Genomic DNA, 141,385 nt, shown 5'->3' with positions numbered 1-141,385 from the left:
GCACTTGGGAGAGTCTATTACAACAATAAACAGTCACATTCCTTGCCTATAACCAGTTTACGACTAGAGGCGGTGAGGTGGGGGGGAGTCAGACATGAATATGAATAAATAAATGATTGATTTGGACGTAAGCGGTGTGGGGCTGGGAAGGGGGGACGAATACAGGGAGCGAGTCGGGGTGACGCAGAAGGGAGTGGGAGAAGAGGAGAGGAGGGCGCAGTCAGGGAAGGCCTCCTGGAGGAGGTGGGCCTCCAGTAAGGCTTCGAGGTGGGGGAAGAGGAATTGTCTGTGGGAATTGAGGAGGGAGGGCGTTCCGGGCCGGAGGCGGGATGTGGGCCGGGGGTCGGCGGCGCGACGGGTGAGATGGAGGCCCGGTGAAAGGCGAAGCGTGCGGGCCGGGTTGTAGAAGGAGAGTAGCGAGGTGAGGTAAGAGGAGGCCAGGGGAAGGACGGCTTTGAATCCATTGGTGAGGAGTTTTCGTTCGATGCCGAGGTGGATGGGCAACGACTGGAGCTTTTGGAGGAGTGGGGTGACACGTCCTGTACGTTTTTGTAGAAAAATGATCTGAGCGGCAGAGTGAAATAGGGAGTGGGGAGAGACGGGAGGCAGGGAGGTCAGCAAGGAGGCCGATGCGGTCGTCCAAGCGGGAGAGGACGAGTGACAGTATTAACGTGGTCGCAGTTTGGAGGGAGAGGAAAGGGCGATTTCAGCCACGTTGTGAAGGTGGGGCCGACCCTGTTCCAAATGCTGGAGGGCCTTATCCCTCCTCTAGTAATAATCATTCTGATATTTGTTAAGCGCTTACTATGCGTCAAACACTCTTCTAAGCACTTAGGGGGGAGGCAGAGGGGCTATTAACCCTCTCCTAATAAGGATTTTGGTATGTGTTAAGCACCTCTAGACTGTAACCTTCCCCTCTAGTTTGTAGTAAGCTCGTTGAGGAGCGGGAATGTGTCTACCAACACATGAAGAGGAGGAGGAGAAAGAGGAAGAAGAGGAGGTGGAGGAGAAGCAGGAGGAGGAGAGGAGTTATGATTTTCAGCCTCACCTGCTTTCAAGCCTCTCCTCCTCCTCTTAGCCTCAGCCCCAAGTTCCCACCGCATTTGAAAGATCCCTTCCCTCCTAAGACTCCCTCCCTGGCCAGGGACCAGTTTGGGGGCTGAGGGGTTGGGAGAGTTTGTCTTCATTAAAAAGAGACGCTCCTCTCCTCTGGCCTCTTCCAGCCTCCTCTGGCCTCCTTTGGGCTTCTCTGGCCTCTTCTGTCTTTCTCCGGCCTCCTCTGGCCTCTTCTGTCTTTCTCTGGCCTCCTCTGGCCTCTTCTGGGCTTCTCTGGAATCTTTTGGCTTCCTCTGACTTCCTCTAGGCTTCTCTGGCCTCCTCTGGCCTCCCCTGGCCTTCTCCGGCCTCCTCTGTCTTTCTCTGGCCTCTTCTGGGCTTCTCTGGAATCGTTTGGCCTCCCCTGACTTCCTCTAGGCTTCCCTGGACTCCTCTGGCCTCTTCTGGGCTCCTCTGGACTCTTTTGGCCTCCTCTGGGCTTCTCGGGCCTCCTCTGTCTTTCTCTGGCCTCCTCTGGGCCTTCACTGGCCTTCATGGAGAAGGCAGAGAGGAATGAGGTTCACACTTCCCCTCCCGGGGCCCTCCCAGTGCTCTCTCTGGTCTGGGAGAGAGGTCAGAGGTCAGACATTCCTGGTCAGGAGCCGGCCCGGCCCCGGGGCCACTGTGGCCAGCCTGTCTTTCCTGTTGGCTGAGCCACTCCTTTGGGAGGGGTCCTGGGTTCTAATCCAGGCTCTACCCCTCGCCTGCTGTGGGACCTTGGACGAATCACTTCCCTTCCGTGGGCCTCAGTTCCTTCATCTGCAAAATGGGGGCTCAAGCCCCATTCTTCCTCCTACTTAGGCTGTGAACCCCATCGCGGGACAGGGATTGTTTGTTCACCTGATGATCTCGGCTCCATCCCAGTGCTTCGTACAGTCCTTGGCACATAGTAAGCGCTTAAAAATACCACTGTTATTATTATTATTACTCTGCTGATGGATGGATTGAAATTTCCTCTTAAAAATTCCCCCTTCTAGGCTGTGAGTCCCAGGGGACTGTGTCCGATAGGATGATCTCGTGTCTACCCCTGCTCTTAGGGCAGTGCTTGACAACCTAAGTAAATGTCCAACAGATACCATCAAAGGCTCTAATAATAATAGCAATAAGAATAATAATAATCTGTAAAGAGGATATTCAAGGCCTGTCCTCTCTCCTACTTAGACTTTGAACCCCATGCAGAACAGGGCCTGTGTCCAACCTCTGCTTTTCTGTGTGTTTCTTTGTGGTATTTGTTAAGCGCTTACAAGGTGCCAAGCCCTATGCTAAAAACTGGGCGAGAAACGAGATCATCAGGCCCCACATGGGGCTCAAAGTCTAAGTGAGAGGGAGAACAGGAAATGAATCCTGACCTTGCAAATGAGGAAACTCAGGCCCAGAGAAGGGAAGCGACTTGCCCAAGGTCAAACAGCAGGCAAGCGGCGGGGCCGGGATTAGAACCTCACTCCCTCCTCTTGCCCCTTCCTATCTCGCCTGGCCGCTCTCCTACTCCAACCCGGCCCGCACGCTTCGCTCCTCTAACGCCGACCTTCTCACGGGGCCTCCGTCTCGCCCGTCTCGCCGCCGACCCCCGGCCCGCGTCCCGCCTCCGGCCCGGAAACGCGCTCCCTCCTCATCCCACGGACGATGACTCCCCCCCGCCTCCGAAGCCTTATCAAAGGCCCATCTCCTCCCAGAGGCCTTCCCTGACTGCACCCACCTCTTCTCCCTCTTCCTTCTGCGTCACCCCGACTCGCCCCTTTTATCCATCCCCCCTCCCAGCCCCGCACCCCTTATACGTCCATATCTGTCATGGATTTAGATTAACGTCTGTCCCCCCACCCCCCAGACCGTCAGCTCGATGCGGGCAGGGAATGTGTCCGTTCACCGCCCTCTGTCCTCTCCCAAGCTCCGAGTCCATCGGCGCCCGAGCGATACGGCTGACCGACCGACGGAACCCAGGTCGTCTAGCCTCCCGGGCCTGGGTTCTATCCACTGGACCGCCCTGCTGTGCTGTAGTAGCCCCTCCCCCGGCTCCCCGGCCTCCCCGGCCTGACCTCTGACCCCAGGGCCCTATCGGTGATTGAGGCCCTGCCCCGCTATCGGTTCCGAGGAAGGGTGAAAGTCCTGTCGAGGCTTGATTTCCGGGCTCCGGGAGGGGAATCCGACGGGAGCCCGGAAAACTCACCAAATATAGACACGTCTCCTCTAGCCTCCGCCGAGCCCACGCCCGCGCCGCCCCACCTGCGTTTAACCGCACGCCCTGCTCTCCTCTGTCCCTCTCTCTCTCTCGGTGCGTGACACACATTCCCCTAAATACTGTGCTCCTGGCCTCCTCTAAGGAAACCCCCGCCCTCCGTAACACACCCTCTTGCTGGAGGAGGAAGAGGAGGAGGACCAGGAAGGAGGCTTTAGTACCTACAGACTTGGTTTTGGTTTTTTTTAAAAGGTATTTTGTTTTTAATGGTATTTGTTAAGCGCTTACTCCGTGCCAGGCACCGTGCTAAGCGCAGGGGTAGATAATAATAATATTTGTGGTATTTATCAAGCGCTTATTATTACCCAGCAGTGTACTAAGTGCTGGGGTCGATTATAATAATAATAATAATAATTGCGGTACTTGTTAAGCGCTTACTATTACCCGGCACTGTACCAACTGCTGGGGTAGATAATTATTATATAGCTCTTACTATGTGACAGGCACTGTATTAAGCATTAGGGTAGATGTTAATAATAATAATATTGTGGTAGCTGTTAAGCGCTTACTATGTGCCAGGCACTGTACTAAGTGCTGGGATAGATGGTAATAATAATAATAATTGTGGTATTTGGCTTACTATGTGCCAAGCACTATACTATGCGCCGGGATGGATACAAGCAGGTCGCATTGGACACAGTCCCTGTCCCACGTGGGGCTCACGGTCTCGATCCCCATTTTACAGACGAGGAAACTGAGACCCAGAGAAGTGAAGCGACTTGCCCAAGGCCACGCAGCAACCAGGCGGCGGAGCCGGGGTTAGAACCCACGACCTTCCGACTCCCAGGCCTGGACTCGATCCACTCCGCCGTGCTGCTTCCTTGTTATGTTGTTCTCTTGAACCCTCCCAAGCGCTTACTCCAGTGCTCTGCTCGTAATAAGTGCTCAATAAATACCACGGACTGATTGACTTGCGCCGTCAGCCTTGGGCTTGAGTTCAGAGTTCACACTGAGGCTGGAGTGGACTCTGCCTCGGTCAATGACTGAGGGGAAGGGAGTGAGGTCTGTAAATTCCTTGATGGCGGGGATTGAGTCTACTAAACTTTATTAGACTCTCCCAAGCGCTCAGTACAGTGCTCTGCACACAGTAGACTGTAAGATCTTTGGAGAGCGGGGATCGGGTCTTGCTCGCGGTATTGTACAGAAGGAGAAGAGGAAGAAGAATAAGAAGAATAAGAGGAAGAGGAAGGGGAAGGAGAAAAAGAAAAGGAGGAAGGAGAAGAGGAAGAAGAGGAGGAAGAAGAAGAAGAAGAGGAAGAGGAAGGGGAAGGAGAAAAAGAAAAGGAGGAAGGAGAGGACGAGGAGGAAGGAGGAGAAAGAAGAATAAGAAGAGGAGAAAGAGAAGAAAAAGAAGAAAGAAAGAAGGAGAAGAAAAAAGGAGAAAAAGAGGGGGGGGAGAAAGAAGGAGAAGAGAGGAGGAGGAGGAGAAGAAAAAAGAGAAGAAGAAAGGGGAAAGAAAAAGGAGAAGGAGGAGGAGGAGGAGAAGAAAGAAGGAGAAAAAGAAGAAGAAAAGAGGAGAAAGAAGGAGGAGGAGGAGAAGAAAAAGGAGAAGAAGAAAGGAGAAAGGAGGAGAAGAAAAAAAAGAAGAAAGAAGGAGAAGAAAGGAGAAAGAGAAGGAGAAGAGAGGAGGAGGAGAAGAATTGTATTTGTTAGGTGCTTACTATGTGCCTGGCATTCTGTTAATCACTGGAATGGGTCCGAGCAAATCGGGTTGGACCCAGACCCTGTCCCACCTGGGGGCTCACCATCTTCATCCCCATTTTCCAGATGAGGTCGCTGAGGCCCGGAGAAGTGAAGTGACTTGCTCAAGGTCACACAGCAGACAAGAGGCAGAGCCGGGATGAGAACCCACGACCTTCCGACTCCCAGACCTGAGCTCTGCCCACTAGGCCACACTTGCTCGACACAGTGCTCTGCTCTCTCTACCCCGGCGCTTAGAACAGTGCTTGGCACATAGTAAGCACCTAACCACTACCATTATTTTATTATTATTATGTCTACTAACTGAACTGTACTCTCCCAAGCGCCCAGGACAGTGTCCTGCACACAGTAGATGGAAAGAGGCTTAGACACCGAGGATCGTGTCTACTAACTGTATCTCACCCTGCGACGAGTGAATGAATCAATCAATTAATTCATCCATCGATAGTATTTATTGAGGGCTTCTTATGTGCAGAGCACTGTACTGAGCGCTTGGGAGAGGACAATACAACAGATTCGGCGGTCCCATCCCCTGCCCATAACGAGCTAGACGGGGGAGACGGAGATTAATATAAATACAGGAGTAATTTATACCATATAATTTGCAGATATGTATCTAAATGCTGCGGGCAGGGGGTAGGGTGATTTATCAAATATCCAAATATCGCACACCCCAAAGCCTAGAGTGGGCAGAGATCGTGTCTCTTAACTTTATTGGACTCTCCCTAGTGCTCAGTACACTGCCCTGCATCCAGTAGATTATAAGAGCTTTAAAGGGCAAGGATCATTTCTAACTATATTGGGCACATAGTAAGCGCTCAATAAATACTATTGAATGAATGAATGAATGACTCTCCCAAGTGCTCAGCACAGTGCTCTATGCCCAGGAGATTATAAAAGTCTTAGGTGGTAAAGGTCACGTCTCCTAAATGTATCGGACTCTTTTCTTTTGTACGCGTGAGGTATTTATTCAGCGCTTACTATGGTGCCGGGCACTTTTCTAAACGCTTGGCGAGGATGCAAGATAATCAGGTTGGACGCAGTCCCCGTCCCACGTGGGGCTCACCGTCTTCATCCCCATTTTCCAGATGAGGTCACTGAAGGCCAGAGAAGGGAAGTGACTGGCCCAAGGTCACCCGGCAGACAAGTGGCGGAGCCGGGATTAGAACCCAGGTCCTTCCGACCCCCAGGCCTCGGGCTCTTCACCAAGGTTCAGTAACTCTATCCCACCCAGCCTCCGTTTTTCCACCCGTTCAATGGGATTGTATTCCCCTCCTCCGGAGGGCAGAGAAAACCCAGAGCCTTCGGACGGAGCATTTCTCCAATCCTTTGGGTCCCGGGCTTGGAAAATAAAAGCCACATGTGTAAAACCCTGGTTTACAGATCGGGAAGATAAAGTTCCATGAATTTTCAGCTTCTCGCTCTCGGAACCCGTCTTCCCTGATCGCTCTTGACATCTTTTAATACTTGGGTGTCCTTCAAGTGGCCGGGACCGAAACAACAAACACGAGGAAGAAGCCACACAACTCGATTTGGGCCTTAATGTAATCAAAGCTTCCGTAGCTCTTCGCCTCCTCGGCCTTTATTTACGTGAGGACCTCCCCCGGAGCGGCCTAGCGGGTAGGGCCCGGGCCCGGGAGTCGGAAGGATCTGGGTTCTAATCCCGGCTCCGCCACCGGCCTGCTGGGCGACCTTGGCCAAGTCACTTTACTTCTCTGTGCCTCGGTTCCCTCAAAATGGGGATTGAGACCTTGAGCCCCCACAGGGGACAAGGACTGTGTCCCATCCGATTAGCTCGTATCTATCCCGGCGTTTAAGTTCAGTGTCTGGCACGTAGTAAAGCGCTTAACAAATACCATTAAAAAAATACGGGGACTGGGTCCAACCTGATTAGCTGGTATCTACCCCAACGTTTAGTAACGATAATAATAAAAATGATGGTATTTGTTAAGCGCTTACTATGTGCCAGGCACTGTTCTAAGCGCTGAGGTAGAAACAGAGTAATCAGGGTGTCCCACGTGGGGCTCACAGTCTTCATCCCCATTTTACAGATGGGGGAACTGAGGCCCAGAGAAGTGAACTGGCTTGCCCAAGGTCACACAGCGGACAGGTGGCGGAGGCTGGATCAGTACAGTGTCCGGCACAGAGCAAGCGCTTAACGGTACCATTAAAAAAAGACGGGGACTGGGTCCAACCCGATTAGCCGGCATCTACCCCAGCGCTTAGTACAGTGTCCGGCCCATAGTAAGACCTTCACAAACACCATTTTTTTTTTAAAGAGGGGCGTGGGAGGCGGCGGAGGGAGGAAGAGGTGGAGGAGGAGGAGGAGGAGGAGGAGGAGGAGGAAGAGGAGGAGGAAGAGGAGGAGGAAGAGCCTTTGGGTTCCCAAACAAAAGGCCGGGCTCTGGTCGCTGCGGTCACGTCCAGCCGCTCTCGACGGACGGGAAAATCTGCAATTAGCGGGTGGGGGAGAGGAAACGGCCTATTTTAATGCTGGGGGTGGCGGGGGGGCGGTTTGTGGGGCGTGGGGGGCGTCCGTGGCCGGGTGCGTGTCCGTTGGGGACGGGTCAACCCCCTTCCTGCGGATTCCCTCCAACGGAGGGGAGGGGGTCTGACGGCGGAGGGCCAGGAGGGGAAGATGGCAGAGCTGGAAAGGACGGAGCGGAGACATGTGCGAGCACACGTCTTCAGTCCCCCGAAGCGCGCGCGCACCCGGGAGCTCTCTAGGCAACGGGGTCTGCCGCCGGCGGACCCTCCCCAGGGCTTAGGACAGTGCTCTGCCCCCGCGGCGGGCGCTCCGGGAACACGGCTGATGGAGTGATAATGATTAAGGTATCTGTCAAAGGCTTACTACGTGCCGGACGCCGTTCGAAGCGCCGGACGCCGTTGGACGCGCTGGTGGCGAATAAGGTCCCCTCACCCCAATTCAGGCTCGTTGGTCCCTCCCCTCAATGGGGGATCCGAAGAGGGTTGGGGGATGATGGGGGGACCTTATTTTGGGGGGCGCGGGTTGCAGATGGAGGGTCCGCGGTTTCCTGCAGATTCACTCATTCCATCGTATCCATTAAGCGCTTACCGTGTGCAGGGCACTGTACTGAGCGCTTGGGAGAGGACAATACGGCAATCGACAGAGACAGTCCCTTCCCACAACGGACTCACAGTCTAGAGGGGGACAGACAGACATCGATACCAATAAGCAGTCATCAATATAAATTTATTTTATTTATTCGGATCTCCAGCTAGATTTCCACAGGCCGGAAAGGGGAAGGGTGGTGCTGGGGATCCCGTTCCTTCGCTCAGTGGTATTTATTGAGCGCTCACTGTGTGCAGAGCACTGCACTAAGCGCTTGGGACGGGACGATAGAAGCCTACATCAGGGATGGGAGAGCACAATATAAACAGTATAACGGACACGTCCCCCGCCAGCAAGAATTTACGGAGGTGGGGAGGGTCCGCTGGTAGCGGGTAGAGCCCGGGCCCCGGGAGTGGGAAGGTCCTGGGTTCTAATCCCGTCTCCCCCGCTGGTCGGCTGCGTGACCTTGGGTAGGCCGCCTCACTTCCCCGGGCCTCGGTTTCCTCATCTGTCGAAATGGGGGGACGACGACGACCGTGAAGCCCCCCGGCGTGGGACGGGGGCCGCGTCCAACCCGATTCGCCCGTCTCCACCCCAGCGCCTAGCGCAGCGCCTGGCGCGTGGTAAACGCCTGACGAGCGCCGCGGCGCCGGTCTCCGGGCCTCGGCGTCGGCGAGGCCCGCGTTGACCTTTGCCCCCCCGGGCCCCCCAAACCCTCTGCTTTCAAGAGCCCCCCCAAAGTCCGGCTCCAGCAGCCTTTCACCCTTCTTCCTTGCAGAGGAGAGATGGGGGGGGGATGGAGAAGCCCCCCAGACCCCCCGGCCTCTCCTGCTCCGGGGCAGGAGCCAGAGCCAGGCCCTCCGGCCTTTCCTGGCGGGGGTGAGATTGGGGGGGGCGTCCAAAGAGTTGTCAAGATGGAGGCATCTCTGCCTGGCCCAGGCCTCGCCCTCCACCCAGGAGAGAGCTGGGGGGTTGGGTGGGGGGCTGCTGCGGGACCCTCAGAGCCGGGGGAGAGACGCCCAGCCCCCCTCGCTTGGCTCTTGCCCCTGGGACCCCCCCCCCCCAAAAAGACCTCCCCTCCAATGCCAGGGGGCGTCTCCCCCACCCCCACTGATCCTTGCAGATTTCTGCAAGCGGGGAGGAAAAATGCAAAATCCAGGGGGTAATTTGGCTTGGGGGGGGGGAGGGGAGTGCAAAATCGAGGGGATAATTTAACATTTTTTTGGGGGGGGTTCCTTGTCGCCCCTCCCCCCTGCAGCATTTTGGGGGGACAGAGACGAGGCGCCAAGCGGGCCCCCCCCCCAAGTTCTTTTATGCAGGTTCCAGGGTGCGCAGGGTGGGGGGGAGGAGAGAGAGGGGGGAAAAAAAAAAGTAAGATGTGGGCGTGGCCCGGTGGCGCCGGCCCCCACGTGACCCTGGCGAGGCAGCCAATGGGCGGCCGTGTTTCGGAAAGATCTCCATATATGGCCATGTTCTGGGGCTGCGCGCGCTGCCGTCGCGGGCCCGCGCGCGGCGCCTCCTTTAAGTACCCGCGGGGGTGGCAGGGAACGGTCTCACTCCGCAGCCGCCGGCCGCCCCTGCAGACGCTTTAGGCCCTTCCTCCTCCTCCTCCTCCCCGGCTCTCCTCCTCCGCTTAGCGCTCGGCCCAGGTAACCCCCAAGCGTCCCGTCCTGGAGGGGGGGCACGGACCTCTGGGGCTCCCCTCGTCCGCAGAGGGAGCCGCTTTGAGGTCTTTTCGTCCCCCCCCCCCGGGGCGGTGGAGATGGTACGGTCGAGGGGCCGCTCGGAGGGTGGGGCGGGGAGCAGCCGCGCGTGCGCAGATCGCAACCGGGGCGTCGAGCTTTTTTTAATTGCTTTTCATCACCCCCCCCCACCCAGTTGGGGCGTCGGTGGTTCCGGCCGGGTTATACCACCGGAACAAAAGCGTCGGGGGAAGGGGGGGGAGTCTTCCATTTTGGGGGGGTGGATGGGGGGCGTCGATGGGGGTGGGTCCCCGCCCCTCCCCGGCCGTTAGCGCCCCCCCCGCCTATGGGGGCGTGGCCCGGGGAGGGCGTGTCCGCCCGGGGATTGGTCAGCGGGGCGCCTGGAGGGAAATTTAAACAGAAATAGCGCAGGCGCAGTTGGGGATCGGGCTGCGCAGGCGCGGCGGGGGAACCCGGCGGGGGGACGGCGCAGGCGCGGTTGGGGACTGGGGGGGGCGGGCGGCCGACGCAAGCGCAGTTGGGGCGTGGGGGGGGGTGCGGCGCGCAGGCGCAGTGGGGGCCTGGCGGAAAGGCGGGGGGCGTGGTCCCTGTTGTCCTCTATTTCGGCGGAGGGACCCCCGGGGTGGGTGGCGACGTCGGCGACGGGGGTCTCTGTAACTCTCTCTTGGGTGCAGGCTGCATTCCTGGGGGGAGGGGAGGGCGCTGTAGCAATCGCGTTGTAAGCGTTGGGGCGCTCGGGCCCGTTTGGGGGGTGCAGAGCACTGGGCTGCACGCTCGGGAAAGGCCCCTGGGACAGCTGGGAGGCCCGGGGTGTGGCCACCTCCGCAAAGGCGTCTGGGAAGCGGGAGAGGGGAGGGGAGGCCTCCGTCCTCACCCCTCCGCCCTGCCGCCCCCGACAGATCCGCCCGAGATGGAAGAAGAAATCGCCGCCCTGGTCATCGACAACGGCTCCGGCATGTGCAAGGCCGGCTTCGCCGGGGACGACGCCCCCCGCGCCGTCTTCCCCTCCATCGTCGGCCGCCCCCGCCACCAGGTGAGGAGCGAGCGGGGCCGCCCCGCCGCGCGGTGCCGCCCGCCCCCCGCCTGCCCGGCGCTCACCTCCCTCTCCCTCCGCTCCCCAAGGGCGTCATGGTGGGCATGGGGCAGAAGGACAGCTACGTGGGCGACGAGGCCCAGAGCAAGAGGGGCATCCTGACGCTGAAGTACCCCATCGAGCACGGCATCGTCACCAACTGGGACGACATGGAGAAGATCTGGCACCACACCTTCTACAACGAGCTGCGCGTGGCCCCCGAGGAGCACCCCGTCCTGCTGACCGAAGCCCCCCTCAACCCCAAGGCCAACAGAGAGAAGATGACACAGGTGCCTGAGCCTCGGCCGCCCCCGCCCTTCCGCCTTCCTCTTTCCCTCCCGACGTTCGAGCTCCCGTTTTTCTCTTTCAAGCATCTCTTTCCCCTTTCGACGTTTTTAGGATTTCTGTTCTCTTCTGGCATTTCCCTCCTGAAGCCTCAAGGTGTCTTTTTTCGTTGGCGTGGTTGCCTGGGTGTGGTTTTTTTCCCCCCTCTTCCTGCTCTCGGTGTTTGCCCCGTGTCTTCTCTCCCTCTGGGGCACGCGGGGTCTGCACGCATGCTGGCACGCGTGTGTGGAGGGGTTGGTGGGGGGTGTGTGGTGTGTGTGGGGGGGGGGGGGGGGGCACCCTCGCGTCCCCCTCCCACCTCCAACGGACCGTGTCTCCCGCCGCAGATCATGTTTGAGACGTTCAACACGCCGGCCATGTACGTGGCGATCCAGGCGGTGCTGTCCCTGTACGCCTCGGGCCGCACCACGGGCATCGTGATGGACTCGGGCGACGGGGTGACCCACACGGTGCCCATCTACGAGGGCTACGCCCTGCCCCACGCCATCCTGCGCCTGGACCTGGCGGGCCGCGACCTGACGGACTACCTCATGAAGATCCTGACGGAGCGCGGCTACAGCTTCACCACCACGGCCGAGCGGGAGATCGTGCGGGACATCAAGGAGAAGCTGTGCTACGTGGCCCTGGACTTCGAGCAGGAGATGGCCACGGCCGCCTCCTCGTCCTCGCTGGAGAAGAGCTACGAGCTGCCCGACGGCCAGGTCATCACCATCGGCAACGAGCGCTTCCGTTGTCCCGAGGCCCTGTTCCAGCCTTCTTTCCTGGGTGAGTGTCCCGTCCCCGTCCCCCCGGTAGGAGCCAGGGAGCGGCGTGGCCTAGTGGGTGGCGATCGTCCAGTCGATTGAGCGCTCACCAAGGGCGGGGCGCTGTGCTAAGCCCTTGGAAGATACGATATAGCAGCGACCGCAACTAGGATACTTGTTAAGCGCCCAAAATACGTCAAGCCACTCCTCCACGCGTTGGGTGCGAGGCCATCAAGTCGGACACAGAGTACCCGGCCTACATGGGACTCCTGGTCCCCATGGGAGAGAGGAGGGGACCGAGGGGAAGGGAAGTGACTGGGCCAAGGTCACCCGGCAGACAGGCGACAGAGCCGGGGTGAGAACTCGTGCTGCTTGCTGGGAGGCGGCAGAGAAATAATAACAATGTTTCCCAGCCCGGCTCTGCCGGGTGACCTTGGGCAAGTCCATTCTGGAGGCCTCGGTTGGGGAAAGGGGGTTGAATGAAGACCGTGAGCCCCCTGTGGGGCGGGGGCTGTGCTGGGCATCGGGGGCTGAGCAGACTCTCGGGAACTATTGTTACTCTTAATTTAAAAAGCTAACGCCCCCTCCCCGTTCTCCCCCCACCCCCCGGCTAGGCATGGAGTCGTGCGGGATCCACGAGACCACCTTCAACTCCATCATGAAGTGCGACGTGGACATCCGGAAGGACCTGTACGCCAACACCGTGCTGTCGGGCGGGACCACCATGTACCCCGGCATCGCCGACCGCATGCAGAAAGAGATCACGGCCCTGGCCCCCAGCACGATGAAGATCAAGGTGAGCTCACCCTCCCGCTCCCCTCGGGGTCCGCGCCGCCGGCTCCCCCTCCGTTGAAACCCCCGGCCTCCCCCTCTCTCCTTCCAGATCATCGCCCCCCCTGAGCGCAAATACTCGGTGTGGATCGGCGGCTCCATCCTGGCCTCCCTGTCCACGTTCCAGCAGATGTGGATCAGCAAGCAGGAGTACGACGAGTCCGGCCCCTCCATCGTCCACCGGAAATGCTTCTAAGCGGAGCCTCTCCCGCACGTCGGTCCCGTGTCCCGCCCCCTCCCTGCCCCTCCCTCCCCCCCCCAAATCCGCCGGTATCGATCGTCCTCACCCCCGTCCCTCCCACCCCGGCAAATGCATACACCTCATGCTAGCCTCGTGAAACTGGAATAAGCCTTCTCTCCAAACAAAGCCCACCCCGCGGGGAAGTCTGCCCAGCCGGCGCTAGGCCCAAGCCAGCATCGTTCCGCTGGTTGACCGATCTCTTTTTTTTTTTTTCTTTGTCTTTTCCTTTTTTTTTTTTATTATTTTTGCCCCCCTCCTCCCGGTATCAAAGTTCGGTCGTCATCCCTCCCCGTCTCCACCCGTCCCCCCCCCTTGAACCGGGCTCACGGTTAGCCTGAAAGATGCCCCCTTGCCAAAGGCAAGGCGGCCGCTATCACGGGGGCTCGGCGGGCAGCCGTATTAGTAAAAAAATGAAAAGGCCTCACGGGTGGGTTTCCCTGCTTATCCTGGGGGTTCTCCGGGGGGGGTCCCCTCTCCCCCAAGCCCGGAGCCGCCCGGCCCGCTCCGGTGTCGGAGCGGGAGGGTCGTCGACGGAGCGCTAACTATTCCAGAGGCTGGCGGGAGAGCACGAAAGGGCCTGTCCCTGCCCATCTCTGCCCCAGCAGGGTCGAAGGGGCCGATCCCCTCCGAACCTTAGAAACCCAAGTTTGGTTTCCTCGTCCTTGGCCGCGCCCCTGCACCCATCGGAAGTTTAGTGGGGAAAATGCCACAAACACACACATACACAAAACCACACGGGGCTGAGTCACTCAACTTGAGTTGCAAAAAGAAAAAGCGTCGGCATCTACACACCTGTAAATTTCTGCATCGTTTAATTTATGTAAGATTTTTGTACGTTGCCTTAATGTTCTCACATGACAGTAGAAAACAAAAACCAAAATTTGTATGTCATCCTAAAGTTGAGAATTGTATCGCCCAGGGAGTCATGGTGTAAGGAGAAAAATAAAATCGAAGAGAAACAAACAAACAAAAAAAAGCGACGCCGAGGCCGACTGATGAAAGTGAGCCGATCGCGTGAGTTGGAAGGGGCTGGGGGAGGGTTGAGAGATCTCCACCAGTCCGCCCCATCTTCATGGGCATTATCCAGGGGGAGGTGGAAATTCCTTTTTTTTTAAAAAAAAAAAAAAATCTCCCCAAGAGGAGCCAGGCGGCAAGTTAAATAGCCAACTATTTAGTGGCTACTTGGGGGAGAAAGCAGGTGGAGGGGTGTGATGGGCTGATGGAGGATGGGCGCTGGGACAAGACAATTACGAACCAAAGAAAGGGGACGTTGCCCAAGGTGAGCTCTTTTTTCCCCCCCTCTTCCTACCAGTTAGGTGGATGTCACCCTTGGCCTCCTCACTTCAGGTGTGCGTTACCTCGTTTGTAATTCGGGGTAGCTGTTAGGCGCTTACTATGTGGCAGGCACTGTACTAAGCAGTGAGGTGGTTAGAAGCAAACGGGGTGGGGACAGTCCCTGTCCCAGGTGGAGCTTTTAGAGATGTGGGAATTGAGGCACAGAAGGGAAGTGACCGGGCAGGGTCACACAGACAAGGGGCCGAGCGAGGATTGAAACGGGGAGGGAGTGTGAAGGCCATGCAGGGCGGGACTGGGTCCAACCTGATGGCCTTGTGTCCACCCCAGTGCTTAGTACACCTTTTGGCACTTTTTGAGGGCTTAGATAGCGTATAACTGTTCCCTGTCATCTCCAGGGCCAGTATTGGATGTTGGAAAAGCTGCTGAACTGAAGGGGCTGAACTGAGCAGCCTGGTTGTGTGACCTTGGACCAGTCGCTTAGCTTTTGTGGGCCTCAGTACCTTCACCTGGAAAAGGGGGAAGCAATCCCCGTTCTCCTAATTAGACTGAACCCCGTGGGGGACTTGATCTCTTCTGCCCCTGCGTTTAGTACAGTGCTTAGAACAGCACTTCCATACCACAATAATGATTTCTTGGGACAGTCTCCTCTCCACAGTAAAGTCTCATCAAGTGGCCAATTTGAACTAATCTCGGCTCTGCCGCTCGGGTGACCTTGGGCAGGTCCCTTGGCTTCTCCGGGCCTCGGTTCCCTCCTGGAAAATGGGGATTGAGGCTGTGAGCCCCGTGTGGGACAGGGACTGGGTCCAACTTGCTTGGGTGCAGCCCAGCGCTTAATACAGTGTCAGGCATAGAGTAAGTGCTTGGATCCACCCCAGCATTTAGAACAATGCCTGGCACATAGTAAGCACTTAACAGATGCCATTGTTATTAGTGGAAAATTATAAATCCCTTGACAGGGATTCTGTCTGTTCAAGCACTCAGTAGAGTGCTCTGCACACAATAGATTGTAAGGTCTGGGGCAGTGTCTACTAACTCTTGTGTTCTCCCAAGTGCTTAATACAGTCCTCTACACACAGTAAATGCCACTGATGGATTCTCCAGGACACACCAAGAATCCTATATAAAGGAAAAGCAGAGCAGCCTCGTGGAAAGGACTTGGGAGCCAGGAGGACCTGGGTTCTAATCCTGTCTGACACGTCTGCTGTGTGACCGTGGGCAAGCCGCTTCACTTTCCTCAACTGTAAAAGGGGGATTAAATCCTTGTTCCGAGCCTCATGTGGGACAGGGACGGGGCATCGCCCTCCGCGCTTAGAATAGTGCTTGACACGTAGTAAGCGCTTAACAAAACCATCATTATGAAGGAAAAACCACAGGAAATGTCAGAATGTGTCCTGACCCCCTTGGCAGCGGAGTTGGCCTTCCCCGGATCTCGACTGCATTCCCAGCCCATTTAGTAGACACCTCCGGAAACCCGAAATCAACCGGGCCGGAATACAACCGACTTCTTTGTCATCCCTTTTAGTCCTACGAAGACCCCATGATGTAGGGGTGACCGTGAGGGGAAGCAGCACGGCCTAACGGAAGGAGCCCGGGGCCTGGAGGAGCTGTCTTCTCATCCCGGATCTTCATCCCATTTTACTGAGAAGTGACTTGCCCAAAGTCACACAGCTGAGAGGTGGCGGAGCGGGGATTAGAACCCACGACCTCGCGACTCCTAAACCCGGGCTCTTTCCACTGAGACACGCTGGGCAATTACTCCAGTCTGTTGGCCTTATTGGAATACTAATAATGATGGTATTTATTACGCCGATCCCACCCCTGCCACTTGTCTGCCATGTGACTTGGGGCAAGTCGCTTCGCAGGGCCTCAGTTCCCTCATCTGTAAAATGGGGATTAAGACCCACAGCCTGATTCCCCAGTGCTCAGAGTAAGCGCTTCACAAATACCAACATTATGTGCCAAGCACTCTTCTAAGCACTGGGGGAGAGAAAGGGGAATCAGGTGGTCATTCTGAATGAATCTGCATTTTACAGCGGAGGAAACTGAGGCCCAGAGAAGCGAAGAGAGCCCGGTGGTCCCGGTTGGTGGGCGGGGGCGGCTACTGGGGGGGTCCCCGGATTGGGGGGGGGAGGCCCGGATTGGGGGGGGGGGTCCTGGGACCAGGAGCCCGGACTGACCGCCAGGGGGCGCTGCCGCAGCGTCCACCTGGCAGAAAGGACACCCTGTCGCCGAACGCTTAGCACAGTGCCCTGGCCCTGGGTTCTAATTAGTTCTAATGCGAAAGCAGCATGGCTCTGTGGCAAGAGCCCAGGCTTTGGAGTCATGGGTTCGGATCTCGGCTCTGCCACTTGTCAGCCGTGTGACTTCACTTCTCTGTGCCTCAGTTCCCTCATCCGTAAAATGGGGATTAAGACTGTGAGCCCCACGTGGGACAACCTGATTCCCCTGTGTCTACCCCAGCGCTTAGTGCTCTGCACATAGTAAGCACTTAACAAATACCAACATTATTATTATTATTAATCCCAGCTCTGCCTCTCGTCAGCCGTGTGACTTTGAGCAAGTCACTTCTCCCTGCCTCAGTTCCCTCCTTTGTAAAATGGGGATGAAGCCCGGGAGCCCCACGTGGGACAACCTGATCACCTTGTATCAACCCCAGCGCTTAGAACAGTGCTTGGCACATAGCAAGTGCCTAACCAATTATTATACCGGCTCCGCTGTTGGTCTGCTACGTGGCCTTGGGCAAGTCACTTCTCTCCGCCCCAGATTCCTCATCCAGTGGCTGAGGTTATCGAGCGCTGACTGTGTGCGGACCGCTGGCCCAAGCCTTGGGAGAGGACGTTGCAACAAGCAGACATCTGCTCTCGGGAAGAATCATTTGTTCATTCATTCTGTCGTATTTATTGAGCGCTTAAAGTGTACGAAGCGCTTGTGAGGGAACAATACAACAGTAAGCCCACAACGAGATGGCGGCCTAGAGGGAGAGACAGGAAGAGAAGAAGGAATATATAATGTTGGTATTTGCTAAGTGCTTACTATGTGCAGAGCACTGTTGTAAGTGCTGGGGTTGATACAGGGTAATCAGGTTGTCCCACGTGAGGCTCAAAGTCTTAATCCCAATTTTACAGATGAGGTAACTGAGGCACAGAGATGTTAAGTGACTTGCCCACAGTCACACAGCTGACAAGTGGCAGAGCTGGGATTCGAACCCATGACCTCTGACTCCCCCAACCTGTGCTCTTTCCACTGAGCCACACTGCTTCTCTGCACCTATAATGGACCTATAGAAAGATATAATGAACCTAGAGAAAAATATAATTAACCTAAAGAAAGATATAATGGACTTAAGGGGTGCGGAGCTGGAGGGGGGATGCAGGAGCGAGAAGAAAAGGGGGAAATTTCTAAATTAGCAATTTCTACATTTTCCTCACGAGAGGCTCAGTGGAAAGAGCCGGGGCTTGGGAGTTAGAGGTCATGGGTTCGAATCCCAGCTCCGCCACGTCAGCTGTGTGACTGGGCAAGTCACTTAACTTCTCTGTGCCTCGGTTACATCATCTGTAAAACGGAGATACCCTGTATCTCCCCCAGCGCTTAGAACAGTGCTCTCAGATTGTCCCACGTGGCCCTCGCAAGTTTTAATCCCCATTTTCCAGAGGAGGGAACTGAGGCCCAGAGAAGTGAAGCAGCCGAAGTGAATCCCCCCTTTCGAAGCCTCATCGAAGACACCCCCCCCCTCCAAGAAGCCTTCCCTGACTGCACCCTCCTTTCCTCTTTTCCCCCTCCCTTCTGCATCGCCCCTTTCTTCATCCTCACGCCCCTTAGGTCCACCACCCTCATTTCTTTCTTTCTATTCACGTCCGTCTCCACCTCCTTGGACTCGGTGGAGTCCAAGTCGCGGTGGGCAGGCCGTGTGGCTGCTTATTAGTGCGTCGTCCTCTCCCAAGCGCTTAGTCCAGTGCTTGGCACAGAGTAAGGGCTCGATAGGTAGCGGATTGGATGAATGAGCAGAAGCTGGGAGGCCCTGGCCCTTTAAGGCCTCAGAGGCTGCTGGGACCTTTCTTGACCTTTTAAAGCACGAGGGAGGCCAAAGGGGATGGTCTGCCTCAGTTGGCCCAAGGGAAAGGGGGCAGGATGCATCCAGCCTGGGCTACGGTGAGTAGGGGGCAATGGCTGCTTCAGCTGCACCCTCTTTTCTTTAGGGTGGGTGTGGGATGGGGGTCGCTGGGGCTGTCAGTTTGTTGGTGATGAGGATGGGCAAATTGGGCTGATGAGGGTCGGGGGGGAGCTGCGGATGACGTTTCAGAAATTGATTTAAAAGTGCATTTTGTTGAACCGTCGGGGAGAGGAAGGTTGAGGGGGCAAGGGAGAGGTGGGTGCTTGGGGGCTTTGGTTTGAGGGGGCAATGAGGGGTGCAAATTGGGTGCTGCCTGGGTGCGGGGCACTAGGGAAAAGGGGGAGGGGTTTAGGGGGGTTGCTGAAGATATTGCCCTCGCTTTTGCAGGGTAGGCAGGTCAAAAGGGGGTTGGGGGGGAGATTTGGGGGTCCCGTGGCCTTGGAGAGGGCCGGACCTGGTTTGGGGGTGACTGCTTGGACCTGGGAGGCTGGCACAGGTGACACCTCAACACCCACTCCTCGCCCACATCTCGCCTCTGGCCTGGAAGGTCCTCCTCAAATCCTACACATTGACTCTCTCCCCCGCCCCCTTCAAAGCCTTATGGAAGGCCCTTCTCCTCCAAGAAGACTTCCCTGACTGCACCCTCTCCTCCTCTCCCGCTCCCTTCTGCGTCACCCCGATTCGCTCCCTTCCTCCCCCCCACCCTCCTACCTCCACACCGCTTATGTCCACTTCCCTCATTTATTTATCTCTCTTAAGGTCTGTCTCCTCTCATGTTGGGAAGGGAATGTGGCCCTTTATTGTTGTAGCGTACTCTCCCAAGCGCTTAGTACAGTGCTCTGCACACGGTAAGAGCCCAATAACTAGGATTTGAATCAATGAGGCTGAGCACCATCCTACCTCACCTGCTCCTCTCCTTAAGGGCGGTGTTGAATCCCCCCCCCCGAAGTCTAGCTGGAAACTGCTCATCAGGTGCTCGAGAGGCGCTCAGTACAGTGCTCCTCCCAGTAACGACAGATGGGATAACGGGATCGAGGCAGTGTCTGAGCTCCCAGAGTTGCTACAATGTTGCAGCTGTCCCAATTTTTCAACCCCCCTAAGAGCAAGGCCGCTGCGATTTGGTTCCTTTCTGATAACCTGAGCCTCTCCAAGGGCCGAGGCACCGCAATCGTGAGACTATCTGGCTTTTGGGGGGGTGGCACAAGTGGGTTATTTGGGGGTCCAAATGGGTTATCAAGTGCATTAATAATAATGTTGGTATTTGTTAAGCGCTTACTATGTGCAGAGCACTGTTCCATTACTTGGAACATTGATTGGCCCGTAGCAAGCGCTTAAATATTATTATTGGGGCTGTGGAAGGAAAACCTGAGGGCTTCTGCGGTGGGTTTAAAAAAGAACATCTGAGAGACAAGTTTTTTAGACTGTAAACCCGTTGTGGGCAGAGAATATGCCTCTTGTCACCCAAGCGCTTAGTACAGCGCTCTGCACACAGTAAGCGCTCAATAAATACATTTGAATAAATGGGAAGAGAGGAGATGGTTTAAGGAGAATTTTCCCAGCTTCCTTCCTGCTGGCCAGAAAATCCACAGCTGTGCTAGGCGATAGGGTTTTGTTCCAGATAACCCGGCTCCGCCGCTTGTCTGTTGTGTGACCTTGCAAGTTATTTAACTTCTCCGGTCCTCGGTTACCTCATCTGTGAAAGGGGGGGAGCTTATTTTTACTCCTGGGCTTAGTACAGTATCTGGTACAATAATAATAATAATAATAATTGGGATATTTGTTAAGCGTTTACTATGTGCCAGGCACTGTTTGAAGCCTGGGGTGGAGGCAAGCAAAAATTGGGTTGGACGCAGTCCCTGTCCCACGTATGGCTTACGGTCTTCGTCCCCATTTGACAGATGAGGGAACTGAGGCCCAGAGAAGTGAAGGGACTTGCTCAAGGTCACACAGCAGACAAGAGGCGGAATTAGAACCCATGACCTTCTGGCTCCCAGGCCCGGGCTCTACCCGCCTCGCCATGCTGCCTCCCCAATATGGGAGTTGAGGGGGAGAGGGGGCATACATTTATTAAGCACTTAACAAATCCTAGAACAGTACTCAGCGTTTAGAATAGTGCTTGGCACGTAGTAAGCGCTTAACAAACACCATCATTATTATTATGACTGTTATGCTTAGTACACTGAAATACCATCATTAGACTGTAAGCCCGTCAAAGGGCAGGGACTGTCTCTTTCTGCTACCGATTTCTACATTCCAAGCGCTTAGTACAGGGCTCTGCACATAGTAAGCGCTCAATAAATACTATTGAATGAATGACTCATTATCATTACTAATAATTGTTATCATTATTACTACTACAGGAGCATACTGTTATTCGTAGTAATAATTATTAATTCATTCAATCGAATAGAGCTCTTATTGCATGCAGAGTACTGTATTAAGCGCTCCGGAGAGGAGTATTATAAGGGTATTATAATAGTATAATATATTATAAGTATTATAATAGTATTGATTAGGCTGCGAGCCCGTCATTGGGCAGGGATGGCCTCTCTCTGTTGCCGAATTGTCCATTTCAAGCGCCTAGTACAGCGCTCCGCACGTACTTATTGAGCGCTTACTACGAACGAATGAATGAATAAGGGGAGGGCGAAGGGGTTAACGGCGCCGGCGTGGCGAGAACAAAAGGGCCCCCGCGCCGGCCAATCGGAGCCGGGCGTCGCCAGCCGACACCTTCCTATTGGTGGAGACGGGACCAATGACGCGGCGGGGCTGGGAGCTCCGCTCCACCCCACGTGGGGAACGGAGGCCCGGCTCTCGGGTTGTCCGATGACGTAATGGGGAGAAGTGGGCGGGGCGAAGGCGCATTGTCCTGGCGCGCGGCGGAGGGAGCGGCGCGCGCGCAGCCCCTCGCGCTCGGCCCTCGCGCCCTTCGCCCTCCAGCGCGGGAAAAGCCGCGCTTCCCTCCCGCCCCTCCCCCCCCCCCCCCCGCCTCTCCTCACGAGGCCTAATCATCACCATCATCCACATGCGACCCGTTATTAATAATAAAAATCATAAATAATAATGATGATGCTATTTGTTAAGCGCTTACCATGTGCCAAGCCCTGTTCTAAGCGCTGGGGAAGATACAAGGTCATCAGGTGACCTTCCCTGTGCCTCAGTTCCCTCATCTGTAAAATGGAGATTAATTGTGAGCCTCACGTAGGACAACCCCATATCTCCCCCAGCGCTTAGAACAGTGCTCGGCACATAGTAAGTGCTTAACAAATACCAACATTATCGTTATTATCAGGTTGTCCCCCGTGGGGCTCACAGTCTTCAACCCCGTTTTCCAGATGAGGTCACTGAGGCCCAGAGAAGTCAAGTGACTGGCCCAAAGTCACACAGCAGACGGGATTAGAACCCACGATGCCCGACTCCCAGGCCTGATCTCTTGCCACTAAGACATGACTCTCCCTAGTAGGACTAGTGGCCTAGTGGGCAGAGCCGGGGCCTGGGAGTCAGATGGACCTGGGTTCTAATGGCTCCACTGGTCCGCTGGGTGACCTTGGGCTAGTCACTTCCCTGCCCTGGGCCCATCGGGAAAATGGGGATGAAGACTGGGAGCCCCATGTGGGACAGGGGCTGTGTCCAACCCCATTTGCTTATATCCACCCCAGTGCTTAGTACAGTGTCCAGCACGTTGAAAGCGCTTACCAAACCCCACAATTATTACTTGCTTTATGTATAGCAAGTGCCCAACCAGTGCCACGATTGGTCTGCACACAGTAAGCGCTCAATAAATACGATTGAATGAATAGTTTAGACTCTGAGCCCCATGTGGGACAAGGACTGTGTTTGATCTTCGCCAAAACCTCATTCATTCATCCCCCATTGCTTGGCACATAGTAAGTGCTTAGCAAGTACCACGATCATTACTGTTATTAGGGAGAAAAATGGCTCTGCAGCCATCGAAGCTGCACCACTCAGAGAGAAGGTGGAGTAGAGCTAGCAAATTCTATGTCCTGCAGCTGTTTACCTTTTCTAATAATTATTCATAATAATTGTGGTATTAAGTGCTTACTCTGTGTCCAGCACTGTACTAAGCATTGGTGTAGAACGTAGTATGGCCTAGTGGATAGAGCCCGGGCCTGGGAGTCAGGATGACCTGGGTTTATTCCTTCATTCCATCGTATTTATTGAGCACTTAGTACAGAGCACTGGACTAAGCGCTTGGAAAGTACAATTGGGCAATAGAGACGATCCCTACCCAACAATGGGCGCACAGTCTAGAAGGGGGGAGACAGATAACAAAACAAGTAGATGGGCATCAATAGCATCAAAATAAATCAAATTATACATATATATCATATATATATATCAATAAAATAGAATAATGAATATGCACAAATATACACAAGTGCGGGTTCTAGTACTGGCTGTATCTGCTGGGTGACCTTGGGCAAGTCGCTTCACTTCGGCCTTTAGTTCCCTCATCTGTAAAATGGGGATGGAGACTGGGAGCCCCACGTGGGATGACCCGACAAGCTTGTGTATCTCCCCCAGTGCTTAGAACAGTGCTTGGCACTTAAATACCATCAATTACTATTGTTATTACCCCCAGGTATTGAATCCCCATTTTGCTGGTGAGGGAAGGGAGGCACCGAGAAATGTCTCAGTAGGTAAATGGCAGAGCCAGGATTAAGAACCCAGGCCCTCCGATGCCCAGGCCGGTGCGCCTTGCTCAAGGCCCCGCTGCTTCTCATGCCTCAGTTTCAGCCTTTGTAAAATGGGATTAATGATAGATCATTTCCCCCCCAAGGCCTATCGGAGGGGAATTAAATGAAAATGAACTGTGAAGCTCTTTGCCGTGAATGCGCTATTCACTATTAAACTGGTGATAACCTCTTTACAAGTTCTGGGTGGGGAATTATACTCTACTATCTGACATATATAATCTTCTATTCCTTATTACATCCTCCTATTTGAAGCAGCGTGGCCTAGTGGAAGTAGCCCCGGCCTGGGAGCCGGAGGACCTGGGTTCTAAACCGGGCCCTGCCACTTGAAGGCTGTGTGACCTTGGGCAAGTTACTTCACTTCTCTGTGCCTCAGTTCTCTCCTCTGTAAAGTTCCGCCAAGGGACAGGGACCATATCTAAATATCGCCTTTGAATTCTTTCCCTATTGCTCGGTACAGTGCTCTGCACCCAATAAGCACTTACAAAATGCCATTATTAAGCTGGTGTGGCTTAGCGGAGAGAGCCCGGGCTTGAGAGTCAGAGGTCGTGAGTTCTAATCCCGGCTCTGCCACTTGTCAGCCGGGTGACTTCGGACATGTCACTTCGCTTCTCTGGGCCTCAGTGACCACCTCTGTAAAAATGGGGATGAAGACTGTGAGCCCCACCTGGGACAACCCGGTGACCTTGTAACTACCCCAGAGCTTAGAACAGTGCTTGGCACATAGTAAGCACTTGACAAATACCATTATTTTTATTATTATTATTAGATGAGCCGCTTCGGTATTTTTGGCACAGTCCATGAGTTACCTTCCTGACTCCCATCAGCTACGCTTTCAACTTGCTCTCCCGGTCCTCTCTCTGGACTTTGGGAAGCGAAGCACCTACCCTCATCCCACAATCCCAAACTCCGTCCCAGAGGTCTCCCCGAGAAGAGCGCCGTCGTGTCCTTCTCTGGAAAATGGCCAAATCACGAGGCCCCCTCCATCCTGGAGCAGAGTTCGCGGCCGAAGCATCCCCTGTTGAAAAATCTAATTATCCCGTCTTTTGCAAAGGCTCTCGACGGCCCCCGAGTTCTCTTCTCTGGCCTCCGAGTCTGCTTTTCATAAGTGGAAACACATTTTCTGACCCAGAGCGAGATCTTCAAGGCTTTTTAAGACTCGGGAATCAAAAGGATCGTTTGAAACGTTTCTTTTCAGCTCTGGCTGACCCTTGGCCTGTGCCCTGCCCCAAGCCTCTTCCGTGTCTTTGGGGGTAGACCCCAGACCTATTTCCTTCAAAGACCAGCCTCTGTGAAACCCCTGGGTTTAGGGCCAGAGGTTTCTCCCCGTATTTAGATCCTCACTGTTGCAGTTTTTCTATTTCTTATCTATTTTTTGGGGGCGGGCGGCTGGAAATAGTCTGGAGCTCATTTTCTCAGCTAAGATCCACTTTCTACTTATGGAGAAACCCCCTTCCTCCCCATCCAGATCCCACCTTTTCTGCTCTGGTTGCCACGTGGCAAGGTGAAACGCAGCGTGGCCCAATGGAAAGAGCCCGGGCGTCGGAGGACCTGGGTTCTAATCCCGCTCGGCCACATAATAATACTAACGATAATAATAATGGTATTTGGCAAGTGCTTCCTACGTGCCAAGCACTGGCATAGATACAAGGTAATCAAGTTGGACACAGTCCCTGTCCCACATGAGACTCACAGTCTTCATCCCCATTTTACAGATGCGGGAACTGAGGTACACTTGTGTGTTGGGTGGCCTTGGGTGAGTCACTTCACTTCTCTGGGCCTCGATCATCTCCTCTGGAAAATGGGGACTGTGGGCCCCGTGTGGGCCGGGGACTGTATCCAACCTGACTTGCTTGGATTCACCCCAGCGATTAGAACAGTGCCTGGGAAGTAGTAAGCGCTGAACAAATGCCACAATTATTATTATTATTATTCGCTACTATTTTTTCCACCTGAGTTAGTGGGGAGGGAGAGGAGCTGCTGATCCAATAAGGAAAATCCCACCGGGGGATTTGACGCATTAACAGAACAATAAACGGACACATTCACAGTTCCCGCATCTGTTGCCGACTTGTACATTCCAAGCGCTTAGTACAGTGCTCTGCACAGAGTAAGCGCTCAATAAATACTATTGAATGAAAAATACTATTGAATGAATTCCCTGCCCACAGTGAGCTGAGAGTGTAGCGGGGGAGACGGACATTAATAGAAGGGAGAACCCGTGTTGAATCCCTATTTAAAGATGAGGAAACAGAAGCCCAGAGAAACTCAGTGACTTGTCCAAGGTCACTCAGCAGGCGAGGGGCGGAGCGGGGGATCCGAACCCACATCCTCCGACTCGCAGGCTCCCGTCCTTTCGGCTAGGCCTCCAGCTGCTTCTCATCCAAACGAGGGAAGCTTTTGTCTTTGTGCCCGTTTTCTTCTTCTCCCATTCCCGCCTTCCATTTTCTCCATCATCTCTGCATCGCTTTTCCCCAGCCTCGCCCAAGGCTGCGAGGGGACAGTGGGGCGATTGAAGACCACCCTCTGGCCTCGGCCCCCCGCCTCATTATAGAGAGCTGCCCCGGTCCTTGGGATGGAACAATTAAAATCCCCGGGCCCCAATTGGTTTGTGGGGTATTAAAAACTAATTGCCATCAGCCCCGGCTGTCATTTCTACCTGATAAAACATCACTTTTATCGATCTCTCTCACCCAATGCTATCATTTATCTTGCCTCAACATTTCACATAATGGCTCGTTCGTCTTGATCAAAGTACAGGTTGGGTTTTTTTCTTTAACCCCTCCTGCTCCAAAAACTCTCCCTCCCCGAGTCTTACTCCGCTCCCCAATTGTACACCTCATCTTTTCCCAGAATCCTTTTTTTCCCATGTTTTCCCCAGTGCTCAGCACATAGTGGGCGCTTAATAATAATAACGATGATGGTATTTAAGCGCTCAATATGTGCCTAGCACTGTTCTAAGCGCTGGGGGAGATACAGGATTATGAGGTTGTCCCAGGGGGGCTCACGGTCTTCATCCCCCCATTTTGCAGATGAGGTCACTGAGGCACAGGGAAGTGAAGTGACCGCACAAGGTCACATAGCAGACAAGCGGCGGAACCGGGATTAGAACCCATGACGTCTGACCCCCAAGCCAGGGCTCTTGCCACGGAACCGGGCTGCTTCTTTCAATGAATATTATGGTAATTATTACTCTATCTACCGTGACCTATCAGATTGAATTAATTCAGTAGAGAAGCAGTGTAGTCTAGTGGATAGAGCCCAGGCTTAGATAAGTCCCTTCACTTTTCTGCACCTCAGTTCCCTCATCTGTAAAATGGGGATGAAGAGTGTGAGCCCCACGTGGGACGGGGACCGTGTCCAACCTGATCACCTCGTATCTACCCCGGCGCTTAGTACAGTGCCCGGCACATAGTAAATGCTTAACAGATACCATAAAATATTAATAGTAGCGAGTGCTTATTATGTGCCAAGCACTTCTTGAGCAGGGAACCTGGCTACCCACTCTGTATTGCCCTCTCCCATGCGTTCAGTACAGTGTTCCATCCAGAGGCAATGCTCAATAAATATTGATTGTTCGCTTGAGCGCTTAGAACGGTACTCTGCATATGCTGTCATCCAGAAATACATTGATCGACACTCTCCCGAGCGCCTAGCCCAATGTCCCGCACAAGTAAGCGCTCGATAAGTACCGTCGATGGACACTCACACTTAGTGCAGCGCTCTGCCCGCGGTAAACGCTCGATAAATACTATCGATTTGGTCGAGTGATTGGCAAAGACGTCGACAACACTTTCTCTCTGTGTCGTGGGATGTGTATTTCCTGCTCCAGACTTCCCTAGATCCCAAGTCAGGTTGTCCCAATGTGAGCGAGGGAAATGAAAATTCTGGGATTCAGTCCAACCCAGGGGGAATCATCTCTTCGCAATCGATGGGAGGGCGCGTTTCGGGGAAATAGGGCTCCTACGTGGGCATTTATTCGGAGGCATCTGTACACCCTTTGCATTCGGCGTACACCCTCGGGCCGGGTGCATCGGAAGAGCAGACGAGCTGGACAATGTTTCATATATTTATTCATAAGCCAAGTTATCAATAAAAAAATTTAATACTAAAATGCCTTTACATAGAGTTTGCTGTTCTCATAAAACCTTTGTTGTGTTTTCATTTTTTTCTTTTTTTTTTTTTTAGTGTTTACATTGAAAAAAAACTCCAACCATCATCATATACTTTACACATTTACAATAATTTTCACGACATTTAACCACGGTTAGAAAGGGAAGGGAACACACGGCATTTATACAAAAAAAAGGGGGGGGGGGAAGAAAAGGAAAACGGAAAACGCGACACGAGGGACAGAAAAATTTTTTTTCTCTCTCTCTTTTTTTCAGTATTTGGGGTTTTTAAAATAGCTTTAGATTCTACTTCCAGCCAACAAAGCCGTCCTCATCTTTTCATCAAACTGGTTTTTTGTTGGTTTTTTTTCTTCAGTTGATATAGCCTAAGTTTTCTCGCCTCAAGGAGCCCTGTCTTTTTGTCTCTTGCCGACCGAAGGGGAAATCCACAGTTGGCAAAATATTGCACTCACACCGAGACAGAACAGAATCGGATACCAGGGTGTGTCCCAAACTGGGGAAGGGGGTGACCCGAAAATAAATAAAACATTCCTCCCCATCCCAAGCTTTCTACCGTGTCCTTGGAGCTAGTGACGCCCACCCGGAAAGCGGAGACGGGAATACCTACGGATCAGATTGCAGCACCTTGGACTTTTTATTCTGGAGGGAGCGGGGCCAAGTGGAGAGCAGCAGGGAATGTCTCTGTCGTACTCTCGTCCTCTCCTGAGCGCCTAGTTCAATGCTTCGCACGCGGTCGGTGCTCGATAAATACGATTGAATGAAGGGATGCGTGAATACGAGGTCAGATGCGCCTGACCTTTTGGGACCAAGCAAGAGAGCTTAGTACAGCATTCTGCACGCTCCATAAATGCCACTGATCGATTAAGTACGTGACGGCCACGGGCTCGAAGGTTCGGCCATTTTCTGGGCTGATTCCAGAGATTTTGAATCTCTTCCCTGGGGTCTCTCTGGGAAATGGAAAAAGCTGCTCCTTGTAGTCATCGGCTCAATCAAACCCTGCCCCCAGGAAGCAGTGAATTGATTTTTCTGGGGAGGAGGCGGCCTCTCCTTGCCCCTCTGAACCAGAACAGACCCCACAGAAGATGTCGCTAAAAATCTGTCTCGAGGGATGCCCATTACTGGTCATCACCGCTGACCCCACCGGGGGGGTTTCCTTGGGCCGAAAAAAGGCCAAGCAGCAGAGCGGCCCAGTGGGTAGAGCCCGGGCCTGGGAGTCGCAAGGCCCCGGGTTTTCATCCCGGCTCCGCCGCTTGTCTGCTGGGTGACCTTGGACCGCTCACTTCACCTCTTTGTGCCTCAGCGACCTCATCTCTAAAATGGGGAGTAAGACCGTGAGCCCCGTGTGGGACAGGGACTGTGCCCAACCTGATTGGTTTGTATCTACCCCAGCGCTTAGGAAAGCGCCTGGCACGTAGTAAGCGCTTACTAATACCATAAAAAAGAAAAGGTCGGCGGGCGGGGGGAATCTCTTTTTTCTCCATTTGATCGGACAGATATCGGTGGGAGAACGAAGGAGACCTGCAGCCCTCTAATTTCCTGTTAAAAGGCACCAGGCCCATCACAGCATAGACAACCTCCCTATCCAGAATAGCAAAGCCCTCTGGGCCTCGTGCCCTACGCCCTTGGGCATTAACCTTTGACCTGCCCTCCCCCCCAAGTTTCCCCCAGAGCTGACTGAAAGTTTCCCGAGGGGCAGTGCGGCCTAGTGGAAGGATCCCAGCCTGGGAGTCGGGAGACCCGAATCCTCATCCCCGCCTTGAGACCTCGGGCAGGTCGCTTCACTTCTCCGGGTCTCCATCTCCTCTCCTGACGAACAGGAATTAATCGCCTGTCCTCCCCTCCTTCTTAAGACAGCGAGACGGGGACTGTGGCCGACTTACTCAATTTCTATCCGTCTACCCCGGCGCTTAGAACAGTGCTCGGCACAGAGTGAGCGCTCAACCAGTGCCATAACGAACGATAAGGTGCCAGGGAACCGCAGATGCCTATATTCCAACCTGCCTTCCTGCTTCGGCTTCCCTGATTTTCCCGCACCTCACACGGAGAGCAGAGGACGAGGAACCGGAAGGCGAAAGCAAAGATAGCCCGGGGACGGGCCGACGCGACCGGACTCCCGAGGATGCGTCTTAATGGACACGGCCCGGGCGTCAGAAGGACCTGGGTTCTAATCCCGGCTCCACCTGTCGTCTGCCGTGCGACCGTGGGCCAGTCGCTTCCCTTCCTCTGGGTCTCAGCGACCTCATCTAACGGGGCTTGAGACGCTGAGGCCCAGGTGGGACCCGGGCCGTGTCCAACCCGCTTAGCTTGTATCTACCCCAGCGCTCGGTCCAGTGCCTGACGCCTAGTAAGCGCTTAACGAATACCGTAAAAACAAACAAAAAAGCTGAGGTTGATTGTCCACTAACATGGGCTCCCGTCTGGCCGGTTGGGCCGGGGGAGGGTTTCGAGCGAGTCCAGGGCCACGGGGGGATGCCTGGCCACTTAGACCCTCCCCCCAAAAGAGCCCAGAGAGATGAGGAAGGTAGAAGGGGGTGTTTTCTTGGCTCCATGAGGAAAGATGCTTTGGTTTGCTTTCACTTTTACGTTTTTCGCAGCTCCAGAGCGTCTAACCAATTGCAAATATTTTAGGGGCTGACTTGAGCTGGGACTGTCACTTTCCATCAGAGAAACCCCCTTCGGTCCCGGGAGGGACGAGACCCCCCCCCCCCCCAACCCCAGACCCCCTTAAACCGGGGTCACCCCCAAAAAAGAGCTAAAAAGGAAGGAACCAACAGAACCAGCTGAGTTTCCCCAGAACCGAGGTATCGTTGGCAATCGTCATCACAGTTCTCTAGTAGAGGTCCTGGCTTTAACGAACGTACGAGAGAGAGAGAGTTGGATCGGGAAGGGGTTGGGGGGTTCCCGACTGAGCTAATTGGCGGGGTTGGGGCACATCCCCCCCGTATAAACATTTGACCCCTTGACACCCCACAACCGGCTAGGTAAGGATTCTAATTCCCAGCGGCCTTGAATGAGTAAGAGTGTCGACTCCCGGAAAACCTGGGTGATCCAGGAGAAGAAAAAAAGGGGGTGGTGGTGGAGAAATTAAATCTTTCCTCGCTGCTGCTACTTTTCTTTCTTTTCTAGGTGGGGAGGAAGGGGATTTGTCACTTTTTTAAATTTTCTTTCTCTTTTCAAACAGAGGTAAGATATTTCGACTCCACCCAGACGCCGGGTTTGTCTGATTCCCCGACCTTTGGAATAATTTAGAATATTATCGATGAGAGCGACTCACACCCTCTACAGTAATTGATTAGGGGGGGACCCAAAAGTCAAATGAAACCCTCATGCGACGGAGACAGAGAAAAGGAAGGGGACCCTCATGTGCTTTCCCGTTTTCTACCCAGTTCCAGAAGGAGGTTTTAAGAACACTTCACCGGCCCCCTCTCCCACTGACCCAAGTGCTGTTTTTTGATTTTTTTTTCGGTTTTTTTTTTTTTTTTTTTTTTTTACAGAAATACCCAGTCCTGGATCCCAGCTAGGCTGAGGAAAACAGTGCATTTTCAAAGGAAAAAAAAAAAACCCAGCCCACCCCCAAACCCCTAATCCCTCCCGCCTCACACACGCTTGCAGTAACAAAACAAAAACAAACCAAAAAAACCCCTTTTTTTCCATTTGTTTTTTTTTCCATAAAACTTCCCCGAAGAAATACAATATTTACACGAAGAAATAAATAGACAATACACCTGATTTCTGGTTTCCCTGGTGGGAGACAGTCAGAGGTACTAGGAAAATATGGCTTGAATTCTAATCTCTCAAAGAACTGGCGATCCAGGGGAGGAGGGAGGAGATGAGCACGAAATGGGGTTTGGGTTGGGAGATGGGGGTGCTGGGTTCTGAAGCCAAAGAGATCTCTCTTTCCAGGGAAAATTCAAACAAACAAACAAACGCACGCACACCAAAGAAAAACCCAACCGAACAGACATCCGGACGAACGAAAAAAAGCCTGAATCTTGCTGTGATGGGTTTTTGCATATTTACTCAGACTCCGCCTCACCTGTGGAGAAGGTCCTGACCGGGGAAGGGGGGAAAGGGGAAGGGGCTCCTGGGCGAGACGGGGCCCTATGCCCGTCTCGCGGGCTCTGCCCTGGCCGGATTCCGTCGTGCCAACCTCTCGCGGGCTGCTGGGAAGGGCACGAGTCCTTTGAGCGGAGAACGGAACGGGGTTTTCAAGTTTTCACTGACTGGGGGGACCGGGGAGGGCCGAGGTTCGGACCACGTGCCCGGGCGGGGGTTCAGCAGAGGATGGGCACCCCGTCGGCGGTGACCAGTCGCCCCGTGGTGGGGTCGTAGGTGCCCGCCAGGTAGTAGAGCTCTTGGCGGTCCTGGTGTTTCTTGCTCCTGGCCATCTGCTCGTACTGGTCTCGCCCCACGACCTGGCATTTGTGGGAGATGGTCTGGACGTCGTTCTCGTCCTCGTGGCACGACTGGTACAGCGCGTTCTGCCCGAGGAGGGAAGGCGGCAGGGTCGGCCGGGGGAGGGGACCGCGTCCGCCTCGCCGCCGACCCCCTCGCCCACGTCCCGCCTCTGGCCCGCCACGCCTTCCCTCCTCAGATCCCCCCCTCCTTCGAAGCCTTTTCGAAGGTCCGTCTCCTCCCAGGGGCCTTCCCTGACTTAAGCCTCCCTCTCCTCTTCTCCCACTCCCTTCCGTGTCGTCCTCACTCGCTCCCTTTCAGCGTGGCTCAGTGGAAAGAGCACGGGCTTTGGAGTCAGGGCTCATGAGTTCGAATCCCAGCTCTGCCACTTGTCGGCTGTGTGACTGTGGGCGAGTCACTTAACTTCTCTGTGCCTCAGTTCCCTCATCTGTAAAATGGGGATGAAGACTGTGAGCCCCACGTGGGACGACCCGATTCCCCTATGTCTACCCCAGCGCTTAGAACAGTGCTCGGCACATAGTAAGCGCTTAACAAATACCAACATTATTATTATCCCCCCTCAGCCCCACACCGCTTAGGTCCACATCTGTCATTTCTTTCTTTCTAATCATGTCCGTCTCCGCCTCTAGACTCTCAGCTCGTTGTGGGCGGGGAATGCGTCTATTTCTGGTTGTATCGTCCTCTTCCCAAGCGCTCAGTACGGTGCCCTGCACACTGTAAGCACTCGATAAAGACGACTGAATACACTGGAACAATAAAGACACAATCTCCGTCCACAAAGAGAGGGGGAGGCAGACATTAAAATCGCTATATTTGAGGAACGTACACGAGTGCTGTGATATGTACATGAGTGCAGATCTGGATCTGTGTCCTTTGGGCGTTTGATATTCCCCGCCCCCCCCCACAGCGCTCACGTCCGGATCGATAAATTATTTATCCGTATTGACGTCTGCCTCCCCTTCTAGACTCGTCGTGGGCGGGGGAATGTGTCAACCGACTGGGTCTCACTGTCCTCTCCCGAGCACTCAGTACGGCGCGCTGCACGTAGCAAGCACTCGATAAATGCGTGACTGAAATGCAGCTTCCGCTGGGGTGGAGCTTTGGTAACGGGCTAAACGGCATCGCCGTCTAGCCTCACCGGGTCCCGTCCGCCCCCGGAGCGCCCCCGCCTTCCGACCCATCCCTCCGGACCCGATTTCGATTCCCGGGATGGAAACTAACGAAGCCCCCGCCCGTCACCCACTCCCTGCCCCGAAGGGACCCGGGGCGGTGGGGGAGACCGGCTCACCTTCCCGTCGCTCTGCCGTTTCCCCAGCCTGGTCTCCTCGGGGTGATAGAACCACTTGACCTTGACCACCATATTGCTCCCCCAGGATTCCCACATGCTCTCGATGCGGCCGATGTAGGGCAGGTTGGGCCTTCCGGCCGACAGGAAGACGGCGCACTCTCCAACGTGAAGCGTCTCCTTCCCGCGCACGATGGCCTTATAGAACAGCTTCCTGGCCTTCCCCTTGACGCCCCGCCTCTGCGGAGACAGGCGGGATGGGGAGGGGGCGGGAGACGGAGAGACCACGGGACGGTCAGCGCGGCGGGCGGGAGGGCTACGCGGAGAGGGGCAGGGGGCCGGGGACGCAGCGTGGCTGGGAGTCACTGTTCTAAGCGCTAGGTTAATTGATGAATTCTGGTATTTGTTAAGCATGGCCTAGCGGATAGACCCCGGGCCTGGGAGTCACTGTTCTAAGCGCTACGCTAATTAGTTAATTCTGGTATTTGTTAAGCATGGCCTAGTGGCAAAAGCCCGGGCTTGGGAGTCAGAGGACGTGGCTCCCGGCTCCGCCGCCTGTCTGCCGCGTGACCTTGGGCAAACCACTTAGCTTCTCTGTGCCTCAGTTCCCCCATCTGAAAAATGGGGATGAAGACCGTGAGCCCCACGTGGGACAACCTGATGACCTCGGATCTACCCCCACGCTTAGAAGAGTGCTCGGCCCTTGGGACGCGCTTAACGGGTGCCATCGTTATTACTGCTGTGGGCCGGGCCCTGTAGTAAGCGCCGGGGTGAATCCAAGCAAATGGCGTTGGACACGATCCCTGTCCGACGTGGGGCTCGCGGTCTTAATCCCCATTCTACAGGGGGGAAACTGAGGCCCAGGGAAACGAAGCGATTTTTTAATAAATTTCTCCCCCCGAAAAGTCACACAGCAGACAAGTGGCAGAGCCGGGATGAGAAGCCGCAAGCTTCTGACAGGCCGGGGCTCCGTCAGCTAGGCCCCGCTGTTTCTCAGCGCTCGGGAGCGGGCCTGGCGCGTCCCGGACGCCGCGCGGAGAAAGCGGGGGGCGGGGGCGGGCGGCCAGCTCGTACCTGAGTAGGGTTGCCCAGCCACTTCCACAGCTGCTGGGCCGGCAGGAAGGGGGAGATCTTTGGCCGATTTTCCACGGAGGGCAGCCGCTGCCGTCGGGAAAGCTCTTTGGCTTTGGAGAAGCTCAGGGGCTCCTTGCGCTTCAGTTTGCCCTTGCCGTCGGCCGCGGCCGCCTTGGCCAGGAAGCAGCGCCCCGGGCCCCCTTTGGCCCTCAGGGCCTCGGGGCCGGCCAGCAGGGCGGGCACCGGGTGGGTGAGGCAGGTCTGGAGCAGGAGGGCGGAGGCCTCGTCCTCCGAGCTGTAGGACGAGTCCTCGTTGTCCGACGAGCAGAGGCTGGAGGTGGACACGGAGCCGGACGAGGAGGACGAGGAGGACACGGACGAGGAGGAGGAGCCGGACAGGTGGCCGAGGAAGCGGGAGGGCCCGTTGGCGGCCAGCTGGTCCCCGTCCTCGTCCGAGTAGGAGCTGTGGCAGTCGCTGTCGCAGTGCAGGGCGTAGTCGTGGCCGGCGAACTTCCTCAGGGCCAGCCCCATGGGCATCGGGTGGACCGGGGGCCGGCCCTTCTTCTCCTTGCCCACCAGGCCCGGGTGGGGGTAGCCGGGGGCGGCCGAGGGGCGGCCCAGCTTGGGCCCGAAGTCCCTGTCGCTCATGAGCAGGGCCTTGCAGTTCTTGTTCTTGGGCGAGGTGACCCCTTCGTGGTCCAGTTTGACCAGGAACTCCCCCCCGGCCACCCCCGCCTTCCGCCTCCCGGCCTTCTCCGCCTCCTTCTTGGCCCTGAGGAGCCTGTGGGCGCCGCCGGGGAGCGCCAGCCCCGTGCCGCCCGCGAAGGGGGCGTAGGAGCTGGCCAGGCTGCTGAAGGAGTCGGCGCCGAAGCCGTTGCCGAAGACGGGGGCGGGCAGGGGGTGGACGGGGAAGAGGGGCTCCCGGGCCCGGAGCTTCTTGGAGCTGCCGTTGAGCTGGAAGACGTTCTGCAGGAGGCCCGTGCCCTTGGCGGCCGCTTTCCGCTTGGTCTGGGCCACGGCCGACCAGCTGAGCAGGGGGCCGCCCCGCCGCCCCAGGAAGTGATTCGTCACCACGGCCCCCGGCGTCTTGGCGCCCGAGGTCAGCGCCTCCGCTTTGCCTGCGGGGCGGGAGAAGAGGCCCGTCGGGGCGGTGCCCTCTCCCCCCGCCCCCTGCTTGGCACCCCCTCTGCCCGGCATCCCCCCCCCCCGGGTACCCTTTGACCTCCGCCCCACTGGCGCCCACCCGCTCTGCCCACAGAGCCAGGCGGGGGTCTGAATGCCAACCGGGAGCCCGTCGGCGGCCGGGGAACGTGTCTGTCGCATCGTCCTCTCCCGAGCGCTCGGCAGAGCGCGCTGCCCGCAGTAAGCGCCAAGGCCCCTCTCCTCCCAGCGGCCTTCCCTGACTGCACCTTCCTTTCCTCTTCTCCCGCTCCCTTCTGCGTCGCCCCGGCTGGCTCCCTCTATTCCTCCCCTCTCTCTCCCTGCCCCGGGGCGCTTATGTCCACATCCGTCTTTTCCTTATTTCCCTTCATGTCCGTCTCCCCCTCTAGACTGGGACCTCGCTGTGGGCACGGAATGAGTCTGTTTATTGTCGCGTCGTCCTCTCCCAAGCGCTCAGTACAGTGCTCCGCCCACAGTAAGCGCTCAATAAATGTGAATGAACGAGGACAAGACGACCCAGACCTCCCACTTGCCTTGACGGGCACACCTCCTCCTGGAGGGCTTCCCCGATTAAGCTCTCTCCAGCCCCATGGCCCGCTGGTGGCCCCCCTTTTTTTTTGCCTTAACTTTTGACCCCCGCCCCACCCCCTTCTCCCAGAGAGACGACTCCCCCTCCACGCTGACGCCCCGATGTACGTTGTTCACCCACCCCGGACCCGGTGACTCGCCGCCCCCCCGGCCCGGCCCCCCGCCAAGTACCAGCTTTCTCCTTGGCGATGGGCTTCTTCCCCAAGTTCTTGGGGGGCTCGGGCCCGTCCCGGATCTCGGGGGACAACCGGGGGGCCGCCTCGCCGGGGGGAGGGGCGTCGCTGGGGGGCCTCTTGTTTCTACGGCAACTGCCGGAAATCAGCAGGGCCGGGGAGGGGTCCATGCCTGGAAACGAAGCCACCGTCATCATCCCAGCGCTCGGTAAGGTGCAGCGTTATCGGATACGATCCCTGCCTTCGAGGAGCTTGTAACCTACTGTGTGCAGAGCTCTGTACTAAGCACCTCCCTTCTAGACTGTGAGCCCACGGTGGGCGGGGATTGGCTCTAACTGTACTTTGCAAGCGCTCAGTACAGCGCTCTGCACACAGTAAGCGCTTAACCGACACCATAATGTTGTTAGGTAAGCTCGATGTCGGCGGGGAATGTGTCTACGAACTCTGTTCTTTCCTCTCCCGCACGCTTAGCCCAGTGCTGTGCTCACGGGAAGCGCTCGATAAATCCGACTGATCGGCTGGTCTCCGGGGGGAGATTTTCCCGCCGTCTGACTCCAGAATGGGGGTTGGGAAAAGCGGGGGGGGGGGGGGGGGAAGGGGAACTCACACGGGATCTTGAAGTCCGGAGGCAGCAGGCGGATATCAGAAACGGAGATGTGCCCCGTGTCTCCGTCGTCAAACTCAATGACCACCGAATCCAGGTCGTCTTCGCTGCCGGAAGCACCTGGAGGGGCCGAGGGGGAAGGGGTAAATAACGACTCATTCGTTCCGTCGTATTTACTGGGCGCTCACTGTGTGCGGAGCGCTGTACTCAGCGCTTGGGAGAGGGCCAGAGACCGACGAGCCGACTCGTTCCTCGCCCGCAACGAGCTCACGGCCTAGAGAAACGGCGCGGCGCAGCGGAAAGAGCCCGGGCCGGGGAGTAGGAGATGGTGGGTTCGAATCCCGGCCCTGCCACTTGGCAGCTGTGTGACTTTGGGCAAGTCGCTTAGTTTCTCCGGGCCTCAGTGACTTCATCTGGAAAACGGGGACTAAGACTGTGAGTCCATGAAGGACAACACCACTTGTCAGCTGTGTGACTGTGGGCAAGTCACTTAACTTCTCTGTGCCTCAGTTACCTCATCTGTAAAATGGGATTAAGACTGTGAGCCCCACGTGGGACATCCTGATTCCCCTGTGTCTACCCCAGCGCTTAGAACAGTGCTTGGCACATAGTAAGCGCTTAACAAATACCAACATTATTATTATTAACCTGATTACTTGGTAGCTCCCCCAGTGCTTAGAACAGTGCCTGGCACCTAGTCAGCGTTTAGAAAATACCATTAATTATTATGTGGGACTGGAACTGTGTCCAACCGGATGACCTTAAATCTACGTCAGCGCTTAGAAGAGTGCTCGGCGCCTAGTAAGCGCTTAACAGATATCATTATTATAACTATTATTATGTGGGACAGGGACTGTGTCCAACCGAATGACCTTAAATCTACGTCAGCGCTTAGAACGGTGCCCGGCACTTAGCGTTAACAAATGGCATCGTTATTAATTTAGAGGGGGAGACGGACATTAATATAAATAAATAAATGACAGTTACGCATATAGGTGCTGTGGGGCTGGATGAATGGAGAGATAAGAATAATAGTACATCACATCAATAATAATAATGAAGCAGTGCGGTCCAATGGGTAGAGCATGGGCCTGGGAGTCGGGGGGGACCCGGGTTCTAATCCCGACCCCGCCGTTTGTCTGCTGTGTGACCGTGGACCAGTCACCTGGCTTCTCTGGGCCTCGGTTCCCTCATCTGTAAAATGGGGGTGGACACTGAGCGCCTTATGTGGTACAGGGACGCTGTCCAATCCGATTATCTTGTTTTCCATCCCAATGCTTAGAACAGAACAGTGCTTACCCCAAACCCATGCTCTTTCCCCTAGGCCTCACTGCTTCTCTCTCCCTCCAGCCCAGTCCCTGGATCAAGGCGGGGGTGTCTCCCGGTTCGGGGGAGCCCCCTCCCCTCACCTCTGACGACGTTGCCGGGGTAGAGGCAGCAGGACTTCTGACTCCAGTAGGCACAGACTCGAGTTCCGGGGGGGAGGAAGCGGCTCGACTGGGGTCTGATGTCAAGGACCTGGAGGGGCGAACGAAGAGGTCGTCCGTTCAATCGCTCGATCCTATCGAGCGCTTACCGTGCGCAGAGCGCTGGACTCAGCCCTTGGGAGAGTCCAAAACGACCATAAACCGACACGCTCTGCCCACAGCGAGCTGACAGCCGAGAAGCAGGGAGAGGGGCGTCGATACAAATGAACAAGACGATTTAGACGACACTATCGTTGCATCGGACTCTCCCGAGCTCTCAGTCCACTGATCCGCGCGCGGTAAGCGCTCAATAAATACGATCCAACGGGTGGAGAGTCTTCCCCGGCTGTGTCTGGGGAGGACGGGGCGGTCGGCGGAGACCCGGGCCAACGGCATTCTGGAACGGGGGGAGCGACGGGATGTTTTTCCGGGAAGGGGACTCACCGCTTCCTGCAGCAGCTGCTCCAGGGAGTAGGTTTTCTGCCAATGTCCTCTCTCCCCCTCGATGACGATGGTGTAGCTGGAGGTGGGGATCGGAACGAGCGCATTGTAAGGGAGCGGGCCGACGGGGCGGCCTCGTCTCCCCTGCTCTCCCGGAGCTCGTTCGGTGCCCTGCTCGTGCGGCGCGAGCTCCTCGAGGGCCGCCGCTGCCTCGACCGTCCCCCGGGAGCGGTCGGTCATTAGCTCCTCCATGTGGGCGGGGAAGGCGTCTGCTTATTGATGCACTGTACTCTCCCGAGCGCTTAGTACAGTGCTCCGCCCACGATAAGCGCTTAGTAAATACGATGGAATGAATGGACGCGGGTCCTTGGGACTCCCAGGCATGGGCTCTCTCGGCTAGGTTACGCCGCTTCCCCCTCTTCCTCGGATCCCTGCTCTCTCCATCCCCCCAAACATCCCCAAATGTCTCTCCCCCCAACTGTCTCTCCCCCAATCGTCTCTCCCCTGTCTCTCACATGTCGGGAGGCTGCAGGGCCTTGACGCTGCCGGCGTAGAGAAGGCAATCTTCCTTTGGAATGAGGACGTGCAAACCATCCTGCAGGTCTTCCTTGTGGATGGTGCACGACTGAGCTGCAAAGCAAAGAGGGGGTCCTCGGTCACTCTGGGAGTACCACCCCCCGCCCGCCCCCCGATCCCGAGAACTGGGGCGCCTCAAGGCCCGAGATGCACCCCAACAGGAAGGTGTCAGCGAGCTCGTCGGCCCGTTTAAGAAAACTAAATCCGCCACCCGACGGAGGCCCCACGCGTATCGGCTACGTAGACCCTCCCCCTCGGGTCCCCCCCGCCCCTCACCCCACGGGCTGCGGCTTTTCCCCACAGCCCCTCACGGCTCCCCCTTCCCTGGATGATGATAATACTGATTGTGGCTTTTTTTTTAAAGCGCTTACTACGTGCCAGGTACTGAACTAAGCGCTGGGGTGGATCCAGGCCAGTCGGGGTAGACACGGTCCCTGCGTGCCCCCATTTTCCAGACGAGGCAACTGAGGCCCAGAGGAAGCCAAGCGAGTTGCCCAACGTCGCGGAGCAGGCGAGTGGCGGAACCCAGGTCCTTCTGACTCCCGGGCCCGGGGTCTACCCACTCTGCCGGGGTGGGGGCGGCGGGGGTTCCCCGAGATCCGGCCTGGGGCCTCACCGTGGACTGAGGCCTGTTCCCCGCTGGCTTCCTCCTCCTCCGAGAAGCTGCTGTTGTCATCGAACTCGAAATCGTCCTCCACGGCGAAGCTCTCCAGCAGCCGGCTCACCGCACGACCTTTGCCCTGGGGGGGGGGGGTCGCTGGGGTCAGATTCCCCAAGGGCCTCCTTTGGGGGCTGGGGGGTGGGGGTGGGACTGGATCTCCCCCCTCCCCAAGCCCAGGATTCGGGGTAGAACAGTCTCCCACGGGAGGGAGGCTGAAGGCCTACCTGCTTGCTGACGGCTTTGCCCTTCACTTTGGCCAGCTTCTTCCCCTTTCCCAGGATGCTCTTGGCATTTCGGGGCGACAGGGTGATGGAGAGAGCCCCGTTCTTCCGCTGTCGGGGGCGAGGGTGAGGGGGGACCCGGCGTCAGGATCGAACCCCGCTCCTCCGAGCCCACCCCGGGGGGAGGACCCGCGTGGACACCACCACCGGTGGCCCGGGACGCCAGACCTGGACGGGGCCCCGTCGCCCCCTGACCTTCGGGAGAGCGGGGGGCCGGGGAGGGGAGCGGTTGGGGGTGGGGGTCCCTCCTCTGGCTTCCCACGCCCTTTTCCAGAATCCTCCTCACCCTCAAGGCGGACTGCAGGACTTTGCTTTTCCTGGTGGCTTTCTTCAGGCGCTCGCTGGCCATCTTCCCGCTCTCCTCCCGTGAGGTAAAGGCTCGGGCCTGGCCGAGGAGGGGGTGACCCCCGGCCGGGCCGGACTCGGGGCCCAGGGGCTGCTGTAGGCCGCACCTCGTCTTCCCCTTCAGCTTCTTTTTCCCTTCGCAGACCCCCGGGCGCCTGAGCAGGGCGGCCTGTTCCAAACGCCCCGCCTCCACCCCGGGCCTGGCCGGACGTCTCTTGATCTTGACCTCCCCCTCGGGGCTGGAGATCCGGCACGAGCCTGAGGAGAGGGGAATGGAGAGGATGAGCGGGGAATCTGTCGAGCCCCGGGTCGGGCCCCGGCCCCGTCTAGAGGGGGAATGGATCCCCATCTTACGGAGGAGGAAACCGAGGCCCGGAGAAGCGAAGCGACAGGCCCGAGGTCTCGCAGCAGGTGAGGGGACGACCCGGGTTTTCTAAAGCGCTCGCTCTACGCCAAGCACTGAGGTGGATGCAAGATGATGGGATCGGGACACAGTTCCTGCTCCATGTGAGAGAGCGGGAGCTGGGGAGACAGAGGTAGTGGGTTCTAATCCAGGCTCCGCCACTGGTCAGCTGAGTGAATTTGGGCAAATCACTTCACTTCTCTGGGCCTCGGTTACCTCATCTGGAAAATGGGGATGAAGACTGCGAGCCCCCACGTGGGGCAGCCTAATTACCTTATATCTACCCTAGGGCACCTAGGAAGTACTTAACAAACACCATTACTTTTTATTCCGAGTGGGAAGGAGCACAGGTATTATTTTTTTCCACAGTATTCGTTAAGCGCTTACTAAGTGCCAGGCACCGGACTGCCTAGCTAATCAGGTTGGAGACACTCCCTGCCCCACGTGGAGCTCGCAGTCTCCATCCCCACTTTACAGATGGGGGAAACCGAGGACCAGAGAAACGACTTGCCCAAGGTCTCCCAGCGGACAAGTGGGCCTAGAACCCGGGTCCTTCTGACTCGCAGGCCCGGGCCCTGTCCACGCCCATTTTACAGATGAGGGAACCGAGGACCAGAGAAGTGAAGCGACTTGCCCAGGGTCACACGGCGGGCAAGAGGCGGAGCCGGGGTGAGACGCCCAGGCCCGGGCTCGCTTTCGGACCCCGCGCGGAGACGAGGCCCAGCCTGGCCTCCCCGCCTCCTCCGTTACCTAGCAAGCCCTGCCTCTCCTTCTTCTTCTTGGCCTTCTGGTTGGCTTCCATCTTGACCACTGAGGACGGGGAGGGTCCCAGCTTGGCGGCGTTGGGGCCCGGGTGGAGGAGGGGCCCGGGGTCCTTCGGCGGGGGCTTCTTGCCGAGGAGACCCTCGCTGTCTTCGCTGTCCTCCTCCTCCCCAGCCCGGTCGCTGCCTGGGATGGGAGAGATGAGGGTTTGTAAGTTGCCGTGTCCACCGACTATTAATGATGATAATGATAATGACGGTATTTGTTAAACGCTAATTACATTAATTCAGTCGTACTTATTGAGTGCTCACTGTGTGCAAAGCACTGGGCTACATGCTTGGGAGAGGACAACATAGCAAGCAACAGACACTTTCCTGCCCATAACGAGCTCCCAGTCTAGAGGGGAAGACGGACGTTAATATAAATAGATAAATCACAGATATATACATGATACAGATATATACATGATACAGGTATATACATATATAATAATAATAATGATGGTATTGGTTGAGCGCTTACTATGTGCCAAGCACTGTTCTAAGCGCTGGGGTAGATACAAGGTTATCCAGTTGTCCCACGTGAGGCTCACGGTCTTCATCTCCATTTTACAGATGAGGGACCGGAGGCACCAAGAAGTGAAGTGACTTGCCCCAGGTCACAGAGCTGATGAGTTGGCGGAGCCGGGATTAGAACCCACATCCTCTGACTCCCAAGCCCGGGCTCTTTCCACTAAACCACGCATATATGCATAATCTATACTATATGCCAAGCACTGTTCTAAGCACTGGGGTAGATCTAAGTTAGGTTGGACACAGTCCCTGTCCCACGTTGGGGCTCACACTCTTCATCCCCATTTTGCAGATGAGGCAACTGAGGCCCGGAGAAGTGAAGTGACTTGCTCAAGTTCACACGGGAGGCCCGTGGCGGAGCCGGGATTGGAACCCAGGTCCTTCTGACGTCCAGCTCCGCGTTCTAGCCCCTAAGTCACTCTCGCTCTGTACTCTCCCAAGCCCACAAGAGGCACTCAATAAATACCACTGGCTGATGACTTGGGGGGGAGTGAGTGGCCTCCGTTCAGAGTGTTTGTCTCCCCTCTCGACTCTGTCTCTCCCCCACTGTGGGAAGGGAATGGATCTCTTCATTGTTACACTGTACTCTTCCAAGCGTTTAGTACAGGGCTTTGCCCACAGTAAGCGCTCGGGCCTGGGAGTCAGAAGGACCTGGGTTCTAATCCCGGATTGGCCACTTTTCTGCTGTGTGACCCTGGGGAAGTCACTTCTCTGGGCCTCAGTGATCTCATCTGGAAAATGGGGATTGAGACTGGGAGCCCCACGTGGGACAGGCCCTGTGTCCAACATGATTTGCTTCTATCTACTCCAGCGCTTAGTACGGGACCTGGCACCTAGTAAGCGCTTAACGAATACCACGGTTATTATTACTATTGTACGCTTTCTTTTTTTTTCTCCCGCTCCCACCGAAGAGGCGTGCTGAGGCTGCTTAAACTGGCCCCCGTTTAACCGTGAGCTCCTTAAGGGCGGGGATTGCCCAAGCGCTCAGCCCAGTGCTCTGCACACAGCAGCCTGTCACGGCTCCTCAAGGGGAAGGATCGCGTCCACGAGCTCCGTGGCGCTGGACTCTCCCGAGGCTTAAACCGGTGCTCGGCCCTCAGGAGGGTCTCACGGAGTACCAATGAATGAACAAAGGAAGGCGGGAGGATGGATGGATGCTGCGGAGAAGGGGACGGCAGCTCCTACCCAGAGTATTTCCTCTTTCCTGTTTCCTGCTTCCTCTCCTCCGGACGCCTCCCCCACTGCCCCCCTTGCGTCGACAACCTCCTTTTGTTGTTTCGGCGAGAGGTCTTGAGGGTGGACAGGGGGATGAGGAAAGAGAGGAAGCGTCTATTTTCCCAGCCTTGTGTTTCTAGGGGTTCCCCCCCGCCCCCCCCCCCCTCGGGCCGATAAGACGTATTATCCCGCAGGTCGCTGGGTCAGACCCGGGTCCCCCGGCACGGAAAAGTATCCGGGCAGAGGGAAGGGCTATTTTTAAATTCTGTTTCCTCAAATCCTTTCCAAAACCCGCCCTCTCTTCCTCCCGGACTTAAGGACTCGGTTCCTCGGGGTTTGCTTCATTCATTTGTTCGTTCAGTGGGATTTATCGAGCGCTTGCGGTGTGCAAAGCACCGTACTAAGCGCTCGTTTGCATCCAAGCCCCCGTCAGTCGTATTTATTGAGCGCTTACGGTGTGCAGAGCACTGGACTAAGCGCTTGGGAGAGGACATCAGAACAGTAAACGGACACATTCCTGCCCACAAGGAGCAGACAGTCTAGAGGGGGAGACGGATGTTAATGGAAATAAATATATGACGGACGTAGACGTAAGTGGTGTGGGGGTGGAATGAATGAAGGGAGCGAGTCAGGGCGACGCAGAAGGGACTGGGAGCAGAGGAGAGGAGGGCGCAGTCAGGGAAGGCCTCTGAGAGGAGATGGGCTTTCAATAAGGCTCTGAAGGGAGGGAGAGTCTCCGTCTGTCGGATGTGAGGAGGGAAGGGCGTTCCAGGCCAGAGGCAGCCCCCCAATTCCCTTCCCCTGGGGTGGGGACCCTCGGGGGTCCGGGTGGCCAGCGACGGACCCCGGTCCCCGAGATCTGCGTGACGTCACTCGCGCGTGGGGGGCGAGGACATCCCCCGGCCACCGTTTTGTCCAAGTCCATCCGATTCGGCCGGAAGCGGCCTGAAAGGAGAACGTTTCTCGGGGGGAGCAGGGCACCCTGAGTCTCCCCCCCGCCTCCCGGATCCACGGGGTCCTCGGAGGTCATGTCGTAGGTGGGGGGTCGGGAGCCGATATTTAAACTCTGGCTCAGAAAGCGCCCAGGAACACAGGGAGAGGCTCTGTCCCAAGGGCCAGGTGGGGAGGGGGCTTCGCCCTCAGGGGGTCTCCTCACCCCCACCTCAGGCTCCGTCACCCGGGGGGTCTTTGGATATTCACATAGAGCCTGGGGACCCTCGGGCCCACCCCTTCCCGCCCCAGCTGGGTCTCCCAGCCCGGGAATTAGTAGGACCCCTTTTCTCATCCCGCCTCCTCCCCTCGTCTGCCCCGTGACCCTGGATAAGTCACTTCACTCCTCCGGGCCTCATCTGTAAAACTAAGACCGTGAGCCCCACGTGGGGCCCGGACCGCGTCCAACCCAATGGTCTCGTATCTGCCCCAGCGCTCGCTTCGGCGCCTGCCACATAGTAAGCGCTTAAGAGATACCATAAAAAATCAAAAAGGAGGCACCGGGGCTCCTCACCGGCTTCCGCTCCGCCCGCTGTGGGTTTGGCCTGGAACTCTGTGGTGTCCTTGCCGTCTCCGTCCAGTGCCGGGTATTTAGCCGCCGCCTTGGCGCTCTTGGCCCGAGATAACTTCTGGATCTGGCTGCCGGGGTTGGCTTCTTTCCGGTGGAAGGGGCTCAGCCCGCCGGGCAGTACTTTGCCCTTGACCTTCTGCTTCAGCTGGGACACCTTGTGGGCCACCTTGCAGGCCAGCTTCCTCTGGGAGCCGCTTGGCTTACAGCGCATCTTCTCCTGCCAAGCCAACACAAGGGGCCGGGTGGGCGACTCCGGGCCCACGGCGCCTTGCGGGCGGGGGGTCGGCGGGAGTCCCGCGAATGGCACCGTGGGTTGGAGAGGGAGGGAGGGGGCGGGGGAATCCGGGGGGCCCCTTGTCCCCATGCACACGTTCTTGGGGGGACGTCGGTTCCGCTGCGAGTTTTCCCGATACACATTCACTAGCCCCGGTGCTTTCTCTAATTCTGGATGAAGAAAGGGCACTGCCCGGCAGGCTAAGGGGGCGATTGGAAACTGGCAGGCCTGGCATCCCATCCCCGTCTTCTCCGCCTTGACTGTAAGCTCGCTGAGGGCGGGACACGGGTCCGCCAATTCCGTTGGAGCGGACTCTTCCCAGCGCTTATTCCAGTGCTCGGCACGCAGCGGGGGCTCGATAAATACCACCGATAGATCCGGGACCGTCCGGTCAGCCGGAGGCCCCCTGCCATCCCCCCAGCCATCCCCCGCCCGGCCCACCCGGGGCTTCGTGTGGGTGGGCGGGGAAGCCAAGAACACCCAGAAGGCCGTGGGCAGGACCACCGCTCGGCTCACCACAGGCTCTGGCTTGGCGTTTGTTTGTCTAAAGCGGGGAGGTTAGCCCGGCTCCACTTCGGCTAGCCGGGGGCAGGGGAGCCCCGGCAGCAAGGCTCAGACCCCCTCTCCACAAGACGGGGGCAGGGGGGTCCGCGGGGCGAAGCCCCCCTCGAAAAAACAGGCAACTCACAGGGTTTGGACTCAAACTGCCGCCTCACCTCCCGCCTGCCGGCATTCCTGAGATGGGCCAGAGCCGCGTGGGAAAAGCTGACCGTGTGGAGAGGGGGGATGAAGCGAAGCTTCGGTGCCAACCAGGCTGTGGCGGGACCTCGAATCTGGGCCCGGATTTCAATCGCATTTATTGAGCGCTTCCTGTTTGCAGAGCACTGGACTGAGAGCTTAGATCTGGGTGGATACGTGTCAAACGGGCTGGATGGGGGCTGGTTCAGCCCCTCCTTCTCCCCCTCTAGACTGTCAGTTTGCCGTGGGCAGGGAACGTGTCAGTTTATTGTTCTACCGTCCTCCCCCAAGCGTTTAGTCCAGTGCTCTGCACAAGGTACCCGCTCAATAAATGCGATCGAAGGGACGGAGTGTGAAGGAAAGGCCTCAAACGATTCTCGCTCCTCAGCCTTGACTGGAAGGGGGAATATGGAACCGAAGGAAAGGGCCGGGGGAGCGGTCTTGACGTTCTGGTCTGTGGGGGAGGCTACCTGAGAGTTCTTGATCCCACCGTAGACCCCCTTGTCCAACTTCCGGGTCTTCCTGGGCTCTCCTTCACTCTGCAGCTCCGCGCACAGGAGGGTCAGGCTGGCCTTGACGGATCTGGGAAAGCAAGAGAGAGAGGGAGAGTGGGCTGGGGGCCCGAGTCCACGGGGCAGTGGGGGTAACGGGTCATGGCGGCTGGGGGGGTCAGGTGGGCGCCGGGGAGAGAAAGAGGTGGAAACTGAGACGAGAGATGGGGGGAGAAGGAGAAAGGTGGAAATAGAGATGAGAGAGAAAAGGGAGAGAGAAAGAGAAGAGGTAGAAACAGAGATAAGAGATGGGGAGAGATATAGGAAAAGGGGAGAGAAGGTGATGGAAATAGAGATGGGAGACAGAGGGGGCAGAGATGGGAGAGGGAGAAAAGAGAGAGAGGTGGAACTAGAGATTGGGAAAGGGAGAAAGGAGAAAGAGGTGGAAAGAGAGATGTGAGACAAGGAGAGAGATAGGAGAGGGAGAAAGGGAGGAGAAAGAGGTAGAAATAGAGATGAGAGATGCGAAGAGGGGAGATGGGACAGGGAGAAAGGAAGAGGAAAGAGGTGGAAGTGAGACAGAGAAAAAGAGATGGGGAGAAGGCAGAGATGGGAGAGAGAGAAAGGTGAAAATAGATGAGAAACAGGGAGAGAAAGGAAAAGGGAGAAATGGACAGGGGAGGAGAGAATGAGGTAAAGGAGGATTGAGTTCGAATCCCAGCTCTGCCACTTGTCAGCTGTGTGACTGTGGGCAAGTCACTTAACTTCTCTGTGCCTCAGTTCCCTCATCTGTAAAATGGGGATTAAGACTGTGAGCCCCACGTGGGACAACCTGATTCCCCTGTGTCTACCCCAGCGCTTAGAACAGTGCTCGGCACATAGTAAGCGCTTAACAAATACCAACATTATTATTATTATTAGGATTGGCTGTGTGCTCCTTTAACACTTTATAATAACAACAATAATAATGATGGTATTTGTTAAGCGCTTACTATGTGCCAAGCACTTACTCCAGCCCCACAATACTTAAACTAAGACTCTTCTATTTCCCCCCAAAATCCTAATCTATTTTAATGTCTGCCTCCCCCCGCAGACTCTAAACTCTTTGTGGGCAGGGGTCCTGTCTACCAACTCTCCTGGACTGTACTGTCCTAAGCACTTAGTCCAGTGCTCTGCACGCAATAGGTGCTCAATAAATACCCCTGGTTGATTGAGAAGAGGAGGGGGGAGGGAGAGAAAGAGGATGAGAAGGGGAGAGAGGAAAAGGGCAGAGATAGAGAGGGAGAAAGGTGGGGAGAGAGAAGAGAAAGAGAGGGAAACAGAGATGGGGAGAAGAGAAATAGAGAAAAACACCAAGGGGCGGGGAGAGCGCAGGTCTGCCCATGACTCAAAAGTCTCCCTTCCTCGCCCCCAACTCCATTTCTTCCCTTCCCCCAAATATGCCCAGAGGCTACAGGGCTGCAGTTCACAGCTCCCAGAATTCGGCACAGGTGCCAAATTCCTGGGGCAGATGGGCTGGGAGAAGGGGGTGGGAATTCCCAGGATCATGGGAGAAAATGTGCAGAGAGAACAGTTCAAGGGAACGAGTTCAGGTCGAGCAGAAGGAACATGGGGGGGCTGTTGCGGGTTTTTACACATTCCCCCTTTCTTCTTGCTAGCTGGAAAAGAAGGCCCTATAATAATAATAATTATGGTATACGTTAAGCGCTTACTATGTGCCAGGCACCGTACTAAGCCCTGGGGTGGATACAAGCAAATCGGGTTGGATACAGTCCCTGTCCCGTATAGGGCTCAAAGTCTTAACCCCCATTTCGCAGATGAGGTAACCGAGGCCCAGAGAAGTGGAGTGATTTGCCGAGGCCACACAGCAGCCGAGTGCCGGAGCGGAGATCAGAACCTTCTGACTCCCAGGCCCCCGCTCTAGCCACGACATCCCGCTGCTGCTCTATCCCTCCGGATCTCGAATAATTGTGGTACTTAAGCGTTTACTCAGCACTGTACTAAATGCCAACGAAGTATAATATAATCAGGCCAGACACAGTCTGGGTCCCCCGTGGAACTCCAAGTAGGAAGGAGGACAGGTAAGGAATCCCCATTTTGCAGAGGAGGAAACTGAGGCCCAGAGTAGTGAAGCGACTTGGCCAAGGTCCCACGGCAGGCAAATGGCGGAGCTGGGATTCAAATCCAGGTCCTCGGATCCCCAGGCCCGGGCTCTTTCCCCTAGGCCACGCGGGCTGAAAGCTCCTTGAGGATAAGGATTGTCTTCCTAACTCTTCTGCCCTCTCCCAAGCGTTCAGTACAGTGCTCCCTTCCCCAGCAGATCGGAAGCTCTACCAACTCTATTGGACGCTCCCGAGTGCTCATCAGGCAGGGCCCACTCCGTGGTGCTGAGGACGGCCTGCTTCATCTGGGGGGGCGTGGGCTGGGCTGAGCTGGGCGGCGGGGACTCCTGGCTCCCGCCACGCCAGGCCGCCCGCGGTGCCGGACGTGGGCGGTTCCCCAACTGAGCCGGGAGGCTCCGGTTCCCAAATTCTCCTCGGTCTGGACGGGCCAAGAGCCGCCCCTCTCCCCCCAGGCGGCCACCGCCCCAAATTTCCTCCTCCTCGTCCTCCTCCCTCTGGGCCCCTCCCTTCCTGCAGCTGCAAAACTTTCCCAGCCTCACCCGAGGCCGGGAAGAGGCCCAAACCCAGCCCCTGCAGCTTCCCGGTCCGCAGCCCCATTCTCCCTCCGGCCGGCATTCCCCGGGACACCCAGGACCCGGAGTCCCCCGGCCTCGAGGACGGTCACCTCCTCCGTCCTCCCCTCCGCCCTCGGCAAACGGGGGGACCGCCCCGCGTTTGCTGGGCGTCTCCGTCGCCCCTGTCCCGCCAGGACCGAGGGAACGGTTCCCCGGAAGCCCGCGTCACAGGGCCCAGGCCGGGGCTGCTTCCTACGATTCCCCGGGCCCCGCGATCCCCCCGGAGTCCGGTTCGGATGCGGAAAGACCGCGGGGCAAGCGGCGGGCCGGGCTAGGTCCCGGGGCACCTTCCTGGCTCTCCGGAAGGGCGTGGGTGGGAACTATCCTCTCCCGGCGCCTCAGTTCGAGGCCTGCCGCTTGCCCCGCCTTGGGGCCGTCACCAACTCCGCACCCCACAAGTAGCCCCGTGGGGGAAAATGGTAGCCCCACCCAAATCCGCCGTCCACTCTATTAGCCACGGTTCAACCTGAGGGGTTCGCTAGCTTCTGGGACCCCCCCGGTCCCAGACTTTCAGTTCATCGTGAGCAGGGAACTTGCTAGAGAAGCAGCATGGTGTCTGGTATATCGATTGATTCATTCATTCATTCAATTGTACTTATTGAGCGCTTATCGTGTGCAGAGCACTGTACTAAGCACTTGGGAGAGGACAACAGGAGGAAAACCAGACACATACAACCGTCTCCTAAGTCGGCCCCGGGACGTCGGTAAGGAGAGAGCGGGCCAGCCCTTTCGATTCATTTCTGACGTATTTATGGAGCGCTTATCGTGCGCGAAGCACTGGACTAAGCGTTTGGGAGAGTCCAATAAAGTAAAGCAATAACCAGAAACATTCCCTGTCCCCAGCGAGCTTGCAGTCTAGAAAACGAGCTTACAGTCTAGAAACCTTGACACTTTCCATCTCACTTCTCTAGTAACATCCTACAGAAATGATGCCTGAAAGTACAGTATATATAGGCCTCGATTCCAGACGATCCCGATATAGCCCCTCGTCTAAGGACCGCTCCCACCCACCACCAGCAACTCCGCTTCAGTCAACTGGGATTTACTGGGACGAATGGGATTTCTCCCCCTAGACTGCAAGCTCGCCGTGGGCGGGGAAAGCGCCTACCCACTCTGTTATAGGGAACTCTCCCAAGCGCTGCGCCCAATAAATCCCATCGATCGATCGATCTCTCCCTTCCCAAATCGGATCTAAGCGGCGCATCCCCCTCCCCTCCGCCCCACGTCTCCCCGCTTAGGATCGATCCACCCGGGGGGGCTGAGAGAGGAGGGTCCCCGTCTTAACCTTCACTCCGTTTGCTAATGTTTTGTGACATAAAATCCGGAGATTAATTTTTTTCCCCCCCTCTGTCTTAATTGAAGGAACCATTTAGTGCAGATTTAACTATTATTACCAAATCATCAGGATTGATGCGGCCCGCGTACGCGCTCGCTCCGATCCTGTTTGGAGGAGCTCGGAGGATTTATGTAAATGGGCTTGCCGGGAGAGGCAATTTGTAGCAGAGAAGGACAATTATACGGAGCCGGGAGCTTGCGGACGGACTGAACGGGGCGGATAATGGATAGTAACAGAACGCTAGCAGCGATGAACGCCACTGCAGCGTGACCGATGACTTTATACGGCGCAGATAAAGAGGCTTTTATGCCACGCTGCCTCGCGCTCGGCTCGGAGGGGAGGGGGCGTTGGCGACCGGGAGGCCGGTCGGTCGGCGGGATTTATTGAGCGCTCGGCCGGCGGCGGAGCGCCGTACCGGGCGCTCGGGGGAGGACGACAGGACGCTATCACAGACACGTGCCCTGCCCACAATGAGCCGACGGTCTTAGAGCGGGCGGCAGACGTGACTAGAGAGAAATAAATGACCGGTGTGGACGTAAGTGGTGTGGGGATGAATGAAGGGAGCGGGTGGAATTACGGAAAAAGGGCTCTTTTCCATCCCCTGCCTGTCGGGGTGACCCTGGGCAAGTCATTTCACTTCTCTCGGCCCCTCGGTCTCCTCACCCGTAAAACGGGGATGATGGCCCTGTTCTCCCTCCCTTTTAGGCTGTGAGCTCCATGTGGGACGGGAATGGTGTCCGGCCTGATTAGGTTGAGTTGCTCAGTAATAATAATAATAATAATAATGTTGGTATTTGTTAAGCGCTTACTATGTGCAGAGCACTGTTCTAAGCGGTGGGGTAGACAAAGGGGAATCAGGTTGTCCCACGTGAGGCTCACAGTCTTCATCCCCATTTTACAGATGAGGTAACCGAGGCACAGAGAAGTGACTTGCCTACAGTCACACAGCTGACAAGTGGCAGATCCGGGATTCGAACCCATGACCTCTGACTCCAAAGCCCGTGCTCTGTACACTGAGTCAAGCTGCTTGGGGCGGAGGCAGCACGTACCAAACACCTCTAGATTGGAAGCGCGTCCATAATAATGATAATAATTACGGTGTTTGTGAAGCGCTTACTCTGTGTCAAGCACTGTTCAGGCGCTGGGGCGGATAGGAGTTAATTGGGTTGGAGCCAGTCCCTGGCCCACATGAAGCTCTCGATCTTAGTCTCCATTTTCCAGATGAGGAAACTGAGGCCCAGAGCAGTGAGGTGACTTGCCCCAGGTGCCACAGCAGGCGAGCGGCGGAGCCGGGATTGGAACCCAGGTCCTTCTGCCACGAGCCACGGGTCACCTAACCCGGGCGGCCCCCCGGCTCGGGGTCTCCGCTTACCTGACGGCCTTGGCGTCGCACTTGGGGGGCTGGCCGGCGTGGCGGAGGGCGGGGGGCGTGCTGGAGTGCTTCCGCTTCCGGGGGCGTCCCGGCCCGCGACGGGCTGGGCTCCTCGAACTCTCTTCTCGCCTGCGACCCCCCGGGGGCGGGCGGGGGGAAGGGAAGGAGCGGTGAGACAGGTCCACCCGCCACCCCCCGCCGCTTCTCGCACCCAACACCCTGACCCCCGGGCCCCAAACTCCGACGGAATTGCTTCCGCCCCCGCCGGTGGACGAGGCCGAGGACGGCCTCCGCCTGGTCACCCCCACGCCCTTTCTCCCCTCTCCCTTCTTTGTATTTCTTAAGCGCTTACTACGTGCCAGGCACTGTATGAAGCGCTGGCGTAGACACAAGCTAGTCAGGGTGGACCCAGTCCCTGTCCCCCAGAGGAGGGCTCACAGTCTTCATCCCCATTTTCCAGATGAGGGAACTGTGAGGTGAAGTGACCGGCCCAAGGTCCCACAGCAGACGAGCGGCGGAGCCGGGATTAGAATTAGGACTCCCAGGCCCGAGGTTTACGGCCAGTAACTCCCAGAAAGTGCTTAATAAATACAATTTCCACTGCACCATTACAATTAATATTACTACTAATAACAACTATGGGATTTGGTAAGCGCTTACTACGTGCCTGATACTTTACTAAGCGCTGGGGTGGATACAGGCGAATCGGGTTGGACCCAGTCCCTGTCCCGCATAATAATAATATTAACGGTATTTGTTAAGCACTTATTACGTGCCAAGCACCGTTCTAAGCGCTGGAGCATTGTTCTAAGGGGACGTGGGGCTCACAGTCTCCATTCCCCATTTTACAGACGAGGGGACTGAGGCCCAGAGTCGTGCTAGGTCAGGGAGGGTCGTCAGACGCCTCGGAGGGTTTGAGCTCTTCGAGCCCGTCGGCGCTAGACTGTCAGCTCGCGGCGGGCAGGGGACGCGTCTTTTGATTGTCCCAGCGTCCTCTCCCGAGCGCTCGGTCCAGCGCTCCGCACACGGTAAGCGCCCGCTAAATTCGACTGACTGAACGGGGCGAGGCCTACTCGTGGTCGTGGCGCCGCTGCAGTTTGGCCAATTCCCGCTGCTTCTCCTTGTAGCACCTCTGCAGGGCAGCCAACCTCACGCGCATCTCCACCTCTTCCGTGTCCAGCTGGTCGATGGCCGACTTCAGGGGGCAGACCTGCCGGACGGGAAACCAGGCGATGGGGGCCGGGGCCGGGGGCCGGCGGCGGTTTTAGGGCTGGAGGACACGGCCCCGCTCCGCTCCCACCGGTCCCCGGGGCTCACGGGCTTGATCTTGGGGGTCCAGGCGCCCTTGCGGAGCAGGATCTGGACCCGGGGGCTGGGGGTGGAGCAGCGGGGTCCGGCGGGGGGGGGGACCGGCCCCGGCCCCCCCCGGGGGGTCGCCCCCTCGGCTGGCGGCCTCGGCCAGGGACCAGGCGGCGGCGATGGTGGCCAGGTGCTGGAGGTTGAACGTCATCAAGTCCTCTTCCTCAACTGGAAGGAGAGAGAGGCCAGTAGAACGACGAACGGACGCATTCCCGGCCGGCGGTGAGCTCTCCCCGCCCCCCGGGACCCCCACTCGGTTGGTCAGTGATATTCACCGAGCGCTTACTCTGTGCTGAGCGCTGCACCGAGCGCTCGGGAGAGGACAACGGAACAGGACGAGGGGGAAGAGCACTGGAGCCGGGAGGCCTGGAGTTCAGATGGAGGTGCTGTCGCTTGCCGGCCGAGCGACCCTGGGCGAGTCGCTTCGCTTCCGCCCCTCTGGACTGTGAGCCCGGCGTGGGCAGGGAAGGTGCCCGTTCTATTGGTCTACCGGACTCCCCCAGGCGCTCAGTACAGTGCTCTCCCAGCGGCCTCTCTGCTCACCCCACCCGCCCGGCCCGACCCCTCGGCCCCGGCGACCGAGCGGCCAGGGGACGGCCCGGGCCGAGGGGTGGGGCGCGGGGAGGACCGACCCGTGGGCTTCGGGGGAAATTAACTTGACAATTAACTTTATCTCCGCGCGGCACAAAGGAGCCGAAGGATGTTGGCAGCCGGCGCTGGCGGGTTTTATGTGTTGGGAAAACAAACGCCGGCTAAGCCGTGAGGACTTTGTTATTTTCTTTCTATAAATATCGGCGAAACACAATACGCGGCTTCCCCCCGCCTGAGGGAGGTCGGAGGAGTCGGCTTCTGTGGTGGGATTTTCCTCCCACTTTCCCCACCGGGCCAGGGAGGAGAAGCCGGGGGGCGGCGGTGGGAGGTTGGGAGGGCCCGGACTGGGGGGGTGGGGAAGGGTCCAGCCGCCTCAGGGCTGACCTCCTGACCTCGGCCCTCACACCCTCGGGCTTCTCGGACCGCTCGCCGCCTCCTCTCGGGGGGGACTGCTGAGAGACGGGGTCTCTCCGCGTGCCCCGGGAGAAGGATGGCAGGGGCCCGCTTCCGTTCCGGGCCTCCCCGCCGCTGGCTCCCTGCCCGCGCCCTCAGGGCCCTCTCCCGGCTTGGGCGATTTGAGGCGGGGGGCCGGGGGCGGTTCCGGGAGAGACAAAAGGGCGGGGGTCAGTCTGCCCGCCGCGGCCCCGCCGGGCTGTAGCTTTGGATGTCTCCTTCGGCCCCCCCCCCCGTGCCCGGGAGGGGAAACGGGAACGGCCCATTCAGTTCCCCCCACTTCCCGCCGCCGTCCGGCTCCCTGCTGCACCGGGATTGGGAGGGTTCGCCCCCCTAGGCCGAGGAGGCAAGTGGGGATGGCTCGGGTGCTGAATGGCCAATTTAATCCCCCCCAAAACCTGCGCTCCGAGGGCCGGTTCGACCCGCCAGGCTGGGGAGGGAAACGGGGACTGGCCCGTTTGACCTCCTGACCCCGAGCTGGATGGGGATTGGCCAGCTGACCAGGGGAGCAGCACGGCCCAGTGGCTAGAGCCGGGGCCTGGGGATCAGAAGGACCATCCCGGCTCTGCCACCTGTCTGCTCGGTGACCTTGGGCCAGTCACTTCCCTTCTCTGGGCCTCAGTTCCCTCCTCTGGAAAATGGGGACGAAGACCGTGAGCCCCATGAGGGACAGGGACTGCTCTCCAACCTGATTAACCTGTATCTACCCCAGCGCTCGGAACAGTGCCCGGCACATAGTAAGCGCTGAACGAGTACCATCGTCATTATTATCATTAAGGGCGCTGCCCAAGCCCGGCCCGCCACGCCCTCCTCTCCCGGGGCAGCGGGGCGTCCCCGGGGGGACGGAATCGGGGGGACGGGAGAGGGGCCGGCAGGGGTCTGTACCTTCTTTGGCTTCCTCGCACCTCTGCCGCTGGAACTCCAGGTCGGCCAGTTCGCTGAGCAGGGCGATCCCGGGCATCCCTGAGGTCCGGTGCCAGGCCGGAGGGGCGGGGGGACCGGCCGGGGCCGGGCCGAGGGCGGGCAGATCGCCCAGGTCGATGCCGGCGGCCACCAGGGCGTCCAACCCGGGCCACGCTTTGGCTCCGGGAGCTTCTTCCTGCGCGTCGTCCCAGCCTTCTTCCTCCTCCTCCTCCTCCTCTTCCTCCTCCTCCTCTTCCGGCTCGGCCCCGTCACCGTCCTCTTCCGCGAGGCCCGGCACCCCGGGCTCGGGGGCTTTGGGGGAGGCCGGGGCCGAGAGCCCCTTCCCCTCCGGGCCCGGCTCGGCCCGCCCCTTCTCCTCCTCCTCCGGCTCCTCCACCGGCTCCCCGCCGTCCCCCGCCTCCGTCCGCTCCCCTCCCCGAGGAGAATCCCGACGATTCTCGGCCTCCGGGCCTCCGGGGTCCAGGAGCGAGCCGTAGCGGGCCTCCTTCGGCTCCCCCGGGGAACCGAGCGGCCTCGGGTGGGGGAGGAGGAGGGGGTGGCGGTGCGGGGGGTGGCGGAGGCGGTGGTGAGGGGCCGGCGGAGGCTTCGGCCCCCCGGCCTCGGGGACCCGGCCCCCGGCCGGGCCGGCGTCCGCCGGGGCGACGGACGGGCCGGGGGGCCGCTCGGCCGCCGGGAACGTCCGCGACTGCTCGGGGTCGGTGCCCGCGGAGGCGGGTTGCATACTTTGGGGGTCCGCGGGGTCGGCTGAGTGAAGGTCGGGGGGGAGGGGAGGAGGGCAGCCCATGCCGACCGCGGGGTAGGTGTACCCGGACGGCAGATCTGCGGAGGAGAGAGAGAAGAAAGCCGGGGGTGAGAGCACGAAACGTTACGTTACACCACCACATCGTCCCGTCCCAAGCCAACTCCATAGTCTGTTAAGCGCTTACTACGGGCCGGGCACTGTGCCGAGCGCTGGGGTGGATCCAGGCGAAGCGGGTTAGACCCGGTCCCCTTTCCCTCGTGGGGCTCCCGGTCTCCACGCCCGTTTTACAGACGAGGGGACCGAGGCCCAGAGAAGGGAAGCGACTGGCCCCGGGTCACCGGGCAGGGAAGCGGCGGAGAACCCAGGTCGTCTCATTCCCAGTTCCGGGCTCTTCCCACGAGGTGATGCTGCTGCTTTTCAGCAGGGCGGAGGCAGAGCGGGAATTAAACCCGGGTCTCCTGACTCTCCACCTTTCCACCGGGCCTCTCCGCTTCCTCAGTTTCCCATCCTGTACAACTGGATTGAGGAGGCCCTACTTTCCTCTTTGCGACCTGCGTCTATGTTTTTGGACTTTTTGGCATTTGGTAAGTGCTTATTATATGCCAGGCATCGTACTAAAGGGCGGGGTAGACCCAAGCTAATCAGGTTGGACCCAGTCCACGTCCCACATGGGGCTCGCAGCTTTAATCCCTGTGTGCCCCTGGGCAAGTCACTTCACTTCTCTGGGCCTCAAGTTCCCTCTTCTGTAAAACGGGGGTTAAGATTGTGAGCCTCACGTGGGACAGAGACCGCATCCAACTCGATTATCTTGCATCTACCTCGGCGCTTAGAACAGTGCCCGGCACATAGTAAGCGTTTAATAAATAGCTCCATTATTATTATTTTACAGATGAGGTAACGGAGCTATAGAGAACTGGAGGTGGGGCTGAGTTGGGATTAGAACCCAGGTCCTCTGACCCCCCCACCAGGCCTGAGGCTCTATCCACTGGGCTACACTGCTTCACCCACCCAAAGGGGAGCCTTAGCCCGAACCCCAGCTTCTCCGGGGCCTGGTTTCTCATCCCGGCTCTGCCACTCGTCTGCCTCGTGATCTTGGGCAAAGCACTTCACTTCTCTGGGCCTCAGTTCCCTCATCTGTAAAATGGGGATTAAGACTGTGAGCCCCACTTGGGACAGGGACCGCGTCCAACCTGATTAGCTGGTACCTACCTCAGTGCTTAGTACAGTGTCTGGCACATACTAAGCGCTTAACAACTAACATTTAAAAAACTGTCCAACCTAATTAACCTGTATCTACCCCAACGCTTAGAAGAGTGCCTGGCACATAGCAAAGGCTTAACCAGTATCATAAATAAACTGTGTCCAACCTAATTAGCTTGTACCTACCCCGTGCTTAGTAAGGTGCCTAGCACATAGTAAGCGCTTCACAAATGTCATCGAAAAGAAAAAAGTCCAACCTAATTAGCTTGAATCCACCCCGGCGCTTATTCCAGTGCCTGGTCCATAGTAAGCACTTCACAGATAGCTTTAAAAAAACCCCAAAACCCTGCCACTGCCTCACCCTGACCGGCAAAAGGGCGATTTTCTTTTTCTGAAAGGGCACGATGTTCGGATCAGGGTTTTCTCTGAACCAGAACACACCAGCTGGGTGTCAGAGGCATTACGCCCCATTAACTGTAATAAAAAATAAAATAAAAAACTTGGAGAGGGGGAAAAAAAAAAAAAACCCTGGCTTGGCTCGGCCCGCTTATTGTGAAACTGGGACCGGTTTTATGTCCATCACGTGGGTTTCCAATGTAAACAGTCGGCCTAATTCAGAGAGAATTAAACGGCATCGTCGGGGAGCTGGCGGCGAGAGCGGGCCGGCGCGGGTAGGGCGGGCACGGACACTCGTGCCCGCGGGAAGGAGCCGCCGCTCAGGGCTGGGCACCCGGCCCCTTCCCCCGAGGGATGTCACCTCGGCTGCCCGTTTCCTCCTTCCTCTTCCTTGTGCCCGGCGGCCCAAGGGGACGGAGGCTGCCAATATGCCCCGGGGCCACCCTGCCTCACCCTGGTGATTGCTTCACGGGCCCTGTCCGTTTCCGCTTCCCCCGGGCCACTTTTCCACCGTGTCCGCCACCGACCCGCCTTACGTCTCTCTCCTTTCTCCCCTTCCTCTCTCCGCTTAGCGCTCTGCACACAGTGATCACTCAATAAATACCACTGATTGATTCCCTCTCCCTCTCATCTCTCCTTCCCTCTTCCTCTCATTTTCTCCCTCCTCTTTCCCCTCTCCTCTCTCCTTCCCTCTTCCTCTCATTTTCTCTCCTCTTTCCTTCTCTCTTCCTCTCATTTTCCCTCTCCCTCTCATCTACCCCACTCCTCATCTCTCCTTCCCTCTCCCTCTTATTTTCTCTCCTGACTCCCTCTCAACTCTCCTCTTTCCCTCTCATTTTCTCTCCTATCTCTTCTTCTGCCTCCCTCTCATCTCTTCTTCTCTTTCCCTGTCATCTCTCCCTCTCCCCTCTTTTGCCGTCTCCTTCCTCCTTTTCCTTCCTGTCTCCCCAGTCTCCCTCTCTCTCTTTTCCTCTTTCAATCTCCCTCTCTCTCTCTCCCCATCTCTCTCTCTGCCCATCTCCCGCCCCGTCTCCGCATCTCTCACCCTTTCTTGAACGCCCGACCTCTCTCTCCCTCCCTGTCTCCCCACCCCTTTCTCTCTCCCGGTCTGCCCATCTCTCTCCCTGTCTCTGCATCTCCCTCCTCTCCACCCCCCGCCTCTCACTCTCCCCCCACCCCCCGCTCCCCTCAAGCCGGTGAAGGTGCCCGGGGCTGGCGGCCTCCCCGTGGCCTTGTCGCCGGCTGATGGATATTAATCGAACCCCTCCGCCGGCCAGACGGCCCCTCCAGATGGACGGCGTATCCTTCCACAGCCCAAGGACCGCGGAAGGAGACGGCTGCCCCGACCCCGGGCTCCCCCGGCCCCCGACACCCCCCACCCCGAGTCCGTGCTGACGTGGGGAGGGGGAAGCAACGTCGGCGCGAGGCGAGGGGCCGCCTGAAGGGCGAGGGCCTGGCTCGGCCTCCCGTGATGCCGCGGGCCTGCCATCCCCCGTTGGCCGCGCCCGACCCGGCCTCACCGGCGGTTGCGGGGCCCGTCCGAGGCTCCCCCAGCCCCCCGGGGAGAGCCTTACCTGGTTCGAGCGGTTTGGGGTAGTCCTTGGGGGGCCCCTGGCCCGTCTCGTCTTCGGCCTGGCTTCCCTTGGAGCTGGGGCCGGGGCTGGCGGCGGGGGAGCGGGGGGCCACAGCCGGGCTGCTGGCGGGGCACGTGGGTAAAGTGCACGGGGCGGCGGGGCGGGGCGGGGGGCATTTCGGGGGGTGCCGCAGGCCCGGGGAGAGGCAGCAGGGCGACAGTTTGGCGGGGCACTGGGCGGCGGGCGAGGCGGTGCCCTTGGTCGAGGGGGTTAAGGCAACTGGTTTGTGAGAGGGCCTCAGGGCCTTCTCCAGGAGCGGTTCGTCAAACTCCGCCTGGTGATCCTCGGGCTTCCGCTGAGACACAAACACACGCACGGGACGGTCGGCGGGCAGCCTGTCCCCCCTCCACCCACCCCCCCACAACTGAGGGAACAAGCCCGGGGAAGCCCCGGGAGCGAGCCAAGTGTCCGGTCCCCCCAGGAGGTGATGAGGACGATGGCATTTGTTGAGAAGAGGCACGGCGGAGCGGCTAGAGGCCGGGCCCGCCAGTCGGAAGGTCATGGGTTCTAATCCCGGCTCCGCCACCCGTCTGCCGGGTGGCCTCGCCCGGGTCACTCCGCTTCCCTGGCCCTCAGTGACCTCATCCTGAAAATGGGGATTGAGACGGTGAGCCCTCCGTGGGACAGGGACCGTGTCCAACCCGATTTGATTGTATCCGCCCCAGCGCTCAGAACAGTGCCTGGCACGTAGTAAGCGCTTAACAAATACCATTATTATTATTAAGCCCTTACTATGCGTCAAGCGCTGGGGGAGATCTAAGCTAATCAGGTGGGACACAGTCCCTGTCCCACGTGGGGCTCACGATCTTCCTCCCCGTTTTCCAGAGGAGGGAACTGAGGCCCAGAGAAGGGAAGCGACCCACCGGGGGTCACCCAGCAGACGCGTGGCGGAGCCGGGACGTGAACCCAGGTCGTTCGGACCCCCGGGCCCGGGCTCGCCCCAACTAGGCCGCGCCGGCGATGAACCCCGGGGGGGGGGGGGGGGAGGCGCTACCGGGTGGGTGGGCGGGAAGCGGGCCCCCTCCCCGTTACCTGCAGCTGGCACTGTCGCTGTAACTCGCGGGCCGCTCGCTGCTGCTGCTGCAATACCAGCAGCTCCTGTTGCCGGAGAAACTGGGAGCGGGAGTAGACGGGCTGCAGGTGCGAGGCGGGGGCTCGCCCGGGGTACATGGGTGGCCACAGGGACGCCTGCTCCATCACGTCAGCTGGGCGCGGACCACCCGAGGCGGCGGGACAAACCGAAGGGAGACGTTAGCCGGGCGGGGGCCGCTCTTTCGAGCCTCGATGGCTCTTCTTCCGCCGGGAGGCTGCCTACTCACTCGGTTGTACCGGACCCGCCCCCGCCGAAACGCTCAGTAAGTAGCACCAATCGATTCCCTCCTCTCTGCCTCCCCCTCCCCTCCTTGCGTCCATTACTACTAACAGTTACGACGCTGGTGTTTGTTAAGCGCTCGCTGTGTGCCGAGCACTATTCTGAGCGCTGGGGTGATAATAATAATAATGTTGGTATTTGTTAAGCGCTTACTACGTGCCGAGCACTGTTCTAAGCGCTGGGGTAGACATAGGGGAATCGGGTCGTCCCACGTGGGGCTCACAGTCTTAATCCCCATTTTACAGACGAGGGAACTGAGGCACAGAGAAGTTAAGTGACTCGCCCACAGTCACACAGCCGACAAGTGGCAGAGAGCTGGGATTCGAACTCATGAGCCCTGACTCCAAAGCCCGTGCTCTTTCCACTGAGCCACGCTGCTTCTGGGTAGAGACAGGGGAATCAGGTTGTCCCACGAGGGGCTCCCAGTCTTCATGCCCATTTTACAGAAGAGGTCACCGAGGCGCAGAGAAGTGAAGTGGCCCAAGGTCCCACGGCGGATGAGTGGCGGAGGCGGGATTAGAACCCACGTCCTCTGACTCCCAAGCCCGGGCTCTTGCCCCTGAGCCACGCTGCCTCTCTGTTACTCTGGACTGTAAGCTCGCGGTGGCCAGGGAACGTCTACCCTAACTCCCCCCCAAGCGCTCGGGACAGCGCTCTGCACACAGTGAGCGCTCAATAAGTATCCCTGCCTGATTGGCTCCTTCCCCGCTCCTCTCTCGAGTCTAGACCGTCAGCTCCTTGTGGGCGGGGAACAGGTCCACCAAATGAGCTGTAACGGACTCCCCCAAAGCGCTCAGGACAGCGCTCTGCACGCGGTGAGCGCTCGGTAAATATCACTGCTTAATTCCCTCTCCCTCCTTCCCCCGCTCTTTTTCTCACCTCGACTCCAAGCTCCCTGTGGTCGGGGAACTTGTCTACCAGCCCCGTCGCCTGGTCGTCGCCCGAGCGCTTACTCCAGCGCTCTGCGCGCAGTGAGCGCTCGATAAATATCCCCGATGGCGTCTCCCCCGCCAGCCCCTCCCCACCCCGTCCCTTCCCCCCGCCGATCTCGTCCCGCCTCGCCCCTCGTCCTCCTTCCTCATCGCGACGACGACGGGATCTACGAAGCGCCGGTCCCGTGCTGAGCGCTGGGGTCCAACGCCTCCCCCCACCCACCGCCGTCCTCGTTCCCGGTCCCTCCTGGGGGGCAGTTTTTCGGGGTTTGGGGCGGTCGGGACCCCGATTCCGGGACCGCTTCTTACCGAGTGGGTGCGGGGTGGTGTGGGGAGCCGGCTCATTAGGCAGGATAACCAGCTGAGCGGGGGGATCCTGGGAAAGGGGGAACACAGGCTGCAGGCTATTGGACATTGCGGCCGGGAAGCCCGGTGGCAGGTTCTGGTGCAAGGCTGAGTGGCCGATCCCTGCAAGGGAGACAGGAGGCGTTCAGTACAGTGCTCTGCACACGGGAAGGGCTCGATACGTACCGTGGCTTGATCGATAGAGCCGGACTTTATTTTCGTGTCCGCCCCGCCCCGGCCCCAACTCTGGGCTCTCGTGGGCGGGGGGAAGGCCCGTCGGGCCGTCCTCGCCCAAGCGCTCGCTACGGCGCTCTGCACGCGGGGAGCGCTCAGATCGTACCATCGGTTGACTGACGGAGCCGTGATTCATTTCCGGGTCCGCCTTCCCCGGCCCAAACCGTAAGCTCCTCGCGGGAGGGGAGCACGGCCACCGACACTGCCGTGCGCTTAGGACAGTGCTCTGCACACAGTAAATCCCACCGAATGGCTGATTGAACCGGACTCCGGTCCAAACCGACACCGTTCAACTGGACTCTCCCGAGCGCTCGGTCCAGTGCTCTACGCACAGTAAGCGCTCACCGAATACCACTGAATGATTGATAGGGGCCCCCCGCAGCGGGGAGCCGTATATCGCTGGGCCCCGGCCCCGCCCCCCGTCCTGGGGGAAAACCCGGGGTTCCCTCCGGACGGTTCGGTCGAAGACCGGAAGACCACAGGGGTCACGGGATGAGGGCCTGTTTGGGCCCGGGTGGGTGACGGGAGGAAACCATCGGAAATAAGGTTGACCCGTCCTCCCCGCCTCCCCGGAAATAATATAATGATAACATACGGTATTTGCTCAGCGCTTACTATGTTCCAGGCACTGTACTAAGCGCTGGGGCAGAGCCAAGCGAATCCGGTGGGACCCAGTCCCTGCCCCTCACGGGGCTCCCACTCTTAATCCCCTCTTGACAGACGAGGGAACTGAGGCCTACAGAAATGACTCGCCCAAGGTCACCCAGCAGAGAAGCGTCCTTCGGGCTCTCACCACCAACAGTACTAATCACGGTACTTGTTCAGCGCTTACTATGTGCCGAGCACCGTGCTGAGCGCCGGGGCGGACACGGGGTTCACGGGGTTGGCCGCGCTAGGCAACGCTGCCGCTCCAGGCCACGCCACCCCGGCCCCAGCCACTCACCATACGAATGTCCCCCCATCCAGATGGAAGGGCTGCGAGTGCGAGAGAGCCAGGGCGGGTGGGCCGGGTGGGCGTGGGCGGCGGGGTCTCCCCCGCCCAGCTGGCCGGTCTGCAGGGTCGCGCCCCCGGCGATCATGAGGTGGGAGGTCAGGTCTCCGGGGCAGCTGCTTGCCGGGTGGAGGCGTGAAAACTCCACCAGGTCTTTGTTGTCCCTGGAAAGAGACCGACGCGGCGGCGGGGGGGGGGTGTAATTGATTTATTTAGGTATATGATTATTATCTATCATATTTATCGCGCTCCTACTGGGTGCAAAGCACTGTACTCAGCGCCCCGGAGAGGACGATAAACATCGAACACATTCCCCGCCCACAGCGAGCTGACAGTCTTAGAGGGGATATTAATATCCGTCGCGTCCTCTCGCCCGGGAGCTCGTCGTGGCTGGCGGCTGTTGTAGCGGACTCCCCCAAGCCTTCGGTACAGTGCTCCGTACGCAACGGGCAAACGATCGGCACGGTGGACGGCTCGACCGCCAGAGGTGTGGGGGTTGGGGGGGGGGGGCCCCGTCTCTCACCCCCCTCCCGAACTGATTCCCCCTCTAGACGGTCAGCTCCTTGTGGGCAGAGAACGCGTCTGCCCACCCGGTTGAATCGAACTCTCCCAAGCGCTTAGTCCAGCGCTCCGCACACCGCAGGCGCTCGCTAAATACCACCGACTGACCGATGGAGTCGTTCAGTCGGATTTACTGAGCCCTGACCGTCCGCAGGGCGCTGGACTGAGCTCCCGGGACAGGACGACAGGACGGTGAACGGACCCGTCTCCTGCCCACGGCGAGCTTCCCGTCTAGAGATGGGTCCCGGGCCGGGGGAGGTCGGGGGGCTCGTGGGGAGGGGTCCTTACTGGAGAAGCAGCTCTCGTCCCGCGAGGCCCAACCTCTCGTCACAGAGATGATTCCTCTCCTCTTCGGCCTCCAGGTCGATGACGTGCAGGACCCGGGAGCAGCCGGCTTCGGGGACCCCCGGGGGGAAGAATAATGACAATAATAATCATTACGGTACCCGTTAAAGCGCTTACTCCGTGCCAAGGCCGGTTCTAAGCGCGGCGGCGGGGCCGCGCTAATCGGGTTGGACGCCGTCCCTGTCCCACGTGGGGCTCCCAGGCTTCGTCCCCATTCTCCAGAGGTGGGCACTGAGGCCCAGCGGAGGGACTGGCCCAAGGTCCCACGGCAGACAGGCGGCGGAGCCGGGATTAGAACCCAGACCCTCCCGGCTCCCAGGCCTGCTCTCTATCCACTGGGCCGTGCTGCTACTAGACGGTGAGCTCGTTGTGGGCAGGGGCCGTGTCCGTTCACCGTTCTACGGTCCTCTGCCAAGCCCTCAGTCCGGTGCTCTGCACACAGTAAGCGCTCAATAAATACGATCGAACGAACGCTACTCTACTGACCGAGCAGCTTCCTGGGTGCAGAGCACGGTACTAAGCGCCTGGGAGAGTCCGGTGGGTCAGACCCATTCCCGGCCCACCAGGAGGTAAGGGTGGCGTGCCAGCAGTTGGCCTGTATCCACCCGAGCGCTCAGTCCAGCGGCTGGCCCGTAATAAGCGCTTAACAGGTAGCAGGGTTACGACCAGCGGGGCGCGATTCCGCCGGCCCCGCCCGTCCCGCCCGTCCCCCCCCCCCCCCCAGGCCCCCGCGGACGGGTACCTTTGAGGCCGGGGGCCGCCCGGGTCTGTCGGCCGGTCCCGGCCCGGTAGACCGGCTCGGTCCGCCCGTGGCTCTCCTTCTGCCTGGCCACGGCCACGGCGATGCCCACGGGCGGCTGGCGGACCTCCCCGTCCCCGTGGGGGCCCTCGTGGTCCCGGCTGCGGGCGCAGTCGGGGCGCTCCGCCTCCGCCGGCCCCTTGGCCCCCGGGAACTTGACGTCCTGCTGGCCGCAGCCGGGCTTGAGGTGGCCCAGGCCCACGAAGGGGGTCTTCTGGCCCACGATGAGCGCTTGGTTGCTGTACTTGAGGAGGCTCTTCATGGCGGACACCTCGCCGGGCCCGGCCGGCAGGTCCTGGCTCATCAGGGGGGCCGGCTTCAAGCCGCCGCCGCCGAAGGGGTCCAGGTAGGGGCCCGGGCGGTCCTCGCCGAGGGGCGGCGGGGGGCCCTGGCCCCCCTGGACCGTCCAGGGGGGCAGGTGGGGCCCGCCGTAGCCCAGGGAGCCCGCCAGCTCGGCGGCCTTCCTCTTGGCCTCGGCCTGGTCCGGCTCGGGGGCCGGGGCCTGCTGGTGCCGGATGCGGGCCACCTTCTGGGAGCCGAGGCTCGGGCCCTTGTCTAAAGTGCAGCAGGAGGGGCTGATCTTCACCCCCGGGGGGTCCTGGGGGTGGGGGCGGGAGCAATCCTGGGGGGCGGGGGGAGGGGGCGGGGGGAGGTCGAAGTAGCCGCCCTTGTCCGGGCCGGGCTTGGCGGGGGGCAGGCCGGAGAAGGGGCCCTCGGCGCCGTTGAAGTAATCCAGCCCCTTGAGGCGCGCGTTCAGGGCGGCCTCCAGGCCCAGCCGCCGCTCCTTCCCTTCCGCCTTGGGGTGGGGGTAGGCGGGGGGCCCGTAGCCCCCCAGGGGGTCCGGGCCCGCCTCGGGGGCCCTCTCCTTGCGCTCTCCCGGCGGGCCCGGCTCGCCGGCCGGCTGGGCGGCCCGGGCCTTGTCGCTCGGGTGCCCGAAGGCCGGGGCGGCCGCCTTCGCCTCGCGCCCGCCGGGGGCCGCGTGGAGCTGCAGGCAGGGGAAGGGTCCCGGGCCCAGCGGGGGCGGGGCGGGCGCGGGGGCCACGGCGTAGGAGACGGAGTGGTGGAGCATCTGACGTCGCTCCAGGTACTCGCCGTAGGGCTGGGCCGGCTCGGCCCGCTCCTTGGAGCAGCCGGGGCGGGGCGGGGGGGCCCCGGAGCAGCTGGCGAACCCCGCTTTGCCCGGCTCCCCGTTGAGCATCTTGGAGCCGAGGAGGAGGCAGGAGTTGAGCTGCCTGGGCCGGCTCTGGCAGGCCGGCCTCGGAGGGGGGCCCTCCTTGCAGTGGGCGTCGGGGGCCAGGGGCGGCACCAGCTTCTGGCGCTCCTTGCCCGCCGCCTCGTCCTCGGCCCGCTCCTTGCCCTCCGCCTTGCCCAGCTTCTCCCTGGGCGGCGGGAAGCGCTCCAACTCCTTGGAGCCGTCCGGGAGGCGGCCGGCCTCCCGCTCCCGGCTACAGGAGCCGAGGGGGCCGCCCCGGGCCAGGCCGGCGAAGTTGGGGTTGGCGGTCAGGAGGGTGGGCTGGGCCGGCAGGTTGTGCAGATAGAAGTTATCTGGAAGGCGGGAGAGCGGACGGATGTCACCGTCGGCGCCGTTCCCCTCCGACCCCCGTCCGTCCGACCTCCGCGACGCCCTCCGGACCGAGGCGGGCCAGGGGACGTCCCGGGCTCGCCCGAGCGCTCGGCACAGCGCTCTGAACGAACGAGTCGCTCGAGTCCGCCCTTCCCTCTCTCCCCCGTTCATCCGGGCGCTTCTCCCCTCCCGCCTCGGTCACTCTGTCGGCCTCCTCGCCGACCTCCCCGCCTCCCGTCTCTCCCCGCTCCGGTCCGGACTCCGCTCCGCCGCCCGGATGGTTTTTCTACAGAAACGTTCGGGACACGCTCCTCGAGACCCTCCGGCGGCTGCCCGCCCGTCTCGGCATCCAACGGAAACGCCTCGCCGCCGGCTTTAAAGCTCAACATCTCCTCGCCCCGTCCTACCTCACCCGGCCGCTCCCTTACCCCGACCCGGCCCGCACGCTTCGCTCCCCTCGTGCCGACCCGCTCGCCGTCCCTCCGCCTCGTCCCTCCCGCCGCCGACCCCCCGCCCGCGTCCCGCCTCTGGCCTGGAACGCCCTCCCCGTCCAGGGCCGCCTTCCAGGTCCTCCTAAAATCCCACCTCCTCCAAGAAGTCGTCCCTGACTCGGCCCTCATTTCCTCTCCCTTCTGCTTCGCCCTCGCACTTGGATCCGGCCCCCCGGCTTCACCCCACGGCACTTACGTCCAGATCCGAAATTGATTGTAACGTCCCTCTCTCCCTCTAGACTTTAAGCTCCTCGCGGACGGGGAACGTGGCTACCTACTCTGTTGTATCGTCCTCCCCCGAGCTCTTGGCTCCGCGCCCCGCGCGCAGTAAGCGCTCGATAAACAGCGCCGACTGATCGGCACGGCGCACGGTAAATCCTTAACTGTTGGCGTTATCGTCGTCGTAACCGTGTATCTGTCCGATACGCCGGGCCCCGTACCAAACGCCGGGGTAGATACGAGATAATCACGTCGGACGCGGTCCCTGTCCCCCGTGGGGCTCACGGTCCTCATCCCCCTTCTGCAGATGAGGGGACTGAGGCCCAGGGAAGTGACCCGTCCCAGATGGCACGGCCAACGTGCGGCGGAGCCGGGATTAGAATCCGGGTCCTTCCCGACTCCCAGGTCGGGGCTCTATCCACCGGGCTTCTCCGCATCGTCCAAGCCTCAAGGACTCACAGACCCAGGACCCGCTCACCCCCCGGGTCTCCCCCGCCGCCCCACCTGGGGAGGGGTAGGGGGTGGGTGGAGGGGGATGGTGACTCCGGCGGGCTGCCCGCCTGCCTCTGGTGCGGGAGACAAAAGAAACATTTGGAACTTGTAAAGCTGTCATGTAAATTCCTCTGTCAATTTCCCGCTAATTAAAAACAAGGGGGGAGGGGGAGGAAGGGATGGGGGGGAGGGGGGAGTCGGAGGGGGGACGAAACCTAATTAGCTCAATTTCCCAAACCAAACGACGTTCTTGGATTAGGGTCAGCCACAATATTGTGAAAGCCGAGAGGCCGGGACGCCTGCCCGCCCCACAGCCTCTCGGGAAAAACCTGTCTGACTGAAGGCTGTACCCCCCCCCCCGCCCGTCCCCCAGCCTCGGGGCGCCCCCCCGCCACCCCCCCAGCCCCCTCGGCTCAAGTTTCCCGGGGAAGGGGCGGGTGGCTCCGGCCCATAACAAATGCTGTCAAAATAGCTCTGTCGGGATGGAGATTAATGTGGGAGGGGGAGACCGGAAAGGCGAGGGGGGCGTTGGGAGGGGAAGCCAACCGAGGCACACGAGCCCCGACGCACACCTACACGCAACCACGTGCGCGCCCGCGCTTACGGGGAAACACGCGCGACCCGGGAGCGCAGCCCCCGGGCGCGCGAGCCGGGCAGCACGGCCTAGTGGAGAGCGCCCGGACGGGGGAGTCGGAGGACCCGGGTTCCCGGCCCCTCTTGCCCGCTGGGTGACCTCGGGCAGGTGGCGTCACTTCTCTGGGCCGCCGGGGACCTCGCGGGCAAAATGGGGATTCAAAACCTGTCCTGCCTCCTATTTAGACCGCGAGCCCCACGTGGGATCTGGGATCCGTTGTATCCACCTCAGCGTTCAGTACAGTGTTTGGCACTGAACAAACATTATCATCATCATCACTATTCTCTGGGCCTCAGTTATCTCAACTGTAAAATGGGGATTAAGGCTGTGAGTCCTACGTAGGACAGGGACCGTGTCCAACCCGATTTTCTCTCTCGCTTTCACACACATCACCAATGAACCCGCTTTCCCCCCACCAAGACCCTCCCCAACCCCTACATTTCTCCTATGATTTTTTTAATGGAATTTGTTAAGCGCTTGCTGTGTGCCGGCCACTTATTAAGCTTTAGGGTAGACACAAGATAATAGTAATAATATGTGTTAAACTCTTACTTTGTGCCAGCCACTTGCTGGGGTAGATACAAGATAATCGGGTTGGACACAGTCCCCGTCTCACACTAGGCTGACAGTCTTCATCCCCATTTTGCAGACGAGGGAACTGAGGCCCAGAGACGTGAAGCGACTTGCCCAAGGTCACGCCGCAGGCAAGCGGCGGAGCCGGGATGGGAACCCAGCTCCTGACTCCCAGGCCTCTGATCCGGAACTTCGAGAGGGAGTCGGGGGTGGGGAGGGGAGAATACTTGGGTTTGGGGGGAGCAGGAGGGCGGGGGGCGGTTCCAGACCCTTCCTGGAGTCCTGGAACTCCCATGAGGCACTGTGATGATGATAATAATAATAATAATAATAATAATGGTATTTCTTAAGCGCTGACTATGTGCTGGGGGAAGATATAAGGTAATCAGGTTGCCCCACGTGGGGTTCACTCTTCATCCCCATTTTCCAGATGAGGTAATGAGGCCCGGAGAAGAATAATAATAATGTTGGTATTGGGGCTCACTCTTCATCCCCATTTTCCAGAGGAGGTAACTGAGGCCCAGAGAATAATAATAATGATAATGTTGGTATTTGCTAAGCGCTTACTATGTGCTGAGCAGTGTTCTAAGTGCTGGAGTAGATACAGGGTAATCAGGTTGTCCCACGTGAGGCTCCCAGTTACTCCCCATTTTACAGATGAGGGAACTGAGGCACAGAGAAGTGAAGTGACTTGCCCACAGTCACCCAGCTGACGAGTGGCAGAGCCGGGAGTCGAACTCATGACCTCTGACTCCAAAGCCCGGGCGGCTCTTTCCACTGAGCCACGCTGCTTCCCCAATAATAATAATGATGTTGGCATTTGCTAAGCGCTTACTATGTGCTGAGCACTGTTCTAAGCGCTGGGGGAGATACAGGGTGATCAGGTTGTCCCATGTGGGGCTCACAGTCTCATTTCCCATTTTACAGAGGAGGTCGCGGAGGGCCAGAGAAGTGACGTGTCTCGCCCAAAGACCACGGAGCTGACAGGCGGCGGAGCCGGGATCAGAACCCACGACCCCCGACTCTTAAGCCCGGGCTCTTTCCGCTGAGCCGCGCTGCTTCTCAAGGGACGAGGGCCGGCCCCCCTCCCGCCGCATCCCCAGCGAGGGGTGGTCCCCGGAACCCGAGCCGATGATCTGCCCCCTCCCCGTCCACACTTGCCTTTCTGGGATTCGTAGAAGCGGTGCTGCCCATAGAGAACGTTGCCGTTTCCATGGTGATCCAAGTGGCTCATAGGTAGGAAAGTGGACGTCAGGCTCCCCGAAAACCTGGGGTACCCCGGAGCTGGAGAGACAGAGAGACGGGCTGGGGAGAGAACTCTTCGGCCCCCCCCGACCCCCCCACCCCGGGCGCAGAGGGAGCCCCCCTCCATCCCCAACCCAGGCCCGGAAACGCCATTCGGCTCCCTGTAGGTGCCGTGTACGGGCCCTTAGAGCGTGCGCCGCTGGGAAATCAAACATCGATACATCATATTAACTCCGACTCGACTAATAACACCCCCCGGTGCTGCACAAATTGAATCGCTGATGGGGTGCGGGGGCCGGGGGGGGGGGGGGGGGACGGCGGTGAGATCCACTTGGATTCCTCCTCCCCTGAAACCGAGCCGTGACAGGAAGGACTTAGAGGGAACGAAGTCTCCTCAGCGCTGGGGCGGACACCAGTTCATCAGGCCGGGCCGCGGGGCTCCCCGGTTTTATCCCCATTTTCCGGATGAGGTCACTGAGGCCCAGAGAAGTGAGCCCATCATTGGGCAGGGACTGTCTCTGTCGCCGAACTGTACATTCCAAGCGCTTGAGTACACTGCTCTGCACGTAGGAATCGCTCAATAAATACCACTGAATGAATGAAACGACTTGCCCACGGTCACGGGGCCTTCTGACTCCCAGGCCCGGGCTCCTGGGCAAGGAGCGCGTCTGTCAACCGTATCGCGCCGGATTATCCCAAGCGCTTAGTACAGCCAGCGCTCAATAAATACGACTATTTTGACGGTAGTGATGCCCGTCTACTCGTTTCGTTGCCTGTCTCCCCCTTCTAGGCCGTGAGCCCGTTGTTCGGTAGGGACTGTCTCTGCTGCCCAATTGTACTGTCCACCGCTCAGTACAGTGCTCTGCACACAGTGAGCGCTCGATAAATGCGATTGAATGAATGAATGGTCTGCCTGGAGCGCGACTGACGGATGAAGCGTGATGGGGTTCTCAACCCGGTTCCGCCACTTGCCTGCTGTGTGACCTCGAGCGAGTCACTTCACTTCTCTGGGCCTACATTACCTCATCGTCCGACGTCTTGAAAATGAGAAAAAGTCACCCTCTTTTCTTAATAATAATGATGTTGGTATTTGTTAAGCGCTTACTATGTGCCGAGCACTGTTCTAAGCGCCGGGGGAGATACAGGGTCATCAGGTTGTCCCACGTGGCGCTCACAGTCTTCATCCCCATTTTACAGATGAGGGAACTGAGGCACCGAGAAGTTAAGTGATTTGCCCAAAGTCACACAGCTGACAAGTGGCCGAGCCGGCATTCGAACCCATGACCTCTGACTCCAAAGCCCGGGCTCTTTCCACTGGGCCACGCTGCTTCTTCCCCCCTTGTGGCCCCCGGCACTTATTCAATATTCACTCATTCATTCAACAGTATTTATTGAGCGCTCACTATGTGCAGAGCACTGTACTAAGCGCTTGGAATGTACGATTCGGCAACAGATAGAGACAATCCCTGCCCATTGATTTATGTCCATATCTATCACTTATTTCTTCGTACTGACGTCTGTCTCCCCCGCACCAGCCTGTCAGCTCGTTGTGGGCAGGGAATGTGTCTCTTTACTGTTGTGTTGTCCTCTCCCAAGCGCTTAGTACAGCGCTCTGCACGCAGTAAGCGCTCGATAAACACGACCCAGTGAACGAAAATGGGGATTAAGGCTGCGAGCCCTCTGTGGGACAGGGACTGGGTCCAACCTGCTTCACTTGGATCTACCCCAGCGCTCAGTACAGAGCCTGGCACATAGTAAGTGCTTAACTTACTATGGAAGGAAGCAGCGTGGCTCGGGGGAAAGAGCCCAGGCTTGGGAGTCAGAGGTCAAGGGTTCGAATCCCGGCTCGGCCACTTGTCGGCTGTGTGACTGTGGGCGAGTCACTTCACTGGGCCTCAGTTACCTCATCTGGAAAATGGGGATTAAGACTGGGAGCCTCACGTGGGACAACCTGATCACCTTGTATCTACCCCAGCGCTTAGAACAGTGCTCTGCACATAGTAAGCGCTTAACAAATACCATCTTTTTTTTTTTTTTTTAAACAAATACCACTTAAAAAAAATAAACCCTCGAAGAGTGTCCCTCCCCGGCCCCAGGAGCTACTGTGGGCCTGGGAGGGAAGCGGTGCGGCCTAGCTGATCGATCGATCGTATTTATTGAGCGCTTACCCTGTGCAGAGCCCTGTACTAGACGCTTAGGGAGAGTCCCACAGAACAGTAAGTAGACATCACCCGCCCACAACGAGCTGAGAGGGGGAGAGATAAGGAAGCGGCGGGGCTCGGTGGAAAGAGCCTGGGCTTCGGAGTCAGGGGTCATGGGTTCGACTCCCGGCTCTGCCCCTCGTCGGCTGTGTGACTGTGGGCGAGTCGCTTCACTTCTCTGTGCCTCAGTGACCTCATCTGTAAAATGGCGATTCACCGTGAGCCTCACGTGGGACAACCCGATTCCCCTGTATCTCCCCCAGAGCTTAGAACGGTGCTCTGCACATAGTAAGCGCTTAACAAATACCAACATCGTTATTATGATTACAGAGCACAGGCCTGGGAGTCAGAAGGACCCGGCTTCTCATGCCAACCCCGCCGCTCCGCCGTGTGACCTCGGGCCAGTCACTTCACGTCCCCGGGCCCTCCGTCCCCTCACCCGCAGAACGGGGGTGACGTCCGTGAGCCCCACGTGCGACAGGGACTCCGTATCTCCCCCAGCGCTCAGTACATCCAGTAAGCGCTTCGATACCCAAAAAAAACAGGGGGGAGGGAAGTGGCCGGGGTTGGCCTCCAGGTTCCTCCGTGGGGCTACCGGGATCGGGACGCAGTGGTCCAAGGAGCAAGCGGGGCCGCCCAGCCGGCGAGGGGAAGGCCAGGGAGCAGACAGATGGAGCTCTTGTTTGCTGAGACTGAGCCACATGTAGAACAGATGTTTACTAGATTAACCTCAGCTTCTGGAAAACCTATTTTTTTTTTTAAGAACGAGAAAGGAGCGGGGAGAAACGAGACCGGGGAAGTCAGGAAGGAGGAGGAGGAGGAGGAGGCGGGGAGAGACTGTGTCTCTGTCCTCCCCCCACGGAGAGACATCGGGGCGTTGGCAGGGATGGATTGGTTAAATCGTCGCGGCTGTCTCTTTTTAATTGGCTGTTGTTAAAAAGTTTTATTGGCCCTCGGTTCAGTAAACAGAAGTCTATAAATTCCTGCACATGCCAACCTCCTGCGCGCAGACCCGTGTGTCCGTCCGTCCGTCCCGCGCCCGCCCCCGCCGTCCCCGCCGCGCCCCTCGCCCTCTCGGCGGCGGAGACAGACCGCGGGTGTCCCCCGCGCCCCCTTTCCGGAGCCGGTCGGTGGGAAAATGTTTGAAAAATGGTATTCGTCAAGCGCTTACTAGGTGCCAGGCACTGTTCTAAGCGCTGGGATAGGTTCAAGGTCATGAGGTTGACCCGCGTGGGGCCCGGGGTCCTCGTCCCCATTTTACAGAGGAGGTGACCGAGGCACGGAGAAACAAGGATGGGGAAACGGAGGCAGAGACGGCAGAGCGGGAAAGAGCCACGGGCTGAGACGGCGCAAGGGGAAACAGAGGCAGAGACTCGAGAGTGTCAGAGACGGAGGGAGGGCGAGAAAGAGAAAGAGAGAGTCCCTTGTAGAGAACTCTCTCAACTGGAGCCAAACGGGGTGATAAAAGGGGCCCTTTCTTTTCCCGAAGAAGACAGAGCCCTGAATTGAGGAAGAAAATAAAAACTGATTTTTATGAATCGCGGCAGCTGTTTCCAGACAAGGAGTCCGGCCTGCCCCGGCCCATCACGGGATAGTGGGATTCTTTCAGGGTGGGCGAGGGGGCGGCGGGGCCCTCCGCAGCTGTGACTGAGGAATTTGCCCCGGACGAGGCGGGCGGCGGGGGGGTCCCCGGAGACCCTCCCCCGGCCCGGCCCCTCCGGCCTCTGACCCAGAAAGGCGAGGAGTCCCGGGCTTGGGGGGGGAGATGATGATAATAATGGATAATGACGGTATCTGGTAAGCCCCTAGTATGTGCCGGGAGCCGTACTAAGCGCTGGGGTGGAGACGGACACGTCGGGTTGGACACGGTCCCCCGTCCCTATTTTACAGATGAGGGAACTGAGGCGCGGAAGAGCCAAGTGACTTGCCCAAGGTCAAACAGCAGGCAAGGGGGAAGCAGGGGTGGGGGGCGGTGGGGGGAGACGGTAAGCTCGTTGTGGGCAGGGGGTGTGTCTAACTGTCCTCTGCCAAGCGCTCAGTACGCTGCTCTGCGCATAGTAAACGCTCAGTAACTATGAATAAATGTGGGTAGAGAATGTGCCCTTTTTTGGTTCTGTTGGACTGTCCCCAGTGCTTAGTACAGTGCTCTGCACCCGGTAAGCGCTCAACAAATACGACTGAATGAACGCCACAAGGCAGTAGGGACCGGCTCGGCGTTCAGGTCTCGTCTGCCCTGCGACCTGGGGTAAGTCACTTCGCTTCTCTGGGCCTCAGTTTCCTCATCTGTGAAATGGGGATGGAGACCGTGAGCTCCCACCTGGGACGGGGACTGTGTCCAACGGATCATCTCGTATCTACCCCGACGCTTAGTACAGCGCCTGGCACACAGTAAGCGCTTAATAAGCATTGTAATTCTTATTATTATAATATTAGGAGCCGCGCCCTTCTGCCGTGCTGCTTCTCAGAGGGCTTCGCCCCCCCCCCCGTGCCCTTCTACCCCAGATCCCCTCCCCCATTTGGGGGGGGGGGACCAGAAGCGGGGTGGGGAGGAGGGAGAGGGGCTCCCGCCCACCCCCGCAGCTGCGAGCCACTTGGGGGAAATTTTCTTGACCAAAAATCCTATTAATATAAATGGCGACAATTAGACCGAGGATCTCGGGGCAATCAGCACCTAATGATGTGTAATAAAGCCGCGGATGAGGGGTCGTTGGGCTTTATCGGCAGCCAATTACCGGGACGTGGGGGAGGGCGGGGGGCGGGGAGGTGGTCCCCCAAAGTCCTTGAGGGGGGCTCGGAGCAAGGTTATCCTACCGCCTTTAATTACATCCTCCGAACTGAACTGCAGGTCCCCCCGGCCCGGGGCCTTGATCGGTGGAGGTTGCCCAAGGTCGCGATCCCAGCATCCCCCGCTCTCCGCGTCCTCCCTCCCGCCCTCCGACACCCGTCGAGGTCCCCGAAGTTCGGGTGGCCCGAGGCGGGGAGGCCCAGAGACGGGGAGCGACTTCTCCGGGCCCGCACAGCCTCGGGGCGGCGGCGGGACACGGTAGAAGGAGCGCGGCCCAGCGGGTAGAGCCCGGGCCCGGCAGTCAGAAGGACCTGGGTTCTAATCCCGGCTCCGCCGCTCGTCCGCTGAGTGACTGCTCACTTCGCTTCCCTGAGCCTCAGCGACCTCATCCGTAAAATGGGGATTGAGACCGGGAGCCCCGGGGACCGTGTCCAACGTGGTTGCCTTGTCTCTACCCCAGCGTTTGGAACATAGTAAGCGCTTAACAAATAACATAATTATCACTATTCTTCTCTGGGCCTCGGTGACCTCGTCTGTAAATTGGGGATTAAGACCGTGAGCCCCACGTGGGACAACCTGATTACCTCAAATCTACCCCAGTGCTTAGAATTGTACTTTCCAAGAGCTCTGCACACAGTAAGCGCTCAATAAATACGACTGAATGAATGGACGGGTGAATGAACGGTGCCTGGCACATAGTACGGTTTAACGAATACCATAATTCTTCTTCTTCTTCTCCGTGCCTCAGTTGCCTCATCTGGAAAATGGGGACCGGGAGCCCCACATGGGACAACCTGATTAGCTTCTATCTCCCCCAGCGCTCAGACCAGTGCTTGGCACGTAGTAAGCGCTTAACAAACACCCTCGTTATTACGACGCCCGGCACCCAGAAAGCGAATGAGAAATATTAAAAGGAAAAGCCGGGCCGCCGAGGGAATCTCCGCTTCCGGGCGGGGAAGGCCAGGCTGGCGGGTGGTGCCCCCCGCCCAGAGACGGGAAGTGCCCCCGGGGAGACCGTCTCCGACCTCACCGGTGGGCAGAGACGGGGGGGGGGGTGGGGTGGGGGGGATTCCCAGGGAGGCCGGCCCCCTCCCCACCCTCACCCGGCGAGGCAAAGAAAGAAACAGAAGCCCCGAGAGCCAGCTGGCACCGGCTCAAACTAGCAGCCGGGCGCCGGGCCAGGGCAGCGGAGACGACACCCCCTCCCTCCCCGCCCACCTCGCCCGCCTGCCTTAACTCTCTCCCGGCTGCCGACTCGTAGGATGGGGGAGCCCCAGGACGGCGGGGGTGTTTCTTAAGCGCCTACTATGTGCCAGGCACTGGTTGTCCCCCGTGGGGCTCGCAGTCCTAATCCCCATCCCTAATCCCGGGGGAGACCCAGAGGGGACGGGTGGCAAACGGGGCGTCCGGGCCCAAGCCGGGCGAAGACCTCCGTTCGGAATGGCGGTTAGGACCCGGGCCGGGAGTCAGGAGGGCGTGGATTCTATTCCCGCCCCTTGTCCGCTGGGCGGCCTTGGGCAAGATGCGTCGCTTCTCCGGGCCTCAGTTCCCTCACCTGGAAAATGGGGTTTAAGGCTGCGAGCCCCACGTGGGATGGGGACTGTGTCCGATTGGCTTGGATTCCCCCCCAGCGCTTAGCACGGTGCCCGGCACGTAGTAAGCGCTTAAATGATACCTCAATTCTTCTTCTTACGGAGAATGGATGGAGATGCCAGGGCAATGGGTTCGGCGGCCGGCCATCTCGAGCCAGGGAAACTGAGGCACAGAACCCGGAGACCGCTACGTCGGAGGCCCCTGAAGGGCCGGGATCTAGCCTGCTACCTACGATCCTCTCCCAAGCGCTCAGTACAGTGCTCTCATAAAAGACTGCCGGCTCCATCAGGGCATGGATAGTGTCTTCCCAATCTATCGCATGCTTCCCAAGCGCTCAGTACAGTGCTCCGCACACGGTAGCGTTCAGTAAGTACTACTGACTGATTCAGTGGGTCACGAAAGGCCTTAGAAAGAGAAGCCAAGAGTAATCTGAGATGGAGGACCCTCGAAATATAGGGGGCCTGTACGACTATATCAACCGATGGTATTTACTGAGCGCTTTCTAAGTGCAGAGCACTGTACTGAGTGCTTGGGGAAGTACAATGCAACTTGATTCGGTTGTATTTATTGAGCGCTTACGATGTCCGGAGCGTTCTCTCTGTCATAACCTGCTTCACACTGACAAGGAGTAGCTTCGGTTTCTCTTCCTACCCCAGCCTGGACATCAATCCCTCCATCGGTGACATTTAGTGAGCGCTCACTGTGTGCAGAGTCCTGTACTGAGCGCTTGGGAGAGTCCGCAGACATAATCCCTGCCCTCAGGGGTGAGGGGGTGGCAGAGGGAGAGGCCGGGATGCAGCCACCCCCATCTCCCAGCCCCGTTTCCCAGCCTCTGGGGGAGGCCTGGCCCGGTGTCGGGGGGCAGGGGAGAGGCCGGTTCCGGGGTCCCCCATCGGATCTTCGGAAATAAAACATCGGAAAAGAGGCGGGGGGGAGAGGGGAGAAGCCCACCCCCGGCGCCCCTCGGCAGAGCGGCGGTTGGCTGAGGAGGAAGTGGGCGGTTAGGCCCGTTGCACCACTAACAGGCCCTGGGACCTGGGGGGGGGGGGGGCAGAGAGGAGCCTGAGGGGATTTGGGGAGACTGGGGGGACCAGAGGGGGTGGGGGCCCCTCGGGAGGGCATCGACCGATCGATCCATCGATCCCGAGAGGCCTGTCACGGTTGCCCACGCCGGCCGCTCAGGATTAATAATAATGATGTCGGTATCTGCTAAGCGCTTACTATGTGCAGAGCACTGTTCTAAGTGCTGGGGGAGATACAAGGTCATCAGGTTGTCCCACGTGAGGCTCCCAGTCTTCATCCCCATTTTCCAGAGGAGGTCACTGAGGCCCAGAGAAGTGAAGGGACTTGCCCACGGTCACACAGCTGACGAGTGGCAGGGCCGGGATTCAAACCCACGACCTCTGACTCCCAAGCCCGGGCTCTTTCCACCAAGCCACGCTCTTAATGGGGAGGTTCCCCAAGATCCCCGGCGGTGGTGTTGCCGAATTGTCCATTCCAAGCGCTTAGTACAGTGCTCTGCACATAGCGCTCAATAAATACTACTGAATGAATGGTGGGGTGCTCAGTTCCCCCAACCCGACTGCCAGGGCCCCACTGCCCTCCTCCCCAAAGAGTAACTGTGGAAGGTGTTAAGCGCTTACTACGTGCCAGGCCCTGTACTGAACGCTGGGGCGGACACAAGCAAATGGAATTGGACACGGTCCCCGACCCCCGTGGGGCTCACCGTCTCCATTCCCGTTTTCCAGATGAGATCACCGAGCCCCAGAGAAGCGATGGGACTTGCCCAGCGTCGCGGGGCAGACAAGCGGGGGCGGCGGGATTAGAACCCACGTCCTCTGCCTCCCAAGCCCGGGCTCTTGCCACTGAGCCACATCACCATTCAATCGTATTTACTGAGCGCTTACTGTGGGCAGAGCACCGTACTAAACGCTTATCACTAGTACTATTATTATTACTCTTCGTTCATTCAATCGTATTTATCGCGCGCTTACTGTGTGCGGAGCACAGTACAACCTATATAGCATATATATATTTATATCTGTGTAATTATTTGATGCTGTTGATGCCCGACTACTTGTTTTGTTGTCCGTCGCCCCCCCCCCCCGTCTAGACCGTGAGCCCGTCGTTGGGTAGGGATTGTCTCCTCCTGTTGCCGGATGGTACTTTCCAAGCGCTCAATACGGTGTTCTGCCCGCAGGAAGCGCTCAATAAATACGATTGAAGGAATGACTACATCACAAGGAGTCCCCTACGTCGTCGTCCTCCTCGGGGAGCTAAATGAGGAGAGGGAGGATCCTGGATGCCAAGATGCCGGCGAACCCCGAGCCGGGCAGAGGCCGCATCTCCCAATTCCGTCGGGCCCGTCCCCGCCCCCCGGGGCGCTCAGCGCGGTGCCCCGCCCGCGGCAGGCGCTCGGTTCGGCGCTCGACGCACGACCGGATGGAGGGAGGGGGCCGCGGAGGCCTTACCTTCGTGGGGGTGGGAGAACCAGATCTGCGGCGTGCCCGAGTGAGAGCCACGGAAGCCGGGCTCGGACGAGGAGGCGGCGGCGCCCGTGGGATGCACGGGCGCGGCGGTGCCCAGGCTGCCGGACAGGAAGCTGCCCATGAAGGAGGTGGCCGCGGGGGTGCTGCCCATCAGGTGGCTACCGGCTGCGGACACAAGAAAGGAGAGACGGACCCGTCAGACTGCGAGGAAGAGCCGCCCCTCTGAGAACAATAACGACGACGACGGCATTCGTTAAGCGCTTCCTTTGTGCCAGGCACTGTACCAAGCGCTGGGGTGGACAGAACCAAATGGAGTTGGGCACGGTCGCGGCCCCGCGTGGGGCTCACCGTCTCCGTCGCCATTTTCCAGATGAGGCCCAGAGGAGTGAGGTAATAATCATGTTGACATCTGTTAAGCGCTTACTATGTGCAGAGCACCGTCCTAAGCGCTGGGGGAGATACAGGGTCATCAGGTTGCCCCACGTGAGGCTCACAGTCTTCACCCCCATTTTACAGATGAGGTCACTGAGGCCCAGAGAAGTGAAGCGACTCGCCCACGGTCACACAGCTGACAAGTGAAGCAGCGTGGCTCAGTGGAAAGAGCATGGGCTTTGGAGTCAGAGGTCATGGGTTCGAATCCCTGCTCAGCCACTTGTCAGCTGTGTGACTTTGGGAAAGTCACTTAACTTCTCGGGGCCTCAGTGACCTCATCTGTAAAATGGGGATTAAGACTGTGAGCCCCACGTGGGACAACCTGATTCCCCGTGTCTACCCCAGCGCTTAGAACAGTGCTCGGCACATAGTAAGCGCTTAACAAATACCAACATTATTGAGTGGCAGAGCCGGGATTCGAACCCACGACCTCTGACTCCCAAGCCCGGGCTCTTGCCACTGAGCCTCTTGTGAGGAAAATCTAGGAATTGCTAATTTAGGAACTGAGCCACGCTGCAGCAGACGAGTGGCGGAGCCGGGATTCGGACCCAGGACCTTCTGACTCCTAGGCCCGGGCTCTAGCCACTACACCATGCTGCTTCTCCTACTGCTGCAAACCCGCCACGCCACCGAAAAAGAAAAATAATAATAACAGCATTTATTAAGCACTTACTACGTGCCAGGAACTGTACCAAGCGCTGGGACAGAGTCAAGCAAATTGGGTTGGACACAATCTCTGTCCACTTGGAGTTCACACCCCAGAGGACGTAACACATTCATACATTCAACTGTATTTTTTGAGCGCTTACTGTGTGCAGAGCACTGTATTAAGCGCTTGGGAGAGGACAACAGAGCCCCTGTAGGGTCTATTACAGTCTAGAGGGGGAGACAGACGTTACTATGAGTAAAAGATATTAATATGAACAAATAAACCAGAGAGGGTGGGGCAGCTGGAAGTATGAAAAGCTTCCTCTCCCTCCAGCCTGACCTCCGGGCCTCTTGTCTCTCCCCACTCCGGCGTGTTTCACTCGGCTGCCCGGATCGTTTTCCTTCGAAAACGTTCAGTCCGCATCTCCCCGCTCCTCAGGAACGTCCGGCGGTCGCCCATCCACCTCGGCATCGAACCAGAACTCGTCCCCATGGCCTTTAAAGCCGTCCGTCGCCTCGCCCCCTCCAACCCCGCCTGGCCGCTCTCCTCCTCCGCTCCTCTAACGCCGACCTCCTCACCGGGCCTCCGTCTCGCCGCCGACCCCCGGCCCGCCTCCGGCCCGGAACGCCCTCCCTCCTCAAATCCCGAAGCGGGTCACTCTCCCCCCTTTCCAAGCCTCCTGGAAGGCCCATCTCCTCCCAGAAGCCTTCCCTGACTGCCTCGTCCTCTCCCGCCCCCTCAGCCCCTCAGTCCACATTTATTCCTTTCTATTCACGTCCGTCTCCCCCACCGCCCCCCGCCCGGCTCTGGACCGTAAGCTCGCCGTGGGCGGGGAACGTGTCCGTTTACGGTTGCTGCCCTCTCCCAAACGCTCGGCCCGGTGCTCGGCCCGCAGTAAGCGCTCGACGGAGAGGACCGCACGAGCGGCCGCTGACGCTGCCGAGGCGGGCCGAGGTGAGTCAGGGCCTGGCAGCGGCCCCGATGCCCGCGGCGGGGTGGGGGGAGGCGGGGAGGCCGGGAAACGGGGGTGGGGGTGGGTCCCGCAACAGCTCGCCGGCCCGGGCCCGGCTCCTTCCATACTGACTCAGCGTGACTCAGCTGCCGGCCCTGGGGGCGACCCCGGGGGGGTGGCTTACGAATGAGGGTGGGGGGCAAGGGAGGGTGAAAGGGGAGGAGAGAGGCTACCGGGGAGCCGGGGGGGCGGGGGGTGCTCACTGCATCCAATAATGATAACAACAATTAGGGTACCGCTCATTCGTCATTCGGTCGTATTCATCGGGCCCTTACTGGGCGCAAAGCACTGGCCTAAGCGCTTGGGAGAGGGCATTCTAGCAGTCGCATTCCCTCCCCACCACGTGTTTAGAGACTTGAGGGGGAGACAGACACTGAAAGAAACAAATCACGGCTACGTTAAGCGCCGCCTGCGTGCCAGGCACCGATCTGAGCGCTGGGGTCCCCGTCCCACGCGGGGCTCACGCTCTTCATCCCCATTTTCCAGACGAGGGAACCGAGGCCCAGAGGAGTGGAGTGACTGGACCAGGGTCACGCGGCAGACAAGAGGCGGAATCGGGATCGGAACCCAGGTCCTGCTGACTCCCCGGCCTGGACTCGAGCCACTGGGCCACCCGGCTTCTCCCTCCGACCTCACCGGGGAAGGTAGAACTAGAAGGGCGTTTGGTATCAGAAGGGCAGGGGGTGTGACTCCGTATTGTGTTGTACTCGCCCAAGCGCTCAGCACGGTGCTCTGCGCACAATAAGCGCTCAATAAATACGACTGACTACTGAATGAAGGGCACCATCCCTTACCCGCTGAGCGCTGGGAGAGAATACCCACATGGGGGTGAGACACGGTCCTCGCCTCTCGGTCGATCAATCGTACTTACTGAGCGCTTGCTGTGTGCGGAGCACTGGGCGAAGCGCTCGGGAGAGGCCGGCGCAACAGTAAACCGACACGTTCCCGGTCTACGCGTCGACCACCGTGCGGAGCGCCGGGGTCGACAGGAGGGAAGCGGGTGGGACCCGGACCCCGTCCCACGAGGGGCTCCCGGCCAGCTTACCCCCACTGCGCGGATGAGAAGGCCGAGGCTCAGAGCAGTTATTACTCGAGCGTATTTATTAAGCGCTCAGCGCCGTACTGAGCGATTCCCGACGAGGCCGCCCGCGCGGCAGGCGGGCGGCGGAGCCGGGATGAGAACCCCGGCCTCCCGACGCCCAGCTCTCTCCGCTAGGCCCCGCCGCGGGAAAGGAGGGGAGGTTTCCGAGGCGGGAGGAGGCAGCTGTCCTTCGGCGGGGGGTGGGTTCGAGGGGAGGGGGCGACCGCCGGGGCCAACGGGGAGTGTGGGAACCGTGTGTGAGGCCGGGCGGGCCTTCCCCCGGACCACATGTCCGCCCCCCTCCCCGGAATCCCGGGTTCCCTCCGCGGGGATTCCTCTGGAATGAGCCCCGGAGAGACGGCGGTCGGATGAGATCCAGGGCGGAGGCGGCCCCCCCATCACCCCCCACCCCGGGAAGTCCCTTCCCTCCCCGTCTCCAGCCGGGCCTGAGAACGAAACACCCCACCGAGCGGGGGTGGGCGGCAGCAAGCGAAGAGCCAGGGGAGGGGGCGGAGGGGGCAACCAGAACAGGGCCCGGTGGACTGACACCGCGAGATCCGGGTTCTAATCCCGGCTCCGCCGCTCAGACCGGCCGCTGCCGTCCATCATTCATTCGGTCGTATTTGCCGAGCGCTTAGTGTGTGCAGAGAACTATACTAAGCGCTCGGGAGAGTCCATTTCGGCAATAAACGGTCACATTCCCGGGCCTCGGTCGCCTCATTCGACGTCCGGTCTCCCCCATCGTTAGACCGTGAGCCCCGTGTGGGACGGCGACTGAGTTGTAGCTACCCCAGAGCTTGGCGCGTAGTAAGCGCCGAGGAAATACCACAGAGGCAGCGCGGGCTAGAGGAAAGAGCCTCGGCCTGGGAATCGGGGGACCCGGGTTCTCATCCCCGTTCCGCCGCTTGTCTGCTGGGTGACCTCGGACAACTCACTTAATTTCTCTGTGCCTCAGTTTCCGCCGCGGGAAGCAGAAGTAAGATGCCCGTGCCACCCAGGCTCTCCCACAATGCCATCCAGACCTCCCGGCATCAACCCCTCCCCCTCCTCCCAAGCTCCCAGATGCCAAACCCAGATCCCGGGAACTGGTATCCCGACGGATATCGCCACAACTCCTATCTGGGACCCCATTTTTTGTTTTTTAGTGGTATTTGTGAAGCGCTCACTAGGTGTGCCAGGCGCTGTGCTAAGTGCTGGGATGGAGACAAGTTAATCAGGTTGCGATGGGGCCTAGTGGGTGGAGCCCACCCAGGCCTGGGAGTCAGAAGGACCTGGGTTCTAATCCGGGTCAGCCACTCGCCTGCTGTGCGGCCTGGGGCGAGTCTCTTCACTTTTCTGGGCCTCGGTGACCTCATCTGTAAAACTGGGGTTAAGACCGTGAGCCCCATGTGGGACAGGGCCCGTGTCCGACCTGATTGGTTTCTATCTACCCCAGCGCTCAGAACAGTACTTGACACAGAGTAGGTGCTTAACGACTATCACTATTATTCTCTGGGCCTCAGTTTCCTCATCTGTACAATGGAGGCTCACCACCTGTTCTCCCACCTACTTAGACTGTGAGTCCCACGTGGGAAAGGGACTGCGTCCGACCGGATTAACTTGTACCTATCCCAACGCTTAGAATAGCGTTTGACACATAGGAAGCACTTAACAACAACAACAACAACAATAATAATACTAATAAAAAACGCTAAATTGAAGCCAAAAGTCTCAGAAGAAGAGTCACTTGATGGGGGGGCAGAAGGAGCAGGCCAGACTAGCGTCAACCACATTTTTTGAGCGCTTACTGTCGGCACAGCGCTATATTAAGCGCTTGGGAGAGTAAATATAACAAGAGACAGACACGTTCCCTGCCACGACAAGCTTACAGTCTCGACTATACAGAGTAGAGGCCTGGAAATCAAGAAACCTGGGTTCTAATCCCAGCTCTGGCTGTGTGACCTAGGGCTGGCCTCTTCACTTCCCTGGGGCCTCCGTTTCCTCCTCTGTAAAATGGGTATGCCTCTTCTCCCTCCCCTTTAGACCGTGCGTCTCATGTACAATGGGGACTGTACTGTATCCCCCCGGCGCTTGGTGCAGAGTGAGCGTTTACCAAAGCCCACAGTCATGATTGTTATGAGGGGGTGGAAGGGGTGGAAGGAAGGGAGGAGGAAGGGGGGAGAGAAAGAAAGAAAAAGAATTAAAGAGAGAAAGGGAAAGAAAAAGAGAAGGAAAGAGAAAGAAAGGGAGAAAGAAAAAGGGGAAAGAGAAAGAAAGAAAGGAAAAGGAGAGAGAAAGGGAGAGAGAAAAAGAGAAAGAAAGAGAGAAGGAAAGAAAGACAAAGAGAGAGAAAAGAAAAGAAAGAAAAAGAGACAGAAGGAAAGAGAGAAAGAGAGAGAGAGAAAAAGAGAGAGGAAGAAAGAGGAAAAGAGAGGAGAAAGTGGGCGGGGGAGGGCCGGGCTGAGTCAGGAACAGGAACGGGATGGAAACAAACATTTGTTTTGAGTTATAAGTGAACAGGCCCGGCCCTTTCTGGAAGCTGAGAAATGGGTTGTAAAAAGAAAAAGGGGAAAAAAGGCGGGGGGGGGGGGGGGGGGAAAGCAGCTTCTTTGAGATTCCTGGCCCTGGTTTCCCTGAGAACAGGCCCCTCTCCTCTCCTCAGCCTCTCACACTCTCTCCCCTCCGTTTCCGACCAGCTGACTCAGAGGCCGCGGGCCCCGAGGCCGGTCCTGGACTGACCGCGTGTCTGGCTGTACAACTACACACAGATACACACAAAAACACAGACACATAAGCACACACTCACGCCCGCCCGCCCCACTCTTCCGGCAGCTAATCCCCTCCTTTCCTGTCTCGGGGAATATTTTGCCCCCGTCGTGTTCTCCTCCCTTCTGCTACCCACGGATTTTAGAAAGCGCCCGAAGCTTCCGTTTCCCCCCCCCATCTCCCGTCGAAGCCGTTCCCTCCCTTGCCTCCCTCGCCCGGAGCGGAGGGAGACGAGGGAAGCGGCGTGGCTTTAGCGGAAGTCAGGGGACCTGGGTTCTAATCCCGGTTCCGCCCCGTACCGGCTGGGTGACCCCGGGCCAGTCGCTTTACCTCCCTGGGCCTCAGTTCCCTCGTCTGCAAGAAGTGGGGCGTTCAAAACCCGTTCTCCCCGCTACTTAGGCCGGGAGGCCCATGCGGGACCTAATGATCTTGTATTTACCACAGTGCTTAGGACAGTGCTTCACTCGTTCATTCGATCGTATTTATTGAGCGCTTACTATGTGCACAGCTTAATAAACACTCTTCCCCCAATCTAGACTGGGAGTTCACTGTGGGCAGGGAATGTCTGTTTATTGCTGCATTATACTTCCCCAAGCGCGTATTGCAGTGCTCTGCACACAGTAAACACTCAGTCAGCATCCCCCAGCGCTAAGCACAGGGCTTACCACATAATAAGCCCTGAATACCATTTTGAAAATAAAAGGTCAATCAGCTAGTGGTGTTTATTGAGAAGCGGCATGGCCTAGTGGAAAGAACCCGGCCCTGGTAGTCAGAGGACCCGGATTCTGATCCCGGCTCCGCCACTTGCCTGCTTTGTGACCTTGGGCTAGTCACTTAGCTTTGCTGGGCCTCAGTTTCCTCATCTGTAAAATGGGGGTTCGGTACGTGTTCTACCTCCTTCTTAGACGGCGAGCCCCTTATGGGAAACAAGACTGTGTCCAACCCGATTATCCTGAATCTACCCCAGTGCTTGGCACATAGTAGGCACATACCCCATACCGCAATTTATTATTATTACAATAAATGGTATTTGTTAAGCACTATGTGTTAAACTCTGTTCTACGTGCTGGGTAGATACAAATCAATTAGTTTGGGCACAGTCCCTGTCCCGCCTAGGGCTCATAGTCTGTTATAATTATTATTATTTTATTATTCATGAATTTCTGTCCCCCAACAACCGCCCCAGGCCCCTTGTGGACACAGAAGTTAACATGTCTACCCACTCTGTTGTACTGGACTCTCCCAAGACCTCAGTCCAGTGCTCTGCACAGAGTAAGCGCTCAATAACTACCACTAATTGACTTCACTCCACTCTCTTTGCCACCTCCCGAAACATGTCAGAAGGAGACAGATGGGGGTGGGGAGGTGGGTGCGGGGAATCAATCGAATAATGGTATTTATTGAGCGCTTACTGGATGCAGAGCACTGTACTAAGCGCTTGGGAGAGTCCCATCTAGCAGAATTGGTCGGCCCGTTCCCTGTCCACAACGGGCTTCCGGTCTAGAGGGCAACCAGGAACGTGGGAAAGAGATGGGGCGCAAGGAGGGCGGAAGAAGAAGCGGCCGAGTTGGGGGATGGGGCCGAAGGAAGGAGGGAGGGAGCCCGGGGAGTCATCCCGGGAATCATTCTCGGAAACGTGAGTGGGAAGACGCCGCTGGATCCCAGAAACCTCCGGGAATCTGGCCCGGTAGACCCAGACGGGAAGCCAGTGTGAAACCTCCAGAAAAGCCATGCAAACCCAGCTCCGTCCTACCCATAATAGGGAAAATATTCGGTCCCCAGGCCAGCAGACAAAACAAATATGGAAACGCTTGGGATTCGATGACAACAAGGGAAAAGAAAAAAAAAAAACCCAAGGAGAAGCAACCCCCAAACTAATAAAAGAAAAGAAAAATCGGATATAAATCTGGTTCCTATTAACAGGGTAAATATAGTCTGTTGGCCGGGGTTGGGGTGGGGGGTGGATCCCCTTGGGGGGCAGGGACTCTCCCAGATTCTCTGGCCTCGGGCTGGGGCTGGGCCTGGTTCAGCCATGAGTCAGAGGGTGGGAGGGGGGCAGGGAGGGATCCAGGGAGCTGGGGGAGGCAGACCCCCTCCAGCTGGAAAGGTGGTCAGTTTCCCGGAGGGCTGGGTGGGCTGGGGCTTGTGGACTCCTTCTCCGTCGTCGCCCTGACTCGCTCCCTTTATTCGTCATTCGGAGAAGCGGGGTAGAACCGGGCCTGGGAGGCAGAAGGGCCTGGGTTCTAATCCCGGCTGCGCCACACGTCTGCTGTGTGACCCTGGGCGAGTGACTTCACTTCTCCGGGCCTCGGTGACCTCATCTGGAAAATGGGGATTAAGAGAGTGAGCTCCATGTCGGAGAGGGACTGGGTCCAAACTCATTAACTTGTATCTACCCCAGCACCTAGAACAGTGCTTGGCTTATAGTAAGTGAGAAGCAGCCTGGCTCAGTGGAAAGTGCCCGGGCTTGGGAGTCAGAGGTCGTGGGTTCTAATCCCGGCTCTGCCACTTATAGGCTATGTGACTTCGGGCAAGTCACTGAACTTCTCTGGGCCTCGGTTACCTCACCTGTAAAATGGGGTTGAAGACTGTGAGCAGCTCCCCTGGTGGGACAACCTCATTACCTTGTTTCTACCCCAGTGCTTAGAAGGGTGCTTGGCACATAATAAGCGCTTAACAAAACCCATCATCATCATCATCAACAAGCATTATAATTATTATTGTTATTATTATCCCCCCTCCCAGCCCCACGGCTCTTACGTCCATATCCATAATGTATTTATTTCTATTAATGCCCGTCTCCCCCTCTAGACTGAAAGCTCGCTGTGGGCAGGGAATGGATCGGTTATATTGACCCCTCCCAGTGGTTAGTACAGTGCTTTGCACACAGTGAGCGGAAAGAGCCCGGGCTTGGGAGTTAGAGGTCATGGGTTCGAATCCCGGATATGCCACTTGTCAGCTGTGGGACTGTGGGCAAGTCACCACTTCTCTGGGCCTCAGTTCCCTCATCTGGAAAATGGGGATGAAGACTGTGAGCCTCACGCTGGACAACCTGATGACCCTGTATCTGCCCCAGCGCTTAGAACAGTGCTCTGCACACAGTAAGCGCTTAACAAATACCAACATTATTATTATTATTAAATATGATTGACCGACTCCACCCTCACTCCCTCTTCTTACACCCCCCACCTATTATTATTATTAATAATAATGCGGCATGGAGGTGGGGGGATGGTGAATAAAGGGAGCGAGTCCAGGCGATGCAGAAGGGAGTGGGAGAAGAGGAGGGTGCAGTCAGGGAAGGCCCCTTGGAGGAGATGGGCTTCTAATAAGGCTTTGAACCGGGGAAAGTGTCATTGTCTGTGGGATTTGAGGAGGGAGGGCATTCCAGGCCAGAGGCAGGACGTGGGCCGGGGGTCGGCGGCGACCTAGGAGATCGAGGTACTGTGAGAAGGTTGGCATTAGAGGAGCGAAGCGTGTGGGCCGAGTTATAGTAAGAGAGCAGCGAGGTGAAGTAGGAGGGGGCGAGGGAATTAAGAGCTTTAAAGCCAATGGTGAGGAGTTTCTGTTGGATGCAGAGGTGGGTGGACAACCACTGGAGGTTCTTCTCCCAGGCGCTTAATACAGTGTGCTGCACGCACTAAGTGTTCAATAAATACCATTGACTAATTGACCGATCTAGGAGACGCCCGGTGCTGAGTACTCTGACCAAAGAGGGGGTGGGGAGGGGCTGCAGTTTTTCTCTGGCCCCAGAGGGTTCTGAGAGCCCAGAACAGGAAATGGGCAGGGAGACTGGGCCAATTTCCCTCAATAAAATCCATTTCCTCCTTCGCTCGGGTAATCTCTTCCCCTCCTCCATCGCTCAGGGTTCAGTTCTGGATCCCCTTCTGTTCTCCATCTACACCCACTCCCTTGGAAAACTCATTCGTTCCCACGGCTTCAACGACCACCGGACGATACCCAAATCTCCACCTCCAGCCCTGAGCTCTCTCCCGTCTCGAGAGAATCTCCTCTTGCCTTCGAGACGTCTCTACCTGGATGACCTCCCGTCGCCTCACGCTTAACATATCCTACGCAAAACTCCTTACCTTTCCACCCAAACCCTGTCCTCCCCCTGGCTTTCCCATCACTTTAGACGGCAGCACCATCCTTCTTGTCTCCAGGCCCTTAACCTCGGCGTTATCCTTGACTCCTCTCTCTCATTCAACCCACATGATCAATCCATCACTAAATCCTGTCGGTGCCACCTTCACAACGTCGCAAAAATCCGCCCTTTCCTCTCCATCCAAACTGCGACCGCGTTAATGCAATCGCCCGTCCTCTCCCGCCTGGAGGACCGCATCAGCCTCCTCGCTGACCTCCCGGCCTCCTGTCTCTCCCCACTCCGGTCCAGACTTCACTCTGCTGCGCGGATCACATTTCTACGAAAACGTTCACGCCGTGCCACGCCGCTCCTCAAAAATCTCTAGTGGTTGCCCATCCATCTCCACATCAAAAAGAACCTCCTCGTCACCATTGGATTTAATGCAATCCATCACCTCGCCCCCTCCTACTTCACCTCGCTACTCTTCTTTTCCAACCCAGCCCACACACTTTACTCCTTCTACTGCCAACCTTTTCCCTGGGCCTCCATCTCGCCCATCCCGCCGCCGACCCCTCGTCCCCGTCCCGCCTCTGGCCTGGAACGTCCTCCCTCCTCAAATCCCACAGACAATTCCTCTCCCCCGCTTAAGAGCCTTATCCAAGGCCCATCTCCTCCCGGAGGCCTTCCCAGAGTGAGCCCCTCCTTTCCTCTTCTCCCACTCCCTTCTGTGTCACCCTGACTTGCTCCCTTTCTTCATCCACCCTCCCAGCCCCACAGCACTTATGTACATATCTGTAATTTATTTATTTGCATTGATGCCTGTCTCCCCACCCTCCCCAGACTGTCAGCTCGTTGTGGGCAGGGAATGTGTCTGTTGACTGTTGTATTTGTTGCTGAATTGTACTTTCCAAGCACTTAATGCAGTGCTCTGCACACAGTAAGTGCTCAATAAATACAATTGAATGAATCAGTCAATGGATATTGTACTCTCCCAAGCACTTAGTTAGATGCTCTGCACAACTGAATGAGTGAATTTACAATCTAGGACTCCACCTGTTCCCCTTTCTAAGGGCAACCTAATCAATCTCCTTTCTACCAAAGAGAGTGCTCAATAAGACACACTGTAAGCCCGTTGTGGGCACAGTAAGCGCTCAACAAATATGGTTAACTGATTGATCAGTGAAGAGGCGTGGCCTAGTGGAAAGAGAGCAGGCCTGGAAGCCAGATGACCTGGGTTTTTATCCCGGCTCTGCCGCTTGCCTGCTGTGTGACCTTGGACAAGTATCTTCATTTCTCTGTCCCTTAGTTCCCTAATCTGCAAAATGTGGAGTAAGGTCGAATGCCTTACGTGGGGACAGGGATCGCGTCGTACCCAATTAGCTTGTAACTACCCCAGCGCTTAATACAGGGCCTGACACGTGGGGAAGCAGCGTAGCCTGGTGGCTAGACCCTGGGCCTGGGAGTCATAAAGAGCTGGGTTTTCATCCCGGCACCATCACTTGGCTGCCGTGTGACCTTGGGAAAGTCATTTCACTTCTCTGTGCCTCCACGACCTCGTTTTAAATTGGGGAATAAGACCGTGAGTCTCCTGTGAGCCTCCTGTGTCCAACCAATCTACTGCCCCAGCGCTTAGAACACTGATTCACACATACTAAGCGTTTCACAAATACCTTTAGAAAAAAATTCCATTTAAATTAAAAAAAAAACCCCTGCAGCGGGTGGATGGAAAGAGCAAACTCCACCCAGCCCTCCCTGTACACCAGGCTTGTAAATAAGAACCTTGAGTTACCAGCCCATAATTTAAAAAAAAAAGGGGCAGCGGGGGGTGGAAAGAGCCAACTCCACCCACCCCTCTCTGTAAACCAACCTTGTAAATAAGGAAACGGAGTTACCGGCCCACAAAAAAAGGAACCCGCACACTTCTTCCCAGCTCTCCCTTGCCCAAAACGAGTGAGAGGAGCATCTGTCTACCCACCCAGCACAAATTCTCTCCCTCCCTGGGTGAGTAATCAAGACGTTTAGTGGGGTTGGGTGGAGGATGGGGGTGGGGCAGGGATGGAGCTTCTAGGGGCCGGTGGGAAGCTCGGAAGGGAGAAGGGAAGGTCTCTCGTGGGCGGTGGCCTCCGGACCCTCCCCTCCCACCCCGGCACAAAATTCCCAAGCAGCGGCTTGAGGCGCAGCCAAGGAATCCAGCAGCGGAGATGGACGGTCAGCTGGAAGCCACAGGCCCGTGGCTCCCATCCCAGTCGGATAATCCCGTCCGGGGGCCCTCGGCCGGACCCCGGATGGCTCGGGGGGCTGGATGGACCGAGTGAAGAGGAATTTCTCGTCCGTCTCTGGGATGCAGGCGGTGGGCTGGGGGAGGAGAGGGAGATGCACACAGAGCAGGGAGGGGAGTCCACCCCAAGTCCACAGGCCGCTCTCTGGCCAGAGGGCGGGCCCGGGGAAAATTCAATCTCAGAATCCCCGCTCTCACGCCCCGGATCCCCTCGAGTCTCTCCACCGCCCGCACGCTGACCCCTGCCCGCTCCCCACCCCGGACCTCACTCCACCTCACACACACCGGGCTTTGCCCCCCAAGACAGAGCCTCTTCACCTCACACATACCAGTCTTTGCCCGCCCTCGGACCGAGCCTCTCCACTTCACACACACCAGCCTCTGCTCCCTCACTTCACTTCTCTGTGCCTCGGTTCCCTCCTCTGGAAAATGGGGATTAAGACTGTGAGCCCCGCGTGGGACAGGGACCGTGTCTATCTTGCAAAGAGTCAGCGGTCGTGGGTTCTAATCCTAGCTCCACCACTTATCAGCTGTATGAATCTTGGCAAGTCACTTCACTTCTCTGTGCCTCATTCATTCATTCAATAGTATTTATTGAGCTCTATGTGCAGAGCACTGTACTAAGCGCTTGGAATGCCTCAGTTACCTCATCTGGAAATGGAGATAAAGACTGGGAGCCCCACGTGGGACAACCTGATTAGCTCGAATATATTCTGGTGCTTAGAACAGTGCTTGGCACAGAGTAAGCACTTAAATACCATTATTATTACTACCCCAGCACTTAGAAGAGTGACTGGCACATAGTAAGCAATTAACAAGTACCATAATTATTATTATTTACCAAGCCCCTCTGCCTCCAACACACACCAGTCTCTTCCCCCTTCCCGAGACAGAGCCTCTCCAACCTCACACAATATGCCTGCCCCCCAAGCCCACCCGCTCAGGGGAGGAAGACCCCTCCAAGCCTTCCCTCATGCCGGACGGAGTCCCGGACCCCCTCCCCACCTCCTCGGCCTCCCCTCAGCCATTTCCATCTGAGTACGCGCCCCCCCAAATGCTAGGGATTCAGGATTCCCCTAAATGCTACGGATTATGGAGTCGTAGGCCGCTCCCGCCTGGCTCCCCTCCGTTCCCTCTGGACAAGACCGGCCTCCGCCTCTGGCGGAGCGAGCTCTTCGGACCGAGGAACCGATCGCGGCCTCTGACCGGCGGACCCCGGGGACGGTCGTGGGCCATGGAGGGAGACCCCCACACCAGGACCCTCACCCACCAGCCTTACAAAGGGGCCGAGCTCTGAAAGGGAGGGAGGACACCGTGACTCACCCCCACAGCCCTGCTGAATCATTCGCCATGTTAGACATTCTGTTCCCCCAGACACACCCCGGGGGTTCCCCTCCGAGAGCCCATCTGGAGTGGGAAGCCAGAGAGCGTGGAAGCAGTGTGGCCTAGTGGAAAGGGCATCCGGGCCTGGGAATCTGCTGGGAGGCCTACCAAGCGACCTTGGGCAAGTCGCTTTTCTTCTCTGGGCCTCGGTTTAAGCAGCATGGCGGGGTGGATAGAGCCCGAGCCTGAGGGTCGGAAGGTCACGGGTTCTAACTCCGGCTCCACCGCTTGTCTGCTGCCGACCTGGGGCCAGTCGTTTCACTTCTCTGGGCCTCGGTTCCCTCATCTGCAGAATGGGGATTGAGACTGAGCCCCATGTGGGACAACCTGATTACCTTGCATCTTGTCCAGTGCTTAGAACGGTGCTTGGCACATAGTAAGCACTCAACGAATACCATTATTATTAGTATTATTAAGGAGGAAAAGGGAGGAGAGAATGAGGGATGGAGGAAGGAGGGAATGAGGAAATGAGAGGGAGAGGGAGGGAAGGAAGGAATGGGGGAGGAGGAAGGGAGGGAAGGAATGGGGGAGAAAATGAGTAGGGAATGAGGGGGAGAGGGAGGGAGGGAAGGAAGGAGGGGAAGAAGGAGGGAAGGAGAAAATGGGGAAATGAGTGGGAGAGGGAGGGAATGGGGAAAGAGGGAATGAGGGGGAAAAGGAAGGAATGGGGGAAAAAATGAGGGGGTGGGAAGGGAGGAAGGAGGGAAATAGAAAGGAGGGGAAGAGGGAGGCGAGATCCAGAGGAAGGATGGTGACCACCCGCTCTGGACCCTCAGACGGAAGGCCCTGAATGGCTCATTGGCTCGCGTGCTCTGACCTGAAAACTTTTAAAAGCGCTTTAGGCCCCGGGTGCCGCCCGCTCCTTGAGCAGAGAGAGAAGTTTGGGGGGCCCCCGGGGTATGGCCCCCCCAATCCACCCTTTCCCCGCTGCACCCCCAGCCTCATCCGTCAGTCATCAGTCAGGCGATGCAACTGATAACTGGATCGAGCGGGACTCCAGGGTTCACCGGGGTGGGGGCTGGAGGAGGGTCCCCAAAAGCATCTGAACTGAAAATTGGAGGGCTGGAGCGGGTAGAGGGGGAGGCAGAGGGAAAGAAGCAGAAAGACACCAAAACGGGGTCAGGAAAAGATGTTCACTGGTCCATAGGTGGACAGCCCCACGCTCCCCGAGACTGAGAGACAGGTACCCCGAGAGACAAAGATTGAGAGAGACAGAGAAGCAGGCACACACACCTACACACTCTCTCTCTTTCTCTTTTTCTCTCGTACACACACACCCGCAGCGAGACACGGATCCAAAGAGAAAACACCATTGGCAGTGAGGAAAAAAAATAAATCGTAATGAACATGTAAAAGGCGGTAAATGTTTTGTGGTAAATGAGATATGACAGGCAGGGATGGAGGGAAATGGAGAAAATACAGGATCCAATTAACTTAAAATGCTGTTTATTTCTTGCATCTCGCTGCTGGGGGGGTGGGTGGAGGTTTCGGGGGTGGGGGTAAGGAGGAGCCTCTATGTTACGCTAGTCCAGCCCAGAAGTACTGCACTGTCCAATTCCAGGAGGCTTTCTCTCGGGGGACTTCAAAGCCCTTTCCAGGGGGAAATGCTACAAATTCTCCAAATCCTACTAATCACGCAACTGAGGCTCAGAGATGCTGAGCGGTTTTCCTAAGGTCGCACAGACTCAGGAGCGGAACAATTGTATTCAAAAAATATGACTGAATGAATAATAATGTTGGTATTTGTTCAGCGCTTACTATGTGCAAGAGCACTGTTCTAAGTGCTGGGGTAGATTCAGGGTAATCAGGTTGTCCCACGTGAGGCTCACAGTTAATTCCCATTTTACAGATGCGGTAACTGAGGCACAGAGAAGTTAAATGACTTGCCCACAGTCACACAGCTGATAAGTGGCAGAGCCGGGAGTGTCGAACTCATGACCTCTGACTCTGAAGCCCAGGCTCTTTCCACTGAGCCACACTGAATGAACAAGGCAACCGTCTCCCAGCCTGGGTCTAATAAAATAATTGTGATGATCTTCCTAAGTGTTAAGCACTGTGCTAAGCACAATAATAGGAGATTTGTCCCACGTGGGACTCCCAGATTAAGGGAGAGAGAGAGAACAGGGCTCTCTCTTTCCATTTTTACAGATGGGAAAACAGAGGCCCGGAGAATTCAAGTGACTTGCCCGAGGTCACTGCATGGGGGGGGGGGGTGGACAGGATTAGAACCCAGGCCTCCTGACACCAAGTCTGTGCTCTTTCCACTAGGCCGTGCTGCTTCTCTCTCACTGACAAAGAGGAAGAGCCTTCCAACCTCCAGCTTAGTTCATCTGGAAAATGGGGGTGAAGACCGTGAGCCCCATGTGGGACAGGGACTGTGTCCAACTTAACATGTATCTACCCCAGCGCTTCGAACGATGCTTGGCACATAGTAAGCGCTTAAAAAATACCACAATTATTATTATATTATATATCTGCATACTATATAATATTGTGTTGTGTGTAATATATTTTCTATTATTATAATAATAATAATAAGTGGGAAAATCTCCCAAGGCTGAGACAGTTTATTAGGATTTAAGGCAAAAATCTTGCTGGGTGCTCCTGAGCGCCCTCTCCTGGCCCCTTGGGGGTAGCTCTGAGTCCTGCCACAACTTCATATTGTCCACAGCTGGGAAATCGATCGATCGATCGATCAAATTTATTGAGGGCTGCGTGCAGAGCACTGTACCAAGCGCTCGGGAAAGTACAATACAACTGAGTTGGAGGGAGACTTAGTTTTGAGGATGGGGTGGCAAGGAGACCCCCGGACAACCTCCACTTGGGGGTCCCCGGGAGGCTGAAGGTCATGGGTTCTAATCCCGGCTCCACCGCTTGTCTGCTGGGTGACCTTGGGCAAGTCACTTTCCTTCTCAGGGCCTCAGCGACCTCATCTGTACAATGGGGATGGAGACTGGGAGCCCCACGTGGGACAGGGACTGCGTCCAACCCGGTTTGCTTATGTCCAGCTCAGCCTTTAGTTCAGTACCCGGCACATAGTAAGCACTTAAAAAACACCATCATTATTATTATTACTATTTCATCTTTTCAAACAGGCCTCTTCTTCTGCCCATTTTAGGCTGGGGAAACTGAGGTCCAGCACCATTAATAACTGTGATAGTTGCTAAACGCCAGCTAAGCCCCAGGCCCTATATAGACATAAACATAAGAATAATAATAATCGTGGTATCTGTTAAGCACTTACTCTGTGCCAAGAGCTGGGATAAATACAAGATCATCAGGTCAAACGCAGTCTCCGTCCCACATGGGGCTCACAGCCTGAGTAGGAGGTACCGAACCCCCGTTTCACAGATGAAGAACCGGAGGAAAAGGGTGAGCTGGTACGGAACCCCCATTTTACAGATGAGGAAACTGAGGCAAAGGGAGAACAGATATGGAATCCCCATTTTTACCGACAAGGTGACTGAGAAGTCAAGTGGCTTGTCCAAGGTGACACGGCAGGCGAGTGGCGGAGCCGGGATTAGAACCTAGGCCTTCTGACCCCTGGGCCCGGCCTCCTTCCATTGGGCCACACTGTCGGGGTCAGAGTTCCTGGAGCAGACGGTCTACCCGGGGAGGCCGAGGGGGTCTTTTGACCCCAGGTTGGCCCCGGGCACCAGGGGACACTTGACTTTGGGCCCGGCCTGGATGACCTTTGGGAGGGTACAGTGGGGTCATGGGGGTCACGTGCCATAAACCAGTCACCACCCTGGGGCCTTCAGGACACTTCCTCCCCCCCATGGGGGGAGGGGGCTCCTGTCCACCCTTGTCCATGCTCAAGGCCCGGCCCTGCCCCCTCCTCGGGCGGGACCCCCTGCCCTGCCCTCCCCCCAGCCCTGCCCTCTGAGGCTCCCAGGACTCCTGGCTCCCAGGCCAAAATAAACACCTCGGAAAAGAAACAAACACTGAACAAAGAGAGAGAGATAAATGACAGTCCCACGTGGTCCAGAGAGACACACACACTTCACACACATCCTCCTTCCCCACCCACAAAGTCTGCAGCCCCCACCCACGCCCTCACACCCTAACTAAAACACACTCCCATCCGCGGCCTGTTAATTCTTCATCACCATTACACACGCCCTCTAGACCCTGAGCTCACTGTGGGCAGGGAATGTGTCTGTTCACTGTTCTGCTGGACTCTCCCAAGCGCTTAGGACAGCGCTCTGCACACAGTAAATACGACTGAATGAATGAATGAACACACACACATACACACGTGCTTACACCCACAAACACACATCAGGTATCAATGACCTGAGTGCACTCCCAAGCGCTTAGTACAATGCTCTGCACACAGTAAGTGTTCGATAAATATGATTGAATGAATGAGTGAAAAAACACACACACACATTTCCACACACCGTACTGAGCGTCCTCTCCCAAGCACTTAATAAGCACTCGATTGATTGAATGAATGAATTAATGAACGCACATCCACCGGATTAGAACCCCCAGCGCTCAGAACAGTGCTTCGGCACATAGTAAGCGCTTAACAAATACCATCCTCATCATTATTATACCAATCTATCAACGGTACGCACCGAGTGTCCTCGCCCAAGCGCTCGACAGTCCAGCGCTCTGCACACGGTAAGCGCTCAATAAATACGCCTGAATGAACGAACGAACGACCCCCCTCCCACGCCCTCCCTGGACCCGCAGGCCGGAGACCAGGCCCCGGCAGACAGGAAGAAGATGAGCTGGGCTGTGAGGAAAGCGGGGAGGGAAGGGAGGGCAGACGGAGGGAGGATGGTTCAGAAGCCAAGGCCTTGCCGCATCAATCTCCTAGCCCCGTGCCCGCCCTGGGAAACGGGCCCAAGCCCACGGAGATATCGCCCGAAGAAGGGGACGCCATTCCTTCCCGTCGGACCTCTCCTCCTCCTCCCCAGCACCTACACACGCACTCTCTCCCTCTTATCTCTCCCTGCCCTGGTATTCTGTTTGTTGTTTAACACGGCAGTGTGACCCATAGGGTCTCTTCTCCTCACCACCCCCCACCCCAGTTTCCATCCACGGTCTCCCCTCACCGGCACCCCCTCCCTCCCAGGACCGGGGGAGGGGACACCCGGTCCTCCCTGGCCGTCGTTCCCCAAAAATAAATCAGGTCCCAACCTTCCCCATCGCCCTCCGGCCTCGTCCCGAAAAACGCCAACTCCACAGCTTGGCTCCTTCCCAGGGCGGACGGGCAGCGGGAGTTGCAGGGAGGAGGGGGATGGAGAGAGGGGATTTCGGATACCCATCCCCCCCACCCCGGATCCTGTTCCCTGATGCTCTCCCATTTTTGGGGGGGTCCACACGCCCCCCCACCTCCTCGCCCCACTGGGAGCTCGGTGAGGCACAGACGAAACCACTCAAGTCTAATTCTCCCGGATCTGTTTGCCGGGGCTGCTTTTTTTCCGCCCTGACACCCGGTAATCTTCTGTGGCCGTGTCGCTAATAAGGAGTAGACAAGTTAATCTTGAAATCTGCTTAACTTTGACACCCTCCTCGCAGGAGCGGGGCGGGAAGCGGCAAGGCCTGCTGGAAAGAGGCCTGGGAGCCGGGGGACCTGGGTTCCCATCCCGGCCCCGCCGCGGGCCCGCTGGGTGACCTCGGGGGAGTCCCTTGGCTTCTCTGGGCCTCGGCCACCTCGTCGGCGAAACGGGGATTCGACACCGCCGGCTGAGACCCTGAGCCCCCCACTTGGGACCCGGTGAGCTCGTGTCCAGCTCGGCGCTTAGTACAGTGCTCGGCATGGAGTTGGCGATCGACAAATACCACCACGGTTAGGGAAGGGGCTGGGGGCTTAGGGGGAGGACAGAGAGAACTCCAGAGCTGTAATCTGTAAAATGGGGATTAACTGTGAGCCTCACGTGGGACAACCTGATGACCCTGTATCTACCCTAGTGCTTAGAACAGTGCTCTGCACATAGTAAGCGCTTAACAAATACCAACATTATTATTATTATTATTATTAATCGGCATTATCAAATCCCATCCCGAGCCCCGTCCCCAATCGATCAGCCTTATTTACTGAGCGCTTACTGTGTGCAGAGCACTGTACTAAGCACTTGGGAGAGTCCATTACAACAGAGTTTAATCAATCAATCAGTCGATCGATCAATGGGATTTACTGAGGACTTGCTGTGAAGAGAGCACTGTACTAAGCGGTTTGGGAGAGTCCAATACAACAGACACTCTCTAACCCAACGCACCCAGATCCGCCCAGCCCCTCCAGTCTGGGAGGGCAAGAGGAATTTGGGGGGCTGCTGGATGTGTCAGCTGGGAAAGAGTCAAGCCTCTTATTTTGTCTTTTGTTTTCTTTATAGTATTTAACGCTTACTATGTGCCAGGCAATGTACTAAGCGCTGGGATGGATGCAAGCTAATCAAGTTGGATACGATTCCTGTCCCACTCTTAATCCCCATTTTACCGATGAGGTCGCTGAGGCCCAGAGAAGTGAAGTGACTTGCCCAGGGTCACCCGGCAGACGTACGGCGGAGGGGGGATTAGAACTCAGATCCTCCTGACTCACAGGCCCGGGCTCTAGCCACGCTGCCTTGCCATGGGTACCTCCTCCAACCTCCGTCAGCCCAGCTCCTCCTCGAGGTTTAGGGGGACAGGGCTGAGTCCGTACTGCTTATTAAATGGGGGGAGGGGGCGGGGACACGAAGCCCACCCCCCACCCAACCTCCAGAAAAATAAGAGAATCCAAAAATGTTTTCTGACTGATCCCAGCTGGGCATTTAATCTCTTCTGACAGCTGCAGGAGTCTCCAACCAAATCCGGCAATTTGGGGGGGAGGTGGGGAAAAACAGGGTCCCCAGAGATTGTCTGCCCGAGGGGGTGAGGCTCCCCCAGCACCCCGATTTTCTCACCAGAGTCCAAATGGGAGCGAGAAAACTGTCGTAAATCCCAACAGAGAACCCAGAACGCGGTATATTCATTCAGTCTGCTCTATTGAGCGCTGATTGTGTGCAGAGGACTGTACTAAGCGCTTGGGAGCACTCTGCCCATAGAAAGCACTCAATAAATACGGCCGACTGATCAATGACCTCTTGGGACTAAGGTTACCTTATCCACCTTGTTCAAGTGCTGCTAGGGAAAAAGCCTTTGAGTTCCCTCTAGACTGGAAGCTCGTTGTGAGCAGGGAATGTGCCTGTTATAGTGCCACAGTGTCCTCTCCCAAGCGCTTAGTACAGTGCTCTGCACACAGTAAGCGCTTAATAAATACCACTGATTGACCGAGGGGGGACAGAGGCCATGGGAATTCAGGGAATGTGTCTCCCAACTGCTCTATTGTACTCTCCCAAGCACGCGGTACAGTGCTCTGCATTTAGTGAGCGCTCAATAAATACCACTGATTGATTACAAATCAGCCAATGTGTTTGCCCAAGCAGCCTCCCCCACCTCCCAATCTGTCCTCAGATTCTGATGCTGGTCAATCAATCCATCGATCCTATTTATTGAGCGCTTACGGCGTGCAGAGCACTGTACCAACCCTTTGGGAGAGTACGATATAACAGAGTAGACGTTCCCAGTCCGCAGTCTAGAGGAAAGGCTTTCCAGGTCGTCTGCCAGGATATTTATCTTAGCGTCTGTCTCCCCTGATGAAGTGTAAGCTCCCCGACGGCAGAGATTGTGTTTATGAACTATACTGTAGTCTCCCAAGCGCTCAGTATAGCGCTCTGCACACAGTAAGCGTTCGATAAATATGATTGAATAAGCGAATGAAGTAGACTGCAAGCGCTTTAATGGCAGGGATCCTTCATTCACTCACGCAATCGTATTTATTGAGCGCTTACTGTGTGCAGACCACTGTACAACTACTACTAATAATGATGGTATTTGTTAAGTGCTTACTATGTGCCAAGCACTGTTCTAAGCGCTGGGGGAGATACGAGGTCATCAGGTTGTCCCCCCGTGGGGCTCCCAGTCTTCATCCCCATTTTACAGATGAGGTCGCTGAGGCCCAGAGAAGTGACTTGCCCAAAGTCACACAGCTGATAAGCGGCGGAGCCGGAATTCGAATCCATGACCTCTGACTCCCAGGCCCGGGCTCTTCCCACTAAGCCACACTGCTTCTCATGCTTGGGAAGTACAATTAAGCAACAAAGACAGACCATCCCTGCTCACACCGGGCTCAGTCTAGAACGGGGGAGACAGACAGCAAAACAAGTAAACAGGCATCATTATAAATAACTAGAATTGTAGTTATAGACATATCATTAATAAAAATAAATAGAATTCTAATGTCTACTCCCTCCCTCAAGCACTCAGTACAGCGCTCTGCATGTAGTAGACTATAAACTCCAGGAGGGCAGGGATCATGTCTACTAAACTCTTTTGGTCTCCCCCACGCCCTGCAGAGAGTAAGCGCTCAGTAAATACTACTGCCTTGAGGCCCGACTTGAAAGCAAGAGAAGGAACCAAACCAAGCTCACGGTTCCACTCTCCATCCCTCTCCCTCCCCGCTCTCCGGATGTCCCAGGGATATCAGGGCAGCTTCCGGGCAGACAGGGATCTGAGAAATTCTCCCGGAGAAGAAGGAAATTTGCCCGGGTCAGATTCCCTTCCCACACGGCATTCCGCGTAAGACTATCTTGGGAGGGGTGCTTTTATTTTGGTGGGGAGGCCCCTTTAATGCTCCAGATCGAAGGGGAGTGGGGCGGGAAGCAGCCTGGGCGCTAGACTGACACCAAGGAGGGAGAAGCGGGGATTAGAAGAGACTGGTGGGGGGGGGGGGGGAAGGCTTTTAATTTGGTGGAGGGCTGGCCTTAATGCTCCAGATCGGAGGGCGTGGGATGGAAAGCAGCTTACTTAACTAAGTAATGATGGTATTTGTTAAGCGCTAACTATGTGCCTAGCACTCTTTTAAGGGCTGGGATAGATACAAGGTGATCAGACTGTCCCACTTGGGGCTCAGTCTTCATCCCCATTTTACAGACTGAGGCCCAGAGAAGTGACATTGCTAATAAATGGCGGAGCCGGGATTAGAACCCATGACCTCTGACTCTCAAGCCCGGGCTCTTTCCACTAAGCCACGCTGCTTCTCTCTCTAGCTTGGACTGATGCCCGGAGGGGGCATCAGGGGGAATTGGAAGAAATTGGGGGAGGGCTTTTATTTTGGTGGGGGGGGAGGGGACTTTAATGCACCAGACCCCAGGTGGGGAGAGAGACAAGAAGCAGCTTGGGCTCTAGATTGATGCCAGAGGCGGGGAGAGGCAGGGGACTGGAAGAGATTGGAGGGGGGTGAGGCTTTTATTTTGGTGGGGGAGTCCCTTAGCCCTCCAGACCCTGGGGGAAATGGGGCAAGAAGCAGCTAGGGCTCTAGACCGATGCCAGAGGGTGGGAGAGGCAGGGGGTTGGAAGAGATTGGAGGCCCTGGGCTTTCACATTATTTATGCTTACAGCCCGTACGGATGACATATGTAAGTTGACAGAGTAGGGTCCTATCAACCTGCTGGAGTGTATCGTGATTGTTAAAACACACTCTTAAAGGTACCCAATCATTTATCAAATTAAAATAACCGTGTGCGTTCCTTTCCCCCCTCCCCAACCCCCTCTGGCTTTGCTTTTTTTTTTTTTCCCTTTTTTCTTTTTTTGATCCAGAGCGTGGACTCCTCTCATCAGGCCCCGCTCTTCATCCCCTCCCTCACTCTGCCCTTTGACCCAAGCCCCCCCAGAGGCAGGAGCCGGGGGGTGGGGAGGGAAAGATGGACCGGTTGGAGCTAGCCTTCTTCCATCCTGCTTTTTCTCATGCCTGGCCTGGCTTCTCTCCCCCCCACACCCCCAAATACACACACACACACACACACTCAGTCCAGCGCAAACCTTCTAACCCTCCAGGAAATGACAGATTCCAGAACCTCCACCAATTAAATTTCAACTCATGAAAAGCGCGATGGCCAGTAAATTATTATTTTTATTAGCTACAACCAAGTTCCCGTAAGAGAAAAAGTCAACTTGCTCCCAAGAATGGCTCTGGTATAATTTATTTAACTCTGTTGCTCCTTGCCAAAGGCCTGGAATATTTTTAGCTCTTTTTCTTGCTGGATTTGGCTTTTTATGTGTGTTTCTGAGGGGGTATTTTTAGCCTCATACATGTTATTTTAACAGTCCTGTACGTTTTGTCTTGCATATGCCGGTTATGTTGTACTCCGTCTCGCAGAAAGGCGAAGGATATTTCTAAGAATAACTGGAGGATCTTTGGGCTTTTTTTTTTTTTTGGTTAGTTTTTTTTGTTGTTGGGTCTTTTTTTTTTCCTGAGAGAGATGTGCTATTTACAGGAGGCTCCTCTCTGCCTCACTCTAATTTGCCTTATTATTCACGTGGCCTAGATATTCCTATAGAAAATTCCGCTTCTCCTCATAGGAACGATTAGCCTTGGTGGCGATGCGGACCTCAACTGGGAGAGAGGTCCAAATCTGAGCTTGAATTTCCCTGTGTGGGTGGGTGGGATGTGTGTGTTTGTGTGGCTGTGTGTGTGTATACCTGTGTGTGTGTACATATGTGTGTGAGACCAAAACCTTGCCTAACAGTACAGACCTCTCAATTTGGGGTTTGCACAATTTCTGCCGGTGGTTTCTAAGCGGGTTTTCCTGCATTCGCTTTGATGTCTCCGTGTCATTTAGGAGAGATGGTTAGGAATTCCTTTTACTTATTTCATTAATTAATTTATTTATTTATTGAGAGCATGTCTTTGAAAAGTAACTCTTCTAGCACCTATTTAATATTGGTAACTGTGTTGCAAAACAGGCACTGGTGTCATGAAGTTAATGAGGTATTTACTAAAATGTATTTTTCTTTAAAAGGGGAAAAAAAAACCCTCCCAGAAGAACAGGAGGGGAGCGAGACGGTTTTATAGGGCCTTTTCCACACCAGTTCTTACTGGATTTCGTGAGAACTAAATCTACTGGATTGATTATTAGGGCTTGAAAAGTGTCTGATTCTGCCCCATTCAGAAAGCCCAGCCCCAAAGGAACTATTGGGAGAGTGTTTTCATGTTTTGTTTTAAAGCTCCCCCTTCTCCCCCAAATTCCTCTCCCTTTAAGCATTCTGCATATCAAGAGACCCCCCCCCCAAGCTATTGTCTCCAGCACCAAAATAAAAACAAGGTAGGGAAAGAAGGGGATGGGGGAGAGAGGGAAGGGGAGGGAAAGAAAGAAGGAGAGAGAAAATCACTAGAGCACACCACAAGAGAGAAAATCACAATATTCTTTCAGGGGAAAAGGCCAATCTGTTTCTATTTGGTTTTTTTTTTTTTCTTCCCCAAGATATGACTGTCTCCCACATTATACACAGTCAGCGGTGACGTGAAGCCCCCTCCCCCCTGCTTAAGAACCATCTCAGGATGGTTGACTGTTTAATTTTTTTTTTTCCCTCGCTTTCACAGCTTTGACTTCGGACCATCTGTATTAGAGAGAAAAATCTAACACTGCACTAAAAATAATGATACCAAAACATTTTAATTGCACCTTTTGGTGACAAGGTTACTGTAACAGCACTTCACCATAAAATCCTGCAGCCCGATTATAAAACCATCAGCACTTCCATCTTAAGGGGAAAAAAAAAATACAATTTGAGAAACAATTTGAGAGTCGTCGTCCTCCCCCCTCCCCCCGGGGCCAAGCGGGACTCTTGAGACTAGCTGAGTTCTGCAAAAACCGGTGGAGAGGAGGGATGGAAAGAGGGACAGAGAGAGGATGGGAGAGGAAGAGATGGATGAATGTCTGATGGAATTCAGCCTGCCTGGAAAATACGGCTGGAGAGAAGGAAAAGAAAAAATATGCAGCTTTGCATTAGGGTCTGGGGATGCGATCGAGGCCGAAATAATCTTCATGGGGGGATGGGGGGGGGGGCTCTCCTTACTTGCTCCCAACTCTGGTCCAGATTGGGAAGGGAGTTATTTATCAGCAGAGATTGAGAACTCCAAGCCCTATTTTTGGTGGGGGGGGACCCCTGGAGAAAACACAAAGCCACCCTCTCCGTTTGGTCCTGGATGGAGACATGTAGGCTCCCCTCGCCCCGGCAGAAGCGAGCTGAAGGTGGGTCTCTTTCCTTGTGGCCGCCACTAGATTTTGGATTTTTTGTCTGTTTTAAATCGATTTCTTCCCCGTCTACACTGACATCCTTCCCCTGGCCGCCACCAACCAAACACCCCAAAAAAGAAGATAAAAAAAGGTCTCTAAACCGGGCAGCGGGAAATCAGATTTGAACACCAGGAAGAAGCACAAGGCTTTGGTGTGTTCTTTTCAAGATCAAGACCCAGCCCCTCACCCCCCAAGGGGGGGGGGGGGTGTCCCTCCCTGCCTCTCTGGACCCCCACCATCCCCCACCCCTGGATTTGGTATTGTGGGGAATGATGCAAGCTCACTAGGAGGTGGGGGTGGGGAAAAAGCATGGCTGTGGTCAAGGGCCATGGATGGACAAAGGGCCAGGAGGCAGTCCACGGCCCTGCTTCGAAACCGTCTTGTAACATCCCTTCCCCCCTACGTCCGAACCAGCTCGGGGCGTCTATGCGGTAGCCGTTACCTGGGCTCCCCGCCTCCTTCCTACCCCCACAGTCCTGACTTTTGCTTCAGGGGGCCCAGACCAGCCAGGAGGCAGCGGGGAAATGGGGGGAAGACCCATCCAAAACGTCCCGATCCTCAACGCTACGCGTGGATCCGACTCTTTGAAGTTAGGACAAAAAGCAAGAAAACGGACGTTTGCACCGTCTCTTCGGAAAGGGTGGGGGAAGAAGCGGCGTGGCCTAGTGGTTAGAGCCCGGGAGTCAGAAGGACCGGGCTTCTCATCCCGGCTCCGCCGCTCATCCGCCGCGTGACCTTGGCCCGGTCGCTTCGCTTCTCCGGGGCCTCAGTTCCCTCATTTGGGAAATGGGGATGAAGGCCGTGAGCCCACGTGGGACCGGGTCCAACGCCCTTAGCTTTGGATCTACCCCAGCGCTCAGTACAGCGCCTGGCACATAGTACGTGCTTTACAAATACCATTAAAAAAAAAAAGGCTGGGGGGAAGGGGAGGGGGTAAGATTATAAACTATCCAAGGCAGAAACAAGCACTGACCCAGTTCAGGCAACCTGTCCCCCCCAGGCCGGGCTCTGAATTACAATTAGTCAGTGGAGACACCGTCCGTAATTTATTCGACATTCATTTCTCACTGGCTTTCACCTGCACACGCAAAAGGGGGGACCCCCGTGGGTTGGGGGAAACTAAGGCCCCAACTGGCAAATATTCCTTCAGCCCTTCCAACCTAGGTTGCTAAGGCCACTGCAGTAGCCAGAGCGTCGGAGAAAGGGGGAGGGGGGGATGCTTAATAAAATGGAGAGACAGAGAAAGAAGACAGAGAGGCAGAGACAGAATCTCCAACTGTTTCCCCTCCGTTATTTTTTCCCTTCTTCTCTTAATTAGAAATCTAAAGCTGGCGTCGGAGACCACAACTGTGCAGAACTGGATCCTACATCTAACTAACGCTGGGCACAAATGAGAAACCAAAGCAAAGGAGAGAGGGAGAAAGGAGACAAATGAGGCAAAAAAAAAAAAAGGAGGGGGGGAGGGAAAGAGAGAGACAGAGAGAGAGAAAGAGAGAGAAAAAAAGAGAGAGAGAGGAGCCAATTTAGAAGAGAAAGCACATGTGAACAGTGAAGACTACTCAGACCTGAGCAGAATGGGAACCTATGACAGGCTGCCCGTTTAAAAGTGAGCGGAGAGATCGGGGTGTTTGTAAGCCACGCTTTTTTGATCTCCCCGTGTTCTAAATGCTAAGAGCTCATTAGTAATTACGCAATTTTTGTGTCTCTTTTTTTCCCCTTTTTCGAAAATTTACAGTCTTCTTTTGACTGCGCTCCCAGCTGACAGATTTCCATTCTAGTCTATCTCATGCCATCCCTTTTAATCCACACACTAATTGTAATCCCATTAAAGCAGATATAATTTTATTAGTATTCACAGTTCATCAAGCTAGCAATAATAACTGTTACTGTTGAGTTTTTTGAAAAAAAAAACAAAAAAAAACAACAAACTGTTAAAAAAATCACCCTGATGTTTAAAACAAACTGTAAACAAAACCAAGCCAAGTTGCCCGGACTAACCAAAGCCTCATGGTTTGGGATTTACACACACACACATGCACACACACAAAAACACACACACACACCCCCCTTCAGGAGAGCCACCCCTGACACATCAATACGCTAACATTCCCTAAACGTATGTCTAAATAATTATATCCGCACCACAAACTTTCCCACTTTCTCTTCTTTCTCTCTTTTAATTCTTGATATTCTCTTTCCGCCCAGTGACCGGGGGCGATCTCCAAAGGGAAGGGATTGGAGAGCCCTCCCTCCAGGACGAGAGAGAGATGGTATCCGGCCAGGGACCCCCGTCCGCTTGGATTTTCCGGCGCGTGTGAGGGTGAAGGTGTGCGGGTCGAGGGGCGGATGGACCTCCCCATCCCCAACACCGTTCTGCTCCTTGAAGATCAATCAAGTGGGCTTTAGCGGGGAGCGGGCCACGGGGCTGAGCGCTTGGGAGCGTCCGCTAGAACAGAGTCCTCCGAAAGCCAGGACCGGCAACGACGCTGACCGTCGGCATCGCTATTATTACTATTATCAATTTTTCACAGGAGCCTGGATTTCCGGCCCTTCCTTGACCGACCCATTTTTCCGGCCGCTTCCTGCGTCTTTTAGCAGGACACCAGAGGCACTTGTTAACGCTAATGCATCCACTGCAAACCCATTCTCACCCTAACACTTCAAGGCTTTATATAGAAACAGGATTTTCTAGTCTTACACCAGTCGCCCCTATTAACGCTAACCCCGCGTACACAACTGCCCCTAATCTGAAAGGCCACACGGCGAACCACGCTCTGCCCCTCTGCCCCCCTTCCCCTTCCCCCCCAACCTCAGACAAATAACAGCCGTTTTGTTCCAGCAGAAAGCGCTTTCTTATCCTGCCCCAGAAAGCCTTAAAGATGTAAATGCAGGAAAAAGGGAGAAAAAAAAAAGGGGGGCAAGGGGAGGGCTTGCGAGGAATGCATTTTCCTTTGAGTGAGGAGGGGTGAGCGTTTGAAAGAGGGGTGGGGGGCTCCCCCCCTCAATCTCCGTGGGGCCTCCTCGCCGTTCCCGGCCGAATCCCGGAGCGGAGGGGTGGAAGTTGGAAGAGGGGCGGGGAGTTTCCCATCTTTACCGTGCCTCCCCTTGGAGATTCCAGGAGGACCGGGGCGGTTGATGGGGCGCGGATGCGACGACCACCTCCCCTCACGCAAAGTAAATCCAGCCGCCGCTCGGCTTGGAGAACGTCTCCCCCAAACTCCGGCCGGGCCAGAGCACCCCGGGGATTTCGGGGAAGGGGCGAGGGGTCCCCGCCGGGGCGACCCCTCTTCCCGCCTCCCTCGCGGGGACTGACCTGCGTGCGTGGCCATGGGGAGCGACGAGGGAAAGAACTTTCCGGGCGGGAAGGGTCCGGGGGGCTGACCGGCGGTGGCGGCGGCGGGTCCGGGGGGTCCTCCGGGGGGTCCTCCGGGGGGGCCGGCCGGGGCGAGGCGGGCGGCGGCGGCGGCCGCCGCTGGACCCCGGTGGCCCAGGCTGCCCCGCTCCGACAGCAGATGCGGCGCCAAGTCCCGGCCGTCCATCGCCCCCGCGGCCCAGCCCGCTGACCACCACGGCCACCACCACCACCACCACGGCCACCCCGGCCGACGCCGACGACCCTCCTCCAGGGGCCCGGGGCGGGGAGCCCCCGATCCGAGCGACGCGGGGCCGGACGCGGAGGAGGGCCGGAGCGCTCTCGGTCCTCGGGAGCGGAGAGGTCAGCGGCGGCAGCCCCCGGCGGGGGTCGGCGGGCGGGGGTCCTCGGGGCCCGGCCGGGCGCGGCTCCTGCGGTCTGGCCTCATGGTCTGCGGCGGGGAGAGACAGAGACACTCGGTCATTCCGACTCTCCGGGAGCTGGGGGGGGGAGGAGGGGGACCGAGGGAGGGGGATCCGGGGGGGACCGGGCGGGGGGATCCCCCCGACGCATGCGACCCCCGCCCCAGGCTCGGGAGGGACCGACCCGGCTGGAAGAGGGATGAATGGACCGGGATGGGGGTGGGGGTGGAGGATGAGGATGAGAAGGAGGAGGAGGACAGGGAGGAGGAAGAGGATGGGGGGGGATGGAGGAGGACCCCCCTGGGGGAGAGGAGGCCCAAACCTGTGCTCAGTGGACACACACACACAAACCCCCCCACACATACACAGACCCAGACCCAGACCCACACAAACCAACCCCCCATACACAGACCCAGAGACACACACACACACACACACACACACACGCATGCATGCAGGCTCCCAGACACACTCACAAGCACTCACAAACATACCCAGACCCAAAGACACACACACTCACGCAACCCACACCGCACTCCGGCTCACAGTCACCCACCCACAGACCCTCACACACCCCAACCCAGCTACACACACACACGCACACACACACACGCCCCTAAACACATATAAACGCACCACCCCGGGCGTTCGCAACCATACATAGGCACGCACAAAACCCACATTCAGGCACTCGAATACCCCCCCAGAAACACACACACATACACATAAGCAACCAGGGACATACAGATACACACATTCACAGACCCGAAAAGATGCAGAGCCCCACATGCCCAGACCCACAGAGAGCTCAAACAAACTCGAGACGCACAAGGAGGGGAACCTAGAAAAGACACACACTATGGGTTTAAATGATAATAATAATGATAATAAAAAACAACCGTGGAAGAGGATCCCACGCTCGCTCTCTCCTGAGATTTCCAAGGCTCCTCTCCCCCCGCACCGTCCGCTCCAACGAGGTCGTCTCCACCGCCCAAATAACCGGGGTTCACACTGGTTTTTGCCCCCTCGCACTTTTACTGCGTCCCGTTTAACCGAATAACCACGCTAATTAAGCGAGTAATTTTATTGAAGGTTTTTTATAACCTTTTTTCCCCCCACTCTGCCATCCTCCCTACCTTCCTCTAAATAATTTTCATTCCCTTCTGGCGATCCCAGAGTTCTCTCCCCCTCGGCCTCCGGGTTAAAATGTGCGACCTCTGGCCCGACCCCCGCCAGCACGGTGCCAAGCGCTTAGTCCAGTGCTTTGCCCACAGTAAGCGCTCAATAAACACGATCGGATGAATCTCCTCTTGGACCAGGCCTCGGCCTCCTCGTCGGCCCGGTGTCCTGGTTCAGTCGTGAAATCCATCCTGGTTCCTCGCCTTTTGGGGAGCTTTTTTTTTTTTTGGTGGGGGGTGGTCCGGGTTGGAGGGCAGCACGGAACCCCAAAACTGTCCTTTTTTAGGGTCCCAAATGTGCAGTTTTTTTAAAAAATAAAATAAACCGATCCACCCGGGTTCTGGAGGGGTCTGGCTGGGGTTGCGGCTCCGGGCGAGGGGATCTCCCGCAGCCCCCCACTCAAATTATGTCAACGCTTCCTCCTCCCTGTTATACACACAAACACAAGCACACACATACCCCCACACACAATCACACAATCCTTTTGGATGTGACCCCAATAGTAGCCCCCTCCCCTCCTCGCTCCGGCTACCGACCCCCCTTCCCCAGGCCTGGGGGATGAACCCCAACCCCCTCCCTCAGCCCTGGCCCATCCCCCCACCCCAAAAACCGCAGTCCTCATCGTGTTGTGTGTTTGTGTGTCTGCACACCCAGCAACGACGATCCCCCCACACCCACACCATCTTGCAACACACAGCGCGGTGGCTTTGCAAAGCTTTCCTAAACGCGAATTATCTTAACGCTTACTGACCCCTCCAACACCGCAGACCCCCGGAGCCTTCATGGCACGGGTTTTGTGTTGTTTTTTGTGGTGGTTTTTTTTTATAACGCTCCATCGTGCGGGGCAAAGCGATTAAGGGGTTCTCCCTTTTCCCCCAAACCACTGGAAATCGCTAAATTTAACACCCCAATCCCAGGACGTCTTATTTGCAGACTGTTTCGTGTTTGATTTAATCTATAACCGAAAACATAATGCATCAAGTGAATACATATTTGTTCAGCTGATAATCCCTTTTTTTTTCCATATTTACGTGGGGTTGCCTTTGCATTGTAAATAAAGGGGGCCCTACACAACCCAGTCTCTTTGTCTGAGGATTGCACACGAAAGGGTTTTGCTTTTGTTATTTTTTTTCTTTCCCCCGTTTGAGATATTTCGATTTATCGCTCTCCCTCGATCTAACAAAATATTTTCTCCTCGGCGACGGTGGAAACGTTGCAAGAGGGTGGAGACTGTGAGAAGCCGGGAGGCCCGGGGGTTTGGGAGAAAGGATGGTTTGGCTTTTGGGGGGGGAAGGTGGAGGAGGAAAAGGGATAGAGAGAAAAGAAAAAGAAAAGAAAGGGATGGAGGAGGGAGTAAACAAAAAGGGGGATCTCGGGGGCATTTTGGGGAGCAGTTTTGGGGCAGAGGAAGGGAGAGGGGGTTGGAGGAAACTCGTTTTTTAGGAATTAAAAAGAGATGGGGAGAAGAGGAGGGGAGGAAGATGGGAGCAGGAGAAAAAGGAGGATAGAAGGAGGAAAGGGAAAGAGAAAGGAGGAGGGAAGGAGAAAAAGAAGGAGAGAATGAGAGGACAAAAAGGAGGAAAGGAGAAAGAGGAGGAGGAAAGGAGAGAAGGACAAAAAGGAGGTGGAGGAGAGGGGAAGGAGAGGAGAAAAAGGAGAAGTGAGGAGGAGAAAAGGAGACGAGAAAAGGGAGAGAAGAAAAAAGGAGGAGAGGGGAGGAGAAAAAGAGAAAAAGGAGGAGAAAAGGAGGAGAGACGAGGAGTAAAAGGCGAGGAGAAAAGGAGAAGGGGAGATGGGGAGAAGGAGAAAAAGGAGGAGGAGAGGAGGAGAAAAAGGAGGAGAAAAGGACAAGGGGGGAAGAGGAAGAAAAGGAGAAGGAGAGAAGGAGGAGAGGAAAAGGAGGGGGAGGAGAAGGGGATCCAGGGAGAAGGAGGAGGAGGAGGAAGAGAGGGAATTCTGACAAGGAAATGTGGGGTGGGGATGGAAGCCTGAGCCCCAAAATGACCGGTCACCGTGTGCCTGGAGCCACCGTTCAATCTCCCTTGCAAAAATCACAATAATAATTATAATAATAACAATAAAAGAATGTAGTGATAAACCAAAGAGGGGTGCGTGGGCCCGGCTCTTCAGCTTCCCAGCACGTGTGGGGGAGAGGGCTCCAACCCCCCAAAATCTCCCCGACCCCCGGAAAACGGAATTGAGAAGAGAAGGAAATCAATCCCCCCCCCCCCAAAAAAGGTGGAGTCCGGTCCTTTGGGGGAAAGGAGCTGGAAAAAGGAATCCAGGAGGGGGCTTGGCCTAGTCCTGACCATCGCCCACCACCCTGTTTTTCCGGGTGTCTCGGGGTGGAGCATTGGGGATTTTGGGGGGCTGCTCCCTGGACCTGGGGGGCAGGTGGGGGACCGAAAAATCCCGGCCTCCAAAACGCCCCTGGTCCAACCCCCTCTCCATAATAATAATAATAATAATAATAATGCACACTGGTGGTATTTGTTAAGCTCTTACACTGTGCCAAGCACTGCTCTAAGCGCTGGGGGAGACCCGGGGTCATCGGGTTGTCCCACGTGGGGCTCACACTTTTAGTCCCCCTTTTGCAGACGAGGGAACTGAGGCACAGAGAAGTCAAACGACTTGCCCAAGGTCACCCGGTGGCTTTGCAGGGCCGTCCTGGTTGCAACTGTTTCGATGATGACGATAAGAATAATGATAATGATGAAAGCGTTTGTTAACGGCTTACTAGGTGCGAAGCACTGTTCTAAGCGCTGGACGATGGGGATTTGTTTGCCTCCCACCCCCCAAAAATGTGTTTTTCAATCCCCAGGTCCGGATGAAGGGACTTTTCGGGGAGGTTTGGGGGTCCTCGGGGAGGTGGGGGTCCATATTTGGGGCGGGGGTCCCTCCAGACCCCCCTTTGGGCGAGGGGAGCCCCGAACCCGCTCCCGGCGAATTCCCAGCCCACCCAATTCCCATTCCCGGGCCGTATTCCCGGCCAAAGCCGGGCCCGCCGGAGACAAAAGAAGGAAAAAAAAAACAGGAAGAAAAAGGAATAATAAAAAGCTAGGCCCCGGCACCAACACCCCCATTTCGTACTCCCCCCCAAAAAATAAAACTACATCTCAAAACGGGCAGGGTGACTTTGCCTCCCCTTCCCTTCAGGCCGGGGAAAAAAATCAGATTTTTCTCCCCCTCTTTTCCCCCAAAGCCCTTCCCTTCCTGGCCGGGGAGAAATTCAGATTTTTATCCCCCAAATTCAGATTTTTATCCCCCTCTTTTCCCCAAATCCCTTTCCTTCCTGGCCGGGGAGAAATTCAGATTTTTATCCCCTTCTTTTCCCCAAAAGCCCTTTCCTTCCTGGCCGGAGAGAAATTCAGATTTTTATCCCTTTTTTTCCCCCCAAATAGCCGGAAAAAAATTCAGATTTCTATCCATCCCTCTTTCCCCCAAAAGTCTTTTCCTTCTTGGCCGGGGAGAAATTCAGATTTTTAGTCTCCTCTTCCCCCCAGAAGTCCTTTCCTTCCTGGCCGGGGAGAAATTCAGATTTTTCTCCCCCCTTCCCTCCTGGCCAGAGAAAAATTCAGATTTTTTAAATCCTCCCTTTCCCTCTGTTCCCCAAAAATCCCTTCCCTCCTGGCCGGGGAGAAATTCAGATTTCTATCCTCTCTTTCCTCCCGGACGGGGAGAAATTCAGATTATTATCCCCCCCTTCCCTGGACCCCCCCCCAAAATTCAGATTTCCATCTCCCCCTTTCCTCTGCCCCCCCAAAACCCCTTTCCTTCCCGGCCGGTAAAAATGCAGATTCTTATCTTCCCCCTTTCCCTTCTGGCCGGGGAGAAATTCAGATTTTTACTCCCTCTTTTTCCTCGGTGCCCCCTTAAAAGCCTTTCCTTCCTGTCCAGGGAGAAATTCAGATTTCTCTCTCTCGATCCCCCCCAAAATTCAGATTTCTGATCCCTTTCCTGGGCCCCCCCCAAAAAGTCCCCTTTCTTCCTGTCCGGGGAGAAATTCAGATTCCTAGCATCCCCCTTTTATCTCTGGCCCCCCCAAAAGAGCCCTTTCCCCGCCGCCAGATTTCTATTTTCCCGGGAACCCCAAAAATCAGGGTGGGGGACCCAGGTATTCCGACCCCCCCCCATGGACCATCCATCCCCTCCACCAGCAACCTCATTTTTGTTCCAAAGCAAGGCCAAAAAGCAGCACCTCGGGGGGTCGTAGGAACCCCCAATTTGCAAAGAATTGTGGCTTTTTGGGGGGGACACACACATCTGGGGAACCGTCTGCTGTCACCGATGCAAATCACAACATTAAAAAAGAAAAAAAAAAGAACCCCCCCCACCCCCAACCCACCCGCTTTTCAAGCTCTGATCCTCCACGGGGCCTAACGCCTTTTCTTCTCATTATTATTTATTTTTCATTCCGTGTGTCGGCAGAGACAGCAACCGCTCGCACCAAAGCAAGGGCGCATTACAGGGAGGGGGAAAAAAATATAAAATATTTCCACCACATCGATACGATTTTCCAGAGGAGGGGCAAGAAAAACCTCCATTAGATTTTTCAATCCCCTTCCACCTAAAAAAAAAAAAGCCCCACCAGCTCCACCGGTCCTTATTATTCTTTTTTTTTCCCCCGAGCCTTTCTAAAAGCCAGCGTCAGGTCCTTTTTTTTTTTCTTTCCTTTAAATCCTTTCCATCCCCAACCCAAAAAATAAAATCATCCAAAAAAAAAAAAAAAATTTTGAGTTACTTACTGGAGGTGCTTCCCTGGATGCAACTGAATGCAACACAATTAAATCAGTAAATGTGACTTTGTTTTCTATGCCTATTGGTATTAATATTATTATGATGATGATGATGATTTTTCAATGTGCTGATTGTAAACGCCCCGCTCCTACAACAACGCCTCTTTAGCCGGCCCCCATCTCAACGAGTCTCCGAGCCCCGCAGCTCGGTCCTGCAAGAGGCTGCTCCTTGCATACTAATGAGCTCGTGCCGCTCACCCCGGGCGAAGCCCGCTCGCTGATTGGCCGCCCGGCCCGCCCCGGGAATCAGCTCGTGCCGCTCTCGCGGCGTAAACAGGCCTCCCGATAGGCTGGCGCCGGGCCGGCCGCCTGCCAATCAGAGCGGCCGCCGCGCGCCCGCCCGGACCCCGATGGCGCCCGATTCAAGCCCGGCTACTGCGCACCTCCTTCTGCGCAGCTCGGAGCTTTGCTCAATGGGGAGGAGGCCCGAAGGGGGGAGGGGGAGGGGGTTAACTGCATTTTCTTTTTTATTATTTTATTTTAACCTGGTCCTATTTCCGTGCCTTCTGCTTAGGACAGTGATGGACGCCTAGCAAGCCATCATCATATCATTATTATTATTAACCAGTGCTTAGGACAGTGCTTGGCACATAGTAAAGTGCTTATAATAATAATGTTGGTATTTGTTAAGCGCTTACTATGTGCAGAGCACCGTTCTAAGCGCTGGGGTAGACCCAGGGGAATCAGGATGGCCCACGTGGGGCTCACAGTCTTCATCCCCATTTTACAGATGAGGTCACTGAGGCCCAGAGAAGTTAAGTAATAATGTTGGTATTTGTTAAGCGCTTACTATGTGCAGAGCACTGTTCTAAGCGCTGGGGTAAACACAGGGGAATCAGGTTGTCCCACGTGGGGCTCACAGTCTTAATCCCCATTTTACAGATGAGGGAACTGAGGCACAGAGAAGTTAAGTGACTTGCCCAGAGTCACACAGCTGACAAGTGGCAGAGCTGGGATTTGAACTCATGAGCCCTGACTCCAAAGCCCGTGCTCTTTCCACTGCGCCACGCTGCTGCTACTCGCCCACAGTCACACAGTTGACAAGTGGCAGAGCCGGGATTCGAACTCATGACCTCTGACTCCAAAGCTCTATAGCAAATACCATCATCATCATTATTATTAGCCAGCGCTTAGGACAGTGCTTGGCACATAGTAAGCGCTTATAACAAATATCATCATCATTATTATTATTAGCCAGCGCTTAGGACAGTGCTTGGTGCATAGTAAGCGCTCATCAACCATCATTATTATTATTATTAGCCAGCGCTTAGGACAGTGCTTGGCCCATAATAAGTGCTTATAACAAATACCATCATTATTAGTATTATTAGCCAGTGCTTAGGACAGTGCTTGGCACATAGTAAGCGCTCACCAAATACCATCATTATTAGTATTATTAGCCAGCGCTTAGGACAGTGCTTGGCACATAGTAAGTACTTATAACAAATACCATCATCATTATTATTATTAGCCAGCGCTTAGGACAATGCTTGAAACATAGTAAGTGCTTATAACGAATACCATCATCATCATTATTATTAGCCAGCGCTTAGGACAGTGCTTGGCCCATAGTAAGCACTCAACAAATACCATAATTATTATTATTATTAGCCAGCACTTAGGACAGTGCTTGGCACAGAGTAAGTGCTTATAACAAATACCATCATCATCATTATTATTAGCCAGCTCTTAGGACAGTGCTTGGAGCATAGTAAGTGCTTATAACAAATACCATCATCATTATTATTATTAGCCAGCTCTTAGGACAGTACTTGGTGCATAGTAAGCGCTCAACAAATACTATCATTATTATTATTATTATTAGCCAGTGCTTAGTGCTTGGCACACAGTAAGTGCTTAACAAATATCATCATCATCATTATGATTATCCAGTGCTTAGAGCAGTGCTTGGCACATAGTAAGCGCTTACAAATACCATCATCATTATTATTACTAGCCAGCGCTCAGGACAGTGCTTGGCACACAGTAAGCGCTTAACAAATAATAATAATAATAATGGTATTAGTTAAGCTCTTACTATGTGCAGAGCACTGTTCTAAGCGCTGGGGTAGACACAGGGGAATCAGGTTGTCCCACGTGGGGCTCACAGTCTTAATCCCCATTTTACAGATGAGGTCACTGAGGCACAGAGAAGCGAAGTGACTTGCCCACAGTCACACAGCTGACAATACCATCGTCATTATTACTATCCAGTGCTTAGACAGCGCTTGGCACATAGTAAGCGCTTAACAAATACCATCATCATCATTATTATTATCCAGCGCTTAGAACAGTGCTTGGCACATAGTAAGGGCTTAACAAATACCATCATCATCATTATCATTATTCAGTGCTTAGAACAGTGCTTGGCACATAGTAAGCGCTTCACAAATAATAATAATAATGATGGCATTCGTTAAGCGCTTACTATGTGCCAAGCACTATTCTAAGCACTGGGGAGGATACAAGGTGATCAGGTTGCCCCACGTGGGGCTCACAGTCTTCATCCCCATTTTAGAGATGAGGTAACTGAGGCCCAGAGAGGTGAAGTGACTTGCCCAAAGACACCCAGCTGACAAGTGGCGGAGGCAGGATTAGAACCCACGACCTCTGACTCCCAAGCCCTTACTCTTTCCACTAAGCCACGCTGCGAGACACAGAGGAAGTGAAGTGACCTGTCCAAGGTCATACAGCAGCCACGTGGCCAAACGGATTCGAATCTGGCTCATTCATTCAATCGCTTTTATCGGGCGCTTATTGGGTGCGAAGCACTGGTGTAAGTGCTGGGAAGAGGACAACACAGCATCGATAATCATCATAATAGTGATGGTATTTGTTAAGCGCTTACTATGAGCCAGACACTGTACTAAGCGCAGGGGCGGGGGATGCAAGCAAATCGGGTTGGACGGAGTCTCTGTCCCACGTGGGGGCTCACAGTCTTCATCCCCTTTTCACGGACGAGGTCACTGAGGCACAGAGAAGTGAAATGACTTGTCCAGGGTCACACAGCAGCGTGGCTCAGTGGAAAGAGGCCGGGCTTGGGAGTCAGAGGTCATGAGTTCGAATCCCAGCTCTGCCACTTGTCAGCTGTGTGACTGTGGGCAAGTCACTTAACTTCTCTGTGCCTCAGTCACCTCATCTGTAAAATGGGGATTAACTGTGAGTCTCATGTGGGACAACCTGATTACCCTGTATCTACCCCAGCGCTTAGAATAGTGCTTGGCACATAGTAAGCGCTTAACAAATACCAACATTATTACGGCAATGAGCTGGGAGAAGAGGGAGAAGGAAAAGCGGGGAATCGACGTATTTTCCAGTGAGATGAATCTGTCGCCGAATTGTCCATTCCAAGCGCTTAATTCAGTGCTCTGCACATAGTAAGCGCTCAATAAATACTATTAAATAAATGGATTTTAATTTTAGTTTGCACCTTAAATGTCCTTTATTTCGCGGGTAAGCGTTGTCTGGGGAGACCGTCGTGGGCAGAGAATGTGTCTGTTTATTGTAGTGCGCTCTCCCAACGCTCAGTACAGTGCTTCGCACACAGTAAGCGCTCGATGAATCGGGTAGGCCGGGGATGTGGCCATCTAGGCCTGGATCCAAAGCGGCGATGCTACGGCGTGCTGAGGGCCGACCCTCCGAAACCGGGGGGCGAAGAGGGTCCGTGGCCAGGCCCTTCGACGGGGGTCGAGGGTTCGAGGCCAATAGCGTCCCCGTCTTTCGCACCCTTCCCCAAATCCTGGATGGATCAGGAATTGGCAGATCCTTGGCAGCTTCCAGCCCCCTGGGAGCGGGGAATTCGGGATTCTCCTCGCGTTTCCACGAACGCCTAAATAAAAATAAATAAAATCTCCCTACTTTAGAAACCTGGGATCCACTGCCAAGGAGGAAGGTAAGGGTGTCCACCTCTGGAAGGGTGTCGTCTCTAAAAACGTCACTATCGATGATAATTTTCCGGTGTTTGCGATGCGCTTACTATGTGCTGAGCGCTGTGGGGGATTGAAGATCGTCAGATGAGACCGTCCCTGGCCCACGTGCCTAAAAGAGAGAACTAGTCCTAGTCTAAGGGACAACAGGTATCGAATCCCCACGTTGCGGACGGTAAACTGAGGCACAGAGAAGACAGGCGATTCGCCCACGCTTACCCAGCAGGCAAGAAGAGGCGTCGGGATTAGAACCCAGGGCCCTTGGCTACCGGAGGCTCGTCCCACCAGGCCACGCCGCTTCTCTATTGTCCGGAAACCACGGATTGCATTTCTAAATTCAGCGTACAACACGCTTGGCCTCCTCCCTGTCAAAAAAAAAACAAAACCCAACTAAAAAGGAACAACGCCAAAGAAGAATTATTTTTATCGTCATCACATGCAAACTACTTTATGTTCCCCAAATAAATACCGTGATTACGACTTCTCCCCACCCAGATTCTATTTATTCTCCAAGCGCCCGTCCGAGATTTCTTTCACAGCGATGTCTCCTTCTGCCACCCGAAAATCGCTGCCTTGTTAAAAAGAAAAAAAATTCCTTTAAATTAGGCGTCTATCAAGAAGTCGCATGGCTCAGTGGCAAAAGAGCCCGGGCTTGGGAGTCAGAGGTCGGGGGTTCTCATCCCGGTTCCGCCGCTTATCAGCTGTGTGACCTTGGGCAAGTCACTTCACTTCTCCGGGCCTCAGTGACCTCATCTGGAAAATGGGGATGGAGACTGTGAGCCCCACGTGGGACAACCTGCTCCCCTTGTATCTCCCCTAGCGCTTAGAACAGCGCTTGGCTCAGAGTCAGCGCTTTACAAATACCATCATTATTCTCCTTATTATTATTCTCTGTGCCTCAGTGACCTCCTCTGGACAATGGGGATGAAATCTGTGAGCCCCACGTGGGGCAACCCGATTCCCTTGGATCTCCCCCAGTGCTCAGAACAGTGCTTAGAGCATAGCCAGTGCTTAATAAATACCATTATTATTATTATTATTATTCTCTGGGCCTCAGTGACCTCCTCTGGAAAATGGGGATGAAATCTGTGAGCCCCACGTGGGACAACCTGCTCCCCTTATATCTCCCCCAGCGCTTAGAACAGTGCTTGATGCATAGTCAGTGCTTAATAAATATTATTATTATTATTCTCTGGGCCTCAGTGACCTCCTCTGGAAAATGGGGATGAAATCTGTGAGCCCCACGTGGGACAACCTGCTCCCCTTATATCTCCCCCAGCGCTTAGAACAGTGCTTGATGCATAGTCAGTGCTTAATAAATATTATTATTATTATTATTATTCTCTGGGCCTCAGTGACCTCCTCTGGAAAATGGGGATGAAATCTGTGAGCCCCACGTGGAACAACCTGCTCCCCCTTCATCTCCCCCGGCGCTTAGCACAGTGCTCAGCTCATAGTCAGCGCTTAACAAACACCATCATCATTATCCTTATTATTAGTATTCTCCGGGCCTCGGTGGCCTCATCTGGAAAATGGGGATGATGATGAGGATGAAATCTGTGAACCCCACGTGGGACAACCTGCACCCCTTACATCTCCCCCATCACTGAGAACAGTGCTCAGTTCATAGTCAGCGCTTAGCCAACACCATCATCATTCTCCTTATTACTAGTATTCTCCGGGCCTCAGTGACCTCATCTGGGAAATGGGGATGATGATGATGATGATGATCTGAAATCTGTGCGCCCCACGTGGGACAAGCTGCACCCCTTGCATCTCCCCTAGCGCTTAGAACAGTGCTCGGCTCACAGTCAGCGCTTAACAAACACCATCATCATTATCCTTATTATGATTATTCTCCGGGCCTCAGTGACCTCCTCTGAAAAATGGGGATGATGATGAGATGGAATCTGTGAGCCCCACGTGGCACAACCTGCACCCCTTGCATCTCCCCCAGCGCTTAGAACAGTGCTCGGCCCACAGTCAGCGCTTACCAAATAGCATCATTATCACTGTTATTATTATTATTAATTACCCCGCAGGAGATGGGGGAAAAAAATCTCCCCCTTCCTCGTCCGGTGGAGTCTACGCAAGAGTTAATCGTTGGGCCTTCGGTTTCTTTTCCCCCCCCTTTTTTTCCTCCCCAGGGGAGGCAGGGGATTGGCTGGCGCCCCGCCAACCCGCTGTCAATCACGGAGTGTAAACAAGGCGCTGATTGGCCGCCGCCCAGGCCCCCGCCGTTTCAAGGCGGCCCCGGGCTGCTGGATGAAAGGAGATGAGCTGGGGGACTGTTTCCAGGCTCCCCGCGGGCGGGACCCCACCGCTCCCGCGGCCGAGAAGGACCAGACGGAGCCCGGCCCATCCAAGAAACACCAAGGGGAAGCCCAAGGGAGGCCCCCACACTCATTTTTTCCCTTTTTTTTGGTTGAATTTCCCCCCCACACACACTCCTTTTTTGGCCCTTTTTAAAATTCTTCCTCCTTTTGATTATTTTGGGGGGGGGGCCCTCCCCATTGGGGTTTTGGAGGATGGAAAGGGGGGGATGGAGGAGCGGGTCGGGGAGTGTGTGTGTGAGGGTGTGTGTGATCAATGTAGGTAGGTTATGTGTGTCCGGCCTGTTCGAGGTCAACCCGGAGGGGCGTCCAAACCATAGGAGGAGGTAAGCGCCGGCCAGCCTGGGGTAAAGGGGAGCTGGGGCTGGAGGGGGGGAAGGGGGTTCGAGGCCGGAGAGGGAAAGGGAGGGGGGGTCTGCTCATTCTGTTGGGCGTCCTCTCTCCGAAGCGCTTAGTACAGTGCTCTGCACGTGGTAAGCGCCCAGTAAATGCAGTGGATGGATGGATGGACTGGTGACTGATTTGATAGAACAGGGGCTGGAGGAGGACAGGGCATCGGAGGCTGGAAGGGGATGCAGGGTCTGCTATTTCTGGCGGGGAGTCCTCTCCCAAGCGCTTAGTACAGTGTTCTGCACGTGGTAAGCGCTCAGCAAATACAGTGGATGGATGGATGGACCGATGTCTGATTGATGGAGCCGCGGCTGGAGGTGGAGAGGGGATCAGAGGATGGAGGGGGAAGGGGGGGGTCTGCTCATTCTGTTGGGGCATCCTCTCCCCAGCGCTTAGTACAGTGCTCTGCACGTGGTAAGCGCCCAATAAATGTGATGGATCGCTTGATGACTGATTGATTGAGCCGGGGCTGGAGGAGGCGAGGTGGGGGCGTTGGGAACAGACGAGGTCCCAGCCGCGGGGACCCAGGCCCCCCTAAAAATTGATCTAAATATCTCCTATTTTTCAAAGAGCCCCAATAGGCCTTAGGGCCGAGGGATCCCGGCCTCTCCATAACGCGCCCGGAGCTCCTATTAGCGCCCTCTCTTCGTTAAACGGGGTGCGAAGAGGTGATGGAATTCGAGGAAAACCGATGGGAAATCCATCGATCGGCCGATCGTATTGATTGGGCGCTTACCGGGCACCCCCCAAGACCCCCAGGGAGTTGGGAGAGTCTGGTAAAATTCCTGTAAAAATTCCATTTTAGTGGGATCCCCTGAAAAACGCACAGCGTAAGGGGAAAAAGGAGAAGGGGGTCCTGTATTGTAGAAAAGCGATGTATATTCTGTGTATAAACCAGTGTATATAGAAGCAGCATGGACTTAGTGGCAAGAACCAGGGGAGTCACAGGACGTGGGTTCTAATTCCGTCCTCCACTTGTCTGCCGTGTGACCGTGAACAAGCCACTTCTCTGGGCCTCAGGGATCTCATCTGGAAAATGGGGATGGAAACTGTGAAACCCAAGGGGGCCAACCTCATTACCTCCTCTCCACCCCACCGGTGGACACATAGTAAGCGCTTAACAAATGCCATCATTATTATTACTATTTTTAGGCAGAGGCCGTGCCTCCAAGTGGACCCAGTTTAAGGGGGAGAAAAATCAGGCGTGTGCCGACTTTCCCCTCCTGCCTCTCGCCTGGTGTTCTGGCGAAAACAAACACGATCCGGAAAAGCCTCCCGTTTGGGATGTCAGCCAAAAGGAAGAAGGGGCGCTTGCTGGCCCCCGAGAGCCAAAAAAATAAAAAAAATCTTGGAGATTCCCAGGCCCACAACACACGCATTTTTAGCAGGATAAGACACTCGACCAATCTCTTCCCCCCACTAAAACACTGTTAGCATCTTTCCAATTTTTTTGTTTGTTTCGCTGGATCTTCGACTAAGCTTTATAAGAAAAAAAAATCACCACCAAGATGAATTTAAAAGCCAAAATAGGGCCTGGCTGGTTCATACACCTGGTGCCCTTTCTGGGGGTGAGGTCCCGCACGTTCGCAAAGGTGACCGGAGATGTTTGCTAAGAAAATTCGATAATAAATCATCACTATCGTCATTCCCCAAAAAGAAAAAGAGGTTTCAGGATTCTGTGCCCACCCTAGGCCCGGATCTTTTCATCGGTGTTTTTTAAATTCTCTGCTGGGGGAAGAGGGCTGGGTTTGGGGGGGAGGGGGGCTCCCTGGCTCCCCTAAAGTGACCCCACTCGAGGCTGGAAGGGGAGGGTCCTTTCCTCATCCTGGGGGTGAAGGGGGATGGTCCTGGGGATCCTGGAGTATGGCTACCCCCTGCCTCAAATTATTCCCCCAGCCATTCCTGAGCTGAAGGGGGTCCCCCCTCTTTCCAAATTCTAAGAATTGGAGCTCTTCGTGGGTGGGATATGTCTATGTACTCTCCCGAGCACTTAGTCCAGTGCTTTGCACATAGTAAGGACTCAATAAATGAATGAAAGGGGTGACTATATAAAAGACGGGGGGGTGGCAATCCAAAGCCCCCAACTGGATACTCCCCAAATCCGTGCATTTCCCCCAGAAACCCCCTGCGAGCCCCTACACCACCAGAGGAGCGAAGATGTGCCCTGCTCTCTGAGTGCTTTGCACACAGTAAGCGCTCAAGAAATCCGATTGAATGAAGATCGTTAAAAAATGAAACCCAAAAACTTTTCAGGTTTTCCGCCTGCTTCTTGGGACCCGTTCTCCTCGTCCTCTGCACTCCCGTTTCATTAAAACACATCTTGGGATTTTCCTATTATTTCCAAACAGTCGCTACAGCAAGGAGCAGGAGGTGGAGGCCTGTGGAAGGAGGTGATGTTGTGGACGCTCTGCTGAAACAAAAAAGCTCCCTTCATCCCACCTAGGAAAGGCTGAGGCGGTCCCAGCAAAAAATACATTATATGGGCATCTGATCGGCTCAGGAAATGGGGACCCTCTCCTCCCACCCCACATCAGCGCTTAGTAGAGTGCCTGGTACATAGTAAGCACTTAGCAAATACTATAATAATTATAATTATTACCTTTCCCTGACCCCAAATCCCTCTCTTTCTCGCCCTTTTCTGCCTTAGCTAACAAATGCTTTCAATTTCACCAGCAACCAAGGGGTGCCTCGACTTCCCTTCTAGAAAATGGGGGGACACAGAGGAGGAGGGAGGAGGACAAAATAAATGCAGCCTGGGGTAAATATTTACCACTGATTCGGGCTATCTCCGAGTCCTTTTTGCAAATGACTGAGCTCAGGCCCCTGGAGGCAGAGCAGCTCCAAAGAAGGGGTGGATTTTTTCTTTTTGGGGGGTTGGGGGTGATAAACTGCACACGTGAACACATGCAATCATGCTCCCACAGGCTTGTACACAGAGGCCCACTGAAAATACACACCAGAGACCCGCGTGCCTCGTCGCACACTCGACCCCTCAAGACTTGCACACATTTTCGCGAGGAAGTTGTGTGCAAATAGCAGTTTCCTCTTTTTCTTCCTCCTCCTCCTCCAGGTCAGCCTCGGGGATTTCCCTGCGAGGGGAGGGAAGACAAGAGCAGGAACCCCTCCAAGAGAGACCCTGGTGGGGGGGAGAGGAAGCCTGTAATGTTGCCCACTTGTCCTTTCCAAGAGCTTAGTACAGTGCTCTGCACACAGTAAGCGCTCAATAAATATGCTTGGTTGAATGGGATGGAGGAGAGGCCTGGGTTTTAATCCCGCTCCACTTGTCTGCTGTGTGACTTTGGGCAACTCACCTCTGCGTGCCTCAGTGACCTTCTAGACTGTGAGCCCGTTGTGGGGTAGGGATTGTCTCTATCTGTTGCCGAAATGTATTTTCCAAGCGCTTAGTACAGTGCTCTGCACCCAGTAGGCGTTCAATAAATATGATTGAATGAGTGAATGAATGACCTCATCTGGAATCGGGGGTGAAGACCCTGAGTCCCAAGTGGGACAGAGACTGGATCCAATCTGATCAACTCGGCTTCTCCCTCAGCGCTTAGTACAGTGCCCAGCACATTGTAAGCACTTACCAAATATCATGCGGGGGGAGGAGCAAAAACGGATGAGCGCTCTGCAATTTAATATCGCTCCATCTGGAAGAGCAAAATGGAAAAGGGGGGGGGGTCCGGTGTGTTTAAATAAAATCGCGGATTAACCCGGGGCACTAAATAACCGCCTAATAGGGGCTGGAAAGATGCAAATTTAAATCTGCGTCCCGGGGTCTTTGAGTAATGTTACTGTTGCTGCCTTCTTCATTGTTCCCAAAGCCATTAGTCAAAGGGAAAATTAGAAACAATTTCTTGACTACGAAAAATGACTCTAATTCTTCCCACCCAAGGCACGAAGTGGGGAGGGGGCATCTTTGGCCAGGGATCTGGGGGGTGGTCGTGGGGTCTCAGGAAATTAGGGGCAATTCCTCCCCTTTATATTTGAATTTCCTCATTCGGGCCTTGGCGCTCCAGCCAGGGGAGAGGAAAATCCCAGTTTTAGGGAGAAAACTCACCCTCTAGGGACACCGAGACCCCCCCTCAATGTGTGTGTGTAGGCGTGTGTTTGACAATCAATCGGTGCTATTTGTTGAGCGTTTACAAAGCTTGGGAGGACACAATTTAATAGAGTTGGTAGACATGAAATCTGACCTCAAAGACCTTACAGGTCCCCCCCCACCCCAAACTCTACCCTGATCCGTCTCTAGGCCTCTGCCCTGCAAGTGTGTTGCGTATGGGTTCGTCTGCACAATTCCGAAGATATAAATTCAGCCCCCGAGATGGGGGGTGGGGTGAGAAGACCCCCTCCTTCCTCCCCTCAAGAGTGGTCTAAGCATTTTTCAAAGAGCATCTCTCCTTGGGGGCAGGGCGAGCAGGAGGGAAGAGTGATAGCCATCTCTGACTGGAGTTGTGTCCGGGCAGGTCTGACCTCAGGGGGTGGGGGGCGAGGCAGGCGGCGAAGATATCTCAGACATGCATCTGTCTCCAGGAGCCCCCAGGGTGGAGGGGGAGGCGACCCCTTAGCCCCTGTCCCCGGCCCTGGCCAGACCCTCACACTGCTGCGGCATGTGGAAAGAGATTTTTTAAATCCTTATACAGGGCCTCCATCCTGTCCGTCTCTCTCCCAAAGAGGGACCCCCAGACCACTACTCTGGGGAGGGGGGGGACCCCCTGCCCCTTCCTCCTCCTGACCTGGCCCCTAATCTCTACTGCTTCCTGTTTTTCCTCGAGTCATCAACATTTCTAGGGGGTGGAAGCTGGGGATAACTGAGAAATAAAATTGCTTGGGAGTCCTTTTCCTCCTCTCTTTACTCTTTTCCTTCTCTAATTTTCCTCCTTCTCCTCCTCCTCCTATTTTGCTTGTCCTCTTTTCTTCCTCCTCCTCTTCCTTCTCCTCTATTTGTCCTCTTTTCCTCCTTCTCCCTTCTGCTCTTTTCCTTGTCTTCTTCCGGTTCCTTCTCCTATTTGTCCTATTTTCCTCCTCCTCCTCTTCCTCCCCCTCCTCCCTTTTTGTTCCTCCTCCCGGTCTGCTTCTCCTTTTTTCCTCCTCCTCCTGCCCTTTTCCTTCTTTTCTGGTTCCTTGTCCTTCTATTTGTCCTATTTTCCTCCTCCTCCTCCCTTTCTGCTTCTTTTCTTTTGCTCCTCCTCCTCCTCCCTCCATCTGCCTCTCCTCTTCATCCTCCTTCTCCTCTTCCTCACCGCTCTCCTCCTCTCTTCCCCTCCTCTTTTCTGCAGAGATTTCTAGTTGAGGCCAGCACCTCTCTTCATTATTTATGGTCTGGGCAGACGGATTGCTTGTAAGGGGAGGAGTGCTCTGCACAGGGAGTATCCCCTCTCCACCCTGAGCCCACTCACTAAACCGGGAAGGGAAAATCAACCAGCACAACACTCAGAGGCAGATTGGGGGCAACCGAACTTCGACTGCAGAGACTGGAATCCCCCTCATCCCTGCGGCCTAGTGGCTAGAGCCCGGGCCTGGGAGACGGAACGTCCTGGGTTCTAATCCCGCCTCCGCCACCTGTCTGCTGCGTGACCTTGGGCAAGTCGCTTCACTTCTCTGGGCCTCAGTTCCCTCCTCTGGAAAATGAGGATTAAGACCGTGAGCCCCACGTGGGACCGGGACTGTGTCCAACCTGATTAAGCTTAGATCTCCTCCAGCGCTTAGTACAGAGCCTGGCAAATAGTAAGCGCTTAACCAAGAGCATTAAAAAAAATTAGATTGAACAGAGGGGGAAAGAATGAAGGTCAGGTGGCCCCTACCTCCCCCCACACACCTCAATTAATCAGCCGATGGTATTTATTGAGCCCTGACTATGTGAGGAGCACTGAACTGAGCGCTGGGGAGAGTACAATAAAACAGGGTTGGTAGACACGTTCCCTATCCTCGGTCTTTCAGTCTAAAGGGGAGACAGACATTAAAATAAAAGTACAGCTAAGGACATAAGTGCTTTGGGGCTGAGGGTGGGGTGAAGATCAAGAAATATATTCTGCTCCTCCTGGGCTATTGGGGGGCAACCCCTTCTCCCTAGAGCCTCCAGCTTCCCTGGATCCCCTTCAGGCCTCCTCACCAGCCACAGAACTGGATCCTGCCCGAGAGACAATGGCAGAGGTCGTGGCCTAGTGGGTAGAGGCCGGGCCTGGAAGTCAAAAGGACCCGGGTTCTAATCCCACCTCCGCCGCCTGTCTGCTCTGTGACCTTGGACAAGTGGCTTCACTTCTCTGGGCCTCAGTCCCCTCCTCTGGAAAACGAGGATTAAGACCGTGAGTCCTAAAATGGGACGGGGACTGCTGCATCCAACCTGCCTAGTTTGGATCTACCCCGGCGCTTAGTACGGTGCCCGGCACAGAGTAGGCGCTTAACAAAAACCATTGAAAAAAAAAGTCCAGGAATCTCCACTTAAGGTTGACGGCAGAGACGGGAGTAGTCTATTTGACTAGCCACCCCCTTCTCGGTCCCCTCCACCCAGCCCCCAGACCCACAAATATAAATACACTCAGGCTCACCCTTTTACACAGATGCAAGCCCACATACAAAAAACAGATACAGACACAGACAGACCCACAAACACATCTGTGTATACATATAAAGACAATGTAAACAGACTTCAGTCTGATACAGGCTGGGGTGGGGGCGAGGGCAGCTGCAGAAGCAGCGAAAGATTTAGACTTTTGAAGTCCAACAGCTTTTCTCCTTCCTTTTGTTTACTTTCTTCCTCGATTTGATTTTTTTTTGGGGGGGTGGGTTCAATCTACCCAGGTCAGAAGCCCCTCTACCCCCCCAGATCCACACACAGGCATTGTTAAATTCAGAATCCTAATTGGTGGCTAAATATAGCCCAGTGTGTTCACGCTGAAAGTATAATTCAATGTGTTTGTTGTGTGAAGGTTATCAAAGAGGAGACCCGTCTGGGTTAAATTAAAGCGATTTTAATAACTGGGTTTATCCATCTCTGCCAGTCTCTCTTCCCTGACTTTTATTGGCAGCACAATCGTTTTTGTTATTCTTCTTCTTATTAGTATTATTAGATCAGGAGGAAAAGGGAGACAGCATAACCTACTGGAAAAGGGCATGGGGCTGGGGGCTGGGGGAGTCAGGGGACCTGGGTTCTAATCCCGGCCCTGCAGCAGCTCTGCCGGGAAATCCTAGTTACGGGCCCTCCTTTCCTCTTCTCCGGTTCCCTTCTGCGTCACCCTGAATCGCTCCCTTTATTCATCCCCCCTCCCAGCCCCACACCATTTATGCCCAGATGCCATTTATTTATTCATATTAATTTCCGTTTTCCCCTCTAGACTGTAAGCTCGTTGTGGGTAAGGAATGTGCGTTTAGAATCATAGTGGCCTCTCCCAAGTGCTTAGTACAATGCTTTGCACACAGTTAGCGGTCAATAAATACAACTGAATGAATGAATTTAACCTCTCTCTGGGCTTCAGTTTCCTCATCTGGAAAAAGGGGATAAGATGCCCGTTCTTCCTCCCTCACACTGGGAGTGGAGAGTGTGCAATGGGGGACTGTACGCACTTGCCTGTTGTGCGACTTTGGGCAAGTCACCTAACTTCTCTGGGCCTCAGTTTCATCTGATAAAAAAAAGGATTCGATACCTGTTCCCTCTTAGACTGTGAGCCCATGTGGGACAGGGACTGTATTTAATAATTACGGTACTTGTTAAGCGCTTACTATGTTCCGAGCACTGCTCTGAACGCTGGGGTAGACACAGGCTCATCAGTTTGGACACGGTCCCCTGACCCACATTGGGCTCACAGTCTTAATCCCCATTTTATGGGTAGGTAACTGAGGCCCAGAGATGTGAAGTGACTGGCCCACCGTCACCCACCAGACGTGCGGCGGAGCGGAATGAGAACCCAGGTCCTACTGGCTCCCAGGCCCAGCCTCTGTTTGATCTGACAGCACAGGGCTTAGCCCAGTGTTTGGCAATGGAGGAATTATTTAATAAAGGCCACAATTACTGTTATTATCAACCCAGACTGTTCTTAAGGGGAGACTCAGACTCGCCACTTCCCTGGACCTGCAGGGGAGAGTTCTGCCGGACGCTACTGAAATGTTGGGTGGGAGCGGACAAGCCATTTCTGTGAAATCATCACCACCACCGCCCCTCGGGGAGGCCTGCTATGGGGGAAGTGTCTACACTCTCCCGGAGGAAAAGAACACAACTCCCACTGGGGAGGAGAAAAGGGTGTTGTGGGCAGGGGCGTAGTGGCCAGACCTCGGGCCCGGGTTCTAATCCCACCTCCGCCACTTGTCTGCCGTGTGTCCTTGGGCAAGGCACTTCACTTCTCTGGGCCTCGGTTCTCTCATTTGGGAAAAGGGGATTGAGACGGTGAGCCCCACGTGGGACAGGGACAGTGTCCAACCCCATTTGCTGGGATCCACCCGAGCGTTTAGTACAGCGCCTGGCATATGGTAAGCCCAGTGCCTGGCACATAGTAAGCGCTTGACAAATTCCATTATTGTTTAAGGGGGGGGGGACCTGTGCATGTGGAATGTCTGGGGGAGGGGAGAGAGGGTCTCCACTGAGCCCCACACTCAAACCAGGCTCTTCTTTTGGGGGGGGGGGGGGCAGGCCTCGCCCTTCCCTCCTCCCATCGTACAGTGCTCTGCACTTAGTAAGCGCTCAATAAATACTATTGAATGAATGAATTCGTGAAAAGCAGCGTGGCCTAGTGGCTACAGTTCGGGCTTGGGAGTCAGAGGACATGCGTTCTAATCCTGCCTCCGCCGCTCTGCTGTGTGACCATATCGCTGTGCTTCTCTGTGCCTCAGTTACCTCATCTATAAAATGGGGATGACGACTGTGAGCTCCACGTGGGACCACCTGATGACCCTGTATCCAACCCAGCGCTGAGAACAGTGCTTGGCACAGAGTAAGGGCTTAACAAATACCATCATCATTATTATTTTTCGCTCCATGTGGAGTCAGGAGGGAGATGGAGGCGGGGAGGCGGGGCGGGAAGCGCTGAGCCGAGGCTTCTTACTACACACACATACACACACACACCGCAGACACCTACTGCTATGAAAACACACACCGCAGACACCTACGTAGACACACCCGCCCACACCGCAGTCAACAACTGATACACACAAACTGCAGACACCCACGGATGCACACATCACAACCATCCGAGGCAAACACACACACACCCCGCAGACACCTGACACACACACCCCCCCAACCACACACAGAAACCGCATCCACAAAATGACAAATCCAGGGACACAAGGACACACACAAATGGGAGCACACACCCTGCACTATCCATGCACACCATTCTGCACCATACTTTTCCTGCTGGAAGACCCCCTACCATATCACACACACACAACACAACACACGCACAAAACACAAAACCTCCCTGACAGGAGAGGTGAGGGCTGGTCCTTCCTTTCCAAATTCATTCATTCAATCGTTTTTATTGAGCGCTTACTGTGTGCAGAGCGCTGTACAAATCCCATGGCATTCCCGATTTTCCCTCCAGTTCTGGCTGGCGGAGATCCTTCCCTTCTCCTGGAATATCGCCCCCCCTTCCCTCCCACCTTATCATCATCATCATTCATTCACTCAATTGTATTTATTGAGCGCTTCCTCTGTGCAAAGCCCTGCACTAAGCCCTTGGGAGAGGATATTATAACTCCAGACACATCCCCTGCCCACGACGAGCTCAATCCCGGCTCTGCCATTTGTCTGCTGGGTGACCTTGGGCAAGTCACTTCACTTCTCCCTGCCTCAGTTCCCTCATCTGTAAACTGGGGGTGAAGACTATGACCCCACATGAGACAACCTCATTACCTTGTGTCTTCCCCCAGAGTTTAGAAAAGTGCTTGGTACAAAGGAAGCGCTTAACAAATACCACTATTATTATTATTATTAGAGGGTGGTCATTAATGGTGTCGATTGAGCGCTAACCGTGTTCTGAACACTGTCCTAAGCGCTGGGGAGAGGACAACACCCTTGGGTTTCAATTCCCTTTCCTGGGGACCTTTGCCCCCTCGCCCCTGCTCTGTCCCTCATCCCTCTTAGGGGAAACCCGCAAAATCCCCGCATAAAACGACCCGGGACTCTTTTGTGGCACAAAAGCCCCTTCTCCGTCCAAACCGTCCCACAAAAATACACTTTTTTTTTCTGCCACAAACAGACTTTCTGCCCCGACTTCTCCGGGCAGGATAACCCGGGCGTGGCCTAGTGTCTTGGGTTCTCATCCCGGCTCCCCCGTTCGTCTGCTGTGTGACCTTGGGCCAGTCACTTCACTTCTCTGAGCCTCGGTTCCCTCCTCTGGAAAATGGGGATGAAGCCTGGGAGCCCCATGTGGGACAGGGACTGTGTGCAATGCGATTAATTTGGATCTACCCCAGCGCTTAGTACAGGGCTTGACGCAAAGGAAGCACTTAAGAAGTATCTCAAGTATTCATTATTATTACGTGTAAAATGGGGGTGAAGCCTGGGAGCCCCGTGTGGGACCAGGCCTGGGTCCAACCCGGTTAACTTGGATCCACCCCCGCGCTTAGTACGGTAACTGGCACATAGTAAGCGCTTAACAAGCACCAGTTACTATTACCTGTGAAATGGGGGTGAAGCCTGGGAGCCTCGTGTGGGACCAGGCCTGGGTCCAACCCGGTTAACTTGGATCCAGCCCAGCGCTTAGTACAGTGCCCGGGACATACTAGGCACTTAACAAACACCGCAATTATTTATTATTATCTGTAAAATAAGGGTGAAACCTGGGAGTCCCGTGTGGGACAGGGCCTCTGTCCAACCCTATTAACTTGGATCTACTCCAGAGGTTAGTACAGTGCCCGGCACATAGTAAGCGCCTTAACACATATCACTTTAAAAAAAGGGGGCGTTGGGGGAGGCTAAGACATCCTTCGGCAATCCTTCGTCCCCCGGACTTTTCGGACGATGCCATCCGGCTCCAAATTATACGATAAAAATTGGAGGAAAAGGGAGCCTGGTGAATATCTGGATTATTTTTAAATCGCGCTTTTCGGGGACACAGGACTGTGTCTGGCCTGGGGGGTTGAGGGGGGCCGGGGCGGGGAAGAAATCTCCATTTCGGTTTCCCCTCTTTGTCGTTTTCGAAAGGGAAATGAAGATCTGAAACAGCGAAACCCCTTTAATCGCACTGGGCTCTCGCCGACCGGCTGCAGCCGGGAGGAGATGACAACTTTTTCTATCCTCGGGGCTCGATTTTTAAAAATAAATGATCATTCTTATTCATGATAATAATGCCGATAAAAGCAGGATAGGAAATGCAAATATTGATCATAATAAGAGGTGGAGAGAAAATGCAAAAAAAAAAACCAAACCCAAACCACCGAACCTACTTTCGAAGATCAATTGAACCTCAAAATAATAATAATAATGGGGTTTGTTAAGCTCTTACTGTGGGTGCAGGCACTGTTCTAAACGCTGGGATGAATGCAGGCAAATCGGGTGGGACAGTCCTTGTAATCCCATGGAGTTCCCGGTTTCAATCCAGAACGGAAACATCCTTCCCAAACTCCAGTTTTCCCGGCCTTCCCAAACTTTGGCTCCTAGGGCGGATCCAAACCTCGGAAAGAATTCCGGGGCGAGGGAGAAAAAAAAAGGAGAGGGAATTCCTGGGTTGGAGGATGCGGGATAGTTGGGAAAAGGGGCCTGGATCGTAAGAGCCGGAATCCCAAGCCTTTTCCCGGGGCGCGGGGAGGGGGAAAAAAATCCAGCGAAATTTCCATAGGGAAGCCGGGGGGGGGGGAGTAGGGGAGGGGGCGATGGACCCTTCCTCACCCCTCCCCCTCTGCAGGAGAAGCCACGCGGTCAGACCCCCATTAGAAAAAGAAAAGGGAAAAAAAACCCCACCGAAATCCCCATATCAGAATCGATTTGTTGCCGAATTGTACTTTCCAAGCGCTTAGTACAGTGCTTTGCACACAGTAAGTGCTCAATAAATACCAGTGAATGAATGAAAACACACCTACCGGTTCGGGTGAGGGGGCTCCACAGGTCCAGAGGAACCGGGGGGGTGGGGGAGAAAGGACCAACCCCCCAAAAAATAAAAGGTAGGCCTCAGCTCAGACACCCCCAAATCCAGGGGGCGGTGGGAGTCAAGAGAGAAGGACAGCTCCCCTTCCTCCCCCCCAAAAAAACCAAAATAAAATCCGGAGAGTTGTTTTGGGGAGGTTGGAGGAGAAAAATTGGCAAATTTTCTTTTTTCTGCTGGAAAAAGGAAGATATTCCCAGCCGGTGACTTGTCCCCAACGGGCGGGGGGGGGGGGGGGGGGGGGCTGGAGGGTTCAAATTCTTTAAAAAGATCTTTTTAGAAAAAATATTTTGAGGTTGCGGCTGTAAGATCTCCTCCCCGCCCAACTCAACCCCATTGAATTAGAGCGACTGAAGCTTCCATAATTACAAATTTATGGCCAAGTGACGAGAGCTCCGCTCCCACAATGGAACCCGGTGACATTAAACAGAAAATTGATGAGAGAGAAGCCAAATGTAATCTCCATTCCCCCTCCACGCCATTTCTTCTCCTATTTTCTGGTGGGGTTTGATTGGGGGGGGGGAGATGGGGGAGGGGGGCGCAGCGTGGCGCCCAGTGTTAGATGATCTCTTCCCAATTCATTCTCCTCTTGGGGGAGGGGGAATTGAGGAGGGGGCTTCCGGTTGCTTTTTTTCTTTAGGTCTGATCTGCACCCCCTTTTTTCAGGTGGCTCTTCGGGGAGGGGGTTGTGTCCCGCCCCCTCCCCACGGTTTCTGGCAATCGTTGTGTCCCCCGGGGGTGGGTTTTTCTAAAACTCCTCCAGGGAAAAATGACCAGTCGGGACCCCCCTCCCGGTGAGCCTCCGGGTCTTTACTTTGCGCCCCCACCCCATCACACCACTATAACGCGGGTCCTTCCTTTGGAACGCGGTTCCCTGAGCGCGGCCCGGACCGGTGGTCAGCGGGACGGACAGAGGGACGCGCCCAACAGTTTGCGGATCAACCCCACTTTCTCCAAGGGGCCGCCGCGAAGCTGCCTCTCCCCACCCCCCGCCTCCTCCTCTCCTCCTTCTCCTTTTCTTCCTCCTCTTCTTCCTCCTCCACTTTTTCCTCCTATTCTTCCTTCTCCCCTTCTCCCTCCTCCTCCCCCTCTTCTTCTCCTCCTCTTCCTCCCTTCTTTCCTCCTCCTCTTCCTCCCCACCTCCTCTTCCCTCCTCCTCCCTCCTCCTCCTGTACCTCCCCTCCTCCTCCTCTCCTCCTTCTCTTCCTCCTCCTCTCCCTCTTCTCCTCCTTCTCTTCCTCCCCTCCTCCTCCTCTTCCCTCCTCCTCCTTTTATCCCCTCCTCTTCCTCCCCTCCTCCTCTTCCCTGTTCCTTCTCTTCCTCCCCCTCCTCCTCTTCCTCCCCCTTCTCTTCTCCTCTTCCTCCTCCTCTTCCTCCCCCTTCTCCTCCTCTCCTTCTGCTCCTCCTCCCCTTCTCCTTCTCCTCCCCTCTTCCTTCTCTTCTCTTCCTCCTTTCCTCCTCCTCCTCCCCTCCTCCTCTTCTCTTCCTCCCTTCCTCCTCCTCCTTTTCCTCCTCCCCTCCTCCTCTTCTCTCCTCTTCTCCTCCTCTTCTCTTCCTCCCTTCCTCTTCCTCCTTTTCCTCCTCCCCTCCTCCTCCTCTTCTCTCCTCTTCTCCTCCTCCTCTTCTTTTCCTCTTCCCCTCCTCCTCCTCTCCTCCTCATCCTCCTGGCCTCTTTTGTCTTCTCCCAGAGCCTGCTAACTCTTCATGACCTTGGGAGGGAGAAACTGGAACAGCCCTCAAAACACACAGAGACATACACAACCGAGCTTGCAACACTCCTCTTCCCCACCATTATTCATTCATTCAGTCATATTTATTGAGCACTTACTGCATGCGAAGCTCTTGACTAAGCGCTTGGGAGAGTCTGAAATAACACAGTTGGTCAACACGATCCCAGACCAGAGCTGTCCATTCCCCTGTTTGGATAATAATAATAATAAATAATAGTGATATTTGTTAAGCTCTTACTATGTGCCAAACACTGCACTAAAATACTGGGGAAGATGTAAGAGAATTGGATCCTGCATGAGACTCACCAAGGAGGAAGGACAGATATAGCTCATTGGGGGCAGGGAATGTGTCTGTTAATTGTTATACTGTCCTCTCCCAGCACTTAGTCCAGTGCTTTGCACTTAGTAAGTGCTCCATAATACGATGAAATGTATGAAATCCCCATTTTGCAGATGAGGTCACTGAGGCGCAGAGAAGGGAATCAACTTGCCCAAGGTCACCCAGCAGGAAAGTAGCAGAGCTGGGATGAGAACTCAGGTCCTCTGGCTCCCGGGCTCATTCCACTAGCCCACCCCAAATTACACTTTGCCCTTGGGTGGCCTGAATTTTCCAGATTATTTGCTAGGGGAGATCTGACCTAGAGATTCTCTGGAGAGGCCGCTTCTGTCTGCATTGCCCTGAGAATGATCTCCTATCTCTTTGTTGTGTGGGGAGTTGCAGTCACATGTACTTCTGCTATCTTCTCTGGAGAAATCATTAAAAAAAAAAATCCCTACCTTTGACCCCAAAACCTGGAGGATTAGGGAACAATTCCACCCCAGACCCATCCTACTTTTCACTGCACTGTGAGCCTCCCCCTTCTCCGACCCCTATATCTCCGTGTCTTGCGTCTCTGGTCTTTTGCATCTCTGACTCCCATGTCTTCTACCCTTTCATTCCTTCAATCATATTTATTGAGCACTTACTGTGTGCAAAGCACTTTACTAAACTCTTGAGAGCATACAAGAGAACAATAAACAGACACATTGCGTTTGACCAATTATCTTGTTTCCATCCTGCAATGCTTAGTATGCTGCCGGACACATAGTAAACCCTGAACAAATACGAGGAATTATGGTACTTGTAAAGCACCTACTATGTGCCAAGCTCTATTCTAAGCGCTGAGGTAGATAGAAGTTAATCAGGTTGGACACAGTCCCCATCCCACGTGGGGCTCACATTCTTAATCTCTATTTTACAGATGAGGTCAATGAGGCCCACAGAAGTTGTTACTTGCCCAAGGTCACACAGCAGGTCTGTGGCGGAACCAGGATTAGAACCCAGGTCCTTCTGACTCCCAGGCCTGTGCTTTATCCACTATACTACGCTGCCTCTGTTATTATTATTATTATTGTTAGATTTGAGCCCCTATCCTGTGGTCAAGGCCCTGGCTCAAAGCCTACCCAAGCCTCCTTTCCGAGAGAGAGCGCACTTAATAATGTTGGTATTTGTTAAGCGCTTACTATGTGCAGAGCACTGTTCTAAGCGCTGGGGAAAACACAGGGGAATCAGGTTGTCCCACGTGAGGCTCACAGTCTTAATCCCCATTTTACAGATGAGGGAACTGAGGCACAGAGAAGTGAAGTGACTTGCCCACGGTCACACAGCTGACAAGTGGCAGAGCCGGGATTCGAACTCATGAGCCCTGACTCCAAAGCCCGTGCTCTTTCCACTGCGCCACGCTGCTTTTCTAGTCAATATCTGTCATTTTATTTATTTCTATTAATGTCTGTCTCCCCCCCAGACTGTAAGCTCCTTGTAGGCAGGGAACGCATCTGTTATATTAATAATGATGGCATTTTTTAAGCACTTACTATGTGCCAAACACTGTTCTAGGCAGCTGGACTGTTCTGTTGGATTCTCCCAAGCCCTCAGAACAGCGCTCTGCACACGGTAAGCGCTTAATAAATACGATTGACTGAGAGAAGCCCCCAGTATTCAATCAGAGTTATTGAGTGCTCACTGTGGGCAGAGCACTGTACTAAGCGCTAGGGAGAGGACTGTGGAACAATAAACAGACACATTAAAGTCCAGTTGCAAACCACATCGCTACTGTCCCTACGCTACGAGTCTCAAGCCTCCGTGAATACTCCCCAGCTTTCAAAACCAGACAGGGTCAGAGAAGCTGACGTTTCCGCAGCCTCTGCTTTGGCAACTTTGGAGGAGCGGCAACTTCCGCAGGAAATTTGTGCTTCCCTCCAGGGGCCAGGAACTAGATTCCTTTTGTGGAAACTTAAACTGGGGAAAGAAACAACCGGCAAACATCTCAGAAAGGCCCGGGTGACAAAAAAATTAGAGTCAGGAGGCCAGAGGAAGAGGGGCTTTAAAGGGGGAGGGGATGCAGGCTGTCTTGGGGGGTGGAGGGCCTGGGTTGTGTTGACTCAGCTACAGGAAAGAGGAGGAAGCGGATTTATCTCCTGTATTTGGACACTGTAAACCATCAGGGTTTATTTAGACCTAAATTATCTTGCCACACCCCAGGAGTGGAGATGTGTGCATGAGAGTGACCACATATACCTATAATTCTATTTATTTCTATTAATGCTATGGATGCCCATCTATTTGTTTTGATGTCTGTCTCCCCCTTCTAGATTGTGAGCCCCGTTTGGGCAGGGATTCTCCCTATTTGTTGCTGAACTGTACTTTCCAAGTGCTTAGTACAGTGCTCCGCATACAGTAAGCATTCAATAAATACGATTGAATGAATGAATGAATGTGTGTGAGGGTATTTGGGTGGGTGAGTTTGTGTGTGTCCATGTTTGTTTGAGTTTGGGCATGAATGAGTTTGTATGATTTGTGTGTGTTTGGACAAACTGGTGTCTTTTTGTAAGATATCTGTTAGAATAATAATGATAATAATTGTGGTATTGGTTAAGCACTTACTATGTGCCAGGCACTGTTCTAAGGTCTAGGGTAGATACAAGACAGTCACTCCATGTCCCACGTGGGGTTCACAGTCTTAATGCCCGTTTTGCAGATGAGGAAACTGAGGCCCAGACAAGTGAAGCGACTTGCCCAAGGTCTCACAGCAGACAAGTGTCAGAGCCAGGACTAGAACCCAGGTCCTTCTGACTCCCAGACCAGGGCCCTTTCTACTAGGCCACGCTGCTTATCTGTGCTTAGATGGGCTTGTGTGTACGAGTTTAACGTGTGTGCTTGTAGGATTTGTGCCTCTCTGAATTTGTGTGTATGAAGGTGTATGTGAGCATGTTTGTGTATATGAGTGGGTCCCTGTATGTAAGTGCATGCATGTGAGTGTGTTTTTATGAGTTTGTGTATAGGAGTGTGTGCTTGTGTGTGAGAATGTGAGTGTGTTTTGTTTTTGTCTGTGTATGTGAGTTTGTGTGGATAGCAGTGCGTGTGCATGAGTCTACGTGTGTGCCCTCGTGTGTGACTTTGTGTGGGTAAGTCCATGCTTGAGTATGTGTGTGTCTGCCCTTGTAAATCATTTTGCATCCATTGCCCTGCCAAGATGGTAGACGCCTTGTAGGGAGGGATCATATCTACTACCTATTTTGCTCTGTCCAGTTCTCTGCACAGAGTAAGCGCTCAATAAATACCCTTGACTGACTGACTCAAAGAATAAAACTAAGGTTACCGTATTTCTCCCAGTAGAGACACACAGACACATACAAAAATCCTGGGGTATTTGGGGAGGGGGAGGAAGAAGAGGGTTCTGAGAGTTTCCTCCCCCTCTTGGCATGGTTTACACTGATCTCACCCCCCAAGTGTCAAGGTGCTGAGGTGACCAATTTTTGTCAACCGGGGGAAGTGGCAACTTTCCCTTTGAAGTGCAGAGGTGAGAAGGAGGTGGAATTTTAGTCAGGGGGAGGATGGATTTGGGGGCTGCTCCTGGAGTGGGAGAGACCTGATTTTTCATCTCTTCAAACCTGCTCAGAAACCTTCGTTCCATTCAACCCTGCCTGGCTGTGGTTGTGAAGCCAGAAATCCAAACTCAAAAGGCTTTGGGGACATTCGTTCATTCAGGTGTATTTATTGTGGCTCAGTGGAAAGGGCTTTGGAGTCAGAAGGTCATGGGTTTGAATCCCAGCTCGGCCACTTGTCAGCTGTGTGACTGTGGGCAAGTCACTTAACTTCTCTGTGCCTCAGTTACCTCATCTGTAAAATGGGGATTAAGACTGTGAGCCCCACGTGGGACAATCTGATTCCCTGGTGTCTACCCCAACGCTTAAAACAGTGCTCTGCACATAGTAAGCGCTTAACAAATATTAACATTATTATTACTATTGAGCGCTTGCTGTGTGCAGAGCACTGGATTGAGCACTTGGGAGAGGACAATACAACAATAGACACTTTCCCTACTCACAAGGAGCTGACAGTCTTGAGGGGTGTACTTGACGCATTCATTCATTCAATAGTATTTATTGAGCACTTACTATGTGCAGAGCGCTGTACTAAGCGCTTGGAATGTACAATTAGGCAACAGATAGAGACAATCCCTGCCCAATGATGGGCTCACGGTCTAATCGGGTAGTAAACACTTAACAAATACCATCATCATCATCATCATCATCATCAGTAGCCAAGCTTCAGCCAAATCTTCCCCACTTGGGGCTTCTCTGTTTCTTCACTTGCATCGTCCTCTCCCAGGTGCTTAGTACAGCACTCTGCACATAGTAAGCGCTCAATAAATACGACTGATAGAAGAAGCGGAGAAGCAGTGTGGCCTATTGGAGGGAGCATGAACTCGGGAGTCAGAAGGAACTGGGTTCTAATCCCCGCTCTTCCACTTGTCTCCTGGGTGACCGTGGGCAAGTCACTTCATTTCTCTGGGCCTCGGTGACCTCATCTGTGAAAAGGGGATTAAGACTGTGAGCCCCATCTGGGATAGGGACTGTGTCCAACCTGATTAGATTGTGTCTACCCCAATGCTTAGAACAGTGCTTGTTTATTCGTTCAATCGTATTTATTGAACTCTTCCTGTGTGCAGAGCACTGTACTAAGCGCCTAGAAGAGTACAAAACAACAACAAACAGACGCATCCCCCGCCCACAACGAGCTCACAGTCGAGAGGGGAGTGCTCAACACATAGTAAGCGCTTAACAAATACCATTATGACTATTATATTATTAGGAGAGGGGTCAAGAAAGAAGGAGTGGCTCCGCTTCTTTCCCTACTTTATCCCCAAATCCCCAAGCCCCCTCCCTTCCCCCCCCCCAGTTATCCGAGAGTCTGTTTCCTTTTTGTTTGGTGATTTACATTATTAATAAACCTCCCCGTCCAAGGGTCAAAGGTTTAAGTGGAATATGGAAGATGGAAAAGCAAGGAAGCTGCAGGAGGAAGAAGTGAGATCAGCGGGATTAATCGATGCATTTTAAGAGGGCGGTTTCTTTCTTTTCCCCCAGCCTGCCTTCCCCATAAACAATGCAGTCAGAACTGCAGCTGCTGCAGTGGTGGAGGGGAGATGGCCCGTTCTGTAAATTTCCTTGCTGCAGGCTGGCTGGGCTCCCTTGCAAGCACACGTGCATGGATGGCGTGCGTAGCCGGACACATTCGTGTGTTTCACAGGTGCGCGTGAGCACTCGTCTCACGTGCGGAAGCTCCCGTGTGCGTGTTTCTCCATCCTCTTCATCGTTATTGAGCGCTTACCTTGTACTAAGCGCATGTGGAGGTGTTCCAGCTGACCGACAGTGACTCTCCCTCCCTTAAAAGCCTCATTGAAGGCCCGTTTCCTCCAAAGGCCTTCCCCGACTGCACCTCTCCTTTCCTCTTCTCCCACTCCCTTCTGTGTCGCCCTGACTTGCTCCTTTTATTCATCCACCCCCGCACCCCCACACTACTTATGTCCATATTGGTCATTTTATTTATCTCTATTAATATCTGTCTCCCTCTCTGGACTGTCAGCTCGTTGTGGGCAGGGAATGTCATCGTTAATTGTTGTGCTGTACTTTCCCAAATGCTTAGTCCAGTGCGCCCAGTAAGCGCTCAATAAATATGATTGAATGAATGAATACGCCCACATCCTCAGCAAACGCACGAATTTCCCGGGGGAGACCCCCTACTCCCACCCCCCGCCCCCACCTCCATCAAGCACTCAGGGTCAATTAGGGAAGACTCAGAACTCAGAAGAGAGGGAAGCTCAAGAAGCAGCCTGTTGTATTATTAATATCCTTTCCTTCCCTCCACTTAGTGCCCAATCCAGGCTTGCCAACTGCGTGGCAAATCTCACTGGCCCAGCCCTTCTGACGCCCGGCCCCATGCTCTTATTTATTTTATTTTTTTTCAGGTATTAGATTATTTGTTAAGCGCTTACCGTGTGTCAAGTCCCATCGAATCGACATTTATTGAATGCTTCATTTTTGCAGAGCACTGGGCTAAGCGTTTGGAAGAAGACAATAGGACAGTTGATAGACG

General features: G+C 55.7%; 2 protein-coding genes across 2 annotated transcripts; one reads left to right on the top strand and one right to left on the bottom strand.

Moving 5' to 3' along the window:
• Positions 1-9,641: 9,641 nt before the first annotated feature.
• On the top strand, positions 9,642-14,013 carry ACTG1 (actin gamma 1). The gene is made up of 6 exons (XM_029056851.1): positions 9,642-9,751; positions 10,705-10,838; positions 10,928-11,167; positions 11,549-11,987; positions 12,580-12,761; positions 12,849-14,013. The coding sequence occupies exons 2-6, from the start codon at positions 10,716-10,718 to the stop codon at positions 12,990-12,992; spliced, it is 1,128 nt and encodes a 375-aa protein (XP_028912684.1). The 5' UTR covers positions 9,642-9,751; positions 10,705-10,715; the 3' UTR covers positions 12,993-14,013.
• A 16,593-nt stretch (positions 14,014-30,606) lies between these two features.
• On the bottom strand, positions 30,607-114,681 carry BAHCC1 (BAH domain and coiled-coil containing 1). Its single transcript, XM_029056742.2, is given in 29 exon segments — positions 30,607-31,773; positions 32,997-33,233; positions 34,068-35,185; positions 35,988-36,161; positions 36,597-36,713; positions 38,003-38,111; positions 38,504-38,579; positions 39,016-39,130; positions 39,693-39,816; positions 39,962-40,069; positions 40,305-40,621; positions 41,517-41,714; positions 44,820-45,093; positions 46,359-46,470; positions 51,825-51,953; positions 52,898-53,034; positions 53,142-53,229; positions 53,231-53,351; positions 55,113-55,970; positions 59,064-59,418; positions 60,156-60,328; positions 61,737-61,895; positions 62,950-63,161; positions 63,847-63,952; positions 64,646-66,247; positions 69,837-69,959; positions 78,971-79,153; positions 108,076-108,565; positions 114,461-114,681. Coding segments are annotated over 28 exon segments (7,758 nt in total). The 5' UTR covers positions 108,302-108,565; positions 114,461-114,681; the 3' UTR covers positions 30,607-31,566.
• Between the last annotated feature and the right edge of the window lie 26,704 nt (positions 114,682-141,385).

The sequence above is a fragment of the Ornithorhynchus anatinus genome, unplaced genomic scaffold (assembly GCF_004115215.2).
Source record: "Ornithorhynchus anatinus isolate Pmale09 unplaced genomic scaffold, mOrnAna1.pri.v4 scaffold_264_arrow_ctg1, whole genome shotgun sequence".
Taxonomy (NCBI): domain Eukaryota; kingdom Metazoa; phylum Chordata; class Mammalia; order Monotremata; family Ornithorhynchidae; genus Ornithorhynchus; species Ornithorhynchus anatinus.
This window is presented reverse-complemented; position numbering and strand designations above follow the sequence as displayed.

Coding starts and splice junctions, on each gene's coding strand:
- ACTG1 (XM_029056851.1), top strand. CDS start 10,716: ATGGAAGAAGAAATCGCCGCCCTGGTCATCGACAACGGCTCCGGCATG. Junction 11,168..11,548: donor ACAGAGAGAAGATGACACAG/GTGCCTGAGCCT, acceptor CTCCCGCCGCAG/ATCATGTTTGAGACGTTCAA. Junction 11,988..12,579: donor GTTCCAGCCTTCTTTCCTGG/GTGAGTGTCCCG, acceptor CCCCCCGGCTAG/GCATGGAGTCGTGCGGGATC.